Consider the following 143622-nt stretch of genomic DNA (forward strand, 5'->3'; position numbering starts at 1 on the left):
GTTCTCTCACGACATACATGCCATTGAAGTCTGCCTCATTGCTCTCATTGGAGCTACACTAAGAAACACAATCTGCTTCGCCTTCTTCTAGGAACTCTTACCCAAGGACCCCATACCTACAGGAGAAAGGAGGCTTGCATTCCTACTGGAATCTAAGCAAAGTTTTTCCTGTTACACTGCAGGACTTTAGACTAGGTTTAGGCCCGAAGGGTTACATAGAGCGTTCCAAGAATGAGGGAGTTCGATACATGCAGAAAACCCTGTGAAGAAAAGTTGATTCAGCAAGGGACCAGGGTTTGGCTAGAGTCTCTATTGACTTGTTAGGAATCAGAAGGGTTTCGGCTGCATGTTAACCCGAGAAGGAGACCTGATGGCACAAGCCTTGCTTTCCCATGTTAAATCTCTAAACATGCTTCCCTGAAGAATCCTAAATAACACTGTTTTTACCTGGCTTCTGGTCACTGTAGGCAGCCCTCTCGAAAGAAAAGGAGTTTTCTCTAAGGAAACACGGTGCTTCCATAGCATGGGTGGGAGCTCCTGCTGTCCTGCTCTAGAGCTACAGGGAAACTTGACGTGAGTGTTTGCCTCAAGCTAAGGCCTGAAAAGCCTTGCGGAAGCGGAAGCGCTTAGCAGTTTCCATTATGTCGTATTCCAAGTTCTGCTTTACTTGAATGTTTCTTCACTTACCAGACACAAGGCACCCTCGTGTAGGCACCCTTTTTCGTAGAAATACAGTGAGTACCGGCAGTCTTCTTTGCTCTTCTAAGAAACATCCAGACCTAGAAGCCTTTCCCAGTCACTCTATGTAATCAGAGTGTAGGGCAACTCGCTGCACCCTTCCTTAGGAAGCTAGGTGGACTCAGCTCTTCAACAGCTCCAGGGATTCTGTTCTCTCACGTCCTACATGCCATGGAAGTCTGCCTCATTGCCCTCTGTGGAGCTTCACTAAGATACACAATCTGCTTCGCCTACCTCTAGGAACTCTTACCCAATGACCCCGTACCTACAGGAGAAAGGAGGCTTGCATTCCTACTGGAACCAAAGCACAGTTTTTCCTTCTACACTGCAGGACTTTAGAATAGGCTTCGGCCCTATAGCAGACATAGAACGTTCCAAGGATGAGGGAGTTCCATATATGCAGAACACTCTGTGAAGAAAAGTTGATTCAGCAAGGGACCAGGGTGTAGCTAGAGTCTCTTTGGACTTCTTAGATATAAGAAGGTGTCCGGGTGCATGTTCACCGGAAAAGAAGACTTGAATGCCTAAGCCTTGCGTTCCCATTTTAAATCTCTAGCCACGCCAGCCTGAGATACCTAAATAACACTGTTTTGACTGGCCTCGATTCACTGTGGGCAGCCCTCTGGAAAGAAAAGGAGTTTCTCTAAGGAAACACGGTGCTTCCATAGCATGGGTGGGAGTTCCTCCTGTCATGCTCTAGAGCTACAGGGTAACTTGACGTGAGTCCTTGCCTCAAGCTAAGGCCTGAAAAGCCCTGCTGAAGCGAAAGCGCTTAGCATTTTCCATTATGTCGTATTGGAAGTTCTGCTTTACTTGAACGTTTCTTCACTCTACCAGACACTAGGCACCCTAGTGTAGGCACCCTTTTTCGTACAACTACAGTGAGTACCAGCAGTCTCCTTTACCCTTCTAAGAAACATCCCGACCTAGAAGCCTTTCCCAGTCACACTATGTATTCAGAGTTTAAGGCAACTCGCTGCACCCTTCCTTAGAAAGCTAGGTGGACTCAGCTCTTCAACAGCTCCAGGGATTCTGTTCTCTCACGACATACATGCCATTGAAGTCTGCCTCATTGCTCTCATTGGAGCTACACTAAGAAACACAATCTGCTTCGCCTTCTTCTAGGAACTCTTACCCAAGGACCCCATACCTACAGGAGAAAGGAGGCTTGCATTCCTACTGGAATCTAAGCAAAGTTTTTCCTGTTACACTGCAGGACTTTAGACTAGGTTTAGGCCCGAAGGGTTACATAGAGCGTTCCAAGAATGAGGGAGTTCGATACAAGCAGAAAACCCTGTGAAGAAAAGTTGATTCAGCAAGGGACCAGGGTTTGGCTAGAGTCTCTATTGACTTGTTAGGAATCAGAAGGGTTTCGGCTGCATGTTAACCCGAGAAGGAGACCTGATGGCACAAGCCTTGCTTTCCCATGTTAAATCTCTAAACATGCTTCCCTGAAGAATCCTAAATAACACTGTTTTTACCTGGCTTCTGGTCACTGTAGGCAGCCCTCTCGAAAGAAAAGGAGTTTTCTCTAAGGAAACACGGTGCTTCCATAGCATGGGTGGGAGCTCCTGCTGTCCTGCTCTAGAGCTACAGGGAAACTTGACGTGAGTCCTTGCCTCAAGCTAAGGCCTGAAAAGCCTTGCGGAAGCGGAAGCGCTTAGCAGTTTCCATTATGTCGTATTCCAAGTTCTGCTTTACTTGAATGTTTCTTCACTTACCAGACACAAGGCACCCTCGTGTAGGCACCCTTTTTCGTAGAAATACAGTGAGTACCGGCAGTCTTCTTTGCTCTTCTAAGAAACATCCAGACCTAGAAGCCTTTCCCAGTCACTCTATGTAATCAGAGTGTAGGGCAACTCGCTGCACCCTTCCTTAGGAAGCTAGGTGGACTCAGCTCTTCAACAGCTCCAGGGATTCTGTTCTCTCACGTCCTACATGCCATGGAAGTCTGCCTCATTGCCCTCTGTGGAGCTTCACTAAGATACACAATCTGCTTCGCCTACCTCTAGGAACTCTTACCCAATGACCCCGTACCTACAGGAGAAAGGAGGCTTGCATTCCTACTGGAACCAAAGCACAGTTTTTCCTTCTACACTGCAGGACTTTAGAATAGGCTTCGGCCCTATAGCAGACATAGAACGTTCCAAGGATGAGGGAGTTCCATATATGCAGAACACTCTGTGAAGAAAAGTTGATTCAGCAAGGGACCAGGGTGTAGCTAGAGTCTCTTTGGACTTCTTAGATATAAGAAGGTGTCCGGGTGCATGTTCACCGGAAAAGAAGACTTGAATGCCTAAGCCTTGCGTTCCCATTTTAAATCTCTAGCCACGCCAGCCTGAGATACCTAAATAACACTGTTTTGACTGGCCTCGATTCACTGTGGGCAGCCCTCTGGAAAGAAAAGGAGTTTCTCTAAGGAAACACGGTGCTTCCATAGCATGGGTGGGAGTTCCTCCTGTCATGCTCTAGAGCTACAGGGTAACTTGACGTGAGTCCTTGCCTCAAGCTAAGGCCTGAAAAGCCCTGCTGAAGCGAAAGCGCTTAGCATTTTCCATTATGTCGTATTGGAAGTTCTGCTTTACTTGAACGTTTCTTCACTCTACCAGACACTAGGCACCCTAGTGTAGGCACCCTTTTTCGTACAACTACAGTGAGTACCAGCAGTCTCCTTTACCCTTCTAAGAAACATCCCGACCTAGAAGCCTTTCCCAGTCACACTATGTATTCAGAGTTTAAGGCAACTCGCTGCACCCTTCCTTAGAAAGCTAGGTGGACTCAGCTCTTCAACAGCTCCAGGGATTCTGTTCTCTCACGACATACATGCCATTGAAGTCTGCCTCATTGCTCTCATTGGAGCTACACTAAGAAACACAATCTGCTTCGCCTTCTTCTAGGAACTCTTACCCAAGGACCCCATACCTACAGGAGAAAGGAGGCTTGCATTCCTACTGGAATCTAAGCAAAGTTTTTCCTGTTACACTGCAGGACTTTAGACTAGGTTTAGGCCCGAAGGGTTACATAGAGCGTTCCAAGAATGAGGGAGTTCGATACAAGCAGAAAACCCTGTGAAGAAAAGTTGATTCAGCAAGGGACCAGGGTTTGGCTAGAGTCTCTATTGACTTGTTAGGAATCAGAAGGGTTTCGGCTGCATGTTAACCCGAGAAGGAGACCTGATGGCACAAGCCTTGCTTTCCCATGTTAAATCTCTAAACATGCTTCCCTGAAGAATCCTAAATAACACTGTTTTTACCTGGCTTCTGGTCACTGTAGGCAGCCCTCTCGAAAGAAAAGGAGTTTTCTCTAAGGAAACACGGTGCTTCCATAGCATGGGTGGGAGCTCCTGCTGTCCTGCTCTAGAGCTACAGGGAAACTTGACGTGAGTCCTTGCCTCAAGCTAAGGCCTGAAAAGCCTTGCGGAAGCGGAAGCGCTTAGCAGTTTCCATTATGTCGTATTCCAAGTTCTGCTTTACTTGAATGTTTCTTCACTTACCAGACACAAGGCACCCTCGTGTAGGCACCCTTTTTCGTAGAAATACAGTGAGTACCGGCAGTCTTCTTTGCTCTTCTAAGAAACATCCAGACCTAGAAGCCTTTCCCAGTCACTCTATGTAATCAGAGTGTAGGGCAACTCGCTGCACCCTTCCTTAGGAAGCTAGGTGGACTCAGCTCTTCAACAGCTCCAGGGATTCTGTTCTCTCACGTCCTACATGCCATGGAAGTCTGCCTCATTGCCCTCTGTGGAGCTTCACTAAGATACACAATCTGCTTCGCCTACCTCTAGGAACTCGTACCCAATGACCCCGTACCTACAGGAGAAAGGAGGCTTGCATTCCTACTGGAACCAAAGCACAGTTTTTCCTTCTACACTGCAGGACTTTAGAATAGGCTTCGGCCCTATAGCAGACATAGAACGTTCCAAGGATGAGGGAGTTCCATATATGCAGAACACTCTGTGAAGAAAAGTTGATTCAGCAAGGGACCAGGGTGTAGCTAGAGTCTCTTTGGACTTCTTAGATATAAGAAGGTGTCCGGGTGCATGTTCACTGGAAAAGAAGACTTGAATGCCTAAGCCTTGCGTTCCCATTTTAAATCTCTAGCCACGCCAGCCTGAGATACCTAAATAACACTGTTTTGACTGGCCTCGATTCACTGTGGGCAGCCCTCTGGAAAGAAAAGGAGTTTCTCTAAGGAAACACGGTGCTTCCATAGCATGGGTGGGAGTTCCTCCTGTCATGCTCTAGAGCTACAGGGTAACTTGACGTGAGTCCTTGCCTCAAGCTAAGGCCTGAAAAGCCCTGCTGAAGCGAAAGCGCTTAGCATTTTCCATTATGTCGTATTGGAAGTTCTGCTTTACTTGAACGTTTCTTCACTCTACCAGACACTAGGCACCCTAGTGTCGGCACCCTTTTTCGTACAACTACAGTGAGTACCAGCAGTCTCCTTTACCCTTCTAAGAAACATCCCGACCTAGAAGCCTTTCCCAGTCACACTATGTATTCAGAGTTTAAGGCAACTCGCTGCACCCTTCCTTAGAAAGCTAGGTGGACTCAGCTCTTCAACAGCTCCAGGGATTCTGTTCTCTCACGACATACATGCCATTGAAGTCTGCCTCATTGCTCTCATTGGAGCTACACTAAGAAACACAATCTGCTTCGCCTTCTTCTAGGAACTCTTACCCAAGGACCCCATACCTACAGGAGAAAGGAGGCTTGCATTCCTACTGGAATCTAAGCAAAGTTTTTCCTGTTACACTGCAGGACTTTAGACTAGGTTTAGGCCCGAAGGGTTACATAGAGCGTTCCAAGAATGAGGGAGTTCGATACATGCAGAAAACCCTGTGAAGAAAAGTTGATTCAGCAAGGGACCAGGGTTTGGCTAGAGTCTCTATTGACTTGTTAGGAATCAGAAGGGTTTCGGCTGCATGTTAACCCGAGAAGGAGACCTGATGGCACAAGCCTTGCTTTCCCATGTTAAATCTCTAAACATGCTTCCCTGAAGAATCCTAAATAACACTGTTTTTACCTGGCTTCTGGTCACTGTAGGCAGCCCTCTCGAAAGAAAAGGAGTTTTCTCTAAGGAAACACGGTGCTTCCATAGCATGGGTGGGAGCTCCTGCTGTCCTGCTCTAGAGCTACAGGGAAACTTGACGTGAGTGTTTGCCTCAAGCTAAGGCCTGAAAAGCCTTGCGGAAGCGGAAGCGCTTAGCAGTTTCCATTATGTCGTATTCCAAGTTCTGCTTTACTTGAATGTTTCTTCACTTACCAGACACAAGGCACCCTCGTGTAGGCACCCTTTTTCGTAGAAATACAGTGAGTACCGGCAGTCTTCTTTGCTCTTCTAAGAAACATCCAGACCTAGAAGCCTTTCCCAGTCACTCTATGTAATCAGAGTGTAGGGCAACTCGCTGCACCCTTCCTTAGGAAGCTAGGTGGACTCAGCTCTTCAACAGCTCCAGGGATTCTGTTCTCTCACGTCCTACATGCCATGGAAGTCTGCCTCATTGCCCTCTGTGGAGCTTCACTAAGATACACAATCTGCTTCGCCTACCTCTAGGAACTCGTACCCAATGACCCCGTACCTACAGGAGAAAGGAGGCTTGCATTCCTACTGGAACCAAAGCACAGTTTTTCCTTCTACACTGCAGGACTTTAGAATAGGCTTCGGCCCTATAGCAGACATAGAACGTTCCAAGGATGAGGGAGTTCCATATATGCAGAACACTCTGTGAAGAAAAGTTGATTCAGCAAGGGACCAGGGTGTAGCTAGAGTCTCTTTGGACTTCTTAGATATAAGAAGGTGTCCGGGTGCATGTTCACCGGAAAAGAAGACTTGAATGCCTAAGCCTTGCGTTCCCATTTTAAATCTCTAGCCACGCCAGCCTGAGATACCTAAATAACACTGTTTTGACTGGCCTCGATTCACTGTGGGCAGCCCTCTGGAAAGAAAAGGAGTTTCTCTAAGGAAACACGGTGCTTCCATAGCATGGGTGGGAGTTCCTCCTGTCATGCTCTAGAGCTACAGGGTAACTTGACGTGAGTCCTTGCCTCAAGCTAAGGCCTGAAAAGCCCTGCTGAAGCGAAAGCGCTTAGCATTTTCCATTATGTCGTATTGGAAGTTCTGCTTTACTTGAACGTTTCTTCACTCTACCAGACACTAGGCACCCTAGTGTAGGCACCCTTTTTCGTACAACTACAGTGAGTACCAGCAGTCTCCTTTACCCTTCTAAGAAACATCCCGACCTAGAAGCCTTTCCCAGTCACACTATGTATTCAGAGTTTAAGGCAACTCGCTGCACCCTTCCTTAGAAAGCTAGGTGGACTCAGCTCTTCAACAGCTCCAGGGATTCTGTTCTCTCACGACATACATGCCATTGAAGTCTGCCTCATTGCTCTCATTGGAGCTACACTAAGAAACACAATCTGCTTCGCCTTCTTCTAGGAACTCTTACCCAAGGACCCCATACCTACAGGAGAAAGGAGGCTTGCATTCCTACTGGAATCTAAGCAAAGTTTTTCCTGTTACACTGCAGGACTTTAGACTAGGTTTAGGCCCGAAGGGTTACATAGAGCGTTCCAAGAATGAGGGAGTTCGATACATGCAGAAAACCCTGTGAAGAAAAGTTGATTCAGCAAGGGACCAGGGTTTGGCTAGAGTCTCTATTGACTTGTTAGGAATCAGAAGGGTTTCGGCTGCATGTTAACCCGAGAAGGAGACCTGATGGCACAAGCCTTGCTTTCCCATGTTAAATCTCTAAACATGCTTCCCTGAAGAATCCTAAATAACACTGTTTTTACCTGGCTTCTGGTCACTGTAGGCAGCCCTCTCGAAAGAAAAGGAGTTTTCTCTAAGGAAACACGGTGCTTCCATAGCATGGGTGGGAGCTCCTGCTGTCCTGCTCTAGAGCTACAGGGAAACTTGACGTGAGTGTTTGCCTCAAGCTAAGGCCTGAAAAGCCTTGCGGAAGCGGAAGCGCTTAGCAGTTTCCATTATGTGGTATTCCAAGTTCTGCTTTACTTGAATGTTTCTTCACTTACCAGACACAAGGCACCCTCGTGTAGGCACCCTTTTTCGTAGAAATACAGTGAGTACCGGCAGTCTTCTTTGCTCTTCTAAGAAACATCCAGACCTAGAAGCCTTTCCCAGTCACTCTATGTAATCAGAGTGTAGGGCAACTCGCTGCACCCTTCCTTAGGAAGCTAGGTGGACTCAGCTCTTCAACAGCTCCAGGGATTCTGTTTTCTCACGTCCTACATGCCATGGAAGTCTGCCTCATTGCCCTCTGTGGAGCTTCACTAAGATACACAATCTGCTTCGCCTACCTCTAGGAACTCTTACCCAATGACCCCGTACCTACAGGAGAAAGGAGGCTTGCATTCCTACTGGAACCAAAGCACAGTTTTTCCTTCTACACTGCAGGACTTTAGAATAGGCTTCGGCCCTATAGCAGACATAGAACGTTCCAAGGATGAGGGAGTTCCATATATGCAGAACACTCTGTGAAGAAAAGTTGATTCAGCAAGGGACCAGGGTGTAGCTAGAGTCTCTTTGGACTTCTTAGATATAAGAAGGTGTCCGGGTGCATGTTCACCGGAAAAGAAGACTTGAATGCCTAAGCCTTGCGTTCCCATTTTAAATCTCTAGCCACGCCAGCCTGAGATACCTAAATAACACTGTTTTGACTGGCCTCGATTCACTGTGGGCAGCCCTCTGGAAAGAAAAGGAGTTTCTCTAAGGAAACACGGTGCTTCCATAGCATGGGTGGGAGTTCCTCCTGTCATGCTCTAGAGCTACAGGGTAACTTGACGTGAGTCCTTGCCTCAAGCTAAGGCCTGAAAAGCCCTGCTGAAGCGAAAGCGCTTAGCATTTTCCATTATGTCGTATTGGAAGTTCTGCTTTACTTGAACGTTTCTTCACTCTACCAGACACTAGGCACCCTAGTGTAGGCACCCTTTTTCGTACAACTACAGTGAGTACCAGCAGTCTCCTTTACCCTTCTAAGAAACATCCCGACCTAGAAGCCTTTCCCAGTCACACTATGTATTCAGAGTTTAAGGCAACTCGCTGCACCCTTCCTTAGAAAGCTAGGTGGACTCAGCTCTTCAACAGCTCCAGGGATTCTGTTCTCTCACGACATACATGCCATTGAAGTCTGCCTCATTGCTCTCATTGGAGCTACACTAAGAAACACAATCTGCTTCGCCTTCTTCTAGGAACTCTTACCCAAGGACCCCATACCTACAGGAGAAAGGAGGCTTGCATTCCTACTGGAATCTAAGCAAAGTTTTTCCTGTTACACTGCAGGACTTTAGACTAGGTTTAGGCCCGAAGGGTTACATAGAGCGTTCCAAGAATGAGGGAGTTCGATACAAGCAGAAAACCCTGTGAAGAAAAGTTGATTCAGCAAGGGACCAGGGTTTGGCTAGAGTCTCTATTGACTTGTTAGGAATCAGAAGGGTTTCGGCTGCATGTTAACCCGAGAAGGAGACCTGATGGCACAAGCCTTGCTTTCCCATGTTAAATCTCTAAACATGCTTCCCTGAAGAATCCTAAATAACACTGTTTTTACCTGGCTTCTGGTCTCTGTAGGCAGCCCTCTCGAAAGAAAAGGAGTTTTCTCTAAGGAAACACGGTGCTTCCATAGCATGGGTGGGAGCTCCTGCTGTCCTGCTCTAGAGCTACAGGGAAACTTGACGTGAGTCCTTGCCTCAAGCTAAGGCCTGAAAAGCCTTGCGGAAGCGGAAGCGCTTAGCAGTTTCCATTATGTCGTATTCCAAGTTCTGCTTTACTTGAATGTTTCTTCACTTACCAGACACAAGGCACCCTCGTGTAGGCACCCTTTTTCGTAGAAATACAGTGAGTACCGGCAGTCTTCTTTGCTCTTCTAAGAAACATCCAGACCTAGAAGCCTTTCCCAGTCACTCTATGTAATCAGAGTGTAGGGCAACTCGCTGCACCCTTCCTTAGGAAGCTAGGTGGACTCAGCTCTTCAACAGCTCCAGGGATTCTGTTCTCTCACGTCCTACATGCCATGGAAGTCTGCCTCATTGCCCTCTGTGGAGCTTCACTAAGATACACAATCTGCTTCGCCTACCTCTAGGAACTCGTACCCAATGACCCCGTACCTACAGGAGAAAGGAGGCTTGCATTCCTACTGGAACCAAAGCACAGTTTTTCCTTCTACACTGCAGGACTTTAGAATAGGCTTCGGCCCTATAGCAGACATAGAACGTTCCAAGGATGAGGGAGTTCCATATATGCAGAACACTCTGTGAAGAAAAGTTGATTCAGCAAGGGACCAGGGTGTAGCTAGAGTCTCTTTGGACTTCTTAGATATAAGAAGGTGTCCGGGTGCATGTTCACCGGAAAAGAAGACTTGAATGCCTAAGCCTTGCGTTCCCATTTTAAATCTCTAGCCACGCCAGCCTGAGATACCTAAATAACACTGTTTTGACTGGCCTCGATTCACTGTGGGCAGCCCTCTGGAAAGAAAAGGAGTTTCTCTAAGGAAACACGGTGCTTCCATAGCATGGGTGGGAGTTCCTCCTGTCATGCTCTAGAGCTACAGGGTAACTTGACGTGAGTCCTTGCCTCAAGCTAAGGCCTGAAAAGCCCTGCTGAAGCGAAAGCGCTTAGCATTTTCCATTATGTCGTATTGGAAGTTCTGCTTTACTTGAACGTTTCTTCACTCTACCAGACACTAGGCACCCTAGTGTAGGCACCCTTTTTCGTACAACTACAGTGAGTACCAGCAGTCTCCTTTACCCTTCTAAGAAACATCCCGACCTAGAAGCCTTTCCCAGTCACACTATGTATTCAGTGTTTAAGGCAACTCGCTGCACCCTTCCTTAGAAAGTTAGGTGGACTCAGCTCTTCAACAGCTCCAGGGATTCTGTTCTCTCACGACATACATGCCATTGAAGTCTGCCTCATTGCTCTCATTGGAGCTACACTAAGAAACACAATCTGCTTCGCCTTCTTCTAGGAACTCTTACCCAAGGACCCCATACCTACAGGAGAAAGGAGGCTTGCATTCCTACTGGAATCTAAGCAAAGTTTTTCCTGTTACACTGCAGGACTTTAGACTAGGTTTAGGCCCGAAGGGTTACATAGAGCGTTCCAAGAATGAGGGAGTTCGATACAAGCAGAAAACCCTGTGAAGAAAAGTTGATTCAGCAAGGGACCAGGGTTTGGCTAGAGTCTCTATTGACTTGTTAGGAATCAGAAGGGTTTCGGCTGCATGTTAACCCGAGAAGGAGACCTGATGGCACAAGCCTTGCTTTCCCATGTTAAATCTCTAAACATGCTTCCCTGAAGAATCCTAAATAACACTGTTTTTACCTGGCTTCTGGTCACTGTAGGCAGCCCTCTCGAAAGAAAAGGAGTTTTCTCTAAGGAAACATGGTGCTTCCATAGCATGGGTGGGAGCTCCTGCTGTCCTGCTCTAGAGCTACAGGGAAACTTGACGTGGGTCCTTGCCTCAAGCTAAGGCCTGAAAAGCCTTGCGGAAGCGGAAGCGCTTAGCAGTTTCCATTATGTCGTATTCCAAGTTCTGCTTTACTTGAATGTTTCTTCACTTACCAGACACAAGGCACCCTCGTGTAGGCACCCTTTTTCGTAGAAATACAGTGAGTACCGGCAGTCTTCTTTGCTCTTCTAAGAAACATCCAGACCTAGAAGCCTTTCCCAGTCACTCTATGTAATCAGAGTGTAGGGCAACTCGCTGCACCCTTCCTTAGGAAGCTAGGTGGACTCAGCTCTTCAACAGCTCCAGGGATTCTGTTCTCTCACGTCCTACATGCCATGGAAGTCTGCCTCATTGCCCTCTGTGGAGCTTCACTAAGATACACAATCTGCTTCGCCTACCTCTAGGAACTCGTACCCAATGACCCCGTACCTACAGGAGAAAGGAGGCTTGCATTCCTACTGGAACCAAAGCACAGTTTTTCCTTCTACACTGCAGGACTTTAGAATAGGCTTCGGCCCTATAGCAGACATAGAACGTTCCAAGGATGAGGGAGTTCCATATATGCAGAACACTCTGTGAAGAAAAGTTGATTCAGCAAGGGACCAGGGTGTAGCTAGAGTCTCTTTGGACTTCTTAGATATAAGAAGGTGTCCGGGTGCATGTTCACCGGAAAAGAAGACTTGAATGCCTAAGCCTTGCGTTCCCATTTTAAATCTCTAGCCACGCCAGCCTGAGATACCTAAATAACACTGTTTTGACTGGCCTCGATTCACTGTGGGCAGCCCTCTGGAAAGAAAAGGAGTTTCTCTAAGGAAACACGGTGCTTCCATAGCATGGGTGGGAGTTCCTCCTGTCATGCTCTAGAGCTACAGGGTAACTTGACGTGAGTCCTTGCCTCAAGCTAAGGCCTGAAAAGCCCTGCTGAAGCGAAAGCGCTTAGCATTTTCCATTATGTCGTATTGGAAGTTCTGCTTTACTTGAACGTTTCTTCACTCTACCAGACACTAGGCACCCTAGTGTCGGCACCCTTTTTCGTACAACTACAGTGAGTACCAGCAGTCTCCTTTACCCTTCTAAGAAACATCCCGACCTAGAAGCCTTTCCCAGTCACACTATGTATTCAGTGTTTAAGGCAACTCGCTGCACCCTTCCTTAGAAAGCTAGGTGGACTCAGCTCTTCAACAGCTCCAGGGATTCTGTTCTCTCACGACATACATGCCATTGAAGTCTGCCTCATTGCTCTCATTGGAGCTACACTAAGAAACACAATCTGCTTCGCCTTCTTCTAGGAACTCTTACCCAAGGACCCCATACCTACAGGAGAAAGGAGGCTTGCATTCCTACTGGAATCTAAGCAAAGTTTTTCCTGTTACACTGCAGGACTTTAGACTAGGTTTAGGCCCGAAGGGTTACATAGAGCGTTCCAAGAATGAGGGAGTTCGATACAAGCAGAAAACCCTGTGAAGAAAAGTTGATTCAGCAAGGGACCAGGGTTTGGCTAGAGTCTCTATTGACTTGTTAGGAATCAGAAGGGTTTCGGCTGCATGTTAACCCGAGAAGGAGACCTGATGGCACAAGCCTTGCTTTCCCATGTTAAATCTCTAAACATGCTTCCCTGAAGAATCCTAAATAACACTGTTTTTACCTGGCTTCTGGTCACTGTAGGCAGCCCTCTCGAAAGAAAAGGAGTTTTCTCTAAGGAAACACGGTGCTTCCATAGCATGGGTGGGAGCTCCTGCTGTCCTGCTCTAGAGCTACAGGGAAACTTGACGTGAGTCCTTGCCTCAAGCTAAGGCCTGAAAAGCCTTGCGGAAGCGGAAGCGCTTAGCAGTTTCCATTATGTCGTATTCCAAGTTCTGCTTTACTTGAATGTTTCTTCACTTACCAGACACAAGGCACCCTCGTGTAGGCACCCTTTTTCGTAGAAATACAGTGAGTACCGGCAGTCTTCTTTGCTCTTGTAAGAAACATCCAGACCTAGAAGCCTTTCCCAGTCACTCTATGTAATCAGAGTGTAGGGCAACTCGCTGCACCCTTCCTTAGGAAGCTAGGTGGACTCAGCTCTTCAACAGCTCCAGGGATTCTGTTCTCTCACGTCCTACATGCCATGGAAGTCTGCCTCATTGCCCTCTGTGGAGCTTCACTAAGATACACAATCTGCTTCGCCTACCTCTAGGAACTCGTACCCAATGACCCCGTACCTACAGGAGAAAGGAGGCTTGCATTCCTACTGGAACCAAAGCACAGTTTTTCCTTCTACACTGCAGGACTTTAGAATAGGCTTCGGCCCTATAGCAGACATAGAACGTTCCAAGGATGAGGGAGTTCCATATATGCAGAACACTCTGTGAAGAAAAGTTGATTCAGCAAGGGACCAGGGTGTAGCTAGAGTCTCTTTGGACTTCTTAGATATAAGAAGGTGTCCGGGTGCATGTTCACCGGAAAAGAAGACTTGAATGCCTAAGCCTTGCGTTCCCATTTTAAATCTCTAGCCACGCCAGCCTGAGATACCTAAATAACACTGTTTTGACTGGCCTCGATTCACTGTGGGCAGCCCTCTGGAAAGAAAAGGAGTTTCTCTAAGGAAACACGGTGCTTCCATAGCATGGGTGGGAGTTCCTCCTGTCATGCTCTAGAGCTACAGGGTAACTTGACGTGAGTCCTTGCCTCAAGCTAAGGCCTGAAAAGCCCTGCTGAAGCGAAAGCGCTTAGCATTTTCCATTATGTCGTATTGGAAGTTCTGCTTTACTTGAACGTTTCTTCACTCTACCAGACACTAGGCACCCTAGTGTAGGCACCCTTTTTCGTACAACTACAGTGAGTAACAGCAGTCTCCTTTACCCTTCTAAGAAACATCCCGACCTAGAAGCCTTTCCCAGTCACACTATGTATTCAGAGTTTAAGGCAACTCGCTGCACCCTTCCTTAGAAAGCTAGGTGGACTCAGCTCTTCAACAGCTCCAGGGATTCTGTTCTCTCACGACATACATGCCATTGAAGTCTGCCTCATTGCTCTCATTGGAGCTACACTAAGAAACACAATCTGCTTCGCCTTCTTCTAGGAACTCTTACCCAAGGACCCCATACCTACAGGAGAAAGGAGGCTTGCATTCCTACTGGAATCTAAGCAAAGTTTTTCCTGTTACACTGCAGGACTTTAGACTAGGTTTAGGCCCGAAGGGTTACATAGAGCGTTCCAAGAATGAGGGAGTTCGATACATGCAGAAAACCCTGTGAAGAAAAGTTGATTCAGCAAGGGACCAGGGTTTGGCTAGAGTCTCTATTGACTTGTTAGGAATCAGAAGGGTTTCGGCTGCATGTTAACCCGAGAAGGAGACCTGATGGCACAAGCCTTGCTTTCCCATGTTAAATCTCTAAACATGCTTCCCTGAAGAATCCTAAATAACACTGTTTTTACCTGGCTTCTGGTCACTGTAGGCAGCCCTCTCGAAAGAAAAGGAGTTTTCTCTAAGGAAACACGGTGCTTCCATAGCATGGGTGGGAGCTCCTGCTGTCCTGCTCTAGAGCTACAGGGAAACTTGACGTGAGTGTTTGCCTCAAGCTAAGGCCTGAAAAGCCTTGCGGAAGCGGAAGCGCTTAGCAGTTTCCATTATGTCGTATTCCAAGTTCTGCTTTACTTGAATGTTTCTTCACTTACCAGACACAAGGCACCCTCGTGTAGGCACCCTTTTTCGTAGAAATACAGTGAGTACCGGCAGTCTTCTTTGCTCTTCTAAGAAACATCCAGACCTAGAAGCCTTTCCCAGTCACTCTATGTAATCAGAGTGTAGGGCAACTCGCTGCACCCTTCCTTAGGAAGCTAGGTGGACTCAGCTCTTCAACAGCTCCAGGGATTCTGTTCTCTCACGTCCTACATGCCATGGAAGTCTGCCTCATTGCCCTCTGTGGAGCTTCACTAAGATACACAATCTGCTTCGCCTACCTCTAGGAACTCTTACCCAATGACCCCGTACCTACAGGAGAAAGGAGGCTTGCATTCCTACTGGAACCAAAGCACAGTTTTTCCTTCTACACTGCAGGACTTTAGAATAGGCTTCGGCCCTATAGCAGACATAGAACGTTCCAAGGATGAGGGAGTTCCATATATGCAGAACACTCTGTGAAGAAAAGTTGATTCAGCAAGGGACCAGGGTGTAGCTAGAGTCTCTTTGGACTTCTTAGATATAAGAAGGTGTCCGGGTGCATGTTCACCGGAAAAGAAGACTTGAATGCCTAAGCCTTGCGTTCCCATTTTAAATCTCTAGCCACGCCAGCCTGAGATACCTAAATAACACTGTTTTGACTGGCCTCGATTCACTGTGGGCAGCCCTCTGGAAAGAAAAGGAGTTTCTCTAAGGAAACACGGTGCTTCCATAGCATGGGTGGGAGTTCCTCCTGTCATGCTCTAGAGCTACAGGGTAACTTGACGTGAGTCCTTGCCTCAAGCTAAGGCCTGAAAAGCCCTGCTGAAGCGAAAGCGCTTAGCATTTTCCATTATGTCGTATTGGAAGTTCTGCTTTACTTGAACGTTTCTTCACTCTACCAGACACTAGGCACCCTAGTGTAGGCACCCTTTTTCGTACAACTACAGTGAGTACCAGCAGTCTCCTTTACCCTTCTAAGAAACATCCCGACCTAGAAGCCTTTCCCAGTCACACTATGTATTCAGAGTTTAAGGCAACTCGCTGCACCCTTCCTTAGAAAGCTAGGTGGACTCAGCTCTTCAACAGCTCCAGGGATTCTGTTCTCTCACGACATACATGCCATTGAAGTCTGCCTCATTGCTCTCATTGGAGCTACACTAAGAAACACAATCTGCTTCGCCTTCTTCTAGGAACTCTTACCCAAGGACCCCATACCTACAGGAGAAAGGAGGCTTGCATTCCTACTGGAATCTAAGCAAAGTTTTTCCTGTTACACTGCAGGACTTTAGACTAGGTTTAGGCCCGAAGGGTTACATAGAGCGTTCCAAGAATGAGGGAGTTCGATACATGCAGAAAACCCTGTGAAGAAAAGTTGATTCAGCAAGGGACCAGGGTTTGGCTAGAGTCTCTATTGACTTGTTAGGAATCAGAAGGGCTTCGGCTGCATGTTAACCCGAGAAGGAGACCTGATGGCACAAGCCTTGCTTTCCCATGTTAAATCTCTAAACATGCTTCCCTGAAGAATCCTAAATAACACTGTTTTTACCTGGCTTCTGGTCACTGTAGGCAGCCCTCTCGAAAGAAAAGGAGTTTTCTCTAAGGAAACACGGTGCTTCCATAGCATGGGTGGGAGCTCCTGCTGTCCTGCTCTAGAGCTACAGGGAAACTTGACGTGAGTGTTTGCCTCAAGCTAAGGCCTGAAAAGCCTTGCGGAAGCGGAAGCGCTTAGCAGTTTCCATTATGTGGTATTCCAAGTTCTGCTTTACTTGAATGTTTCTTCACTTACCAGACACAAGGCACCCTCGTGTAGGCACCCTTTTTCGTAGAAATACAGTGAGTACCGGCAGTCTTCTTTGCTCTTCTAAGAAACATCCAGACCTAGAAGCCTTTCCCAGTCACTCTATGTAATCAGAGTGTAGGGCAACTCGCTGCACCCTTCCTTAGGAAGCTAGGTGGACTCAGCTCTTCAACAGCTCCAGGGATTCTGTTCTCTCACGTCCTACATGCCATGGAAGTCTGCCTCATTGCCCTCTGTGGAGCTTCACTAAGATACACAATCTGCTTCGCCTACCTCTAGGAACTCTTACCCAATGACCCCGTACCTACAGGAGAAAGGAGGCTTGCATTCCTACTGGAACCAAAGCACAGTTTTTCCTTCTACACTGCAGGACTTTAGAATAGGCTTCGGCCCTATAGCAGACATAGAACGTTCCAAGGATGAGGGAGTTCCATATATGCAGAACACTCTGTGAAGAAAAGTTGATTCAGCAAGGGACCAGGGTGTAGCTAGAGTCTCTTTGGACTTCTTAGATATAAGAAGGTGTCCGGGTGCATGTTCACCGGAAAAGAAGACTTGAATGCCTAAGCCTTGCGTTCCCATTTTAAATCTCTAGCCACGCCAGCCTGAGATACCTAAATAACACTGTTTTGACTGGCCTCGATTCACTGTGGGCAGCCCTCTGGAAAGAAAAGGAGTTTCTCTAAGGAAACACGGTGCTTCCATAGCATGGGTGGGAGTTCCTCCTGTCATGCTCTAGAGCTACAGGGTAACTTGACGTGAGTCCTTGCCTCAAGCTAAGGCCTGAAAAGCCCTGCTGAAGCGAAAGCGCTTAGCATTTTCCATTATGTCGTATTGGAAGTTCTGCTTTACTTGAACGTTTCTTCACTCTACCAGACACTAGGCACCCTAGTGTAGGCACCCTTTTTCGTACAACTACAGTGAGTACCAGCAGTCTCCTTTACCCTTCTAAGAAACATCCCGACCTAGAAGCCTTTCCCAGTCACACTATGTATTCAGAGTTTAAGGCAACTCGCTGCACCCTTCCTTAGAAAGCTAGGTGGACTCAGCTCTTCAACAGCTCCAGGGATTCTGTTCTCTCACGACATACATGCCATTGAAGTCTGCCTCATTGCTCTCATTGGAGCTACACTAAGAAACACAATCTGCTTCGCCTTCTTCTAGGAACTCTTACCCAAGGACCCCATACCTACAGGAGAAAGGAGGCTTGCATTCCTACTGGAATCTAAGCAAAGTTTTTCCTGTTACACTGCAGGACTTTAGACTAGGTTTAGGCCCGAAGGGTTACATAGAGCGTTCCAAGAATGAGGGAGTTCGATACATGCAGAAAACCCTGTGAAGAAAAGTTGATTCAGCAAGGGACCAGGGTTTGGCTAGAGTCTCTATTGACTTGTTAGGAATCAGAAGGGCTTCGGCTGCATGTTAACCCGAGAAGGAGACCTGATGGCACAAGCCTTGCTTTCCCATGTTAAATCTCTAAACATGCTTCCCTGAAGAATCCTAAATAACACTGTTTTTACCTGGCTTCTGGTCACTGTAGGCAGCCCTCTCGAAAGAAAAGGAGTTTTCTCTAAGGAAACACGGTGCTTCCATAGCATGGGTGGGAGCTCCTGCTGTCCTGCTCTAGAGCTACAGGGAAACTTGACGTGAGTGTTTGCCTCAAGCTAAGGCCTGAAAAGCCTTGCGGAAGCGGAAGCGCTTAGCAGTTTCCATTATGTGGTATTCCAAGTTCTGCTTTACTTGAATGTTTCTTCACTTACCAGACACAAGGCACCCTCGTGTAGGCACCCTTTTTCGTAGAAATACAGTGAGTACCGGCAGTCTTCTTTGCTCTTCTAAGAAACATCCAGACCTAGAAGCCTTTCCCAGTCACTCTATGTAATCAGAGTGTAGGGCAACTCGCTGCACCCTTCCTTAGGAAGCTAGGTGGACTCAGCTCTTCAACAGCTCCAGGGATTCTGTTCTCTCACGTCCTACATGCCATGGAAGTCTGCCTCATTGCCCTCTGTGGAGCTTCACTAAGATACACAATCTGCTTCGCCTACCTCTAGGAACTCTTACCCAATGACCCCGTACCTACAGGAGAAAGGAGGCTTGCATTCCTACTGGAACCAAAGCACAGTTTTTCCTTCTACACTGCAGGACTTTAGAATAGGCTTCGGCCCTATAGCAGACATAGAACGTTCCAAGGATGAGGGAGTTCCATATATGCAGAACACTCTGTGAAGAAAAGTTGATTCAGCAAGGGACCAGGGTGTAGCTAGAGTCTCTTTGGACTTCTTAGATATAAGAAGGTGTCCGGGTGCATGTTCACCGGAAAAGAAGACTTGAATGCCTAAGCCTTGCGTTCCCATTTTAAATCTCTAGCCACGCCAGCCTGAGATACCTAAATAACACTGTTTTGACTGGCCTCGATTCACTGTGGGCAGCCCTCTGGAAAGAAAAGGAGTTTCTCTAAGGAAACACGGTGCTTCCATAGCATGGGTGGGAGTTCCTCCTGTCATGCTCTAGAGCTACAGGGTAACTTGACGTGAGTCCTTGCCTCAAGCTAAGGCCTGAAAAGCCCTGCTGAAGCGAAAGCGCTTAGCATTTTCCATTATGTCGTATTGGAAGTTCTGCTTTACTTGAACGTTTCTTCACTCTACCAGACACTAGGCACCCTAGTGTAGGCACCCTTTTTCGTACAACTACAGTGAGTACCAGCAGTCTCCTTTACCCTTCTAAGAAACATCCCGACCTAGAAGCCTTTCCCAGTCACACTATGTATTCAGAGTTTAAGGCAACTCGCTGCACCCTTCCTTAGAAAGCTAGGTGGACTCAGCTCTTCAACAGCTCCAGGGATTCTGTTCTCTCACGACATACATGCCATTGAAGTCTGCCTCATTGCTCTCATTGGAGCTACACTAAGAAACACAATCTGCTTCGCCTTCTTCTAGGAACTCTTACCCAAGGACCCCATACCTACAGGAGAAAGGAGGCTTGCATTCCTACTGGAATCTAAGCAAAGTTTTTCCTGTTACACTGCAGGACTTTAGACTAGGTTTAGGCCCGAAGGGTTACATAGAGCGTTCCAAGAATGAGGGAGTTCGATACATGCAGAAAACCCTGTGAAGAAAAGTTGATTCAGCAAGGGACCAGGGTTTGGCTAGAGTCTCTATTGACTTGTTAGGAATCAGAAGGGTTTCGGCTGCATGTTAACCCGAGAAGGAGACCTGATGGCACAAGCCTTGCTTTCCCATGTTAAATCTCTAAACATGCTTCCCTGAAGAATCCTAAATAACACTGTTTTTACCTGGCTTCTGGTCACTGTAGGCAGCCCTCTCGAAAGAAAAGGAGTTTTCTCTAAGGAAACACGGTGCTTCCATAGCATGGGTGGGAGCTCCTGCTGTCCTGCTCTAGAGCTACAGGGAAACTTGACGTGAGTGTTTGCCTCAAGCTAAGGCCTGAAAAGCCTTGCGGAAGCGGAAGCGCTTAGCAGTTTCCATTATGTCGTATTCCAAGTTCTGCTTTACTTGAATGTTTCTTCACTTACCAGACACAAGGCACCCTCGTGTAGGCACCCTTTTTCGTAGAAATACAGTGAGTACCGGCAGTCTTCTTTGCTCTTCTAAGAAACATCCAGACCTAGAAGCCTTTCCCAGTCACTCTATGTAATCAGAGTGTAGGGCAACTCGCTGCACCCTTCCTTAGGAAGCTAGGTGGACTCAGCTCTTCAACAGCTCCAGGGATTCTGTTCTCTCACGTCCTACATGCCATGGAAGTCTGCCTCATTGCCCTCTGTGGAGCTTCACTAAGATACACAATCTGCTTCGCCTACCTCTAGGAACTCTTACCCAATGACCCCGTACCTACAGGAGAAAGGAGGCTTGCATTCCTACTGGAACCAAAGCACAGTTTTTCCTTCTACACTGCAGGACTTTAGAATAGGCTTCGGCCCTATAGCAGACATAGAACGTTCCAAGGATGAGGGAGTTCCATATATGCAGAACACTCTGTGAAGAAAAGTTGATTCAGCAAGGGACCAGGGTGTAGCTAGAGTCTCTTTGGACTTCTTAGATATAAGAAGGTGTCCGGGTGCATGTTCACCGGAAAAGAAGACTTGAATGCCTAAGCCTTGCGTTCCCATTTTAAATCTCTAGCCACGCCAGCCTGAGATACCTAAATAACACTGTTTTGACTGGCCTCGATTCACTGTGGGCAGCCCTCTGGAAAGAAAAGGAGTTTCTCTAAGGAAACACGGTGCTTCCATAGCATGGGTGGGAGTTCCTCCTGTCATGCTCTAGAGCTACAGGGTAACTTGACGTGAGTCCTTGCCTCAAGCTAAGGCCTGAAAAGCCCTGCTGAAGCGAAAGCGCTTAGCATTTTCCATTATGTCGTATTGGAAGTTCTGCTTTACTTGAACGTTTCTTCACTCTACCAGACACTAGGCACCCTAGTGTAGGCACCCTTTTTCGTACAACTACAGTGAGTACCAGCAGTCTCCTTTACCCTTCTAAGAAACATCCCGACCTAGAAGCCTTTCCCAGTCACACTATGTATTCAGAGTTTAAGGCAACTCGCTGCACCCTTCCTTAGAAAGCTAGGTGGACTCAGCTCTTCAACAGCTCCAGGGATTCTGTTCTCTCACGACATACATGCCATTGAAGTCTGCCTCATTGCTCTCATTGGAGCTACACTAAGAAACACAATCTGCTTCGCCTTCTTCTAGGAACTCTTACCCAAGGACCCCATACCTACAGGAGAAAGGAGGCTTGCATTCCTACTGGAATCTAAGCAAAGTTTTTCCTGTTACACTGCAGGACTTTAGACTAGGTTTAGGCCCGAAGGGTTACATAGAGCGTTCCAAGAATGAGGGAGTTCGATACATGCAGAAAACCCTGTGAAGAAAAGTTGATTCAGCAAGGGACCAGGGTTTGGCTAGAGTCTCTATTGACTTGTTAGGAATCAGAAGGGCTTCGGCTGCATGTTAACCCGAGAAGGAGACCTGATGGCACAAGCCTTGCTTTCCCATGTTAAATCTCTAAACATGCTTCCCTGAAGAATCCTAAATAACACTGTTTTTACCTGGCTTCTGGTCACTGTAGGCAGCCCTCTCGAAAGAAAAGGAGTTTTCTCTAAGGAAACACGGTGCTTCCATAGCATGGGTGGGAGCTCCTGCTGTCCTGCTCTAGAGCTACAGGGAAACTTGACGTGAGTGTTTGCCTCAAGCTAAGGCCTGAAAAGCCTTGCGGAAGCGGAAGCGCTTAGCAGTTTCCATTATGTGGTATTCCAAGTTCTGCTTTACTTGAATGTTTCTTCACTTACCAGACACAAGGCACCCTCGTGTAGGCACCCTTTTTCGTAGAAATACAGTGAGTACCGGCAGTCTTCTTTGCTCTTCTAAGAAACATCCAGACCTAGAAGCCTTTCCCAGTCACTCTATGTAATCAGAGTGTAGGGCAACTCGCTGCACCCTTCCTTAGGAAGCTAGGTGGACTCAGCTCTTCAACAGCTCCAGGGATTCTGTTCTCTCACGTCCTACATGCCATGGAAGTCTGCCTCATTGCCCTCTGTGGAGCTTCACTAAGATACACAATCTGCTTCGCCTACCTCTAGGAACTCTTACCCAATGACCCCGTACCTACAGGAGAAAGGAGGCTTGCATTCCTACTGGAACCAAAGCACAGTTTTTCCTTCTACACTGCAGGACTTTAGAATAGGCTTCGGCCCTATAGCAGACATAGAACGTTCCAAGGATGAGGGAGTTCCATATATGCAGAACACTCTGTGAAGAAAAGTTGATTCAGCAAGGGACCAGGGTGTAGCTAGAGTCTCTTTGGACTTCTTAGATATAAGAAGGTGTCCGGGTGCATGTTCACCGGAAAAGAAGACTTGAATGCCTAAGCCTTGCGTTCCCATTTTAAATCTCTAGCCACGCCAGCCTGAGATACCTAAATAACACTGTTTTGACTGGCCTCGATTCACTGTGGGCAGCCCTCTGGAAAGAAAAGGAGTTTCTCTAAGGAAACACGGTGCTTCCATAGCATGGGTGGGAGTTCCTCCTGTCATGCTCTAGAGCTACAGGGTAACTTGACGTGAGTCCTTGCCTCAAGCTAAGGCCTGAAAAGCCCTGCTGAAGCGAAAGCGCTTAGCATTTTCCATTATGTCGTATTGGAAGTTCTGCTTTACTTGAACGTTTCTTCACTCTACCAGACACTAGGCACCCTAGTGTAGGCACCCTTTTTCGTACAACTACAGTGAGTACCAGCAGTCTCCTTTACCCTTCTAAGAAACATCCCGACCTAGAAGCCTTTCCCAGTCACACTATGTATTCAGAGTTTAAGGCAACTCGCTGCACCCTTCCTTAGAAAGCTAGGTGGACTCAGCTCTTCAACAGCTCCAGGGATTCTGTTCTCTCACGACATACATGCCATTGAAGTCTGCCTCATTGCTCTCATTGGAGCTACACTAAGAAACACAATCTGCTTCGCCTTCTTCTAGGAACTCTTACCCAAGGACCCCATACCTACAGGAGAAAGGAGGCTTGCATTCCTACTGGAATCTAAGCAAAGTTTTTCCTGTTACACTGCAGGACTTTAGACTAGGTTTAGGCCCGAAGGGTTACATAGAGCGTTCCAAGAATGAGGGAGTTCGATACATGCAGAAAACCCTGTGAAGAAAAGTTGATTCAGCAAGGGACCAGGGTTTGGCTAGAGTCTCTATTGACTTGTTAGGAATCAGAAGGGCTTCGGCTGCATGTTAACCCGAGAAGGAGACCTGATGGCACAAGCCTTGCTTTCCCATGTTAAATCTCTAAACATGCTTCCCTGAAGAATCCTAAATAACACTGTTTTTACCTGGCTTCTGGTCACTGTAGGCAGCCCTCTCGAAAGAAAAGGAGTTTTCTCTAAGGAAACACGGTGCTTCCATAGCATGGGTGGGAGCTCCTGCTGTCCTGCTCTAGAGCTACAGGGAAACTTGACGTGAGTGTTTGCCTCAAGCTAAGGCCTGAAAAGCCTTGCGGAAGCGGAAGCGCTTAGCAGTTTCCATTATGTGGTATTCCAAGTTCTGCTTTACTTGAATGTTTCTTCACTTACCAGACACAAGGCACCCTCGTGTAGGCACCCTTTTTCGTAGAAATACAGTGAGTACCGGCAGTCTTCTTTGCTCTTCTAAGAAACATCCAGACCTAGAAGCCTTTCCCAGTCACTCTATGTAATCAGAGTGTAGGGCAACTCGCTGCACCCTTCCTTAGGAAGCTAGGTGGACTCAGCTCTTCAACAGCTCCAGGGATTCTGTTCTCTCACGTCCTACATGCCATGGAAGTCTGCCTCATTGCCCTCTGTGGAGCTTCACTAAGATACACAATCTGCTTCGCCTACCTCTAGGAACTCTTACCCAATGACCCCGTACCTACAGGAGAAAGGAGGCTTGCATTCCTACTGGAACCAAAGCACAGTTTTTCCTTCTACACTGCAGGACTTTAGAATAGGCTTCGGCCCTATAGCAGACATAGAACGTTCCAAGGATGAGGGAGTTCCATATATGCAGAACACTCTGTGAAGAAAAGTTGATTCAGCAAGGGACCAGGGTGTAGCTAGAGTCTCTTTGGACTTCTTAGATATAAGAAGGTGTCCGGGTGCATGTTCACCGGAAAAGAAGACTTGAATGCCTAAGCCTTGCGTTCCCATTTTAAATCTCTAGCCACGCCAGCCTGAGATACCTAAATAACACTGTTTTGACTGGCCTCGATTCACTGTGGGCAGCCCTCTGGAAAGAAAAGGAGTTTCTCTAAGGAAACACGGTGCTTCCATAGCATGGGTGGGAGTTCCTCCTGTCATGCTCTAGAGCTACAGGGTAACTTGACGTGAGTCCTTGCCTCAAGCTAAGGCCTGAAAAGCCCTGCTGAAGCGAAAGCGCTTAGCATTTTCCATTATGTCGTATTGGAAGTTCTGCTTTACTTGAACGTTTCTTCACTCTACCAGACACTAGGCACCCTAGTGTAGGCACCCTTTTTCGTACAACTACAGTGAGTACCAGCAGTCTCCTTTACCCTTCTAAGAAACATCCCGACCTAGAAGCCTTTCCCAGTCACACTATGTATTCAGAGTTTAAGGCAACTCGCTGCACCCTTCCTTAGAAAGCTAGGTGGACTCAGCTCTTCAACAGCTCCAGGGATTCTGTTCTCTCACGACATACATGCCATTGAAGTCTGCCTCATTGCTCTCATTGGAGCTACACTAAGAAACACAATCTGCTTCGCCTTCTTCTAGGAACTCTTACCCAAGGACCCCATACCTACAGGAGAAAGGAGGCTTGCATTCCTACTGGAATCTAAGCAAAGTTTTTCCTGTTACACTGCAGGACTTTAGACTAGGTTTAGGCCCGAAGGGTTACATAGAGCGTTCCAAGAATGAGGGAGTTCGATACAAGCAGAAAACCCTGTGAAGAAAAGTTGATTCAGCAAGGGACCAGGGTTTGGCTAGAGTCTCTATTGACTTGTTAGGAATCAGAAGGGTTTCGGCTGCATGTTAACCCGAGAAGGAGACCTGATGGCACAAGCCTTGCTTTCCCATGTTAAATCTCTAAACATGCTTCCCTGAAGAATCCTAAATAACACTGTTTTTACCTGGCTTCTGGTCTCTGTAGGCAGCCCTCTCGAAAGAAAAGGAGTTTTCTCTAAGGAAACACGGTGCTTCCATAGCATGGGTGGGAGCTCCTGCTGTCCTGCTCTAGAGCTACAGGGAAACTTGACGTGAGTCCTTGCCTCAAGCTAAGGCCTGAAAAGCCTTGCGGAAGCGGAAGCGCTTAGCAGTTTCCATTATGTCGTATTCCAAGTTCTGCTTTACTTGAATGTTTCTTCACTTACCAGACACAAGGCACCCTCGTGTAGGCACCCTTTTTCGTAGAAATACAGTGAGTACCGGCAGTCTTCTTTGCTCTTCTAAGAAACATCCAGACCTAGAAGCCTTTCCCAGTCACTCTATGTAATCAGAGTGTAGGGCAACTCGCTGCACCCTTCCTTAGGAAGCTAGGTGGACTCAGCTCTTCAACAGCTCCAGGGATTCTGTTCTCTCACGTCCTACATGCCATGGAAGTCTGCCTCATTGCCCTCTGTGGAGCTTCACTAAGATACACAATCTGCTTCGCCTACCTCTAGGAACTCGTACCCAATGACCCCGTACCTACAGGAGAAAGGAGGCTTGCATTCCTACTGGAACCAAAGCACAGTTTTTCCTTCTACACTGCAGGACTTTAGAATAGGCTTCGGCCCTATAGCAGACATAGAACGTTCCAAGGATGAGGGAGTTCCATATATGCAGAACACTCTGTGAAGAAAAGTTGATTCAGCAAGGGACCAGGGTGTAGCTAGAGTCTCTTTGGACTTCTTAGATATAAGAAGGTGTCCGGGTGCATGTTCACCGGAAAAGAAGACTTGAATGCCTAAGCCTTGCGTTCCCATTTTAAATCTCTAGCCACGCCAGCCTGAGATACCTAAATAACACTGTTTTGACTGGCCTCGATTCACTGTGGGCAGCCCTCTGGAAAGAAAAGGAGTTTCTCTAAGGAAACACGGTGCTTCCATAGCATGGGTGGGAGTTCCTCCTGTCATGCTCTAGAGCTACAGGGTAACTTGACGTGAGTCCTTGCCTCAAGCTAAGGCCTGAAAAGCCCTGCTGAAGCGAAAGCGCTTAGCATTTTCCATTATGTCGTATTGGAAGTTCTGCTTTACTTGAACGTTTCTTCACTCTACCAGACACTAGGCACCCTAGTGTAGGCACCCTTTTTCGTACAACTACAGTGAGTACCAGCAGTCTCCTTTACCCTTCTAAGAAACATCCCGACCTAGAAGCCTTTCCCAGTCACACTATGTATTCAGTGTTTAAGGCAACTCGCTGCACCCTTCCTTAGAAAGCTAGGTGGACTCAGCTCTTCAACAGCTCCAGGGATTCTGTTCTCTCACGACATACATGCCATTGAAGTCTGCCTCATTGCTCTCATTGGAGCTACACTAAGAAACACAATCTGCTTCGCCTTCTTCTAGGAACTCTTACCCAAGGACCCCATACCTACAGGAGAAAGGAGGCTTGCATTCCTACTGGAATCTAAGCAAAGTTTTTCCTGTTACACTGCAGGACTTTAGACTAGGTTTAGGCCCGAAGGGTTACATAGAGCGTTCCAAGAATGAGGGAGTTCGATACAAGCAGAAAACCCTGTGAAGAAAAGTTGATTCAGCAAGGGACCAGGGTTTGGCTAGAGTCTCTATTGACTTGTTAGGAATCAGAAGGGTTTCGGCTGCATGTTAACCCGAGAAGGAGACCTGATGGCACAAGCCTTGCTTTCCCATGTTAAATCTCTAAACATGCTTCCCTGAAGAATCCTAAATAACACTGTTTTTACCTGGCTTCTGGTCACTGTAGGCAGCCCTCTCGAAAGAAAAGGAGTTTTCTCTAAGGAAACACGGTGCTTCCATAGCATGGGTGGGAGCTCCTGCTGTCCTGCTCTAGAGCTACAGGGAAACTTGACGTGAGTGTTTGCCTCAAGCTAAGGCCTGAAAAGCCTTGCGGAAGCGGAAGCGCTTAGCAGTTTCCATTATGTCGTATTCCAAGTTCTGCTTTACTTGAATGTTTCTTCACTTACCAGACACAAGGCACCCTCGTGTAGGCACCCTTTTTCGTAGAAATACAGTGAGTACCGGCAGTCTTCTTTGCTCTTCTATGAAACATCCAGACCTAGAAGCCTTTCCCAGTCACTCTATGTAATCAGAGTGTAGGGCAACTCGCTGCACCCTTCCTTAGGAAGCTAGGTGGACTCAGCTCTTCAACAGCTCCAGGGATTCTGTTCTCTCACGTCCTACATGCCATGGAAGTCTGCCTCATTGCCCTCTGTGGAGCTTCACTAAGATACACAATCTGCTTCGCCTACCTCTAGGAACTCGTACCCAATGACCCCGTACCTACAGGAGAAAGGAGGCTTGCATTCCTACTGGAACCAAAGCACAGTTTTTCCTTCTACACTGCAGGACTTTAGAATAGGCTTCGGCCCTATAGCAGACATAGAACGTTCCAAGGATGAGGGAGTTCCATATATGCAGAACACTCTGTGAAGAAAAGTTGATTCAGCAAGGGACCAGGGTGTAGCTAGAGTCTCTTTGGACTTCTTAGATATAAGAAGGTGTCCGGGTGCATGTTCACCGGAAAAGAAGACTTGAATGCCTAAGCCTTGCGTTCCCATTTTAAATCTCTAGCCACGCCAGCCTGAGATACCTAAATAACACTGTTTTGACTGGCCTCGATTCACTGTGGGCAGCCCTCTGGAAAGAAAAGGAGTTTCTCTAAGGAAACACGGTGCTTCCATAGCATGGGTGGGAGTTCCTCCTGTCATGCTCTAGAGCTACAGGGTAACTTGACGTGAGTCCTTGCCTCAAGCTAAGGCCTGAAAAGCCCTGCTGAAGCGAAAGCGCTTAGCATTTTCCATTATGTCGTATTGGAAGTTCTGCTTTACTTGAACGTTTCTTCACTCTACCAGACACTAGGCACCCTAGTGTAGGCACCCTTTTTCGTACAACTACAGTGAGTACCAGCAGTCTCCTTTACCCTTCTAAGAAACATCCCGACCTAGAAGCCTTTCCCAGTCACACTATGTATTCAGAGTTTAAGGCAACTCGCTGCACCCTTCCTTAGAAAGCTAGGTGGACTCAGCTCTTCAACAGCTCCAGGGATTCTGTTCTCTCACGACATACATGCCATTGAAGTCTGCCTCATTGCTCTCATTGGAGCTACACTAAGAAACACAATCTGCTTCGCCTTCTTCTAGGAACTCTTACCCAAGGACCCCATACCTACAGGAGAAAGGAGGCTTGCATTCCTACTGGAATCTAAGCAAAGTTTTTCCTGTTACACTGCAGGACTTTAGACTAGGTTTAGGCCCGAAGGGTTACATAGAGCGTTCCAAGAATGAGGGAGTTCGATACATGCAGAAAACCCTGTGAAGAAAAGTTGATTCAGCAAGGGACCAGGGTTTGGCTAGAGTCTCTATTGACTTGTTAGGAATCAGAAGGGTTTCGGCTGCATGTTAACCCGAGAAGGAGACCTGATGGCACAAGCCTTGCTTTCCCATGTTAAATCTCTAAACATGCTTCCCTGAAGAATCCTAAATAACACTGTTTTTACCTGGCTTCTGGTCACTGTAGGCAGCCCTCTCGAAAGAAAAGGAGTTTTCTCTAAGGAAACACGGTGCTTCCATAGCATGGGTGGGAGCTCCTGCTGTCCTGCTCTAGAGCTACAGGGAAACTTGACGTGAGTCCTTGCCTCAAGCTAAGGCCTGAAAAGCCTTGCGGAAGCGGAAGCGCTTAGCAGTTTCCATTATGTCGTATTCCAAGTTCTGCTTTACTTGAATGTTTCTTCACTTACCAGACACAAGGCACCCTCGTGTAGGCACCCTTTTTCGTAGAAATACAGTGAGTAGCAGCAGTCTTCTTTGCTCTTCTAAGAAACATCCAGACCTAGAAGCCTTTCCCAGTCACTCTATGTAATCAGAGTGTAGGGCAACTCGCTGCACCCTTCCTTAGGAAGCTAGGTGGACTCAGCTCTTCAACAGCTCCAGGGATTCTGTTCTCTCACGTCCTACATGCCATGGAAGTCTGCCTCATTGCCCTCTGTGGAGCTTCACTAAGATACACAATCTGCTTCGCCTACCTCTAGGAACTCGTACCCAATGACCCCGTACCTACAGGAGAAAGGAGGCTTGCATTCCTACTGGAACCAAAGCACAGTTTTTCCTTCTACACTGCAGGACTTTAGAATAGGCTTCGGCCCTATAGCAGACATAGAACGTTCCAAGGATGAGGGAGTTCCATATATGCAGAACACTCTGTGAAGAAAAGTTGATTCAGCAAGGGACCAGGGTGTAGCTAGAGTCTCTTTGGACTTCTTAGATATAAGAAGGTGTCCGGGTGCATGTTCACCGGAAAAGAAGACTTGAATGCCTAAGCCTTGCGTTCCCATTTTAAATCTCTAGCCACGCCAGCCTGAGATACCTAAATAACACTGTTTTGACTGGCCTCGATTCACTGTGGGCAGCCCTCTGGAAAGAAAAGGAGTTTCTCTAAGGAAACACGGTGCTTCCATAGCATGGGTGGGAGTTCCTCCTGTCATGCTCTAGAGCTACAGGGTAACTTGACGTGAGTCCTTGCCTCAAGCTAAGGCCTGAAAAGCCCTGCTGAAGCGAAAGCGCTTAGCATTTTCCATTATGTCGTATTGGAAGTTCTGCTTTACTTGAACGTTTCTTCACTCTACCAGACACTAGGCACCCTAGTGTAGGCACCCTTTTTCGTACAACTACAGTGAGTACCAGCAGTCTCCTTTACCCTTCTAAGAAACATCCCGACCTAGAAGCCTTTCCCAGTCACACTATGTATTCAGAGTTTAAGGCAACTCGCTGCACCCTTCCTTAGAAAGCTAGGTGGACTCAGCTCTTCAACAGCTCCAGGGATTCTGTTCTCTCACGACATACATGCCATTGAAGTCTGCCTCATTGCTCTCATTGGAGCTACACTAAGAAACACAATCTGCTTCGCCTTCTTCTAGGAACTCTTACCCAAGGACCCCATACCTACAGGAGAAAGGAGGCTTGCATTCCTACTGGAATCTAAGCAAAGTTTTTCCTGTTACACTGCAGGACTTTAGACTAGGTTTAGGCCCGAAGGGTTACATAGAGCGTTCCAAGAATGAGGGAGTTCGATACATGCAGAAAACCCTGTGAAGAAAAGTTGATTCAGCAAGGGACCAGGGTTTGGCTAGAGTCTCTATTGACTTGTTAGGAATCAGAAGGGTTTCGGCTGCATGTTAACCCGAGAAGGAGACCTGATGGCACAAGCCTTGCTTTCCCATGTTAAATCTCTAAACATGCTTCCCTGAAGAATCCTAAATAACACTGTTTTTACCTGGCTTCTGGTCACTGTAGGCAGCCCTCTCGAAAGAAAAGGAGTTTTCTCTAAGGAAACACGGTGCTTCCATAGCATGGGTGGGAGCTCCTGCTGTCCTGCTCTAGAGCTACAGGGAAACTTGACGTGAGTCCTTGCCTCAAGCTAAGGCCTGAAAAGCCTTGCGGAAGCGGAAGCGCTTAGCAGTTTCCATTATGTCGTATTCCAAGTTCTGCTTTACTTGAATGTTTCTTCACTTACCAGACACAAGGCACCCTCGTGTAGGCACCCTTTTTCGTAGAAATACAGTGAGTAGCAGCAGTCTTCTTTGCTCTTCTAAGAAACATCCAGACCTAGAAGCCTTTCCCAGTCACTCTATGTAATCAGAGTGTAGGGCAACTCGCTGCACCCTTCCTTAGGAAGCTAGGTGGACTCAGCTCTTCAACAGCTCCAGGGATTCTGTTCTCTCACGTCCTACATGCCATGGAAGTCTGCCTCATTGCCCTCTGTGGAGCTTCACTAAGATACACAATCTGCTTCGCCTACCTCTAGGAACTCGTACCCAATGACCCCGTACCTACAGGAGAAAGGAGGCTTGCATTCCTACTGGAACCAAAGCACAGTTTTTCCTTCTACACTGCAGGACTTTAGAATAGGCTTCGGCCCTATAGCAGACATAGAACGTTCCAAGGATGAGGGAGTTCCATATATGCAGAACACTCTGTGAAGAAAAGTTGATTCAGCAAGGGACCAGGGTGTAGCTAGAGTCTCTTTGGACTTCTTAGATATAAGAAGGTGTCCGGGTGCATGTTCACCGGAAAAGAAGACTTGAATGCCTAAGCCTTGCGTTCCCATTTTAAATCTCTAGCCACGCCAGCCTGAGATACCTAAATAACACTGTTTTGACTGGCCTCGATTCACTGTGGGCAGCCCTCTGGAAAGAAAAGGAGTTTCTCTAAGGAAACACGGTGCTTCCATAGCATGGGTGGGAGTTCCTCCTGTCATGCTCTAGAGCTACAGGGTAACTTGACGTGAGTCCTTGCCTCAAGCTAAGGCCTGAAAAGCCCTGCTGAAGCGAAAGCGCTTAGCATTTTCCATTATGTCGTATTGGAAGTTCTGCTTTACTTGAACGTTTCTTCACTCTACCAGACACTAGGCACCCTAGTGTAGGCACCCTTTTTCGTACAACTACAGTGAGTACCAGCAGTCTCCTTTACCCTTCTAAGAAACATCCCGACCTAGAAGCCTTTCCCAGTCACACTATGTATTCAGAGTTTAAGGCAACTCGCTGCACCCTTCCTTAGAAAGCTAGGTGGACTCAGCTCTTCAACAGCTCCAGGGATTCTGTTCTCTCACGACATACATGCCATTGAAGTCTGCCTCATTGCTCTCATTGGAGCTACACTAAGAAACACAATCTGCTTCGCCTTCTTCTAGGAACTCTTACCCAAGGACCCCATACCTACAGGAGAAAGGAGGCTTGCATTCCTACTGGAATCTAAGCAAAGTTTTTCCTGTTACACTGCAGGACTTTAGACTAGGTTTAGGCCCGAAGGGTTACATAGAGCGTTCCACGAATGAGGGAGTTCGATACATGCAGAAAACCCTGTGAAGAAAAGTTGATTCAGCAAGGGACCAGGGTTTGGCTAGAGTCTCTATTGACTTGTTAGGAATCAGAAGGGTTTCGGCTGCATGTTAACCCGAGAAGGAGACCTGATGGCACAAGCCTTGCTTTCCCATGTTAAATCTCTAAACATGCTTCCCTGAAGAATCCTAAATAACACTGTTTTTACCTGGCTTCTGGTCACTGTAGGCAGCCCTCTCGAAAGAAAAGGAGTTTTCTCTAAGGAAACACGGTGCTTCCATAGCATGGGTGGGAGCTCCTGCTGTCCTGCTCTAGAGCTACAGGGAAACTTGACGTGAGTCCTTGCCTCAAGCTAAGGCCTGAAAAGCCTTGCGGAAGCGGAAGCGCTTAGCAGTTTCCATTATGTCGTATTCCAAGTTCTGCTTTACTTGAATGTTTCTTCACTTACCAGACACAAGGCACCCTCGTGTAGGCACCCTTTTTCGTAGAAATACAGTGAGTACCGGCAGTCTTCTTTGCTCTTCTAAGAAACATCCAGACCTAGAAGCCTTTCCCAGTCACTCTATGTAATCAGAGTGTAGGGCAACTCGCTGCACCCTTCCTTAGGAAGCTAGGTGGACTCAGCTCTTCAACAGCTCCAGGGATTCTGTTCTCTCACGTCCTACATGCCATGGAAGTCTGCCTCATTGCCCTCTGTGGAGCTTCACTAAGATACACAATCTGCTTCGCCTACCTCTAGGAACTCGTACCCAATGACCCCGTACCTACAGGAGAAAGGAGGCTTGCATTCCTACTGGAACCAAAGCACAGTTTTTCCTTCTACACTGCAGGACTTTAGAATAGGCTTCGGCCCTATAGCAGACATAGAACGTTCCAAGGATGAGGGAGTTCCATATATGCAGAACACTCTGTGAAGAAAAGTTGATTCAGCAAGGGACCAGGGTGTAGCTAGAGTCTCTTTGGACTTCTTAGATATAAGAAGGTGTCCGGGTGCATGTTCACCGGAAAAGAAGACTTGAATGCCTAAGCCTTGCGTTCCCATTTTAAATCTCTAGCCACGCCAGCCTGAGATACCTAAATAACACTGTTTTGACTGGCCTCGATTCACTGTGGGCAGCCCTCTGGAAAGAAAAGGAGTTTCTCTAAGGAAACACGGTGCTTCCATAGCATGGGTGGGAGTTCCTCCTGTCATGCTCTAGAGCTACAGGGTAACTTGACGTGAGTCCTTGCCTCAAGCTAAGGCCTGAAAAGCCCTGCTGAAGCGAAAGCGCTTAGCATTTTCCATTATGTCGTATTGGAAGTTCTGCTTTACTTGAACGTTTCTTCACTCTACCAGACACTAGGCACCCTAGTGTAGGCACCCTTTTTCGTACAACTACAGTGAGTACCAGCAGTCTCCTTTACCCTTCTAAGAAACATCCCGACCTAGAAGCCTTTCCCAGTCACACTATGTATTCAGTGTTTAAGGCAACTCGCTGCACCCTTCCTTAGAAAGCTAGGTGGACTCAGCTCTTCAACAGCTCCAGGGATTCTGTTCTCTCACGACATACATGCCATTGAAGTCTGCCTCATTGCTCTCATTGGAGCTACACTAAGAAACACAATCTGCTTCGCCTTCTTCTAGGAACTCTTACCCAAGGACCCCATACCTACAGGAGAAAGGAGGCTTGCATTCCTACTGGAATCTAAGCAAAGTTTTTCCTGTTACACTGCAGGACTTTAGACTAGGTTTAGGCCCGAAGGGTTACATAGAGCGTTCCAAGAATGAGGGAGTTCGATACAAGCAGAAAACCCTGTGAAGAAAAGTTGATTCAGCAAGGGACCAGGGTTTGGCTAGAGTCTCTATTGACTTGTTAGGAATCAGAAGGGTTTCGGCTGCATGTTAACCCGAGAAGGAGACCTGATGGCACAAGCCTTGCTTTCCCATGTTAAATCTCTAAACATGCTTCCCTGAAGAATCCTAAATAACACTGTTTTTACCTGGCTTCTGGTCACTGTAGGCAGCCCTCTCGAAAGAAAAGGAGTTTTCTCTAAGGAAACACGGTGCTTCCATAGCATGGGTGGGAGCTCCTGCTGTCCTGCTCTAGAGCTACAGGGAAACTTAACGTGAGTCCTTGCCTCAAGCTAAGGCCTGAAAAGCCTTGCGGAAGCGGAAGCGCTTAGCAGTTTCCATTATGTCGTATTCCAAGTTCTGCTTTACTTGAATGTTTCTTCACTTACCAGACACAAGGCACCCTCGTGTAGGCACCCTTTTTCGTAGAAATACAGTGAGTACCGGCAGTCTTCTTTGCTCTTCTATGAAACATCCAGACCTAGAAGCCTTTCCCAGTCACTCTATGTAATCAGAGTGTAGGGCAACTCGCTGCACCCTTCCTTAGGAAGCTAGGTGGACTCAGCTCTTCAACAGCTCCAGGGATTCTGTTCTCTCACGTCCTACATGCCATGGAAGTCTGCCTCATTGCCCTCTGTGGAGCTTCACTAAGATACACAATCTGCTTCGCCTACCTCTAGGAACTCGTACCCAATGACCCCGTACCTACAGGAGAAAGGAGGCTTGCATTCCTACTGGAACCAAAGCACAGTTTTTCCTTCTACACTGCAGGACTTTAGAATAGGCTTCGGCCCTATAGCAGACATAGAACGTTCCAAGGATGAGGGAGTTCCATATATGCAGAACACTCTGTGAAGAAAAGTTGATTCAGCAAGGGACCAGGGTGTAGCTAGAGTCTCTTTGGACTTCTTAGATATAAGAAGGTGTCCGGGTGCATGTTCACCGGAAAAGAAGACTTGAATGCCTAAGCCTTGCGTTCCCATTTTAAATCTCTAGCCACGCCAGCCTGAGATACCTAAATAACACTGTTTTGACTGGCCTCGATTCACTGTGGGCAGCCCTCTGGAAAGAAAAGGAGTTTCTCTAAGGAAACACGGTGCTTCCATAGCATGGGTGGGAGTTCCTCCTGTCATGCTCTAGAGCTACAGGGTAACTTGACGTGAGTCCTTGCCTCAAGCTAAGGCCTGAAAAGCCCTGCTGAAGCGAAAGCGCTTAGCATTTTCCATTATGTCGTATTGGAAGTTCTGCTTTACTTGAACGTTTCTTCACTCTACCAGACACTAGGCACCCTAGTGTAGGCACCCTTTTTCGTACAACTACAGTGAGTACCAGCAGTCTCCTTTACCCTTCTAAGAAACATCCCGACCTAGAAGCCTTTCCCAGTCACACTATGTATTCAGAGTTTAAGGCAACTCGCTGCACCCTTCCTTAGAAAGCTAGGTGGACTCAGCTCTTCAACAGCTCCAGGGATTCTGTTCTCTCACGACATACATGCCATTGAAGTCTGCCTCATTGCTCTCATTGGAGCTACACTAAGAAACACAATCTGCTTCGCCTTCTTCTAGGAACTCTTACCCAAGGACCCCATACCTACAGGAGAAAGGAGGCTTGCATTCCTACTGGAATCTAAGCAAAGTTTTTCCTGTTACACTGCAGGACTTTAGACTAGGTTTAGGCCCGAAGGGTTACATAGAGCGTTCCAAGAATGAGGGAGTTCGATACATGCAGAAAACCCTGTGAAGAAAAGTTGATTCAGCAAGGGACCAGGGTTTGGCTAGAGTCTCTATTGACTTGTTAGGAATCAGAAGGGTTTCGGCTGCATGTTAACCCGAGAAGGAGACCTGATGGCACAAGCCTTGCTTTCCCATGTTAAATCTCTAAACATGCTTCCCTGAAGAATCCTAAATAACACTGTTTTTACCTGGCTTCTGGTCACTGTAGGCAGCCCTCTCGAAAGAAAAGGAGTTTTCTCTAAGGAAACACGGTGCTTCCATAGCATGGGTGGGAGCTCCTGCTGTCCTGCTCTAGAGCTACAGGGAAACTTGACGTGAGTCCTTGCCTCAAGCTAAGGCCTGAAAAGCCTTGTGGAAGCGGAAGCGCTTAGCAGTTTCCATTATGTCGTATTCCAAGTTCTGCTTTACTTGAATGTTTCTTCACTTACCAGACACAAGGCACCCTCGTGTAGGCACCCTTTTTCGTAGAAATACAGTGAGTAGCAGCAGTCTTCTTTGCTCTTCTAAGAAACATCCAGACCTAGAAGCCTTTCCCAGTCACTCTATGTAATCAGAGTGTAGGGCAACTCGCTGCACCCTTCCTTAGGAAGCTAGGTGGACTCAGCTCTTCAACAGCTCCAGGGATTCTGTTCTCTCACGTCCTACATGCCATGGAAGTCTGCCTCATTGCCCTCTGTGGAGCTTCACTAAGATACACAATCTGCTTCGCCTACCTCTAGGAACTCTTACCCAATGACCCCGTACCTACAGGAGAAAGGAGGCTTGCATTCCTACTGGAACCAAAGCACAGTTTTTCCTTCTACACTGCAGGACTTTAGAATAGGCTTCGGCCCTATAGCAGACATAGAACGTTCCAAGGATGAGGGAGTTCCATATATGCAGAACACTCTGTGAAGAAAAGTTGATTCAGCAAGGGACCAGGGTGTAGCTAGAGTCTCTTTGGACTTCTTAGATATAAGAAGGTGTCCGGGTGCATGTTCACCGGAAAAGAAGACTTGAATGCCTAAGCCTTGCGTTCCCATTTTAAATCTCTAGCCACGCCAGCCTGAGATACCTAAATAACACTGTTTTGACTGGCCTCGATTCACTGTGGGCAGCCCTCTGGAAAGAAAAGGAGTTTCTCTAAGGAAACACGGTGCTTCCATAGCATGGGTGGGAGTTCCTCCTGTCATGCTCTAGAGCTACAGGGTAACTTGACGTGAGTCCTTGCCTCAAGCTAAGGCCTGAAAAGCCCTGCTGAAGCGAAAGCGCTTAGCATTTTCCATTATGTCGTATTGGAAGTTCTGCTTTACTTGAACGTTTCTTCACTCTACCAGACACTAGGCACCCTAGTGTAGGCACCCTTTTTCGTACAACTACAGTGAGTACCAGCAGTCTCCTTTACCCTTCTAAGAAACATCCCGACCTAGAAGCCTTTCCCAGTCACACTATGTATTCAGAGTTTAAGGCAACTCGCTGCACCCTTCCTTAGAAAGCTAGGTGGACTCAGCTCTTCAACAGCTCCAGGGATTCTGTTCTCTCACGACATACATGCCATTGAAGTCTGCCTCATTGCTCTCATTGGAGCTACACTAAGAAACACAATCTGCTTCGCCTTCTTCTAGGAACTCTTACCCAAGGACCCCATACCTACAGGAGAAAGGAGGCTTGCATTCCTACTGGAATCTAAGCAAAGTTTTTCCTGTTACACTGCAGGACTTTAGACTAGGTTTAGGCCCGAAGGGTTACATAGAGCGTTCCAAGAATGAGGGAGTTCGATACAAGCAGAAAACCCTGTGAAGAAAAGTTGATTCAGCAAGGGACCAGGGTTTGGCTAGAGTCTCTATTGACTTGTTAGGAATCAGAAGGGTTTCGGCTGCATGTTAACCCGAGAAGGAGACCTGATGGCACAAGCCTTGCTTTCCCATGTTAAATCTCTAAACATGCTTCCCTGAAGAATCCTAAATAACACTGTTTTTACCTGGCTTCTGGTCACTGTAGGCAGCCCTCTCGAAAGAAAAGGAGTTTTCTCTAATGAAACACGGTGCTTCCATAGCATGGGTGGGAGCTCCTGCTGTCCTGCTCTAGAGCTACAGGGAAACTTGACGTGAGTCCTTGCCTCAAGCTAAGGCCTGAAAAGCCTTGCGGAAGCGGAAGCGCTTAGCAGTTTCCATTATGTCGTCTTCCAAGTTGTGCTTTACTTGAATGTTTCTTCACTTACCAGACACAAGGCACCCTCGTGTAGGCACCCTTTTTCGTAGAAATACAGTGAGTAGCAGCAGTCTTCTTTGCTCTTCTAAGAAACATCCAGACCTAGAAGCCTTTCCCAGTCACTCTATGTAATCAGAGTGTAGGGCAACTCGCTGCACCCTTCCTTAGGAAGCTAGGTGGACTCAGCTCTTCAACAGCTCCAGGGATTCTGTTCTCTCACGTCCTACATGCCATGGAAGTCTGCCTCATTGCCCTCTGTGGAGCTTCACTAAGATACACAATCTGCTTCGCCTACCTCTAGGAACTCTTACCCAATGACCCCGTACCTACAGGAGAAAGGAGGCTTGCATTCCTACTGGAACCAAAGCACAGTTTTTCCTTCTACACTGCAGGACTTTAGAATAGGCTTCGGCCCTATAGCAGACATAGAACGTTCCAAGGATGAGGGAGTTCCATATATGCAGAACACTCTGTGAAGAAAAGTTGATTCAGCAAGGGACCAGGGTGTAGCTAGAGTCTCTTTGGACTTCTTAGATATAAGAAGGTGTCCGGGTGCATGTTCACCGGAAAAGAAGACTTGAATGCCTAAGCCTTGCGTTCCCATTTTAAATCTCTAGCCACGCCAGCCTGAGATACCTAAATAACACTGTTTTGACTGGCCTCGATTCACTGTGGGCAGCCGTCTGGAAAGAAAAGGAGTTTCTCTAAGGAAACACGGTGCTTCCCTAGCATGGGTGGGAGTTCCTCCTGTCATGCTCTAGAGCTACAGGGTAACTTGACGTGAGTCCTTGCCTCAAGCTAAGGCCTGAAAAGCCCTGCTGAAGCGAAAGCGCTTAGCATTTTCCATTATGTCGTATTGGAAGTTCTGCTTTACTTGAACGTTTCTTCACTCTACCAGACACTAGGCACCCTAGTGTAGGCACCCTTTTTCGTACAACTACAGTGAGTACCAGCAGTCTCCTTTACCCTTCTAAGAAACATCCCGACCTAGAAGCCTTTCCCAGTCACACTATGTATTCAGAGTTTAAGGCAACTCGCTGCACCCTTCCTTAGAAAGCTAGGTGGACTCAGCTCTTCAACAGCTCCAGGGATTCTGTTCTCTCACGACATACATGCCATTGAAGTCTGCCTCATTGCTCTCATTGGAGCTACACTAAGAAACACAATCTGCTTCGCCTTCTTCTAGGAACTCTTACCCAAGGACCCCATACCTACAGGAGAAAGGAGGCTTGCATTCCTACTGGAATCTAAGCAAAGTTTTTCCTGTTACACTGCAGGACTTTAGACTAGGTTTAGGCCCGAAGGGTTACATAGAGCGTTCCAAGAATGAGGGAGTTCGATACAAGCAGAAAACCCTGTGAAGAAAAGTTGATTCAGCAAGGGACCAGGGTTTGGCTAGAGTCTCTATTGACTTGTTAGGAATCAGAAGGGTTTCGGCTGCATGTTAACCCGAGAAGGAGACCTGATGGCACAAGCCTTGCTTTCCCATGTTAAATCTCTAAACATGCTTCCCTGAAGAATCCTAAATAACACTGTTTTTACCTGGCTTCTGGTCACTGTAGGCAGCCCTCTCGAAAGAAAAGGAGTTTTCTCTAATGAAACACGGTGCTTCCATAGCATGGGTGGGAGCTCCTGCTGTCCTGCTCTAGAGCTACAGGGAAACTTGACGTGAGTCCTTGCCTCAAGCTAAGGCCTGAAAAGCCTTGCGGAAGCGGAAGCACTTAGCAGTTTCCATTATGTCGTCTTCCAAGTTGTGCTTTACTTGAATGTTTCTTCACTTACCAGACACAAGGCACCCTCGTGTAGGCACCCTTTTTCGTAGAAATACAGTGAGTAGCAGCAGTCTTCTTTGCTCTTCTAAGAAACATCCAGACCTAGAAGCCTTTCCCAGTCACTCTATGTAATCAGAGTGTAGGGCAACTCGCTGCACCCTTCCTTAGGAAGCTAGGTGGACTCAGCTCTTCAACAGCTCCAGGGATTCTGTTCTCTCACGTCCTACATGCCATGGAAGTCTGCCTCATTGCCCTCTGTGGAGCTTCACTAAGATACACAATCTGCTTCGCCTACCTCTAGGAACTCTTACCCAATGACCCCGTACCTACAGGAGAAAGGAGGCTTGCATTCCTACTGGAACCAAAGCACAGTTTTTCCTTCTACACTGCAGGACTTTAGAATAGGCTTCGGCCCTATAGCAGACATAGAACGTTCCAAGGATGAGGGAGTTCCATATATGCAGAACACTCTGTGAAGAAAAGTTGATTCAGCAAGGGACCAGGGTGTAGCTAGAGTCTCTTTGGACTTCTTAGATATAAGAAGGTGTCCGGGTGCATGTTCACCGGAAAAGAAGACTTGAATGCCTAAGCCTTGCGTTCCCATTTTAAATCTCTAGCCACGCCAGCCTGAGATACCTAAATAACACTGTTTTGACTGGCCTCGATTCACTGTGGGCAGCCGTCTGGAAAGAAAAGGAGTTTCTCTAAGGAAACACGGTGCTTCCATAGCATGGGTGGGAGTTCCTCCTGTCATGCTCTAGAGCTACAGGGTAACTTGACGTGAGTCCTTGCCTCAAGCTAAGGCCTGAAAAGCCCTGCTGAAGCGAAAGCGCTTAGCATTTTCCATTATGTCGTATTGGAAGTTCTGCTTTACTTGAACGTTTCTTCACTCTACCAGACACTAGGCACCCTAGTGTAGGCACCCTTTTTCGTACAACTACAGTGAGTACCAGCAGTCTCCTTTACCCTTCTAAGAAACATCCCGACCTAGAAGCCTTTCCCAGTCACACTATGTATTCAGAGTTTAAGGCAACTCGCTGCACCCTTCCTTAGAAAGCTAGGTGGACTCAGCTCTTCAACAGCTCCAGGGATTCTGTTCTCTCACGACATACATGCCATTGAAGTCTGCCTCATTGCTCTCATTGGAGCTACACTAAGAAACACAATCTGCTTCGCCTTCTTCTAGGAACTCTTACCCAAGGACCCCATACCTACAGGAGAAAGGAGGCTTGCATTCCTACTGGAATCTAAGCAAAGTTTTTCCTGTTACACTGCAGGACTTTAGACTAGGTTTAGGCCCGAAGGGTTACATAGAGCGTTCCAAGAATGAGGGAGTTCGATACAAGCAGAAAACCCTGTGAAGAAAAGTTGATTCAGCAAGGGACCAGGGTTTGGCTAGAGTCTCTATTGACTTGTTAGGAATCAGAAGGGTTTCGGCTGCATGTTAACCCGAGAAGGAGACCTGATGGCACAAGCCTTGCTTTCCCATGTTAAATCTCTAAACATGCTTCCCTGAAGAATCCTAAATAACACTGTTTTTACCTGGCTTCTGGTCACTGTAGGCAGCCCTCTCGAAAGAAAAGGAGTTTTCTCTAATGAAACACGGTGCTTCCATAGCATGGGTGGGAGCTCCTGCTGTCCTGCTCTAGAGCTACAGGGAAACTTGACGTGAGTCCTTGCCTCAAGCTAAGGCCTGAAAAGCCTTGCGGAAGCGGAAGCGCTTAGCAGTTTCCATTATGTCGTCTTCCAAGTTGTGCTTTACTTGAATGTTTCTTCACTTACCAGACACAAGGCACCCTCGTGTAGGCACCCTTTTTCGTAGAAATACAGTGAGTAGCAGCAGTCTTCTTTGCTCTTCTAAGAAACATCCAGACCTAGAAGCCTTTCCCAGTCACTCTATGTAATCAGAGTGTAGGGCAACTCGCTGCACCCTTCCTTAGGAAGCTAGGTGGACTCAGCTCTTCAACAGCTCCAGGGATTCTGTTCTCTCACGTCCTACATGCCATGGAAGTCTGCCTCATTGCCCTCTGTGGAGCTTCACTAAGATACACAATCTGCTTCGCCTACCTCTAGGAACTCGTACCCAATGACCCCGTACCTACAGGAGAAAGGAGGCTTGCATTCCTACTGGAACCAAAGCACAGTTTTTCCTTCTACACTGCAGGACTTTAGAATAGGCTTCGGCCCTATAGCAGACATAGAACGTTCCAAGGATGAGGGAGTTCCATATATGCAGAACACTCTGTGAAGAAAAGTTGATTCAGCAAGGGACCAGGGTGTAGCTAGAGTCTCTTTGGACTTCTTAGATATAAGAAGGTGTCCGGGTGCATGTTCACCGGAAAAGAAGACTTGAATGCCTAAGCCTTGCGTTCCCATTTTAAATCTCTAGCCACGCCAGCCTGAGATACCTAAATAACACTGTTTTGACTGGCCTCGATTCACTGTGGGCAGCCGTCTGGAAAGAAAAGGAGTTTCTCTAAGGAAACACGGTGCTTCCATAGCATGGGTGGGAGTTCCTCCTGTCATGCTCTAGAGCTACAGGGTAACTTGACGTGAGTCCTTGCCTCAAGCTAAGGCCTGAAAAGCCCTGCTGAAGCGAAAGCGCTTAGCATTTTCCATTATGTCGTATTGGAAGTTCTGCTTTACTTGAACGTTTCTTCACTCTACCAGACACTAGGCACCCTAGTGTAGGCACCCTTTTTCGTACAACTACAGTGAGTACCAGCAGTCTCCTTTACCCTTCTAAGAAACATCCCGACCTAGAAGCCTTTCCCAGTCACACTATGTATTCAGAGTTTAAGGCAACTCGCTGCACCCTTCCTTAGAAAGCTAGGTGGACTCAGCTCTTCAACAGCTCCAGGGATTCTGTTCTCTCACGACATACATGCCATTGAAGTCTGCCTCATTGCTCTCATTGGAGCTACACTAAGAAACACAATCTGCTTCGCCTTCTTCTAGGAACTCTTACCCAAGGACCCCATACCTACAGGAGAAAGGAGGCTTGCATTCCTACTGGAATCTAAGCAAAGTTTTTCCTGTTACACTGCAGGACTTTAGACTAGGTTTAGGCCCGAAGGGTTACATAGAGCGTTCCAAGAATGAGGGAGTTCGATACATGCAGAAAACCCTGTGAAGAAAAGTTGATTCAGCAAGGGACCAGGGTTTGGCTAGAGTCTCTATTGACTTGTTAGGAATCAGAAGGGTTTCGGCTGCATGTTAACCCGAGAAGGAGACCTGATGGCACAAGCCTTGCTTTCCCATGTTAAATCTCTAAACATGCTTCCCTGAAGAATCCTAAATAACACTGTTTTTACCTGGCTTCTGGTCACTGTAGGCAGCCCTCTCGAAAGAAAAGGAGTTTTCTCTAAGGAAACACGGTGCTTCCATAGCATGGGTGGGAGCTCCTGCTGTCCTGCTCTAGAGCTACAGGGAAACTTGACGTGAGTGTTTGCCTCAAGCTAAGGCCTGAAAAGCCTTGCGGAAGCGGAAGCGCTTAGCAGTTTCCATTATGTCGTATTCCAAGTTCTGCTTTACTTGAATGTTTCTTCACTTACCAGACACAAGGCACCCTCGTGTAGGCACCCTTTTTCGTAGAAATACAGTGAGTACCGGCAGTCTTCTTTGCTCTTCTAAGAAACATCCAGACCTAGAAGCCTTTCCCAGTCACTCTATGTAATCAGAGTGTAGGGCAACTCGCTGCACCCTTCCTTAGGAAGCTAGGTGGACTCAGCTCTTCAACAGCTCCAGGGATTCTGTTCTCTCACGTCCTACATGCCATGGAAGTCTGCCTCATTGCCCTCTGTGGAGCTTCACTAAGATACACAATCTGCTTCGCCTACCTCTAGGAACTCTTACCCAATGACCCCGTACCTACAGGAGAAAGGAGGCTTGCATTCCTACTGGAACCAAAGCACAGTTTTTCCTTCTACACTGCAGGACTTTAGAATAGGCTTCGGCCCTATAGCAGACATAGAACGTTCCAAGGATGAGGGAGTTCCATATATGCAGAACACTCTGTGAAGAAAAGTTGATTCAGCAAGGGACCAGGGTGTAGCTAGAGTCTCTTTGGACTTCTTAGATATAAGAAGGTGTCCGGGTGCATGTTCACCGGAAAAGAAGACTTGAATGCCTAAGCCTTGCGTTCCCATTTTAAATCTCTAGCCACGCCAGCCTGAGATACCTAAATAACACTGTTTTGACTGGCCTCGATTCACTGTGGGCAGCCCTCTGGAAAGAAAAGGAGTTTCTCTAAGGAAACACGGTGCTTCCATAGCATGGGTGGGAGTTCCTCCTGTCATGCTCTAGAGCTACAGGGTAACTTGACGTGAGTCCTTGCCTCAAGCTAAGGCCTGAAAAGCCCTGCTGAAGCGAAAGCGCTTAGCATTTTCCATTATGTCGTATTGGAAGTTCTGTTTACTTGAACGTTTCTTCACTCTACCAGACACTAGGCACCCTAGTGTAGGCACCCTTTTTCGTACAACTACAGTGAGTACCAGCAGTCTCCTTTACCCTTCTAAGAAACATCCCGACCTAGAAGCCTTTCCCAGTCACGCTATGTATTCAGAGTTTAAGGCAACTCGCTGCACCCTTCCTTAGAAAGCTAGGTGGACTCAGCTCTTCAACAGCTCCAGGGATTCTGTTCTCTCACGACATACATGCCATTGAAGTCTGCCTCATTGCTCTCATTGGAGCTACACTAAGAAACACAATCTGCTTCGCCTTCTTCTAGGAACTCTTACCCAAGGACCCCATACCTACAGGAGAAAGGAGGCTTGCATTCCTACTGGAATCTAAGCAAAGTTTTTCCTGTTACACTGCAGGACTTTAGACTAGGTTTAGGCCCGAAGGGTTACATAGAGCGTTCCAAGAATGAGGGAGTTCGATACATGCAGAAAACCCTGTGAAGAAAAGTTGATTCAGCAAGGGACCAGGGTGTGGCTAGAGTCTCTATTGACTTGTTAGGAATCAGAAGGGTTTCGGCTGCATGTTAACCCGAGAAGGAGACCTGATGGCACAAGCCTTGCTTTCCCATGTTAAATCTCTAAACATGCTTCCCTGAAGAATCCTAAATAACACTGTTTTTACCTGGCTTCTGGTCACTGTAGGCAGCCCTCTCGAAAGAAAAGGAGTTTTCTCTAAGGAAACACGGTGCTTCCATAGCATGGGTGGGAGCTCCTGCTGTCCTGCTCTAGAGCTACAGGGAAACTTGACGTGAGTGTTTGCCTCAAGCTAAGGCCTGAAAAGCCTTGCGGAAGCGGAAGCGCTTAGCAGTTTCCATTATGTCGTATTCCAAGTTCTGCTTTACTTGAATGTTTCTTCACTTACCAGACACAAGGCACCCTCGTGTAGGCAACCTTTTTCGTAGAAATACAGTGAGTACCAGCAGTCTTCTTTGCTCTTCTAAGAAACATCCAGACCTAGACGCCTTTCCCAGTCACTCTATGTAATCAGAGTGTAGGGCAACTCGCTGCACCCTTCCTTAGGAAGCTAGGTGGACTCAGCTCTTCAACAGCTCCAGGGATTCTGTTCTCTCACGTCCTACATGCCATGGAAGTCTGCCTCATTGCCCTCTGTGGAGCTTCACTAAGATACACAATCTGCTTCGCCTACCTCTAGGAACTCTTACCCAATGACCCCGTACCTACATGAGAAAGGAGGCTTGCATTCCTACTGGAACCAAAGCACAGTTTTTCCTTTTACACTGCAGGACTTTAGAATAGGCTTCGGCCCTATAGCATACATAGAACGTTCCAAGGATGAGGGAGTTCCATATATGCAGAACACTCTGTGAAGAAAAGTTGATTGAGCAAGGGACCAGGGTGTAGCTAGAGTCTCTTTGGACTTCTTAGATATAAGAAGGTGTCCGGGGGCATGTTCACCGGAAAAGAAGACTTGAATGCCTAAGCCTTGCGTTCCCATTTTAAATCTCTAGCCACGCCAGCCTGAGATACCTAAATAACACTGTTTTGACTGGCCTCGATTCACTGTGGGCAGCCCTCTGGAAAGAAAAGGAGTTTCTCTAAGGAAACACGGTGCTTCCATAGCATGGGTGGGAGTTCCTCCTGTCATGCTCTAGAGCTACAGGGTAACTTGACGTGAGTCCTTGCCTCAAGCTAAGGCCTGAAAAGCCCTGCTGAAGCGAAAGCGCTTAGCATTTTCCATTATGTCGTATTGGAAGTTCTGCTTTACTTGAACGTTTCTTCACTCTACCAGACACTAGGCACCCTAGTGTAGGCACCCTTTTTCGTACAACTACAGTGAGTACCAGCAGTCTCCTTTACCCTTCTAAGAAACATCCCGACCTAGAAGCCTTTCCCAGTCACACTATGTATTCAGAGTTTAAGGCAACTCGCTGCACCCTTCCTTAGAAAGCTAGGTGGACTCAGCTCTTCAACAGCTCCAGGGATTCTGTTCTCTCACGACATACATGCCATTGAAGTCTGCCTCATTGCTCTCATTGGAGCTACACTAAGAAACACAATCTGCTTCGCCTTCTTCTAGGAACTCTTACCCAAGGACCCCATACCTACAGGAGAAAGGAGGCTTGCATTCCTACTGCAATCTAAGCAAAGTTTTTCCTGTTACACTGCAGGACTTTAGACTAGGTTTAGGCCCGAAGGGTTACATAGAGCGTTCCAAGAATGAGGGAGTTCGATACATGCAGAAAACCCTGTGAAGAAAAGTTGATTCAGCAAGGGACCAGGGTTTGGCTAGAGTCTCTATTGACTTGTTAGAAATCAGAAGGGTTTCGGCTGCATGTTAACCCGAGAAGGAGACCTGATGGCACAAGCCTTGCTTTCCCATGTTAAATCTCTAAACATGCTTCCCTGAAGAATCCTAAATAACACTGTTTTTACCTGGCTTCTGGTCACTGTAGGCAGCCCTCTCGAAAGAAAAGGAGTTTTCTCTAAGGAAACACGGTGCTTCCATAGCATGGGTGGGAGCTCCTGCTGTCCTGCTCTAGAGCTACAGGGAAACTTGACGTGAGTGTTTGCCTCAAGCTAAGGCCTGAAAAGCCTTGCGGAAGCGGAAGCGCTTAGCAGTTTCCATTATGTCGTATTCCAAGTTCTGCTTTACTTGAATGTTTCTTCACTTACCAGACACAAGGCACCCTCGTGTAGGCACCCTTTTTCGTAGAAATACAGTGAGTACCAGCAGTCTTCTTTGCTCTTCTAAGAAACATCCAGACCTAGAAGCCTTTCCCAGTCACTCTATGTAATCAGAGTGTAGGGCAACTCGCTGCACCCTTCCTTAGGAAGCTAGGTGGACTCAGCTCTTCAACAGCTCCAGGGATTCTGTTCTCTCACGTCCTACATGCCATGGAAGTCTGCCTCATTGCCCTCTGTGGAGCTTCACTAAGATACACAATCTGCTTCGCCTACCTCTAGGAACTCTTACCCAATGACCCCGTACCTACAGGAGAAAGGAGGCTTGCATTCCTACTGGAACCAAAGCACAGTTTTTCCTTTTACACTGCAGGACTTTAGAATAGGCTTCGGCCCTATAGCATACATAGAACGTTCCAAGGATGAGGGAGTTCCATATATGCAGAACACTCTGTGAAGAAAAGTTGATTGAGCAAGGGACCAGGGTGTAGCTAGAGTCTCTTTGGACTTCTTAGATATAAGAAGGTGTCCGGGGGCATGTTCACCGGAAAAGAAGACTTGAATGCCTAAGCCTTGCGTTCCCATTTTAAATCTCTAGCCACGCCAGCCTGAGATACCTAAATAACACTGTTTTGACTGGCCTCGATTCACTGTGGGCAGCCCTCTGGAAAGAAAAGGAGTTTCTCTAAGGAAACACGGTGCTTCCATAGCATGGGTGGGAGTTCCTCCTGTCATGCTCTAGAGCTACAGGGTAACTTGACGTGAGTCCTTGCCTCAAGCTAAGGCCTGAAAAGCCCTGCTGAAGCGAAAGCGCTTAGCATTTTCCATTATGTCGTATTGGAAGTTCTGCTTTACTTGAACGTTTCTTCACTCTACCAGACACTAGGCACCCTAGTGTAGGCACCCTTTTTCGTACAACTACAGTGAGTACCAGCAGTCTCCTTTACCCTTCTAAGAAACATCCCGACCTAGAAGCCTTTCCCAGTCACACTATGTATTCAGAGTTTAAGGCAACTCGCTGCACCCTTCCTTAGAAAGCTAGGTGGACTCAGCTCTTCAACAGCTCCAGGGATTCTGTTCTCTCACGACATACATGCCATTGAAGTCTGCCTCATTGCTCTCATTGGAGCTACACTAAGAAACACAATCTGCTTCGCCTTCTTCTAGGAACTCTTACCCAAGGACCCCATACCTACAGGAGAAAGGAGGCTTGCATTCCTACTGCAATCTAAGCAAAGTTTTTCCTGTTACACTGCAGGACTTTAGACTAGGTTTAGGCCCGAAGGGTTACATAGAGCGTTCCAAGAATGAGGGAGTTCGATACATGCAGAAAACCCTGTGAAGAAAAGTTGATTCAGCAAGGGACCAGGGTTTGGCTAGAGTCTCTATTGACTTGTTAGAAATCAGAAGGGTTTCGGCTGCATGTTAACCCGAGAAGGAGACCTGATGGCACAAGCCTTGCTTTCCCATGTTAAATCTCTAAACATGCTTCCCTGAAGAATCCTAAATAACACTGTTTTTACCTGGCTTCTGGTCACTGTAGGCAGCCCTCTCGAAAGAAAAGGAGTTTTCTCTAAGGAAACACGGTGCTTCCATAGCATGGGTGGGAGCTCCTGCTGTCCTGCTCTAGAGCTACAGGGAAACTTGACGTGAGTCCTTGCCTCAAGCTAAGGCCTGAAAAGCCTTGCGGAAGCGGAAGCGCTTAGCAGTTTCCATTATGTCGTATTCCAAGTTCTGCTTTACTTGAATGTTTCTTCACTTACCAGACACAAGGCACCCTCGTGTAGGCACCCTTTTTCGTAGAAATACAGTGAGTACCAGCAGTCTTCTTTGCTCTTCTAAGAAACATCCAGACCTAGAAGCCTTTCCCAGTCACTCTATGTAATCAGAGTGTAGGGCAACTCGCTGCACCCTTCCTTAGGAAGCTAGGTGGACTCAGCTCTTCAACAGCTCCAGGGATTCTGTTCTCTCACGTCCTACATGCCATGGAAGTCTGCCTCATTGCCCTCTGTGGAGCTTCACTAAGATACACAATCTGCTTCGCCTACCTCTAGGAACTCTTACCCAATGACCCCGTACCTACAGGAGAAAGGAGGCTTGCATTCCTACTGGAACCAAAGCACAGTTTTTCCTTTTACACTGCAGGACTTTAGAATAGGCTTCGGCCCTATAGCATACATAGAACGTTCCAAGGATGAGGGAGTTCCATATATGCAGAACACTCTGTGAAGAAAAGTTGATTCAGCAAGGGACCAGGGTGTAGCTAGAGTCTCTTTGTACTTCTTAGATATAAGAAGGTGTCCGGGTGCATGTTCACCGGAAAAGAAGACTTGAATGCCTAAGCCTTGCGTTCCCATTTTAAATCTCTAGCCACGCCAGCCTGAGATACCTAAATAACACTGTTTTGACTGGCCTCGATTCACTGTGGGCAGCCCTCTGGAAAGAAAAGGAGTTTCTCTAAGGAAACACGGTGCTTCCATAGCATGGGTGGGAGTTCCTCCTGTCATGCTCTAGAGCTACAGGGTAACTTGACGTGAGTCCTTGCCTCAAGCTAAGGCCTGAAAAGCCCTGCTGAAGCGAAAGCGCTTAGCATTTTCCATTATGTCGTATTGGAAGTTCTGCTTTACTTGAACGTTTCTTCACTCTACCAGACACTAGGCACCCTAGTGTAGGCACCCTTTTTCGTACAACTACAGTGAGTACCAGCAGTCTCCTTTACCCTTCTAAGAAACATCCCGACCTAGAAGCCTTTCCCAGTCACACTATGTATTCAGAGTTTAAGGCAACTCGCTGCACCCTTCCTTAGAAAGCTAGGTGGACTCAGCTCTTCAACAGCTCCAGGGATTCTGTTCTCTCACGACATACATGCCATTGAAGTCTGCCTCATTGCTCTCATTGGAGCTACACTAAGAAACAGAATCTGCTTCGCCTTCTTCTAGGAACTCTTACCCAAGGACCCCATACCTACAGGAGAAAGGAGGCTTGCATTCCTACTGGAATCTAAGCAAAGTTTTTCCTGTTACACTGCAGGACTTTAGACTAGGTTTAGGCCCGAAGGGTTACATAGAGCGTTCCAAGAATGAGGGAGTTCGATACATGCAGAAAACCCTGTGAAGAAAAGTTGATTCAGCAAGGGACCAGGGTGTGGCTAGAGTCTCTATTGACTTGTTAGGAATCAGAAGGGTTTCGGCTGCATGTTAACCCGAGAAGGAGACCTGATGGCACAAGCCTTGCTTTCCCATGTTAAATCGCTAAACATGCTTCCCTGAAGAATCCTAAATAACACTGTTTTTACCTGGCTTCTGGTCACTGTAGGCAGCCCTCTCGAAAGAAAAGGAGTTTTCTCTAAGGAAACACGGTGCTTCCATAGCATGGGTGGGAGCTCCTGCTGTCCTGCTCTAGAGCTACAGGGAAACTTGACGTGAGTGTTTGCCTCAAGCTAAGGCCTGAAAAGCCTTGCGGAAGCGGAAGCGCTTAGCAGTTTCCATTATGTCGTATTCCAAGTTCTGCTTTACTTGAATGTTTCTTCACTTACCAGACACAAGGCACCCTCGTGTAGGCACCCTTTTTCGTAGAAATACAGTGAGTACCAGCAGTCTTCTTTGCTCTTCTAAGAAACATCCAGACCTAGAAGCCTTTCCCAGTCACTCTATGTAATCAGAGTGTAGGGCAACTCGCTGCACCCTTCCTTAGGAAGCTAGGTGGACTCAGCTCTTCAACAGCTCCAGGGATTCTGTTCTCTCACGTCCTACATGCCATGGAAGTCTGCCTCATTGCCCTCTGTGGAGCTTCACTAAGATACACAATCTGCTTCGCCTACCTCTAGGAACTCTTACCCAATGACCCCGTACCTACAGGAGAAAGGAGGCTTGCATTCCTACTGGAACCAAAGCACAGTTTTTCCTTTTACACTGCAGGACTTTAGAATAGGCTTCGGCCCTATAGCATACATAGAACGTTCCAAGGATGAGGGAGTTCCATATATGCAGAACACTCTGTGAAGAAAAGTTGATTCAGCAAGGGACCAGGGTGTAGCTAGAGTCTCTTTGGACTTCTTAGATATAAGAAGGTGTCCGGGTGCATGTTCACCGGAAAAGAAGACTTGAATGCCTAAGCCTTGCGTTCCCATTTTAAATCTCTAGCCACGCCAGCCTGAGATACCTAAATAACACTGTTTTGACTGGCCTCGATTCACTGTGGGCAGCCCTCTGGAAAGAAAAGGAGTTTCTCTAAGGAAACACGGTGCTTCCATAGCATGGGTGGGAGTTCCTCCTGTCATGCTCCAGAGCTACAGGGTAACTTGACGTGAGTCCTTGCCTCAAGCTAAGGCCTGAAAAGCCCTGCTGAAGCGAAAGCGCTTAGCATTTTCCATTATGTCGTATTGGAAGTTCTGCTTTACTTGAACGTTTCTTCACTCTACCAGACACTAGGCACCCTAGTGTAGGAACCCTTTTTCGTACAACTACAGTGAGTACCAGCAGTCTCCTTTACCCTTCTAAGAAACATCCCGACCTAGAAGCCTTTCCCAGTCACACTATGTATTCAGAGTTTAAGGCAACTCGCTGCACCCTTCCTTAGAAAGCTAGGTGGACTCAGCTCTTCAACAGCTCCAGGGATTCTGTTCTCTCACGACATACATGCCATTGAAGTCTGCCTCATTGCTCTCATTGGAGCTACACTAAGAAACACAATCTGCTTCGCCTTCTTCTAGGAACTCTTACCCAAGGACCCCATACCTACAGGAGAAAGGAGGCTTGCATTCCTACTGGAATCTAAGCAAAGTTTTTCCTGTTACACTGCAGGACTTTAGACTAGGTTTAGGCCCGAAGGGTTACATAGAGCGTTCCAAGAATGAGGGAGTTCGATACATGCAGAAAACCCTGTGAAGAAAAGTTGATTCAGCAAGGGACCAGGGTTTGGCTAGAGTCTCTATTGACTTGTTAGGAATCAGAAGGGTTTCGGCTGCATGTTAACCCGAGAAGGAGACCTGATGGCACAAGCCTTGCTTTCCCATGTTAAATCGCTAAACATGCTTCCCTGAAGAATCCTAAATAACACTGTTTTTACCTGGATTCTGGTCACTGTAGGCAGCCCTCTCGAAAGAAAAGGAGTTTTCTCTAAGGAAACACGGTGCTTCCATAGCATGGGTGGGAGATCCTGCTGTCCTGCTCTAGAGCTACAGGGAAACTTGACGTGAGTGTTTGCCTCAAGCTAAGGCCTGAAAAGCCTTGCGGAAGCGGAAGCGCTTAGCAGTTTCCATTATGTCGTATTCCAAGTTCTGCTTTACTTGAATGTTTCTTCACTTACCAGACACAAGGCACCCTCGTGTAGGCACCCTTTTTCGTAGAAATACAGTGAGTAGCAGCAGTCTTCTTTGCTCTTCTAAGAAACATCCAGACCTAGAAGCCTTTCCCAGTCACTCTATGTAATCAGAGTGTAGGGCAACTCGCTGCACCCTTCCTTAGGAAGCTAGGTGGACTCAGCTCTTCAACAGCTCCAGGGATTCTGTTCTCTCACGACATACATGCCATTGAAGTCTGCCTCATTGCTCTCATTGGAGCTACACTAAGAAACACAATCTGCTTCGCCTTCTTCTAGGAACTCTTACCCAAGGACCCCATACCTACAGGAGAAAGGAGGCTTGCATTCCTACTGGAATCTAAGCAAAGTTTTTCCTGTTACACTGCAGGACTTTAGACTAGGTTTAGGCCCGAAGGGTTACATAGAGCGTTCCAAGAATGAGGGAGTTCGATACATGCAGAAAACCCTGTGAAGAAAAGTTGATTCAGCAAGGGACCAGGGTTTGGCTAGAGTCTCTATTGACTTGTTAGGAATCAGAAGGGTTTCGGCTGCATGTTAACCCGAGAAGGAGACCTGATGGCACAAGCCTTGCTTTCCCATGTTAAATCGCTAAACATGCTTCCCTGAAGAATCCTAAATAACACTGTTTTTACCTGGCTTCTGGTCACTGTAGGCAGCCCTCTCGAAAGAAAAGGAGTTTTCTCTAAGGAAACACGGTGCTTCCATAGCATGGGTGGGAGCTCCTGCTGTCCTGCTCTAGAGCTACAGGGAAACTTGACGTGAGTGTTTGCCTCAAGCTAAGGCCTGAAAAGCCTTGCGGAAGCGGAAGCGCTTAGCAGTTTCCATTATGTCGTATTCCAAGTTCTGCTTTACTTGAATGTTTCTTCACTTACCAGACACAAGGCACCTTCGTGTAGGCACCCTTTTTCGTAGAAATACAGTGAGTACCAGCAGTCTTCTTTGCTCTTCTAAGAAACATCCAGACCTAGAAGCCTTTCCCAGTCACTCTATGTAATCAGAGTGTAGGGCAACTCGCTGCACCCTTCCTTAGGAAGCTAGGTGGACTCAGCTCTTCAACAGCTCCAGGGATTCTGTTCTCTCACGACATACATGCCATTGAAGTCTGCCTCATTGCTCTCATTGGAGCTACACTAAGAAACACAATCTGCTTCGCCTTCTTCTAGGAACTCTTACCCAAGGACCCCATACCTACAGGAGAAAGGAGGCTTGCATTCCTACTGGAATCTAAGCAAAGTTTTTCCTGTTACACTGCAGGACTTTAGACTAGGTTTAGGCCCGAAGGGTTACATAGAGCGTTCCAAGAATGAGGGAGTTCGATACATGCAGAAAACCCTGTGAAGAAAAGTTGATTCAGCAAGGGACCAGGGTTTGGCTAGAGTCTCTATTGACTTGTTAGGAATCAGAAGGGTTTCGGCTGCATGTTAACCCGAGAAGGAGACCTGATGGCACAAGCCTTGCTTTCCCATGTTAAATCGCTAAACATGCTTCCCTGAAGAATCCTAAATAACACTGTTTTTACCTGGCTTCTGGTCACTGTAGGCAGCCCTCTCGAAAGAAAAGGAGTTTTCTCTAAGGAAACACGGTGCTTCCATAGCATGGGTGGGAGCTCCTGCTGTCCTGCTCTAGAGCTACAGGGAAACTTGACGTGAGTGTTTGCCTCAAGCTAAGGCCTGAAAAGCCTTGCGGAAGCGGAAGCGCTTAGCAGTTTCCATTATGTCGTATTCCAAGTTCTGCTTTACTTGAATGTTTCTTCACTTACCAGACACAAGGCACCTTCGTGTAGGCACCCTTTTTCGTAGAAATACAGTGAGTACCAGCAGTCTTCTTTGCTCTTCTAAGAAACATCCAGACCTAGAAGCCTTTCCCAGTCACTCTATGTAATCAGAGTGTAGGGCAACTCGCTGCACCCTTCCTTAGGAAGCTAGGTGGACTCAGCTCTTCAACAGCTCCAGGGATTCTGTTCTCTCACGACATACATGCCATTGAAGTCTGCCTCATTGCTCTCATTGGAGCTACACTAAGAAACACAATCTGCTTCGCCTTCTTCTAGGAACTCTTACCCAAGGACCCCATACCTACAGGAGAAAGGAGGCTTGCATTCCTACTGGAATCTAAGCAAAGTTTTTCCTGTTACACTGCAGGACTTTAGACTAGGTTTAGGCCCGAAGGGTTACATAGAGCGTTCCAAGAATGAGGGAGTTCGATACATGCAGAAAACCCTGTGAAGAAAAGTTGATTCAGCAAGGGACCAGGGTTTGGCTAGAGTCTCTATTGACTTGTTAGGAATCAGAAGGGTTTCGGCTGCATGTTAACCCGAGAAGGAGACCTGATGGCACAAGCCTTGCTTTCCCATGTTAAATCGCTAAACATGCTTCCCTGAAGAATCCTAAATAACACTGTTTTTACCTGGCTTCTGGTCACTGTAGGCAGCCCTCTCGAAAGAAAAGGAGTTTTCTCTAAGGAAACACGGTGCTTCCATAGCATGGGTGGGAGCTCCTGCTGTCCTGCTCTAGAGCTACAGGGAAACTTGACGTGAGTGTTTGCCTCAAGCTAAGGCCTGAAAAGCCTTGCGGAAGCGGAAGCGCTTAGCAGTTTCCATTATGTCGTATTCCAAGTTCTGCTTTACTTGAATGTTTCTTCACTTACCAGACACAAGGCACCCTCGTGTAGGCACCCTTTTTCGTAGAAATACAGTGAGTACCAGCAGTCTTCTTTGCTCTTCTAAGAAACATCCAGTCCTAGAAGCCTTTCCCAGTCACTCTATGTAATCAGAGTGTAGGGCAACTCGCTGCACCCTTCCTTAGGAAGCTAGGTGGACTCAGCTCTTCAACAGCTCCAGGGATTCTGTTCTCTCACGTCCTACATGCCATGGAAGTCTGCCTCATTGCCCTCTGTGGAGCTTCACTAAGATACACAATCTGCTTCGCCTACCTCTAGGAACTCTTACCCAATGACCCCGTACCTACAGGAGAAAGGAGGCTTGCATTCCTACTGGAACCAAAGCACAGTTTTTCCTTTTACACTGCAGGACTTTAGAATAGGCTTCGGCCCTATAGCATACATAGAACGTTCCAAGGATGAGGGAGTTCCATATATGCAGAACACTCTGTGAAGAAAAGTTGATTCAGCAAGGGACCAGGGTGTAGCTAGAGTCTCTTTGGACTTCTTAGATATAAGAAGGTGTCCGGGTGCATGTTCACCGGAAAAGAAGACTTGAATGCCTAAGCCTTGCGTTCCCATTTTAAATCTCTAGCCACGCCAGCCTGAGATACCTAAATAACACTGTTTTGACTGGCCTCGATTCACTGTGGGCAGCCCTCTGGAAAGAAAAGGAGTTTCTCTAAGGAAACACGGTGCTTCCATAGCATGGGTGGGAGTTCCTCCTGTCATGCTCCAGAGCTACAGGGTAACTTGACGTGAGTCCTTGCCTCAAGCTAAGGCCTGAAAAGCCCTGCTGAAGCGAAAGCGCTTAGCATTTTCCATTATGTCGTATTGGAAGTTCTGCTTTACTTGAACGTTTCTTCACTCTACCAGACACTAGGCACCCTAGTGTAGGAACCCTTTTTCGTACAACTACAGTGAGTACCAGCAGTCTCCTTTACCCTTCTAAGAAACATCCCGACCTAGAAGCCTTTCCCAGTCACACTATGTATTCAGAGTTTAAGGCAACTCGCTGCACCCTTCCTTAGAAAGCTAGGTGGACTCAGCTCTTCAACAGCTCCAGGGATTCTGTTCTCTCACGACATACATGCCATTGAAGTCTGCCTCATTGCTCTCATTGGAGCTACACTAAGAAACACAATCTGCTTCGCCTTCTTCTAGGAACTCTTACCCAAGGACCCCATACCTACAGGAGAAAGGAGGCTTGCATTCCTACTGGAATCTAAGCAAAGTTTTTCCTGTTACACTGCAGGACTTTAGACTAGGTTTAGGCCCGAAGGGTTACATAGAGCGTTCCAAGAATGAGGGAGTTCGATACATGCAGAAAACCCTGTGAAGAAAAGTTGATTCAGCAAGGGACCAGGGTTTGGCTAGAGTCTCTATTGACTTGATAGGAATCAGAAGGGTTTCGGCTGCATGTTAACCCGAGAAGGAGACCTGATGGCACAAGCCTTGCTTTCCCATGTTAAATCGCTAAACATGCTTCCCTGAAGAATCCTAAATAACACTGTTTTTACCTGGATTCTGGTCACTGTAGGCAGCCCTCTCGAAAGAAAAGGAGTTTTCTCTAAGGAAACACGGTGCTTCCATAGCATGGGTGGGAGATCCTGCTGTCCTGCTCTAGAGCTACAGGGAAACTTGACGTGAGTGTTTGCCTCAAGCTAAGGCCTGAAAAGCCTTGCGGAAGCGGAAGCGCTTAGCAGTTTCCATTATGTCGTATTCCAAGTTCTGCTTTACTTGAATGTTTCTTCACTTACCAGACACAAGGCACCCTCGTGTAGGCACCCTTTTTCGTAGAAATACAGTGAGTAGCAGCAGTCTTCTTTGCTCTTCTAAGAAACATCCAGACCTAGAAGCCTTTCCCAGTCACTCTATGTAATCAGAGTGTAGGGCAACTCGCTGCACCCTTCCTTAGGAAGCTAGGTGGACTCAGCTCTTCAACAGCTCCAGGGATTCTGTTCTCTCACGACATACATGCCATTGAAGTCTGCCTCATTGCTCTCATTGGAGCTACACTAAGAAACACAATCTGCTTCGCCTTCTTCTAGGAACTCTTACCCAAGGACCCCATACCTACAGGAGAAAGGAGGCTTGCATTCCTACTGGAATCTAAGCAAAGTTTTTCCTGTTACACTGCAGGACTTTAGACTAGGTTTAGGCCCGAAGGGTTACATAGAGCGTTCCAAGAATGAGGGAGTTCGATACATGCAGAAAACCCTGTGAAGAAAAGTTGATTCAGCAAGGGACCAGGGTTTGGCTAGAGTCTCTATTGACTTGTTAGGAATCAGAAGGGTTTCGGCTGCATGTTAACCCGAGAAGGAGACCTGATGGCACAAGCCTTGCTTTCCCATGTTAAATCGCTAAACATGCTTCCCTGAAGAATCCTAAATAACACTGTTTTTACCTGGCTTCTGGTCACTGTAGGCAGCCCTCTCGAAAGAAAAGGAGTTTTCTCTAAGGAAACACGGTGCTTCCATAGCATGGGTGGGAGCTCCTGCTGTCCTGCTCTAGAGCTACAGGGAAACTTGACGTGAGTGTTTGCCTCAAGCTAAGGCCTGAAAAGCCTTGCGGAAGCGGAAGCGCTTAGCAGTTTCCATTATGTCGTATTCCAAGTTCTGCTTTACTTGAATGTTTCTTCACTTACCAGACACAAGGCACCTTCGTGTAGGCACCCTTTTTCGTAGAAATACAGTGAGTACCAGCAGTCTTCTTTGCTCTTCTAAGAAACATCCAGACCTAGAAGCCTTTCCCAGTCACTCTATGTAATCAGAGTGTAGGGCAACTCGCTGCACCCTTCCTTAGGAAGCTAGGTGGACTCAGCTCTTCAACAGCTCCAGGGATTCTGTTCTCTCACGACATACATGCCATTGAAGTCTGCCTCATTGCTCTCATTGGAGCTACACTAAGAAACACAATCTGCTTCGCCTTCTTCTAGGAACTCTTACCCAAGGACCCCATACCTACAGGAGAAAGGAGGCTTGCATTCCTACTGGAATCTAAGCAAAGTTTTTCCTGTTACACTGCAGGACTTTAGACTAGGTTTAGGCCCGAAGGGTTACATAGAGCGTTCCAAGAATGAGGGAGTTCGATACATGCAGAAAACCCTGTGAAGAAAAGTTGATTCAGCAAGGGACCAGGGTTTGGCTAGAGTCTCTATTGACTTGTTAGGAATCAGAAGGGTTTCGGCTGCATGTTAACCCGAGAAGGAGACCTGATGGCACAAGCCTTGCTTTCCCATGTTAAATCGCTAAACATGCTTCCCTGAAGAATCCTAAATAACACTGTTTTTACCTGGCTTCTGGTCACTGTAGGCAGCCCTCTCGAAAGAAAAGGAGTTTTCTCTAAGGAAACACGGTGCTTCCATAGCATGGGTGGGAGCTCCTGCTGTCCTGCTCTAGAGCTACAGGGAAACTTGACGTGAGTGTTTGCCTCAAGCTAAGGCCTGAAAAGCCTTGCGGAAGCGGAAGCGCTTAGCAGTTTCCATTATGTCGTATTCCAAGTTCTGCTTTACTTGAATGTTTCTTCACTTACCAGACACAAGGCACCTTCGTGTAGGCACCCTTTTTCGTAGAAATACAGTGAGTACCAGCAGTCTTCTTTGCTCTTCTAAGAAACATCCAGACCTAGAAGCCTTTCCCAGTCACTCTATGTAATCAGAGTGTAGGGCAACTCGCTGCACCCTTCCTTAGGAAGCTAGGTGGACTCAGCTCTTCAACAGCTCCAGGGATTCTGTTCTCTCACGACATACATGCCATTGAAGTCTGCCTCATTGCTCTCATTGGAGCTACACTAAGAAACACAATCTGCTTCGCCTTCTTCTAGGAACTCTTACCCAAGGACCCCATACCTACAGGAGAAAGGAGGCTTGCATTCCTACTGGAATCTAAGCAAAGTTTTTCCTGTTACACTGCAGGACTTTAGACTAGGTTTAGGCCCGAAGGGTTACATAGAGCGTTCCAAGAATGAGGGAGTTCGATACATGCAGAAAACCCTGTGAAGAAAAGTTGATTCAGCAAGGGACCAGGGTTTGGCTAGAGTCTCTATTGACTTGTTAGGAATCAGAAGGGTTTCGGCTGCATGTTAACCCGAGAAGGAGACCTGATGGCACAAGCCTTGCTTTCCCATGTTAAATCGCTAAACATGCTTCCCTGAAGAATCCTAAATAACACTGTTTTTACCTGGCTTCTGGTCACTGTAGGCAGCCCTCTCGAAAGAAAAGGAGTTTTCTCTAAGGAAACACGGTGCTTCCATAGCATGGGTGGGAGCTCCTGCTGTCCTGCTCTAGAGCTACAGGGAAACTTGACGTGAGTGTTTGCCTCAAGCTAAGGCCTGAAAAGCCTTGCGGAAGCGGAAGCGCTTAGCAGTTTCCATTATGTCGTATTCCAAGTTCTGCTTTACTTGAATGTTTCTTCACTTACCAGACACAAGGCACCCTCGTGTAGGCACCCTTTTTCGTAGAAATACAGTGAGTACCAGCAGTCTTCTTTGCTCTTCTAAGAAACATCCAGTCCTAGAAGCCTTTCCCAGTCACTCTATGTAATCAGAGTGTAGGGCAACTCGCTGCACCCTTCCTTAGGAAGCTAGGTGGACTCAGCTCTTCAACAGCTCCAGGGATTCTGTTCTCTCACGTCCTACATGCCATGGAAGTCTGCCTCATTGCCCTCTGTGGAGCTTCACTAAGATACACAATCTGCTTCGCCTACCTCTAGGAACTCTTACCCAATGACCCCGTACCTACAGGAGAAAGGAGGCTTGCATTCCTACTGGAACCAAAGCACAGTTTTTCCTTTTACACTGCAGGACTTTAGAATAGGCTTCGGCCCTATAGCATACATAGAACGTTCCAAGGATGAGGGAGTTCCATATATGCAGAACACTCTGTGAAGAAAAGTTGATTCAGCAAGGGACCAGGGTGTAGCTAGAGTCTCTTTGGACTTCTTAGATATAAGAAGGTGTCCGGGTGCATGTTCACCGGAAAAGAAGACTTGAATGCCTAAGCCTTGCGTTCCCATTTTAAATCTCTAGCCACGCCAGCCTGAGATACCTAAATAACACTGTTTTGACTGGCCTCGATTCACTGTGGGCAGCCCTCTGGAAAGAAAAGCAGTTTCTCTAAGGAAACACGGTGCTTCCATAGCATGGGTGGGAGTTCCTCCTGTCATGCTCTAGAGCTACAGGGTAACTTGACGTGAGTCCTTGCCTCAAGCTAAGGCCTGAAAAGCCCTGCTGAAGCGAAAGCGCTTAGCATTTTCCATTATGTCGTATTGGAAGTTCTGCTTTACTTGAACGTTTCTTCACTCTACCAGACACTAGGCACCCTAGTGTAGGCACCCTTTTTCGTACAACTACAGTGAGTACCAGCAGTCTCCTTTACCCTTCTAAGAAACATCCCGACCTAGAAGCCTTTCCCAGTCACACTATGTATTCAGAGTTTAAGGCAACTCGCTGCACCCTTCCTTAGAAAGCTAGGTGGACTCAGCTCTTCAACAGCTCCAGGGATTCTGTTCTCTCACGACATACATGCCATGGAAGTCTGCCTCATTGCTCTCATTGGAGCTACACTAAGAAACACAATCTGCTTCGCCTTCTTCTAGGAACTCTTACCCAAGGACCCCATACCTACAGGAGAAAGGAGGCTTGCATTCCTACTGGAATCTAAGCAAAGTTTTTCCTGTTACACTGCAGGACTTTAGACTAGGTTTAGGCCCGAAGGGTTACATAGAGCGTTCCAAGAATGAGGGAGTTCGATACATGCAGAAAACCCTGTGAAGAAAAGTTGATTCAGCAAGGGACCAGGGTTTGGCTAGAGTCTCTATTGACTTGTTAGGAATCAGAAGGGTTTCGGCTGCATGTTAACCCGAGAAGGAGACCTGATGGCACAAGCCTTGCTTTCCCATGTTAAATCGCTAAACATGCTTCCCTGAAGAATCCTAAATAACACTGTTTTTACCTGGCTTCTGGTCACTGTAGGCAGCCCTCTCGAAAGAAAAGGAGTTTTCTCTAAGGAAACACGGTGCTTCCATAGCATGGGTGGGAGCTCCTGCTGTCCTGCTCTAGAGCTACAGGGAAACTTGACGTGAGTGTTTGCCTCAAGCTAAGGCCTGAAAAGCCTTGCGGAAGCGGAAGCGCTTAGCAGTTTCCATTATGTCGTATTCCAAGTTCTGCTTTACTTGAATGTTTCTTCACTTACCAGACACAAGGCACCCTCGTGTAGGCACCCTTTTTCGTAGAAATACAGTGAGTACCAGCAGTCTTCTTTGCTCTTCTAAGAAACATCCAGACCTAGAAGCCTTTCCCAGTCACTCTATGTAATCAGAGTGTAGGGCAACTCGCTGCACCCTTCCTTAGGAAGCTAGGTGGACTCAGCTCTTCAACAGCTCCAGGGATTCTGTTCTCTCACGTCCTACATGCCATGGAAGTCTGCCTCATTGCCCTCTGTGGAGCTTCACTAAGATACACAATCTGCTTCGCCTACCTCTAGGAACTCTTACCCAATGACCCCGTACCTACAGGAGAAAGGAGGCTTGCATTCCTACTGGAACCAAAGCACAGTTTTTCCTTTTACACTGCAGGACTTTAGACTAGGTTTAGGCCCGAAGGGTTACATAGAGCGTTCCAAGAATGAGGGAGTTCGATACATGCAGAAAACCCTGTGAAGAAAAGTTGATTCAGCAAGGGACCAGGGTTTGGCTAGAGTCTCTATTGACTTGTTAGGAATCAGAAGGGTTTCGGCTGCATGTTAACCCGAGAAGGAGACCTGATGGCACAAGCCTTGCTTTCCCATGTTAAATCGCTAAACATGCTTCCCTGAAGAATCCTAAATAACACTGTTTTTACCTGGCTTCTGGTCACTGTAGGCAGCCCTCTCGAAAGAAAAGGAGTTTTCTCTAAGGAAACACGGTGCTTCCATAGCATGGGTGGGAGCTCCTGCTGTCCTGCTCTAGAGCTACAGGGAAACTTGACGTGAGTGTTTGCCTCAAGCTAAGGCCTGAAAAGCCTTGCGGAAGCGGAAGCGCTTAGCAGTTTCCATTATGTCGTATTCCAAGTTCTGCTTTACTTGAATGTTTCTTCACTTACCAGACACAAGGCACCCTCGTGTAGGCACCCTTTTTCGTAGAAATACAGTGAGTACCAGCAGTCTTCTTTGCTCTTCTAAGAAACATCCAGTCCTAGAAGCCTTTCCCAGTCACTCTATGTAATCAGAGTGTAGGGCAACTCGCTGCACCCTTCCTTAGGAAGCTAGGTGGACTCAGCTCTTCAACAGCTCCAGGGATTCTGTTCTCTCACGTCCTACATGCCATGGAAGTCTGCCTCATTGCCCTCTGTGGAGCTTCACTAAGATACACAATCTGCTTCGCCTACCTCTAGGAACTCTTACCCAATGACCCCGTACCTACAGGAGAAAGGAGGCTTGCATTCCTACTGGAACCAAAGCACAGTTTTTCCTTTTACACTGCAGGACTTTAGAATAGGCTTCGGCCCTATAGCATACATAGAACGTTCCAAGGATGAGGGAGTTCCATATATGCAGAACACTCTGTGAAGAAAAGTTGATTCAGCAAGGGACCAGGGTGTAGCTAGAGTCTCTTTGGACTTCTTAGATATAAGAAGGTGTCCGGGTGCATGTTCACCGGAAAAGAAGACTTGAATGCCTAAGCCTTGCGTTCCCATTTTAAATCTCTAGCCACGCCAGCCTGAGATACCTAAATAACACTGTTTTGACTGGCCTCGATTCACTGTGGGCAGCCCTCTGGAAAGAAAAGCAGTTTCTCTAAGGAAACACGGTGCTTCCATAGCATGGGTGGGAGTTCCTCCTGTCATGCTCTAGAGCTACAGGGTAACTTGACGTGAGTCCTTGCCTCAAGCTAAGGCCTGAAAAGCCCTGCTGAAGCGAAAGCGCTTAGCATTTTCCATTATGTCGTATTGGAAGTTCTGCTTTACTTGAACGTTTCTTCACTCTACCAGACACTAGGCACCCTAGTGTAGGCACCCTTTTTCGTACAACTACAGTGAGTACCAGCAGTCTCCTTTACCCTTCTAAGAAACATCCCGACCTAGAAGCCTTTCCCAGTCACACTATGTATTCAGAGTTTAAGGCAACTCGCTGCACCCTTCCTTAGAAAGCTAGGTGGACTCAGCTCTTCAACAGCTCCAGGGATTCTGTTCTCTCACGACATACATGCCATGGAAGTCTGCCTCATTGCTCTCATTGGAGCTACACTAAGAAACACAATCTGCTTCGCCTTCTTCTAGGAACTCTTACCCAAGGACCCCATACCTACAGGAGAAAGGAGGCTTGCATTCCTACTGGAATCTAAGCAAAGTTTTTCCTGTTACACTGCAGGACTTTAGACTAGGTTTAGGCCCGAAGGGTTACATAGAGCGTTCCAAGAATGAGGGAGTTCGATACATGCAGAAAACCCTGTGAAGAAAAGTTGATTCAGCAAGGGACCAGGGTTTGGCTAGAGTCTCTATTGACTTGTTAGGAATCAGAAGGGTTTCGGCTGCATGTTAACCCGAGAAGGAGACCTGATGGCACAAGCCTTGCTTTCCCATGTTAAATCGCTAAACATGCTTCCCTGAAGAATCCTAAATAACACTGTTTTTACCTGGCTTCTGGTCACTGTAGGCAGCCCTCTCGAAAGAAAAGGAGTTTTCTCTAAGGAAACACGGTGCTTCCATAGCATGGGTGGGAGCTCCTGCTGTCCTGCTCTAGAGCTACAGGGAAACTTGACGTGAGTGTTTGCCTCAAGCTAAGGCCTGAAAAGCCTTGCGGAAGCGGAAGCGCTTAGCAGTTTCCATTATGTCGTATTCCAAGTTCTGCTTTACTTGAATGTTTCTTCACTTACCAGACACAAGGCACCCTCGTGTAGGCACCCTTTTTCGTAGAAATACAGTGAGTACCAGCAGTCTTCTTTGCTCTTCTAAGAAACATCCAGACCTAGAAGCCTTTCCCAGTCACTCTATGTAATCAGAGTGTAGGGCAACTCGCTGCACCCTTCCTTAGGAAGCTAGGTGGACTCAGCTCTTCAACAGCTCCAGGGATTCTGTTCTCTCACGTCCTACATGCCATGGAAGTCTGCCTCATTGCCCTCTGTGGAGCTTCACTAAGATACACAATCTGCTTCGCCTACCTCTAGGAACTCTTACCCAATGACCCCGTACCTACAGGAGAAAGGAGGCTTGCATTCCTACTGGAACCAAAGCACAGTTTTTCCTTTTACACTGCAGGACTTTAGAATAGGCTTCGGCCCTATAGCATACATAGAACGTTCCAAGGATGAGGGAGTTCCATATATGCAGAACACTCTGTGAAGAAAAGTTGATTCAGCAAGGGACCAGGGTGTAGCTAGAGTCTCTTTGGACTTCTTAGATATAAGAAGGTGTCCGGGTGCATGTTCACCGGAAAAGAAGACTTGAATGCCTAAGCCTTGCGTTCCCATTTTAAATCTCTAGCCACGCCAGCCTGAGATACCTAAATAACACTGTTTTGACTGGCCTCGATTCACTGTGGGCAGCCCTCTGGAAAGAAAAGGAGTTTCTCTAAGGAAACACGGTGCTTCCATAGCATGGGTGGGAGTTCCTCCTGTCATGCTCTAGAGCTACAGGGTAACTTGACGTGAGTCCTTGCCTCAAGCTAAGGCCTGAAAAGCCCTGCTGAAGCGAAAGCGCTTAGCATTTTCCATTATGTCGTATTGGAAGTTCTGCTTTACTTGAACGTTTCTTCACTCTACCAGACACTAGGCACCCTAGTGTAGGCACCCTTTTTCGTACAACTACAGTGAGTACCAGCAGTCTCCTTTACCCTTCTAAGAAACATCCCGACCTAGAAGCCTTTCCCAGTCACACTATGTATTCAGAGTTTAAGGCAACTCGCTGCACCCTTCCTTAGAAAGCTAGGTGGACTCAGCTCTTCAACAGCTCCAGGGATTCTGTTCTCTCACGACATACATGCCATGGAAGTCTGCCTCATTGCTCTCATTGGAGCTACACTAAGAAACACAATCTGCTTCGCCTTCTTCTAGGAACTCTTACCCAAGGACCCCATACCTACAGGAGAAAGGAGGCTTGCATTCCTACTGGAATCTAAGCAAAGTTTTTCCTGTTACACTGCAGGACTTTAGACTAGGTTTAGGCCCGAAGGGTTACATAGAGCGTTCCAAGAATGAGGGAGTTCGATACATGCAGAAAACCCTGTGAAGAAAAGTTGATTCAGCAAGGGACCAGGGTTTGGCTAGAGTCTCTATTGACTTGTTAGGAATCAGAAGGGTTTCGGCTGCATGTTAACCCGAGAAGGAGACCTGATGGCACAAGCCTTGCTTTCCCATGTTAAATCTCTAAACATGCTTCCCTGAAGAATCCTAAATAACACTGTTTTTACCTGGCTTCTGGTCACTGTAGGCAGCCCTCTCGAAAGAAAAGGAGTTTTCTCTAAGGAAACACGGTGCTTCCATAGCATGGGTGGGAGCTCCTGCTGTCCTGCTCTAGAGCTACAGGGAAACTTGACGTGAGTGTTTGCCTCAAGCTAAGGCCTGAAAAGCCTTGAGGAAGCGGAAGCGCTTAGCAGTTTCCATTATGTCGTATTCCAAGTTCTGCTTTACTTGAATGTTTCTTCACTTACCAGACACAAGGCACCCTCGTGTAGGCACCCTTTTTCGTAGAAATACAGTGAGTACCAGCAGTCTTCTTTGCTCTTCTAAGAAACATCCAGACCTAGAAGCCTTTCCCAGTCACTCTATGTAATCAGAGTGTAGGGCAACTCGCTGCACCCTTCCTTAGGAAGCTAGGTGGACTCAGCTCTTCAACAGCTCCAGGGATTCTGTTCTCTCACGTCCTACATGCCATGGAAGTCTGCCTCATTGCCCTCTGTGGAGCTTCACTAAGATACACAATCTGCTTCGCCTACCTCTAGGAACTCTTACCCAATGACCCCGTACCTACAGGAGAAAGGAGGCTTGCATTCCTACTGGAACCAAAGCACAGTTTTTCCTTTTACACTGCAGGACTTTAGAATAGGCTTCGGCCCTATAGCATACATAGAACGTTCCAAGGATGAGGGAGTTCCATATATGCAGAACACTCTGTGAAGAAAAGTTGATTCAGCAAGGGACCAGGGTGTAGCTAGAGTCTCTTTGGACTTCTTAGATATAAGAAGGTGTCCGGGTGCATGTTCACCGGAAAAGAAGACTTGAATGCCTAAGCCTTGCGTTCCCATTTTAAATCTCTAGCCACGCCAGCCTGAGATACCTAAATAACACTGTTTTGACTGGCCTCGATTCACTGTGGGCAGCCCTCTGGAAAGAAAAGGAGTTTCTCTAAGGAAACACGGTGCTTCCCTAGCATGGGTGGGAGTTCCTCCTGTCATGCTCTAGAGCTACAGGGTAACTTGACGTGAGTCCTTGCCTCAAGCTAAGGCCTGAAAAGCCCTGCTGAAGCGAAAGCGCTTAGCATTTTCCATTATGTCGTATTGGAAGTTCTGCTTTACTTGAACGTTTCTTCACTCTACCAGACACTAGGCACCCTAGTGTAGGCACCCTTTTTCGTACAACTACAGTGAGTACCAGCAGTCTCCTTTACCCTTCTAAGAAACATCCCGACCTAGAAGCCTTTCCCAGTCACACTATGTATTCAGAGTTTAAGGCAACTCGCTGCACCCTTCCTTAGAAAGCTAGGTGGACTCAGCTCTTCAACAGCTCCAGGGATTCTGTTCTCTCACGACATACATGCCATGGAAGTCTGCCTCATTGCTCTCATTGGAGCTACACTAAGAAACACAATCTGCTTCGCCTTCTTCTAGGAACTCTTACCCAAGGACCCCATACCTACAGGAGAAAGGAGGCTTGCATTCCTACTGGAATCTAAGCAAAGTTTTTCCTGTTACACTGCAGGACTTTAGACTAGGTTTAGGCCCGAAGGGTTACATAGAGCGTTCCAAGAATGAGGGAGTTCGATACATGCAGAAAACCCTGTGAAGAAAAGTTGATTCAGCAAGGGACCAGGGTTTGGCTAGAGTCTCTATTGACTTGTCAGGAATCAGAAGGGTTTCGGCTGCATGTTAACCCGAGAAGGAGACCTGATGGCACAAGCCTTGCTTTCCCATGTTAAATCTCTAAACATGCTTCCCTGAAGAATCCTAAATAACACTGTTTTTACCTGGCTTCTGGTCACTGTAGGCAGCCCTCTCGAAAGAAAAGGAGTTTTCTCTAAGGAAACACGGTGCTTCCATAGCATGGGTGGGAGCTCCTGCTGTCCTGCTCTAGAGCTACAGGGAAACTTGACGTGAGTGTTTGCCTCAAGCTAAGGCCTGAAAAGCCTTGCGGAAGCGGAAGCGCTTAGCAGTTTCCATTATGTCGTATTCCAAGTTCTGCTTTACTTGAATGTTTCTTCACTTACCAGACACAAGGCACCCTCGTGTAGGCACCCTTTTTCGTAGAAATACAGTGAGTACCAGCAGTCTTCTTTGCTCTTCTAAGAAACATCCAGACCTAGACGCCTTTCCCAGTCACTCTATGTAATCCGAGTGTAGGGCAACTCGCTGCACCCTTCCTTAGGAAGCTAGGTGGACTCAGCTCTTCAACAGCTCCAGGGATTCTGTTCTCTCACGTCCTACATGCCATGGAAGTCTGCCTCATTGCCCTCTGTGGAGCTTCACTAAGATACACAATCTGCTTCGCCTACCTCTAGGAACTCTTACCCAATGACCCCGTACCTACAGGAGAAAGGAGGCTTGCATTCCTACTGGAACCAAAGCGCAGTTTTTCCTTTTACACTGCAGGACTTTAGAATAGGCTTCGGCCCTATAGCATACATAGAACGTTCCAAGGATGAGGGAGTTCCATATATGCAGAACACTCTGTGAAGAAAAGTTGATTCAGCAAGGGACCAGGGTGTAGCTAGAGTCTCTTTGGACTTCTTAGATATAAGAAGGTGTCCGGGTGCATGTTCACCGGAAAAGAAGACTTGAATGCCTAAGCCTTGCGTTCCCATTTTAAATCTCTAGCCACGCCAGCCTGAGATACCTAAATAACACTGTTTTGACTGGCCTCGATTCACTGTGGGCAGCCCTCTGGAAAGAAAAGGAGTTTCTCTAAGGAAACACGGTGCTTCCATAGCATGGGTGGGAGTTCCTCCTGTCATGCTCTAGAGCTACAGGGTGACTTGACGTGAGTCCTTGCCTCAAGCTAAGGCCTGAAAAGCCCTGCTGAAGCGAAAGCGCTTAGCATTTTCCATTATGTCGTATTGGAAGTTCTGCTTCACTTGAACGTTTCTTCACTCTACCAGACACTAGGCACCCTAGTGTAGGCACCCTTTTTCGTACAACTACAGTGAGTACCAGCAGTCTCCTTTACCCTTCTAAGAAACATCCCGACCTAGAAGCCTTTCCCAGTCACACTATGTATTCAGAGTTTAAGGCAACTCGCTGCACCCTTCCTTAGAAAGCTAGGTGGACTCAGCTCTTCAACAGCTCCAGGGATTCTGTTCTCTCACGACATACATGCCATGGAAGTCTGCCTCATTGCTCTCATTGGAGCTACACTAAGAAACACAATCTGCTTCGCCTTCTTCTAGGAACTCTTACCCAAGGACCCCATACCTACAGGAGAAAGGAGGCTTGCATTCCTACTGGAATCTAAGCAAAGTTTTTCCTGTTACACTGCAGGACTTTAGACTAGGTTTAGGCCCGAAGGGTTACATAGAGCGTTCCAAGAATGAGGGAGTTCGATACATGCAGAAAACCCTGTGAAGAAAAGTTGATTCAGCAAGGGACCAGGGTTTGGCTAGAGTCTCTATTGACTTGTCAGGAATCAGAAGGGTTTCGGCTGCATGTTAACCCGAGAAGGAGACCTGATGGCACAAGCCTTGCTTTCCCATGTTAAATCTCTAAACATGCTTCCCTGAAGAATCCTAAATAACACTGTTTTTACCTGGCTTCTGGTCACTGTAGGCAGCCCTCTCGAAAGAAAAGGAGTTTTCTCTAAGGAAACACGGTGCTTCCATAGCATGGGTGGGAGCTCCTGCTGTCCTGCTCTAGAGCTACAGGGAAACTTGACGTGAGTGTTTGCCTCAAGCTAAGGCCTGAAAAGCCTTGCGGAAGCGGAAGCGCTTAGCAGTTTCCATTATGTCGTATTCCAAGTTCTGCTTTACTTGAATGTTTCTTCACTTACCAGACACAAGGCACCCTCGTGTAGGCACCCTTTTTCGTAGAAATACAGTGAGTACCAGCAGTCTTCTTTGCTCTTCTAAGAAACATCCAGACCTAGAAGCCTTTCCCAGTCACTCTATGTAATCAGAGTGTAGGGCAACTCGCTGCACCCTTCCTTAGGAAGCTAGGTGGACTCAGCTCTTCAACAGCTCCAGGGATTCTGTTCTCTCACGTCCTACATGCCATGGAAGTCTGCCTCATTGCCCTCTGTGGAGCTTCACTAAGATACACAATCTGCTTCGCCTACCTCTAGGAACTCTTACCCAATGACCCCGTACCTACAGGAGAAAGGAGGCTTGCATTCCTACTGGAACCAAAGCACAGTTTTTCCTTTTACACTGCAGGACTTTAGAATAGGCTTCGGCCCTATAGCATACATAGAACGTTCCAAGGATGAGGGAGTTCCATATATGCAGAACACTCTGTGAAGAAAAGTTGATTCAGCAAGGGACCAGGGTGTAGCTAGAGTCTCTTTGGACTTCTTAGATATAAGAAGGTGTCCGGGTGCATGTTCACCGGAAAAGAAGACTTGAATGCCTAAGCCTTGCGTTCCCATTTTAAATCTCTAGCCACGCCAGCCTGAGATACCTAAATAACACTGTTTTGACTGGCCTCGATTCACTGTGGGCAGCCCTCTGGAAAGAAAAGGAGTTTCTCTAAGGAAACACGGTGCTTCCATAGCATGGGTGGGAGTTCCTCCTGTCATGCTCTAGAGCTACAGGGTGACTTGACGTGAGTCCTTGCCTCAAGCTAAGGCCTGAAAAGCCCTGCTGAAGCGAAAGCGCTTAGCATTTTCCATTATGTCGTATTGGAAGTTCTGCTTCACTTGAACGTTTCTTCACTCTACCAGACACTAGGCAACCTAGTGTAGGCACCCTTTTTCGTACAACTACAGTGAGTACCAGCAGTCTCCTTTACCCTTCTAAGAAACATCCCGACCTAGAAGCCTTTCCCAGTCACACTATGTATTCAGAGTTTAAGGCAACTCGCTGCACCCTTCCTTAGAAAGCTAGGTGGACTCAGCTCTTCAACAGCTCCAGGGATTCTGTTCTCTCACGACATACATGCCATGGAAGTCTGCCTCATTGCTCTCATTGGAGCTACACTAAGAAACACAATCTGCTTCGCCTTCTTCTAGGAACTCTTACCCAAGGACCCCATACCTACAGGAGAAAGGAGGCTTGCATTCCTACTGGAATCTAAGCAAAGTTTTTCCTGTTACACTGCAGGACTTTAGACTAGGTTTAGGCCCGAAGGGTTACATAGAGCGTTCCAAGAATGAGGGAGTTCGATACATGCAGAAAACCCTGTGAAGAAAAGTTGATTCAGCAAGGGACCAGGGTTTGGCTAGAGTCTCTATTGACTTGTCAGGAATCAGAAGGGTTTCGGCTGCATGTTAAACCGAGAAGGAGACCTGATGGCACAAGCCTTGCTTTCCCATGTTAAATCTCTAAACATGCTTCCCTGAAGAATCCTAAATAACACTGTTTTTACCTGGCTTCTGGTCACTGTAGGCAGCCCTCTCGAAAGAAAAGGAGTTTTCTCTAAGGAAACACGGTGCTTCCATAGCATGGGTGGGAGCTCCTGCTGTCCTGCTCTAGAGCTACAGGGAAACTTGACGTGAGTGTTTGCCTCAAGCTAAGGCCTGAAAAGCCTTGCGGAAGCGGAAGCGCTTAGCAGTTTCCATTATGTCGTATTCCAAGTTCTGCTTTACTTGAATGTTTCTTCACTTACCAGACACAAGGCACCCTCGTGTAGGCACCCTTTTTCGTAGAAATACAGTGAGTACCAGCAGTCTTCTTTGCTCTTCTAAGAAACATCCAGACCTAGACGCCTTTCCCAGTCACTCTATGTAATCCGAGTGTAGGGCAACTCGCTGCACCCTTCCTTAGGAAGCTAGGTGGACTCAGCTCTTCAACAGCTCCAGGGATTCTGTTCTCTCACGTCCTACATGCCATGGAAGTCTGCCTCATTGCCCTCTGTGGAGCTTCACTAAGATACACAATCTGCTTCGCCTACCTCTAGGAACTCTTACCCAATGACCCCGTACCTACAGGAGAAAGGAGGCTTGCATTCCTACTGGAACCAAAGCGCAGTTTTTCCTTTTACACTGCAGGACTTTAGAATAGGCTTCGGCCCTATAGCATACATAGAACGTTCCAAGGATGAGGGAGTTCCATATATGCAGAACACTCTGTGAAGAAAAGTTGATTCAGCAAGGGACCAGGGTGTAGCTAGAGTCTCTTTGGACTTCTTAGATATAAGAAGGTGTCCGGGTGCATGTTCACCGGAAAAGAAGACTTGAATGCCTAAGCCTTGCGTTCCCATTTTAAATCTCTAGCCACGCCAGCCTGAGATACCTAAATAACACTGTTTTGACTGGCCTCGATTCACTGTGGGCAGCCCTCTGGAAAGAAAAGGAGTTTCTCTAAGGAAACACGGTGCTTCCATAGCATGGGTGGGAGTTCCTCCTGTCATGCTCTAGAGCTACAGGGTGACTTGACGTGAGTCCTTGCCTCAAGCTAAGGCCTGAAAAGCCCTGCTGAAGCGAAAGCGCTTAGCATTTTCCATTATGTCGTATTGGAAGTTCTGCTTCACTTGAACGTTTCTTCACTCTACCAGACACTAGGCACCCTAGTGTAGGCACCCTTTTTCGTACAACTACAGTGAGTACCAGCAGTCTCCTTTACCCTTCTAAGAAACATCCCGACCTAGAAGCCTTTCCCAGTCACACTAGGTATTCAGAGTTTAAGGCAACTCGCTGCACCCTTCCTTAGAAAGCTAGGTGGACTCAGCTCTTCAACAGCTCCAGGGATTCTGTTCTCTCACGACATACATGCCATGGAAGTCTGCCTCATTGCTCTCATTGGAGCTACACTAAGAAACACAATCTGCTTCGCCTTCTTCTAGGAACTCTTACCCAAGGACCCCATACCTACAGGAGAAAGGAGGCTTGCATTCCTACTGGAATCTAAGCAAAGTTTTTCCTGTTACACTGCAGGACTTTAGACTAGGTTTAGGCCCGAAGGGTTACATAGAGCGTTCCAAGAATGAGGGAGTTCGATACATGCAGAAAACCCTGTGAAGAAAAGTTGATTCAGCAAGGGACCAGGGTTTGGCTAGAGTCTCTATTGACTTGTCAGGAATCAGAAGGGTTTCGGCTGCATGTTAACCCGAGAAGGAGACCTGATGGCACAAGCCTTGCTTTCCCATGTTAAATCTCTAAACATGCTTCCCTGAAGAATCCTAAATAACACTGTTTTTACCTGGCTTCTGGTCACTGTAGGCAGCCCTCTCGAAAGAAAAGGAGTTTTCTCTAAGGAAACACGGTGCTTCCATAGCATGGGTGGGAGCTCCTGCTGTCCTGCTCTAGAGCTACAGGGAAACTTGACGTGAGTGTTTGCCTCAAGCTAAGGCCTGAAAAGCCTTGCGGAAGCGGAAGCGCTTAGCAGTTTCCATTATGTCGTATTCCAAGTTCTGCTTTACTTGAATGTTTCTTCACTTACCAGACACAAGGCACCCTCGTGTAGGCACCCTTTTTCGTAGAAATACAGTGAGTACCAGCAGTCTTCTTTGCTCTTCTAAGAAACATCCAGACCTAGAAGCCTTTCCCAGTCACTCTATGTAATCAGAGTGTAGGGCAACTCGCTGCACCCTTCCTTAGGAAGCTAGGTGGACTCAGCTCTTCAACAGCTCCAGGGATTCTGTTCTCCAACGTCCTACATGCCATGGAAGTCTGCCTCATTGCCCTCTGTGGAGCTTCACTAAGATACACAATCTGCTTCGCCTACCTCTAGGAACTCTTACCCAATGACCCCGTACCTACAGGAGAAAGGAGGCTTGCATTCCTACTGGAACCAAAGCGCAGTTTTTCCTTTTACACTGCAGGACTTTAGAATAGGCTTCGGCCCTATAGCATACATAGAACGTTCCAAGGATGAGGGAGTTCCATATATGCAGAACACTCTGTGAAGAAAAGTTGATTCAGCAAGGGACCAGGGTGTAGCTAGAGTCTCTTTGGACTTCTTAGATATAAGAAGGTGTCCGGGTGCATGTTCACCGGAAAAGAAGACTTGAATGCCTAAGCCTTGCGTTCCCATTTTAAATCTCTAGCCACGCCAGCCTGAGATACCTAAATAACACTGTTTTGACTGGCCTCGATTCACTGTGGGCAGCCCTCTGGAAAGAAAAGGAGTTTCTCTAAGGAAACACGGTGCTTCCATAGCATGGGTGGGAGTTCCTCCTGTCATGCTCTAGAGCTACAGGGTGACTTGACGTGAGTCCTTGCCTCAAGCTAAGGCCTGAAAAGCCCTGCTGAAGCGAAAGCGCTTAGCATTTTCCATTATGTCGTATTGGAAGTTCTGCTTCACTTGAACGTTTCTTCACTCTACCAGACACTAGGCACCCTAGTGTAGGCACCCTTTTTCGTACAACTACAGTGAGTACCAGCAGTCTCCTTTACCCTTCTAAGAAACATCCCGACCTAGAAGCCTTTCCCAGTCACACTATGTATTCAGAGTTTAAGGCAACTCGCTGCACCCTTCCTTAGAAAGCTAGGTGGACTCAGCTCTTCAACAGCTCCAGGGATTCTGTTCTCTCACGACATACATGCCATGGAAGTCTGCCTCATTGCTCTCATTGGAGCTACACTAAGAAACACAATCTGCTTCGCCTTCTTCTAGGAACTCTTACCCAAGGACCCCATACCTACAGGAGAAAGGAGGCTTGCATTCCTACTGCAATCTAAGCAAAGATTTTCCTGTTACACTGCAGGACTTTAGACTAGGTTTAGGCCCGAAGGGTTACATAGAGCGTTCCAAGAATGAGGGAGTTCGATACATGCAGAAAACCCTGTGAAGAAAAGTTGATTCAGCAAGAGACCAGGGTGTGGCTAGAGTCTCTATTGACTTGTTAGGAATCAGAAGGGTTTCGGCTGCATGTTAACCCGAGAAGGAGACCTGATGGCACAAGCCTTGCTTTCCCATGTTAAATCTCTAAACATGCTTCCCTGAAGAATCCTAAATAACACTGTTTTTACCTGGCTTCTGGTCACTGTAGGCAGCCCTCTCGAAAGAAAAGGAGTTTTCTCTAAGGAAACACGGTGCTTCCATAGCATGGGTGGGAGCTCCTGCTGTCCTGCTCTAGAGCTACAGGGAAACTTGACGTGAGTGTTTGCCTCAAGCTAAGGCCTGAAAAGCCTTGCGGAAGCGGAAGCGCTTAGCAGTTTCCATTATGTCGTATTCCAAGTTCTGCTTTACTTGAATGTTTCTTCACTTACCAGACACAAGGCACCCTCGTGTAGGCACCCTTTTTCGTAGAAATACAGTGAGTACCAGCAGTCTTCTTTGCTCTTCTAAGAAACATCCAGACCTAGACGCCTTTCCCAGTCACTCTATGTAATCAGAGTGTAGGGCAACTCGCTGCACCCTTCCTTAGGAAGCTAGGTGGACTCAGCTCTTCAACAGCTCCAGGGATTCTGTTCTCTCACGTCCTACATGCCATGGAAGTCTGCCTCATTGCCCTCTGTGGAGCTTCACTAAGATACACAATCTGCTTCGCCTACCTCTAGGAACTCGTACCCAATGACCCCGTACCTACAGGAGAAAGGAGGCTTGCATTCCTACTGGAACCAAAGCGCAGTTTTTCCTTCTACACTGCAGGACTTTAGAATAGGCTTCGGCCCTATAGCATACATAGAACGTTCCAAGGATGAGGGAGTTCCATATATGCAGAACACTCTGTGAAGAAAAGTTGATTCAGCAAGGGACCAGGGTGTAGCTAGAGTCTCTTTGGACTTCTTAGATATAAGAAGGTGTCCGGGTGCATGTTCACCGGAAAAGAAGACTTGAATGCCTAAGCCTTGCGTTCCCATTTTAAATCTCTAGCCACGCCAGCCTGAGATACCTAAATAACACTGTTTTGACTGGCCTCGATTCACTGTGGGCAGCCCTCTGGAAAGAAAAGGAGTTTCTCTAAGGAAACACGGTGCTTCCATAGCATGGGTGGGAGTTCCTCCTGTCATGCTCTAGAGCTACAGGGTAACTTGACGTGAGTCCTTGCCTCAAGCTAAGGCCTGAAAAGCCCTGCTGAAGCGAAAGCGCTTAGCATTTTCCATTATGTCGTATTGGAAGTTCTGCTTTACTTGAACGTTTCTTCACTCTACCAGACACTAGGCACCCTAGTGTAGGCACCCTTTTTCGTACAACTACAGTGAGTACCAGCAGTCTCCTTTACCCTTCTAAGAAACATCCCGACCTAGAAGCCTTTCCCAGTCACACTAGGTATTCAGAGTTTAAGGCAACTCGCTGCACCCTTCCTTAGAAAGCTAGGTGGACTCAGCTCTTCAACAGCTCCAGGGATTCTGTTCTCTCACGACATACATGCCATGGAAGTCTGCCTCATTGCTCTCATTGGAGCTACACTAAGAAACACAATCTGCTTCGCCTTCTTCTAGGAACTCTTACCCAAGGACCCCATACCTACAGGAGAAAGGAGGCTTGCATTCCTACTGGAATCTAAGCAAAGTTTTTCCTGTTACACTGCAGGACTTTAGACTAGGTTTAGGCCCGAAGGGTTACATAGAGCGTTCCAAGAATGAGGGAGTTCGATACATGCAGAAAACCCTGTGAAGAAAAGTTGATTCAGCAAGGGACCAGGGTGTGGCTAGAGTCCCTATTGACTTGTCAGGAATCAGAAGGGTTTCGGCTGCATGTTAACCCGAGAAGGAGACCTGATGGCACAAGCCTTGCTTTCCCATGTTAAATCTCTAAACATGCTTCCCTGAAGAATCCTAAATAACACTGTTTTTACCTGGCTTCTGGTCACTGTAGGCAGCCCTCTCGAAAGAAAAGGAGTTTTCTCTAAGGAAACACGGTGCTTCCATAGCATGGGTGGGAGCTCCTGCTGTCCTGCTCTAGAGCTACAGGGAAACTTGACGTGAGTGTTTGCCTCAAGCTAAGGCCTGAAAAGCCTTGCGGAAGCGGAAGCGCTTAGCAGTTTCCATTATGTCGTATTCCAAGTTCTGCTTTACTTGAATGTTTCTTCACTTACCAGACACAAGGCACCCTCGTGTAGGCACCCTTTTTCGTAGAAATACAGTGAGTACCAGCAGTCTTCTTTGCTCTTCTAAGAAACATCCAGACCTAGACGCCTTTCCCAGTCACTCTATGTAATCCGAGTGTAGGGCAACTCGCTGCACCCTTCCTTAGGAAGCTAGGTGGACTCAGCTCTTCAACAGCTCCAGGGATTCTGTTCTCTCACGTCCTACATGCCATGGAAGTCTGCCTCATTGCCCTCTGTGGAGCTTCACTAAGATACACAATCTGCTTCGCCTACCTCTAGGAACTCGTACCCAATGACCCCGTACCTACAGGAGAAAGGAGGCTTGCATTCCTACTGGAACCAAAGCGCAGTTTTTCCTTTTACACTGCAGGACTTTAGAATAGGCTTCGGCCCTATAGCATACATAGAACGTTCCAAGGATGAGGGAGTTCCATATATGCAGAACACTCTGTGAAGAAAAGTTGATTCAGCAAGGGACCAGGGTGTAGCTAGAGTCTCTTTGGACTTCTTAGATATAAGAAGGTGTCCGGGTGCATGTTCACCGGAAAAGAAGACTTGAATGCCTAAGCCTTGCGTTCCCATTTTAAATCTCTAGCCACGCCAGCCTGAGATACCTAAATAACACTGTTTTGACTGGCCTCGATTCACTGTGGGCAGCCCTCTGGAAAGAAAAGGAGTTTCTCTAAGGAAACACGGTGCTTCCATAGCATGGGTGGGAGTTCCTCCTGTCATGCTCTAGAGCTACAGGGTAACTTGACGTGAGTCCTTGCCTCAAGCTAAGGCCTGAAAAGCCCTGCTGAAGCGAAAGCGCTTAGCATTTTCCATTATGTCGTATTGGAAGTTCTGCTTTACTTGAACGTTTCTTCACTCTACCAGACACTAGGCACCCTAGTGTAGGCACCCTTTTTCGTACAACTACAGTGAGTACCAGCAGTCTCCTTTACCCTTCTAAGAAACATCCCGACCTAGAAGCCTTTCCCAGTCACACTATGTATTCAGAGTTTAAGGCAACTCGCTGCACCCTTCCTTAGAAAGCTAGGTGGACTCAGCTCTTCAACAGCTCCAGGGATTCTGTTCTCTCACGACATACATGCCATGGAAGTCTGCCTCATTGCTCTCATTGGAGCTACACTAAGAAACACAATCTGCTTCGCCTTCTTCTAGGAACTCTTACCCAAGGACCCCATACCTACAGGAGAAAGGAGGCTTGCATTCCTACTGGAATCTAAGCAAAGTTTTTCCTGTTACACTGCAGGACTTTAGACTAGGTTTAGGCCCGAAGGGTTACATAGAGCGTTCCAAGAATGAGGGAGTTCGATACATGCAGAAAACCCTGTGAAGAAAAGTTGATTCAGCAAGGGACCAGGGTGTGGCTAGAGTCTCTATTGACTTGTTAGGAATCAGAAGGGTTTCGGCTGCATGTTAACCCGAGAAGGAGACCTGATGGCACAAGCCTTGCTTTCCCATGTTAAATCTCTAAACATGCTTCCCTGAAGAATCCTAAATAACACTGTTTTTACCTGGCTTCTGGTCACTGTAGGCAGCCCTCTCGAAAGAAAAGGAGTTTTCTCTAAGGAAACACGGTGCTTCCATAGCATGGGTGGGAGCTCCTGCTGTCCTGCTCTAGAGCTACAGGGAAACTTGACGTGAGTGTTTGCCTCAAGCTAAGGCCTGAAAAGCCTTGCGGAAGCGGAAGCGCTTAGCAGTTTCCATTATGTCGTATTCCAAGTTCTGCTTTACTTGAATGTTTCTTCACTTACCAGACACAAGGCACCCTCGTGTAGGCACTCTTTTTCGTAGAAATACAGTGAGTACCAGCAGTCTTCTTTGCTCTTCTAAGAAACATCCAGACCTAGACGCCTTTCCCAGTCACTCTATGTAATCCGAGTGTAGGGCAACTCGCTGCACCCTTCCTTAGGAAGCTAGGTGGACTCAGCTCTTCAACAGCTCCAGGGATTCTGTTCTCTCACGTCCTACATGCCATGGAAGTCTGCCTCATTGCCCTCTGTGGAGCTTCACTAAGATACACAATCTGCTTCGCCTACCTCTAGGAACTCGTACCCAATGACCCCGTACCTACAGGAGAAAGGAGGCTTGCATTCCTACTGGAACCAAAGTGCAGTTTTTCCTTTTACACTGCAGGACTTTAGAATAGGCTTCGGCCCTATAGCATACATAGAACGTTCCAAGGATGAGGGAGTTCCATATATGCAGAACACTCTGTGAAGAAAAGTTGATTCAGCAAGGGACCAGGGTGTAGCTAGAGTCTCTTTGGACTTCTTAGATATAAGAAGGTGTCCGGGTGCATGTTCACCGGAAAAGAAGACTTGAATGCCTAAGCCTTGCGTTCCCATTTTAAATCTCTAGCCACGCCAGCCTGAGATACCTAAATAACACTGTTTTGACTGGCCTCGATTCACTGTGGGCAGCCCTCTGGAAAGAAAAGGAGTTTCTCTAAGGAAACACGGTGCTTCCATAGCATGGGTGGGAGTTCCTCCTGTCATGCTCTAGAGCTACAGGGTAACTTGACGTGAGTCCTTGCCTCAAGCTAAGGCCTGAAAAGCCCTGCTGAAGCGAAAGCGCTTAGCATTTTCCATTATGTCGTATTGGAAGTTCTGCTTTACTTGAACGTTTCTTCACTCTACCAGACACTAGGCACCCTAGTGTAGGCACCCTTTTTCGTACAACTACAGTGAGTACCAGCAGTCTCCTTTACCCTTCTAAGAAACATCCCGACCTAGAAGCCTTTCCCAGTCACACTAGGTATTCAGAGTTTAAGGCAACTCGCTGCACCCTTCCTTAGAAAGCTAGGTGGACTCAGCTCTTCAACAGCTCCAGGGATTCTGTTCTCTCACGACATACATGCCATGGAAGTCTGCCTCATTGCTCTCATTGGAGCTACACTAAGAAACACAATCTGCTTCGCCTTCTTCTAGGAACTCTTACCCAAGGACCCCATACCTACAGGAGAAAGGAGGCTTGCATTCCTACTGGAATCTAAGCAAAGTTTTTCCTGTTACACTGCAGGACTTTAGAATAGGTTTAGGCCCGAAGGGTTACATAGAGCGTTCCAAGAATGAGGGAGTTCGATACATGCAGAAAACCCTGTGAAGAAAAGTTGATTCAGCAAGGGACCAGGGTGTGGCTAGAGTCTCTATTGACTTGTTAGGAATCAGAAGGGTTTCGGCTGCATGTTAACCCGAGAAGAAGACCTGATGGCACAAGCCTTGCTTTCCAATGTTAAATCTCTAAACATGCTTCCCTGAAGAATCCTAAATAACACTGTTTTTACCTGGCTTCTGGTCACTGTAGGCAGCCCTCTCGAAAGAAAAGGAGTTTTCTCTAAGGAAACACGGTGCTTCCATAGCATGGGTGGGAGCTCCTGCTGTCCTGCTCTAGAGCTACAGGGAAACTTGACGTGAGTGTTTGCCTCAAGCTAAGGCCTGAAAAGCCTTGCGGAAGCGGAAGCGCTTAGCAGTTTCCATTATGTCGTATTCCAAGTTCTGCTTTACTTGAATGTTTCTTCACTTACCAGAAACAAGGCACCCTCGTGTAGGCACCCTTTTTCGTAGAAATACAGTGAGTACCAGCAGTCTTCTTTGCTCTTCTAAGAAACATCCAGACCTAGAAGCCTTTCCCAGTCACTCTATGTAATCAGAGTGTAGGGCAACTCTCTGCACCCTTCCTTAGGAAGCTAGGTGGACTCAGCTCTTCAACAGCTCCAGGGATTCTGTTCTCTCACGTCCTACATGCCATGGAAGTCTGCCTCATTGCCCTCTGTGGAGCTTCACTAAGATACACAATCTGCTTCGCCTACCTCTAGGAACTCGTACCCAATGACCCCGTACCTACAGGAGAAAGGAGGCTTGCATTCCTACTGGAACCAAAGCGCAGTTTTTCCTTTTACACTGCAGGACTTTAGAATAGGCTTCGGCCCTATAGCATACATAGAACGTTCCAAGGATGAGGGAGTTCCATATATGCAGAACACTCTGTGAAGAAAAGTTGATTCAGCAAGGGACCAGGGTGTAGCTAGAGTCTCTTTGGACTTCTTAGATATAAGAAGGTGTCCGGGTGCATGTTCACCGGAAAAGAAGACTTGAATGCCTAAGCCTTGCGTTCCCATTTTAAATCTCTAGCCACGCCAGCCTGAGATACCTAAATAACACTGTTTTGACTGGCCTCGATTCACTGTGGGCAGCCCTCTGGAAAGAAAAGGAGTTTCTCTAAGGAAACACGGTGCTTCCATAGCATGGGTGGGGGTTCCTCCTGTCATGCTCTAGAGCTACAGGGTAACTTGACGTGAGTCCTTGCCTCAAACTAAGGCCTGAAAAGCCCTGCTGAAGCGAAAGCGCTTAGCATTTTCCTTTATGTCGTATTGGAAGTTCTGCTTTACTTGAACGTTTCTTCACTCTACCAGACACTAGGCACCCTAGTGTAGGCACCCTTTTTCGTACAACTACAGTGAGTACCAGCAGTCTCCTTTACCCTTCTAAGGAACATCCCGACCTAGAAGCCTTTCCCAGTCACACTAGGTATTCAGAGTTTAAGGCAACTCGCTGCACCCTTCCTTAGAAAGCTAGGTGGACTCAGCTCTTCAACAGCTCCAGGGATTCTGTTCTCTCACGACATACATGCCATGGAAGTCTGCCTCATTGCTCTCATTGGAGCTACACTAAGAAACACAATCTGCTTCGCCTTCTTCTAGGAACTCTTACCCAAGGACCCCATACCTACAGGAGAAAGGAGGCTTGCATTCCTACTGGAATCTAAGCAAAGTTTTTCCTGTTACACTGCAGGACTTTAGACTAGGTTTAGGCCCGAAGGGTTACATAGAGCGTTCCAAGAATGAGGGAGTTCGATACATGCAGAAAACCCTGTGAAGAAAAGTTGATTCAGCAAGGGACCAGGGTGTGGCTAGAGTCTCTATTGACTTGTTAGGAATCAGAAGGGTTTCGGCTGCATGTTAACCCGAGAAGGAGACCTGATGGCACAAGCCTTGCTTTCCCATGTTAAATCTCTAAACATGCTTCCCTGAAGAATCCTAAATAACACTGTTTTTACCTGGCTTCTGGTCACTGTAGGCAGCCCTCTCGAAAGAAAAGGAGTTTTCTCTAAGGAAACACGGTGCTTCCATAGCATGGGTGGGAGCTCCTGCTGTCCTGCTCTAGAGCTACAGGGAAACTTGACGTGAGTGTTTGCCTCAAGCTAAGGCCTGAAAAGCCTTGCGGAAGCGGAAGCGCTTAGCAGTTTCCATTATGTCGTATTCCAAGTTCTGCTTTACTTGAATGTTTCTTCACTTACCAGACACAAGGCACCCTCGTGTAGGCACCCTTTTTCGTAGAAATACAGTGAGTACCAGCAGTCTTCTTTGCTCTTCTAAGAAACATCCAGACCTAGACGCCTTTCCCAGTCACTCTATGTAATCCGAGTGTAGGGCAACTCGCTGCACCCTTCCTTAGGAAGCTAGGTGGACTCAGCTCTTCAACAGCTCCAGGGATTCTGTTCTCTCACGTCCTACATGCCATGGAAGTCTGCCTCATTGCCCTCTGTGGAGCTTCACTAAGATACACAATCTGCTTCGCCTACCTCTAGGAACTCGTACCCAATGACCCCGTACCTACAGGAGAAAGGAGGCTTGCATTCCTACTGGAACCAAAGCGCAGTTTTTCCTTCTACACTGCAGGACTTTAGAATAGGCTTCGGCCCTATAGCATACATAGAACGTTCCAAGGATGAGGGAGTTCCATATATGCAGAACACTCTGTGAAGAAAAGTTGATTCAGCAAGGGACCAGGGTGTAGCTAGAGTCTCTTTGGACTTCTTAGATATAAGAAGGTGTCCGGGTGCATGTTCACCGGAAAAGAAGACTTGAATGCCTAAGCCTTGCGTTCCCATTTTAAATCTCTAGCCACGCCAGCCTGAGATACCTAAATAACACTGTTTTGACTGGCCTCGATTCACTGTGGGCAGCCCTCTGGAAAGAAAAGGAGTTTCTCTAAGGAAACACGGTGCTTCCATAGCATGGGTGGGAGTTCCTCCTGTCATGCTCTAGAGCTACAGGGTAACTTGACGTGAGTCCTTGCCTCAAGCTAAGGCCTGAAAAGCCCTGCTGAAGCGAAAGCGCTTAGCATTTTCCATTATGTCGTATTGGAAGTTCTGCTTTACTTGAACGTTTCTTCACTCTACCAGACACTAGGCACCCTAGTGTAGGCACCCTTTTTCGTACAACTACAGTGAGTACCAGCAGTCTCCTTTACCCTTCTAAGAAACATCCCGACCTAGAAGCCTTTCCCAGTCACACTAGGTATTCAGAGTTTAAGGCAACTCGCTGCACCCTTCCTTAGAAAGCTAGGTGGACTCAGCTCTTCAACAGCTCCAGGGATTCTGTTCTCTCACGACATACATGCCATGGAAGTCTGCCTCATTGCTCTCATTGGAGCTACACTAAGAAACACAATCTGCTTCGCCTTCTTCTAGGAACTCTTACCCAAGGACCCCATACCTACAGGAGAAAGGAGGCTTGCATTCCTACTGGAATCTAAGCAAAGTTTTTCCTGTTACACTGCAGGACTTTAGACTAGGTTTAGGCCCGAAGGGTTACATAGAGCGTTCCAAGAATGAGGGAGTTCGATACATGCAGAAAACCCTGTGAAGAAAAGTTGATTCAGCAAGGGACCAGGGTGTGGCTAGAGTCTCTATTGACTTGTTAGGAATCAGAAGGGTTTCGGCTGCATGTTAACCCGAGAAGGAGACCTGATGGCACAAGCCTTGCTTTCCCATGTTAAATCTCTAAACATGCTTCCCTGAAGAATCCTAAATAACACTGTTTTTACCTGGCTTCTGGTCACTGTAGGCAGCCCTCTCGAAAGAAAAGGAGTTTTCTCTAAGGAAACACGGTGCTTCCATAGCATGGGTGGGAGCTCCTGCTGTCCTGCTCTAGAGCTACAGGGAAACTTGACGTGAGTGTTTGCCTCAAGCTAAGGCCTGAAAAGCCTTGCGGAAGCGGAAGCGCTTAGCAGTTTCCATTATGTCGTATTCCAAGTTCTGCTTTACTTGAATGTTTCTTCACTTACCAGACACAAGGCACCCTCGTGTAGGCACTCTTTTTCGTAGAAATACAGTGAGTACCAGCAGTCTTCTTTGCTCTTCTAAGAAACATCCAGACCTAGACGCCTTTCCCAGTCACTCTATGTAATCCGAGTGTAGGGCAACTCGCTGCACCCTTCCTTAGGAAGCTAGGTGGACTCAGCTCTTCAACAGCTCCAGGGATTCTGTTCTCTCACGTCCTACATGCCATGGAAGTCTGCCTCATTGCCCTCTGTGGAGCTTCACTAAGATACACAATCTGCTTCGCCTACCTCTAGGAACTCGTACCCAATGACCCCGTACCTACAGGAGAAAGGAGGCTTGCATTCCTACTGGAACCAAAGTGCAGTTTTTCCTTTTACACTGCAGGACTTTAGAATAGGCTTCGGCCCTATAGCATACATAGAACGTTCCAAGGATGAGGGAGTTCCATATATGCAGAACACTCTGTGAAGAAAAGTTGATTCAGCAAGGGACCAGGGTGTAGCTAGAGTCTCTTTGGACTTCTTAGATATAAGAAGGTGTCCGGGTGCATGTTCACCGGAAAAGAAGACTTGAATGCCTAAGCCTTGCGTTCCCATTTTAAATCTCTAGCCACGCCAGCCTGAGATACCTAAATAACACTGTTTTGACTGGCCTCGATTCACTGTGGGCAGCCCTCTGGAAAGAAAAGGAGTTTCTCTAAGGAAACACGGTGCTTCCATAGCATGGGTGGGAGTTCCTCCTGTCATGCTCTAGAGCTACAGGGTAACTTGACGTGAGTCCTTGCCTCAAGCTAAGGCCTGAAAAGCCCTGCTGAAGCGAAAGCGCTTAGCATTTTCCATTATGTCGTATTGGAAGTTCTGCTTTACTTGAACGTTTCTTCACTCTACCAGACACTAGGCACCCTAGTGTAGGCACCCTTTTTCGTACAACTACAGTGAGTACCAGCAGTCTCCTTTACCCTTCTAAGAAACATCCCGACCTAGAAGCCTTTCCCAGTCACACTAGGTATTCAGAGTTTAAGGCAACTCGCTGCACCCTTCCTTAGAAAGCTAGGTGGACTCAGCTCTTCAACAGCTCCAGGGATTCTGTTCTCTCACGACATACATGCCATGGAAGTCTGCCTCATTGCTCTCATTGGAGCTACACTAAGAAACACAATCTGCTTCGCCTTCTTCTAGGAACTCTTACCCAAGGACCCCATACCTACAGGAGAAAGGAGGCTTGCATTCCTACTGGAATCTAAGCAAAGTTTTTCCTGTTACACTGCAGGACTTTAGAATAGGTTTAGGCCCGAAGGGTTACATAGAGCGTTCCAAGAATGAGGGAGTTCGATACATGCAGAAAACCCTGTGAAGAAAAGTTGATTCAGCAAGGGACCAGGGTGTGGCTAGAGTCTCTATTGACTTGTTAGGAATCAGAAGGGTTTCGGCTGCATGTTAACCCGAGAAGAAGACCTGATGGCACAAGCCTTGCTTTCCAATGTTAAATCTCTAAACATGCTTCCCTGAAGAATCCTAAATAACACTGTTTTTACCTGGCTTCTGGTCACTGTAGGCAGCCCTCTCGAAAGAAAAGGAGTTTTCTCTAAGGAAACACGGTGCTTCCATAGCATGGGTGGGAGCTCCTGCTGTCCTGCTCTAGAGCTACAGGGAAACTTGACGTGAGTGTTTGCCTCAAGCTAAGGCCTGAAAAGCCTTGCGGAAGCGGAAGCGCTTAGCAGTTTCCATTATGTCGTATTCCAAGTTCTGCTTTACTTGAATGTTTCTTCACTTACCAGAAACAAGGCACCCTCGTGTAGGCACCCTTTTTCGTAGAAATACAGTGAGTACCAGCAGTCTTCTTTGCTCTTCTAAGAAACATCCAGACCTAGAAGCCTTTCCCAGTCACTCTATGTAATCAGAGTGTAGGGCAACTCTCTGCACCCTTCCTTAGGAAGCTAGGTGGACTCAGCTCTTCAACAGCTCCAGGGATTCTGTTCTCTCACGTCCTACATGCCATGGAAGTCTGCCTCATTGCCCTCTGTGGAGCTTCACTAAGATACACAATCTGCTTCGCCTACCTCTAGGAACTCGTACCCAATGACCCCGTACCTACAGGAGAAAGGAGGCTTGCATTCCTACTGGAACCAAAGCGCAGTTTTTCCTTTTACACTGCAGGACTTTAGAATAGGCTTCGGCCCTATAGCATACATAGAACGTTCCAAGGATGAGGGAGTTCCATATATGCAGAACACTCTGTGAAGAAAAGTTGATTCAGCAAGGGACCAGGGTGTAGCTAGAGTCTCTTTGGACTTCTTAGATATAAGAAGGTGTCCGGGTGCATGTTCACCGGAAAAGAAGACTTGAATGCCTAAGCCTTGCGTTCCCATTTTAAATCTCTAGCCACGCCAGCCTGAGATACCTAAATAACACTGTTTTGACTGGCCTCGATTCACTGTGGGCAGCCCTCTGGAAAGAAAAGGAGTTTCTCTAAGGAAACACGGTGCTTCCATAGCATGGGTGGGGGTTCCTCCTGTCATGCTCTAGAGCTACAGGGTAACTTGACGTGAGTCCTTGCCTCAAACTAAGGCCTGAAAAGCCCTGCTGAAGCGAAAGCGCTTAGCATTTTCCTTTATGTCGTATTGGAAGTTCTGCTTTACTTGAACGTTTCTTCACTCTACCAGACACTAGGCACCCTAGTGTAGGCACCCTTTTTCGTACAACTACAGTGAGTACCAGCAGTCTCCTTTACCCTTCTAAGGAACATCCCGACCTAGAAGCCTTTCCCAGTCACACTAGGTATTCAGAGTTTAAGGCAACTCGCTGCACCCTTCCTTAGAAAGCTAGGTGGACTCAGCTCTTCAACAGCTCCAGGGATTCTGTTCTCTCACGACATACATGCCATGGAAGTCTGCCTCATTGCTCTCATTGGAGCTACACTAAGAAACACAATCTGCTTCGCCTTCTTCTAGGAACTCTTACCCAAGGACCCCATACCTACAGGAGAAAGGAGGCTTGCATTCCTACTGGAATCTAAGCAAAGTTTTTCCTGTTACACTGCAGGACTTTAGACTAGGTTTAGGCCCGAAGGGTTACATAGAGCGTTCCAAGAATGAGGAAGTTCGATACATGCAGAAAACCCTGTGAAGAAAAGTTGATTCAGCAAGGGACCAGGGTGTGGCTAGAGTCTCTATTGACTTGTTAGGAATCAGAAGGGTTTCGGCTGCATGTTAACCCGAGAAGGAGACCTGATGGCACAAGCCTTGCTTTCCCATGTTAAATCTCTAAACATGCTTCCCTGAAGAATCCTAAATAACACTGTTTTTACCTGGCTTCTGGTCACTGTAGGCAGCCCTCTCGAAAGAAAAGGAGTTTTCTCTAAGGAAACACGGTGCTTCCATAGCATGGGTGGGAGCTCCTGCTGTCCTGCTCTAGAGCTACAGGGAAACTTGACGTGAGTGTTTGCCTCAAGCTAAGGCCTGAAAAGCCTTGCGGAAGCGGAAGCGCTTAGCAGTTTCCATTATGTCGTATTCCAAGTTCTGCTTTACTTGAATGTTTCTTCACTTACCAGACACAAGGCACCCTCGTGTAGGCACCCTTTTTCGTAGAAATACAGTGAGTACCAGCAGTCTTCTTTGCTCTTCTAAGAAACATCCAGACCTAGACGCCTTTCCCAGTCACTCTATGTAATCCGAGTGTAGGGCAACTCGCTGCACCCTTCCTTAGGAAGCTAGGTGGACTCAGCTCTTCAACAGCTCCAGGGATTCTGTTCTCTCACGTCCTACATGCCATGGAAGTCTGCCTCATTGCCCTCTGTGGAGCTTCACTAAGATACACAATCTGCTTCGCCTACCTCTAGGAACTCGTACCCAATGACCCCGTACCTACAGGAGAAAGGAGGCTTGCATTCCTACTGGAACCAAAGCGCAGTTTTTCCTTCTACACTGCAGGACTTTAGAATAGGCTTCGGCCCTATAGCATACATAGAACGTTCCAAGGATGAGGGAGTTCCATATATGCAGAACACTCTGTGAAGAAAAGTTGATTCAGCAAGGGACCAGGGTGTAGCTAGAGTCTCTTTGGACTTCTTAGATATAAGAAGGTGTCCGGGTGCATGTTCACCGGAAAAGAAGACTTGAATGCCTAAGCCTTGCGTTCCCATTTTAAATCTCTAGCCACGCCAGCCTGAGATACCTAAATAACACTGTTTTGACTGGCCTCGATTCACTGTGGGCAGCCCTCTGGAAAGAAAAGGAGTTTCTCTAAGGAAACACGGTGCTTCCATAGCATGGGTGGGAGTTCCTCCTGTCATGCTCTAGAGCTACAGGGTAACTTGACGTGAGTCCTTGCCTCAAGCTAAGGCCTGAAAAGCCCTGCTGAAGCGAAAGCGCTTAGCATTTTCCATTATGTCGTATTGGAAGTTCTGCTTTACTTGAACGTTTCTTCACTCTACCAGACACTAGGCACCCTAGTGTAGGCACCCTTTTTCGTACAACTACAGTGAGTACCAGCAGTCTCCTTTACCCTTCTAAGAAACATCCCGACCTAGAAGCCTTTCCCAGTCACACTATGTATTCAGAGTTTAAGGCAACTCGCTGCACCCTTCCTTAGAAAGCTAGGTGGACTCAGCTCTTCAACAGCTCCAGGGATTCTGTTCTCTCACGACATACATGCCATGGAAGTCTGCCTCATTGCTCTCATTGGAGCTACACTAAGAAACACAATCTGCTTCGCCTTCTTCTAGGAACTCTTACCCAAGGACCCCATACCTACAGGAGAAAGGAGGCTTGCATTCCTACTGGAATCTAAGCAAAGTTTTTCCTGTTACACTGCAGGACTTTAGACTAGGTTTAGGCCCGAAGGGTTACATAGAGCGTTCCAAGAATGAGGGAGTTCGATACATGCAGAAAACCCTGTGAAGAAAAGTTGATTCAGCAAGGGACGAGGGTGTGGCTAGAGTCTCTATTGACTTGTTAGGAATCAGAAGGGTTTCGGCTGCATGTTAACCCGAGAAGGAGACCTGATGGCACAAGCCTTGCTTTCCCATGTTAAATCTCTAAACATGCTTCCCTGAAGAATCCTAAATAACACTGTTTTTACCTGGCTTCTGGTCACTGTAGGCAGCCCTCTCGAAAGAAAAGGAGTTTTCTCTAAGGAAACACGGTGCTTCCATAGCATGGGTGGGAGCTCCTGCTGTCCTGCTCTAGAGCTACAGGGAAACTTGACGTGAGTGTTTGCCTCAAGCTAAGGCCTGAAAAGCCTTGCGGAAGCGGAAGCGCTTAGCAGTTTCCATTATGTCGTATTCCAAGTTCTGCTTTACTTGAATGTTTCTTCACTTACCAGACACAAGGCACCCTCGTGTAGGCACCCTTTTTCGTAGAAATACAGTGAGTACCAGCAGTCTTCTTTGCTCTTCTAAGAAACATCCAGACCTAGACGCCTTTCCCAGTCACTCTATGTAATCCGAGTGTAGGGCAACTCGCTGCACCCTTCCTTAGGAAGCTAGGTGGACTCAGCTCTTCAACAGCTCCAGGGATTCTGTTCTCTCACGTCCTACATGCCATGGAAGTCTGCCTCATTGCCCTCTGTGGAGCTTCACTAAGATACACAATCTGCTTCGCCTACCTCTAGGAACTCGTACCCAATGACCCCGTACCTACAGGAGAAAGGAGGCTTGCATTCCTACTGGAACCAAAGCGCAGTTTTTCCTTCTACACTGCAGGACTTTAGAATAGGCTTCGGCCCTATAGCATACATAGAACGTTCCAAGGATGAGGGAGTTCCATATATGCAGAACACTCTGTGAAGAAAAGTTGATTCAGCAAGGGACCAGGGTGTAGCTAGAGTCTCTTTGGACTTCTTAGATATAAGAAGGTGTCCGGGTGCATGTTCACCGGAAAAGAAGACTTGAATGCCTAAGCCTTGCGTTCCCATTTTAAATCTCTAGCCACGCCAGCCTGAGATACCTAAATAACACTGTTTTGACTGGCCTCGATTCACTGTGGGCAGCCCTCTGGAAAGAAAAGGAGTTTCTCTAAGGAAACACGGTGCTTCCATAGCATGGGTGGGAGTTCCTCCTGTCATGCTCTAGAGCTACAGGGTGACTTGACGTGAGTCCTTGCCTCAAGCTAAGGCCTGAAAAGCCCTGCTGAAGCGAAAGCGCTTAGCATTTTCCATTATGTCGTATTGGAAGTTCTGCTTTACTTGAACGTTTCTTCACTCTACCAGACACTAGGCACCCTAGTGTAGGCACCCTTTTTCGTACAACTACAGTGAGTACCAGCAGTCTCCTTTACCCTTCTAAGAAACATCCCGACCTAGAAGCCTTTCCCAGTCACACTAGGTATTCAGAGTTTAAGGCAACTCGCTGCACCCTTCCTTAGAAAGCTAGGTGGACTCAGCTCTTCAACAGCTCCAGGGATTCTGTTCTCTCACGACATACATGCCATGGAAGTCTGCCTCATTGCTCTCATTGGAGCTACACTAAGAAACACAATCTGCTTCGCCTTCTTCTAGGAACTCTTACCCAAGGACCCCATACCTACAGGAGAAAGGAGGCTTGCATTCCTACTGGAATCTAAGCAAAGTTTTTCCTGTTACACTGCAGGACTTTAGACTAGGTTTAGGCCCGAAGGGTTACATAGAGCGTTCCAAGAATGAGGGAGTTCGATACATGCAGAAAACCCTGTGAAGAAAAGTTGATTCAGCAAGGGACCAGGGTGTGGCTAGAGTCTCTATTGACTTGTTAGGAATCAGAAGGGTTTCGGCTGCATGTTAACCCGAGAAGGAGACCTGATGGCACAAGCCTTGCTTTCCCATGTTAAATCTCTAAACATGCTTCCCTGAAGAATCCTAAATAACACTGTTTTTACCTGGCTTCTGGTCACTGTAGGCAGCCCTCTCGAAAGAAAAGGAGTTTTCTCTAAGGAAACACGGTGCTTCCATAGCATGGGTGGGAGCTCCTGCTGTCCTGCTCTAGAGCTACAGGGAAACTTGACGTGAGTGTTTGCCTCAAGCTAAGGCCTGAAAAGCCTTGCGGAAGCGGAAGCGCTTAGCAGTTTCCATTATGTCGTATTCCAAGTTCTGCTTTACTTGAATGTTTCTTCACTTACCAGACACAAGGCACCCTCGTGTAGGCACCCTTTTTCGTAGAAATACAGTGAGTACCAGCAGTCTTCTTTGCTCTTCTAAGAAACATCCAGACCTAGACGCCTTTCCCAGTCACTCTATGTAATCCGAGTGTAGGGCAACTCGCTGCACCCTTCCTTAGGAAGCTAGGTGGACTCAGCTCTTCAACAGCTCCAGGGATTCTGTTCTCTCACGTCCTACATGCCATGGAAGTCTGCCTCATTGCCCTCTGTGGAGCTTCACTAAGATACACAATCTGCTTCGCCTACCTCTAGGAACTCGTACCCAATGACCCCGTACCTACAGGAGAAAGGAGGCTTGCATTCCTACTGGAACCAAAGCGCAGTTTTTCCTTTTACACTGCAGGACTTTAGAATAGGCTTCGGCCCTATAGCATACATAGAACGTTCCAAGGATGAGGGAGTTCCATATATGCAGAACACTCTGTGAAGAAAAGTTGATTCAGCAAGGGACCAGGGTGTAGCTAGAGTCTCTTTGGACTTCTTAGATATAAGAAGGTGTCCGGGTGCATGTTCACCGGAAAAGAAGACTTGAATGCCTAAGCCTTGCGTTCCCATTTTAAATCTCTAGCCACGCCAGCCTGAGATACCTAAATAACACTGTTTTGACTGGCCTCGATTCACTGTGGGCAGCCCTCTGGAAAGAAAAGGAGTTTCTCTAAGGAAACACGGTGCTTCCATAGCATGGGTGGGAGTTCCTCCTGTCATGCTCTAGAGCTACAGGGTAACTTGACGTGAGTCCTTGCCTCAAGCTAAGGCCTGAAAAGCCCTGCTGAAGCGAAAGCGCTTAGCATTTTCCATTATGTCGTATTGGAAGTTCTGCTTTACTTGAACGTTTCTTCACTCTACCAGACACTAGGCACCCTAGTGTAGGCACCCTTTTTCGTACAACTACAGTGAGTACCAGCAGTCTCCTTTACCCTTCTAAGAAACATCCCGACCTAGAAGCCTTTCCCAGTCACACTAGGTATTCAGAGTTTAAGGCAACTCGCTGCACCCTTCCTTAGAAAGCTAGGTGGACTCAGCTCTTCAACAGCTCCAGGGATTCTGTTCTCTCACGACATACATGCCATGGAAGTCTGCCTCATTGCTCTCATTGGAGCTACACTAAGAAACACAATCTGCTTCGCCTTCTTCTAGGAACTCTTACCCAAGGACCCCATACCTACAGGAGAAAGGAGGCTTGCATTCCTACTGGAATCTAAGCAAAGTTTTTCCTGTTACACTGCAGGACTTTAGACTAGGTTTAGGCCCGAAGGGTTACATAGAGCGTTCCAAGAATGAGGGAGTTCGATACATGCAGAAAACCCTGTGAAGAAAAGTTGATTCAGCAAGGGACCAGGGTGTGGCTAGAGTCTCTATTGACTTGTTAGGAATCAGAAGGGTTTCGGCTGCATGTTAACCCGAGAAGGAGACCTGATGGCACAAGCCTTGCTTTCCCATGTTAAATCTCTAAACATGCTTCCCTGAAGAATCCTAAATAACACTGTTTTTACCTGGCTTCTGGTCACTGTAGGCAGCCCTCTCGAAAGAAAAGGAGTTTTCTCTAAGGAAACACGGTGCTTCCATAGCATGGGTGGGAGCTCCTGCTGTCCTGCTCTAGAGCTACAGGGAAACTTGACGTGAGTGTTTGCCTCAAGCTAAGGCCTGAAAAGCCTTGCGGAAGCGGAAGCGCTTAGCAGTTTCCATTATGTCGTATTCCAAGTTCTGCTTTACTTGAATGTTTCTTCACTTACCAGACACAAGGCACCCTCGTGTAGGCACTCTTTTTCGTAGAAATACAGTGAGTACCAGCAGTCTTCTTTGCTCTTCTAAGAAACATCCAGACCTAGACGCCTTTCCCAGTCACTCTATGTAATCCGAGTGTAGGGCAACTCGCTGCACCCTTCCTTAGGAAGCTAGGTGGACTCAGCTCTTCAACAGCTCCAGGGATTCTGTTCTCTCACGTCCTACATGCCATGGAAGTCTGCCTCATTGCCCTCTGTGGAGCTTCACTAAGATACACAATCTGCTTCGCCTACCTCTAGGAACTCGTACCCAATGACCCCGTACCTACAGGAGAAAGGAGGCTTGCATTCCTACTGGAACCAAAGTGCAGTTTTTCCTTTTACACTGCAGGACTTTAGAATAGGCTTCGGCCCTATAGCATACATAGAACGTTCCAAGGATGAGGGAGTTCCATATATGCAGAACACTCTGTGAAGAAAAGTTGATTCAGCAAGGGACCAGGGTGTAGCTAGAGTCTCTTTGGACTTCTTAGATATAAGAAGGTGTCCGGGTGCATGTTCACCGGAAAAGAAGACTTGAATGCCTAAGCCTTGCGTTCCCATTTTAAATCTCTAGCCACGCCAGCCTGAGATACCTAAATAACACTGTTTTGACTGGCCTCGATTCACTGTGGGCAGCCCTCTGGAAAGAAAAGGAGTTTCTCTAAGGAAACACGGTGCTTCCATAGCATGGGTGGGAGTTCCTCCTGTCATGCTCTAGAGCTACAGGGTAACTTGACGTGAGTCCTTGCCTCAAGCTAAGGCCTGAAAAGCCCTGCTGAAGCGAAAGCGCTTAGCATTTTCCATTATGTCGTATTGGAAGTTCTGCTTTACTTGAACGTTTCTTCACTCTACCAGACACTAGGCACCCTAGTGTAGGCACCCTTTTTCGTACAACTACAGTGAGTACCAGCAGTCTCCTTTACCCTTCTAAGAAACATCCCGACCTAGAAGCCTTTCCCAGTCACACTAGGTATTCAGAGTTTAAGGCAACTCGCTGCACCCTTCCTTAGAAAGCTAGGTGGACTCAGCTCTTCAACAGCTCCAGGGATTCTGTTCTCTCACGACATACATGCCATGGAAGTCTGCCTCATTGCTCTCATTGGAGCTACACTAAGAAACACAATCTGCTTCGCCTTCTTCTAGGAACTCTTACCCAAGGACCCCATACCTACAGGAGAAAGGAGGCTTGCATTCCTACTGGAATCTAAGCAAAGTTTTTCCTGTTACACTGCAGGACTTTAGAATAGGTTTAGGCCCGAAGGGTTACATAGAGCGTTCCAAGAATGAGGGAGTTCGATACATGCAGAAAACCCTGTGAAGAAAAGTTGATTCAGCAAGGGACCAGGGTGTGGCTAGAGTCTCTATTGACTTGTTAGGAATCAGAAGGGTTTCGGCTGCATGTTAACCCGAGAAGAAGACCTGATGGCACAAGCCTTGCTTTCCAATGTTAAATCTCTAAACATGCTTCCCTGAAGAATCCTAAATAACACTGTTTTTACCTGGCTTCTGGTCACTGTAGGCAGCCCTCTCGAAAGAAAAGGAGTTTTCTCTAAGGAAACACGGTGCTTCCATAGCATGGGTGGGAGCTCCTGCTGTCCTGCTCTAGAGCTACAGGGAAACTTGACGTGAGTGTTTGCCTCAAGCTAAGGCCTGAAAAGCCTTGCGGAAGCGGAAGCGCTTAGCAGTTTCCATTATGTCGTATTCCAAGTTCTGCTTTACTTGAATGTTTCTTCACTTACCAGAAACAAGGCACCCTCGTGTAGGCACCCTTTTTCGTAGAAATACAGTGAGTACCAGCAGTCTTCTTTGCTCTTCTAAGAAACATCCAGACCTAGAAGCCTTTCCCAGTCACTCTATGTAATCAGAGTGTAGGGCAACTCTCTGCACCCTTCCTTAGGAAGCTAGGTGGACTCAGCTCTTCAACAGCTCCAGGGATTCTGTTCTCTCACGTCCTACATGCCATGGAAGTCTGCCTCATTGCCCTCTGTGGAGCTTCACTAAGATACACAATCTGCTTCGCCTACCTCTAGGAACTCGTACCCAATGACCCCGTACCTACAGGAGAAAGGAGGCTTGCATTCCTACTGGAACCAAAGCGCAGTTTTTCCTTTTACACTGCAGGACTTTAGAATAGGCTTCGGCCCTATAGCATACATAGAACGTTCCAAGGATGAGGGAGTTCCATATATGCAGAACACTCTGTGAAGAAAAGTTGATTCAGCAAGGGACCAGGGTGTAGCTAGAGTCTCTTTGGACTTCTTAGATATAAGAAGGTGTCCGGGTGCATGTTCACCGGAAAAGAAGACTTGAATGCCTAAGCCTTGCGTTCCCATTTTAAATCTCTAGCCACGCCAGCCTGAGATACCTAAATAACACTGTTTTGACTGGCCTCGATTCACTGTGGGCAGCCCTCTGGAAAGAAAAGGAGTTTCTCTAAGGAAACACGGTGCTTCCATAGCATGGGTGGGGGTTCCTCCTGTCATGCTCTAGAGCTACAGGGTAACTTGACGTGAGTCCTTGCCTCAAACTAAGGCCTGAAAAGCCCTGCTGAAGCGAAAGCGCTTAGCATTTTCCTTTATGTCGTATTGGAAGTTCTGCTTTACTTGAACGTTTCTTCACTCTACCAGACACTAGGCACCCTAGTGTAGGCACCCTTTTTCGTACAACTACAGTGAGTACCAGCAGTCTCCTTTACCCTTCTAAGGAACATCCCGACCTAGAAGCCTTTCCCAGTCACACTAGGTATTCAGAGTTTAAGGCAACTCGCTGCACCCTTCCTTAGAAAGCTAGGTGGACTCAGCTCTTCAACAGCTCCAGGGATTCTGTTCTCTCACGACATACATGCCATGGAAGTCTGCCTCATTGCTCTCATTGGAGCTACACTAAGAAACACAATCTGCTTCGCCTTCTTCTAGGAACTCTTACCCAAGGACCCCATACCTACAGGAGAAAGGAGGCTTGCATTCCTACTGGAATCTAAGCAAAGTTTTTCCTGTTACACTGCAGGACTTTAGACTAGGTTTAGGCCCGAAGGGTTACATAGAGCGTTCCAAGAATGAGGGAGTTCGATACATGCAGAAAACCCTGTGAAGAAAAGTTGATTCAGCAAGGGACCAGGGTGTGGCTAGAGTCTCTATTGACTTGTTAGGAATCAGAAGGGTTTCGGCTGCATGTTAACCCGAGAAGGAGACCTGATGGCACAAGCCTTGCTTTCCCATGTTAAATCTCTAAACATGCTTCCCTGAAGAATCCTAAATAACACTGTTTTTACCTGGCTTCTGGTCACTGTAGGCAGCCCTCTCGAAAGAAAAGGAGTTTTCTCTAAGGAAACACGGTGCTTCCATAGCATGGGTGGGAGCTCCTGCTGTCCTGCTCTAGAGCTACAGGGAAACTTGACGTGAGTGTTTGCCTCAAGCTAAGGCCTGAAAAGCCTTGCGGAAGCGGAAGCGCTTAGCAGTTTCCATTATGTCGTATTCCAAGTTCTGCTTTACTTGAATGTTTCTTCACTTACCAGACACAAGGCACCCTCGTGTAGGCACCCTTTTTCGTAGAAATACAGTGAGTACCAGCAGTCTTCTTTGCTCTTCTAAGAAACATCCAGACCTAGACGCCTTTCCCAGTCACTCTATGTAATCCGAGTGTAGGGCAACTCGCTGCACCCTTCCTTAGGAAGCTAGGTGGACTCAGCTCTTCAACAGCTCCAGGGATTCTGTTCTCTCACGTCCTACATGCCATGGAAGTCTGCCTCATTGCCCTCTGTGGAGCTTCACTAAGATACACAATCTGCTTCGCCTACCTCTAGGAACTCGTACCCAATGACCCCGTACCTACAGGAGAAAGGAGGCTTGCATTCCTACTGGAACCAAAGCGCAGTTTTTCCTTCTACACTGCAGGACTTTAGAATAGGCTTCGGCCCTATAGCATACATAGAACGTTCCAAGGATGAGGGAGTTCCATATATGCAGAACACTCTGTGAAGAAAAGTTGATTCAGCAAGGGACCAGGGTGTAGCTAGAGTCTCTTTGGACTTCTTAGATATAAGAAGGTGTCCGGGTGCATGTTCACCGGAAAAGAAGACTTGAATGCCTAAGCCTTGCGTTCCCATTTTAAATCTCTAGCCACGCCAGCCTGAGATACCTAAATAACACTGTTTTGACTGGCCTCGATTCACTGTGGGCAGCCCTCTGGAAAGAAAAGGAGTTTCTCTAAGGAAACACGGTGCTTCCATAGCATGGGTGGGAGTTCCTCCTGTCATGCTCTAGAGCTACAGGGTAACTTGACGTGAGTCCTTGCCTCAAGCTAAGGCCTGAAAAGCCCTGCTGAAGCGAAAGCGCTTAGCATTTTCCATTATGTCGTATTGGAAGTTCTGCTTTACTTGAACGTTTCTTCACTCTACCAGACACTAGGCACCCTAGTGTAGGCACCCTTTTTCGTACAACTACAGTGAGTACCAGCAGTCTCCTTTACCCTTCTAAGAAACATCCCGACCTAGAAGCCTTTCCCAGTCACACTATGTATTCAGAGTTTAAGGCAACTCGCTGCACCCTTCCTTAGAAAGCTAGGTGGACTCAGCTCTTCAACAGCTCCAGGGATTCTGTTCTCTCACGACATACATGCCATGGAAGTCTGCCTCATTGCTCTCATTGGAGCTACACTAAGAAACACAATCTGCTTCGCCTTCTTCTAGGAACTCTTACCCAAGGACCCCATACCTACAGGAGAAAGGAGGCTTGCATTCCTACTGGAATCTAAGCAAAGTTTTTCCTGTTACACTGCAGGACTTTAGACTAGGTTTAGGCCCGAAGGGTTACATAGAGCGTTCCAAGAATGAGGGAGTTCGATACATGCAGAAAACCCTGTGAAGAAAAGTTGATTCAGCAAGGGACGAGGGTGTGGCTAGAGTCTCTATTGACTTGTTAGGAATCAGAAGGGTTTCGGCTGCATGTTAACCCGAGAAGGAGACCTGATGGCACAAGCCTTGCTTTCCCATGTTAAATCTCTAAACATGCTTCCCTGAAGAATCCTAAATAACACTGTTTTTACCTGGCTTCTGGTCACTGTAGGCAGCCCTCTCGAAAGAAAAGGAGTTTTCTCTAAGGAAACACGGTGCTTCCATAGCATGGGTGGGAGCTCCTGCTGTCCTGCTCTAGAGCTACAGGGAAACTTGACGTGAGTGTTTGCCTCAAGCTAAGGCCTGAAAAGCCTTGCGGAAGCGGAAGCGCTTAGCAGTTTCCATTATGTCGTATTCCAAGTTCTGCTTTACTTGAATGTTTCTTCACTTACCAGACACAAGGCACCCTCGTGTAGGCACCCTTTTTCGTAGAAATACAGTGAGTACCAGCAGTCTTCTTTGCTCTTCTAAGAAACATCCAGACCTAGACGCCTTTCCCAGTCACTCTATGTAATCCGAGTGTAGGGCAACTCGCTGCACCCTTCCTTAGGAAGCTAGGTGGACTCAGCTCTTCAACAGCTCCAGGGATTCTGTTCTCTCACGTCCTACATGCCATGGAAGTCTGCCTCATTGCCCTCTGTGGAGCTTCACTAAGATACACAATCTGCTTCGCCTACCTCTAGGAACTCGTACCCAATGACCCCGTACCTACAGGAGAAAGGAGGCTTGCATTCCTACTGGAACCAAAGCGCAGTTTTTCCTTCTACACTGCAGGACTTTAGAATAGGCTTCGGCCCTATAGCATACATAGAACGTTCCAAGGATGAGGGAGTTCCATATATGCAGAACACTCTGTGAAGAAAAGTTGATTCAGCAAGGGACCAGGGTGTAGCTAGAGTCTCTTTGGACTTCTTAGATATAAGAAGGTGTCCGGGTGCATGTTCACCGGAAAAGAAGACTTGAATGCCTAAGCCTTGCGTTCCCATTTTAAATCTCTAGCCACGCCAGCCTGAGATACCTAAATAACACTGTTTTGACTGGCCTCGATTCACTGTGGGCAGCCCTCTGGAAAGAAAAGGAGTTTCTCTAAGGAAACACGGTGCTTCCATAGCATGGGTGGGAGTTCCTCCTGTCATGCTCTAGAGCTACAGGGTGACTTGACGTGAGTCCTTGCCTCAAGCTAAGGCCTGAAAAGCCCTGCTGAAGCGAAAGCGCTTAGCATTTTCCATTATGTCGTATTGGAAGTTCTGCTTTACTTGAACGTTTCTTCACTCTACCAGACACTAGGCACCCTAGTGTAGGCACCCTTTTTCGTACAACTACAGTGAGTACCAGCAGTCTCCTTTACCCTTCTAAGAAACATCCCGACCTAGAAGCCTTTCCCAGTCACACTAGGTATTCAGAGTTTAAGGCAACTCGCTGCACCCTTCCTTAGAAAGCTAGGTGGACTCAGCTCTTCAACAGCTCCAGGGATTCTGTTCTCTCACGACATACATGCCATGGAAGTCTGCCTCATTGCTCTCATTGGAGCTACACTAAGAAACACAATCTGCTTCGCCTTCTTCTAGGAACTCTTACCCAAGGACCCCATACCTACAGGAGAAAGGAGGCTTGCATTCCTACTGGAATCTAAGCAAAGTTTTTCCTGTTACACTGCAGGACTTTAGACTAGGTTTAGGCCCGAAGGGTTACATAGAGCGTTCCAAGAATGAGGGAGTTCGATACATGCAGAAAACCCTGTGAAGAAAAGTTGATTCAGCAAGGGACCAGGGTGTGGCTAGAGTCTCTATTGACTTGTTAGGAATCAGAAGGGTTTCGGCTGCATGTTAACCCGAGAAGGAGACCTGATGGCACAAGCCTTGCTTTCCCATGTTAAATCTCTAAACATGCTTCCCTGAAGAATCCTAAATAACACTGTTTTTACCTGGCTTCTGGTCACTGTAGGCAGCCCTCTCGAAAGAAAAGGAGTTTTCTCTAAGGAAACACGGTGCTTCCATAGCATGGGTGGGAGCTCCTGCTGTCCTGCTCTAGAGCTACAGGGAAACTTGACGTGAGTGTTTGCCTCAAGCTAAGGCCTGAAAAGCCTTGCGGAAGCGGAAGCGCTTAGCAGTTTCCATTATGTCGTATTCCAAGTTCTGCTTTACTTGAATGTTTCTTCACTTACCAGACACAAGGCACCCTCGTGTAGGCACCCTTTTTCGTAGAAATACAGTGAGTACCAGCAGTCTTCTTTGCTCTTCTAAGAAACATCCAGACCTAGACGCCTTTCCCAGTCACTCTATGTAATCCGAGTGTAGGGCAACTCGCTGCACCCTTCCTTAGGAAGCTAGGTGGACTCAGCTCTTCAACAGCTCCAGGGATTCTGTTCTCTCACGTCCTACATGCCATGGAAGTCTGCCTCATTGCCCTCTGTGGAGCTTCACTAAGATACACAATCTGCTTCGCCTACCTCTAGGAACTCGTACCCAATGACCCCGTACCTACAGGAGAAAGGAGGCTTGCATTCCTACTGGAACCAAAGCGCAGTTTTTCCTTTTACACTGCAGGACTTTAGAATAGGCTTCGGCCCTATAGCATACATAGAACGTTCCAAGGATGAGGGAGTTCCATATATGCAGAACACTCTGTGAAGAAAAGTTGATTCAGCAAGGGACCAGGGTGTAGCTAGAGTCTCTTTGGACTTCTTAGATATAAGAAGGTGTCCGGGTGCATGTTCACCGGAAAAGAAGACTTGAATGCCTAAGCCTTGCGTTCCCATTTTAAATCTCTAGCCACGCCAGCCTGAGATACCTAAATAACACTGTTTTGACTGGCCTCGATTCACTGTGGGCAGCCCTCTGGAAAGAAAAGGAGTTTCTCTAAGGAAACACCGTGCTTCCATAGCATGGGTGGGAGTTCCTCCTGTCATGCTCTAGAGCTACAGGGTAACTTGACGTGAGTCCTTGCCTCAAGCTAAGGCCTGAAAAGCCCTGCTGAAGCGAAAGCGCTTAGCATTTTCCATTATGTCGTATTGGAAGTTCTGCTTTACTTGAACGTTTCTTCACTCTACCAGACACTAGGCACCCTAGTGTAGGCACCCTTTTTCGTACAACTACAGTGAGTACCAGCAGTCTCCTTTACCCTTCTAAGAAACATCCCGACCTAGAAGCCTTTCCCAGTCACACTAGGTATTCAGAGTTTAAGGCAACTCGCTGCACCCTTCCTTAGAAAGCTAGGTGGACTCAGCTCTTCAACAGCTCCAGGGATTCTGTTCTCTCACGACATACATGCCATGGAAGTCTGCCTCATTGCTCTCATTGGAGCTACACTAAGAAACACAATCTGCTTCGCCTTCTTCTAGGAACTCTTACCCAAGGACCCCATACCTACAGGAGAAAGGAGGCTTGCATTCCTACTGGAATCTAAGCAAAGTTTTTCCTGTTACACTGCAGGACTTTAGACTAGGTTTAGGCCCGAAGGGTTACATAGAGCGTTCCAAGAATGAGGGAGTTCGATACATGCAGAAAACCCTGTGAAGAAAAGTTGATTCAGCAAGGGACCAGGGTGTGGCTAGAGTCTCTATTGACTTGTTAGGAATCAGAAGGGTTTCGGCTGCATGTTAACCCGCGAAGGAGACCTGATGGCACAAGCCTTGCTTTCCCATGTTAAATCTCTAAACATGCTTCCCTGAAGAATCCTAAATAACACTGTTTTTACCTGGCTTCTGGTCACTGTAGGCAGCCCTCTCGAAAGAAAAGGAGTTTTCTCTAAGGAAACACGGTGCTTCCATAGCATGGGTGGGAGCTCCTGCTGTCCTGCTCTAGAGCTACAGGGAAACTTGACGTGAGTGTTTGCCTCAAGCTAAGGCCTGAAAAGCCTTGCGGAAGCGGAAGCGCTTAGCAGTTTCCATTATGTCGTATTCCAAGTTCTGCTTTACTTGAATGTTTCTTCACTTACCAGACACAAGGCACCCTCGTGTAGGCACCCTTTTTCGTAGAAATACAGTGAGTACCAGCAGTCTTCTTTGCTCTTCTAAGAAACATCCAGACCTAGACGCCTTTCCCAGTCACTCTATGTAATCCGAGTGTAGGGCAACTCGCTGCACCCTTCCTTAGGAAGCTAGGTGGACTCAGCTCTTCAACAGCTCCAGGGATTCTGTTCTCTCACGTCCTACATGCCATGGAAGTCTGCCTCATTGCCCTCTGTGGAGCTTCACTAAGATACACAATCTGCTTCGCCTACCTCTAGGAACTCGTACCCAATGACCCCGTACCTACAGGAGAAAGGAGGCTTGCATTCCTACTGGAACCAAAGCGCAGTTTTTCCTTCTACACTGCAGGACTTTAGAATAGGCTTCGGCCCTATAGCATACATAGAACGTTCCAAGGATGAGGGAGTTCCATATATGCAGAACACTCTGTGAAGAAAAGTTGATTCAGCAAGGGACCAGGGTGTAGCTGGAGTCTCTTTGGACTTCTTAGATATAAGAAGGTGTCCGGGTGCATGTTCACCGGAAAAGAAGACTTGAATGCCTAAGCCTTGCGTTCCCATTTTAAATCTCTAGCCACGCCAGCCTGAGATACCTAAATAACACTGTTTTGACTGGCCTCGATTCACTGTGGGCAGCCCTCTGGAAAGAAAAGGAGTTTCTCTAAGGAAACACGGTGCTTCCATAGCATGGGTGGGAGTTCCTCCTGTCATGCTCTAGAGCTACAGGGTAACTTGACGTGAGTCCTTGCCTCAAGCTAAGGCCTGAAAAGCCCTGCTGAAGCGAAAGCGCTTAGCATTTTCCATTATGTCGTATTGGAAGTTCTGCTTTACTTGAACGTTTCTTCACTCTACCAGACACTAGGCACCCTAGTGTAGGCACCCTTTTTCGTACAACTACAGTGAGTACCAGCAGTCTCCTTTACCCTTCTAAGAAACATCCCGACCTAGAAGCCTTTCCCAGTCACACTAGGTATTCAGAGTTTAAGGCAACTCGCTGCACCCTTCCTTAGAAAGCTAGGTGGACTCAGCTCTTCAACAGCTCCAGGGATTCTGTTCTCTCACGACATACATGCCATGGAAGTCTGCCTCATTGCTCTCATTGGAGCTACACTAAGAAACACAATCTGCTTCGCCTTCTTCTAGGAACTCTTACCCAAGGACCCCATACCTACAGGAGAAAGGAGGCTTGCATTCCTACTGGAATCTAAGCAAAGTTTTTCCTGTTACACTGCAGGACTTTAGACTAGGTTTAGGCCCGAAGGGTTACATAGAGCGTTCCAAGAATGAGGGAGTTCGATACATGCAGAAAACCCTGTGAAGAAAAGTTGATTCAGCAAGGGACCAGGGTGTGGCTAGAGTCTCTATTGACTTGTTAGGAATCAGAAGGGTTTCGGCTGCATGTTAACCCGAGAAGGAGACCTGATGGCACAAGCCTTGCTTTCCCATGTTAAATCTCTAAACATGCTTCCCTGAAGAATCCTAAATAACACTGTTTTTACCTGGCTTCTGGTCACTGTAGGCAGCCCTCTCGAAAGAAAAGGAGTTTTCTCTAAGGAAACACGGTGCTTCCATAGCATGGGTGGGAGCTCCTGCTGTCCTGCTCTAGAGCTACAGGGAAACTTGACGTGAGTGTTTGCCTCAAGCTAAGGCCTGAAAAGCCTTGCGGAAGCGGAAGCGCTTAGCAGTTTCCATTATGTCGTATTCCAAGTTCTGCTTTACTTGAATGTTTCTTCACTTACCAGACACAAGGCACCCTCGTGTAGGCACCCTTTTTCGTAGAAATACAGTGAGTACCAGCAGTCTTCTTTGCTCTTCTAAGAAACATCCAGACCTAGACGCCTTTCCCAGTCACTCTATGTAATCCGAGTGTAGGGCAACTCGCTGCACCCTTCCTTAGGAAGCTAGGTGGACTCAGCTCTTCAACAGCTCCAGGGATTCTGTTCTCTCACGTCCTAAATGCCATGGAAGTCTGCCTCATTGCCCTCTGTGGAGCTTCACTAAGATACACAATCTGCTTCGCCTACCTCTAGGAACTCGTACCCAATGACCCCGTACCTACAGGAGAAAGGAGGCTTGCATTCCTACTGGAACCAAAGCGCAGTTTTTCCTTCTACACTGCAGGACTTTAGAATAGGCTTCGGCCCTATAGCATACATAGAACGTTCCAAGGATGAGGGAGTTCCATATATGCAGAACACTCTGTGAAGAAAAGTTGATTCAGCAAGGGACCAGGGTGTAGCTAGAGTCTCTTTGGACTTCTTAGATATAAGAAGGTGTCCGGGTGCATGTTCACCGGAAAAGAAGACTTGAATGCCTAAGCCTTGCGTTCCCATTTTAAATCTCTAGCCAGGCCAGCCTGAGATACCTAAATAACACTGTTTTGACTGGCCTCGATTCACTGTGGGCAGCCCTCTGGAAAGAAAAGGAGTTTCTCTAAGGAAACACGGTGCTTCCATAGCATGGGTGGGAGTTCCTCCTGTCATGCTCTAGAGCTACAGGGTAACTTGACGTGAGTCCTTGCCTCAAGCTAAGGCCTGAAAAGCCCTGCTGAAGCGAAAGCGCTTAGCATTTTCCATTATGTCGTATTGGAAGTTCTGCTTTACTTGAACGTTTCTTCACTCTACCAGACACTAGGCACCCTAGTGTAGGCACCCTTTTTCGTACAACTACAGTGAGTACCAGCAGTCTCCTTTACCCTTCTAAGAAACATCCCGACCTAGAAGCCTTTCCCAGTCACACTAGGTATTCAGAGTTTAAGGCAACTCGCTGCACCCTTCCTTAGAAAGCTAGGTGGACTCAGCTCTTCAACAGCTCCAGGGATTCTGTTCTCTCACGACATACATGCCATGGAAGTCTGCCTCATTGCTCTCATTGGAGCTACACTAAGAAACACAATCTGCTTCGCCTTCTTCTAGGAACTCTTACCCAAGGACCCCATACCTACAGGAGAAAGGAGGCTTGCATTCCTACTGGAATCTAAGCAAAGTTTTTCCTGTTACACTGCAGGACTTTAGACTAGGTTTAGGCCCGAAGGGTTACATAGAGCGTTCCAAGAATGAGGGAGTTCGATACATGCAGAAAACCCTGTGAAGAAAAGTTGATTCAGCAAGGGACCAGGGTGTGGCTAGAGTCTCTATTGACTTGTTAGGAATCAGAAGGGTTTCGGCTGCATGTTAACCCGAGAAGGAGACCTGATGGCACAAGCCTTGCTTTCCCATGTTAAATCTCTAAACATGCTTCCATGAAGAATCCTAAATAACACTGTTTTTACCTGGCTTCTGGTCACTGTAGGCAGCCCTCTCGAAAGAAAAGGAGTTTTCTCTAAGGAAACACGGTGCTTCCATAGCATGGGTGGGAGCTCCTGCTGTCCTGCTCTAGAGCTACAGGGAAACTTGACGTGAGTGTTTGCCTCAAGCTAAGGCCTGAAAAGCCTTGCGGAAGCGGAAGCGCTTAGCAGTTTCCATTATGTCGTATTCCAAGTTCTGCTTTACTTGAATGTTTCTTCACTTACCAGACACAAGGCACCCTCGTGTAGGCACCCTTTTTCGTAGAAATACAGTGAGTACCAGCAGTCTTCTTTGCTCTTCTAAGAAACATCCAGACCTAGACGCCTTTCCCAGTCACTCTATGTAATCCGAGTGTAGGGCAACTCGCTGCACCCTTCCTTAGGAAGCTAGGTGGACTCAGCTCTTCAACAGCTCCAGGGATTCTGTTCTCTCACGTCCTACATGCCATGGAAGTCTGCCTCATTGCCCTCTGTGGAGCTTCACTAAGATACACAATCTGCTTCGCCTACCTCTAGGAACTCGTACCCAATGACCCCGTACCTACAGGAGAAAGGAGGCTTGCATTCCTACTGGAACCAAAGCGCAGTTTTTCCTTCTACACTGCAGGACTTTAGAATAGGCTTCGGCCCTATAGCATACATAGAACGTTCCAAGGATGAGGGAGTTCCATATATGCAGAACACTCTGTGAAGAAAAGTTGATTCAGCAAGGGACCAGGGTGTAGCTAGAGTCTCTTTGGACTTCTTAGATATAAGAAGGTGTCCGGGTGCATGTTCACCGGAAAAGAAGACTTGAATGCCTAAGCCTTGCGTTCCCATTTTAAATCTCTAGCCAGGCCAGCCTGAGATACCTAAATAACACTGTTTTGACTGGCCTCGATTCACTGTGGGCAGCCCTCTGGAAAGAAAAGGAGTTTCTCTAAGGAAACACGGTGCTTCCATAGCATGGGTGGGAGTTCCTCCTGTCATGCTCTAGAGCTACAGGGTAACTTGACGTGAGTCCTTGCCTCAAGCTAAGGCCTGAAAAGCCCTGCTGAAGCGAAAGCGCTTAGCATTTTCCATTATGTCGTATTGGAAGTTCTGCTTTACTTGAACGTTTCTTCACTCTACCAGACACTAGGCACCCTAGTGTAGGCACCCTTTTTCGTACAACTACAGTGAGTACCAGCAGTCTCCTTTACCCTTCTAAGAAACATCCCGACCTAGAAGCCTTTCCCAGTCACACTAGGTATTCAGAGTTTAAGGCAACTCGCTGCACCCTTCCTTAGAAAGCTAGGTGGACTCAGCTCTTCAACAGCTCCAGGGATTCTGTTCTCTCACGACATACATGCCATGGAAGTCTGCCTCATTGCTCTCATTGGAGCTACACTAAGAAACACAATCTGCTTCGCCTTCTTCTAGGAACTCTTACCCAAGGACCCCATACCTACAGGAGAAAGGAGGCTTGCATTCCTACTGGAATCTAAGCAAAGTTTTTCCTGTTACACTGCAGGACTTTAGACTAGGTTTAGGCCCGAAGGGTTACATAGAGCGTTCCAAGAATGAGGGAGTTCGATACATGCAGAAAACCCTGTGAAGAAAAGTTGATTCAGCAAGGGACCAGGGTGTGGCTAGAGTCTCTATTGACTTGTTAGGAATCAGAAGGGTTTCGGCTGCATGTTAACCCGAGAAGGAGACCTGATGGCACAAGCCTTGCTTTCCCATGTTAAATCTCTAAACATGCTTCCCTGAAGAATCCTAAATAACACTGTTTTTACCTGGCTTCTGGTCACTGTAGGCAGCCCTCTCGAAAGAAAAGGAGTTTTCTCTAAGGAAACACGGTGCTTCCATAGCATGGGTGGGAGCTCCTGCTGTCCTGCTCTAGAGCTACAGGGAAACTTGACGTGAGTGTTTGCCTCAAGCTAAGGCCTGAAAAGCCTTGCGGAAGCGGAAGCGCTTAGCAGTTTCCATTATGTCGTATTCCAAGTTCTGCTTTACTTGAATGTTTCTTCACTTACCAGACACAAGGCACCCTCGTGTAGGCACCCTTTTTCGTAGAAATACAGTGAGTACCAGCAGTCTTCTTTGCTCTTCTAAGAAACATCCAGACCTAGACGCCTTTCCCAGTCACTCTATGTAATCCGAGTGTAGGGCAACTCGCTGCACCCTTCCTTAGGAAGCTAGGTGGACTCAGCTCTTCAACAGCTCCAGGGATTCTGTTCTCTCACGTCCTACATGCCATGGAAGTCTGCCTCATTGCCCTCTGTGGAGCTTCACTAAGATACACAATCTGCTTCGCCTACCTCTAGGAACTCATACCCAATGACCCCGTACCTACAGGAGAAAGGAGGCTTGCATTCCTACTGGAACCAAAGCGCAGTTTTTCCTTCTACACTGCAGGACTTTAGAATAGGCTTCGGCCCTATAGCATACATAGAACGTTCCAAGGATGAGGGAGTTCCATATATGCAGAACACTCTGTGAAGAAAAGTTGATTCAGCAAGGGACCAGGGTGTAGCTAGAGTCTCTTTGGACTTCTTAGATATAAGAAGGTGTCCGGGTGCATGTTCACCGGAAAAGAAGACTTGAATGCCTAAGCCTTGCGTTCCCATTTTAAATCTCTAGCCACGCCAGCCTGAGATACCTAAATAACACTGTTTTGACTGGCCTCGATTCACTGTGGGCAGCCCTCTGGAAAGAAAAGGAGTTTCTCTAAGGAAACACGGTGCTTCCATAGCATGGGTGGGAGTTCCTCCTGTCATGCTCTAGAGCTACAGGGTAACTTGACGTGAGTCCTTGCCTCAAGCTAAGGCCTGAAAAGCCCTGCTGAAGCGAAAGCGCTTAGCATTTTCCATTATGTCGTATTGGAAGTTCTGCTTTACTTGAACGTTTCTTCACTCTACCAGACACTAGGCACCCTAGTGTAGGCACCCTTTTTCGTACAACTACAGTGAGTACCAGCAGTCTCCTTTACCCTTCTAAGAAACATCCCGACCTAGAAGCCTTTCCCAGTCACACTAGGTATTCAGAGTTTAAGGCAACTCGCTGCACCCTTCCTTAGAAAGCTAGGTGGACTCAGCTCTTCAACAGCTCCAGGGATTCTGTTCTCTCACGACATACATGCCATGGAAGTCTGCCTCATTGCTCTCATTGGAGCTACACTAAGAAACACAATCTGCTTCGCCTTCTTCTAGGAACTCTTACCCAAGGACCCCATACCTACAGGAGAAAGGAGGCTTGCATTCCTACTGGAATCTAAGCAAAGTTTTTCCTGTTACACTGCAGGACTTTAGACTAGGTTTAGGCCCGAAGGGTTACATAGAGCGTTCCAAGAATGAGGGAGTTCGATACATGCAGAAAACCCTGTGAAGAAAAGTTGATTCAGCAAGGGACCAGGGTGTGGCTAGAGTCTCTATTGACTTGTTAGGAATCAGAAGGGTTTCGGCTGCATGTTAACCCGAGAAGGAGACCTGATGGCACAAGCCTTGCTTTCCCATGTTAAATCTCTAAACATGCTTCCCTGAAGAATCCTAAATAACACTGTTTTTACCTGGCTTCTGGTCACTGTAGGCAGCCCTCTCGAAAGAAAAGGAGTTTTCTCTAAGGAAACACGGTGCTTCCATAGCATGGGTGGGAGCTCCTGCTGTCCTGCTCTAGAGCTACAGGGAAACTTGACGTGAGTGTTTGCCTCAAGCTAAGGCCTGAAAAGCCTTGCGGAAGCGGAAGCGCTTAGCAGTTTCCATTATGTCGTATTCCAAGTTCTGCTTTACTTGAATGTTTCATCACTTACCAGACACAAGGCACCCTCGTGTAGGCACCCTTTTTCGTAGAAATACAGTGAGTACCAGCAGTCTTCTTTGCTCTTCTAAGAAACATCCAGACCTAGACGCCTTTCCCAGTCACTCTATGTAATCCGAGTGTAGGGCAACTCGCTGCACCCTTCCTTAGGAAGCTAGGTGGACTCAGCTCTTCAACAGCTCCAGGGATTCTGTTCTCTCACGTCCTACATGCCATGGAAGTCTGCCTCATTGCCCTCTGTGGAGCTTCACTAAGATACACAATCTGCTTCGCCTACCTCTAGGAACTCGTACCCAATGACCCCGTACCTACAGGAGAAAGGAGGCTTGCATTCCTACTGGAACCAAAGCGCAGTTTTTCCTTCTACACTGCAGGACTTTAGAATAGGCTTCGGCCCTATAGCATACATAGAACGTTCCAAGGATGAGGGAGTTCCATATATGCAGAACACTCTGTGAAGAAAAGTTGATTCAGCAAGGGACCAGGGTGTAGCTAGAGTCTCTTTGGACTTCTTAGATATAAGAAGGTGTCCGGGTGCATGTTCACCGGAAAAGAAGACTTGAATGCCTAAGCCTTGCGTTCCCATTTTAAATCTCTAGCCACGCCAGCCTGAGATACCTAAATAACACTGTTTTGACTGGCCTCGATTCACTGTGGGCAGCCCTCTGGAAAGAAAAGGAGTTTCTCTAAGGAAACACGGTGCTTCCATAGCATGGGTGGGAGTTCCTCCTGTCATGCTCTAGAGCTACAGGGTAACTTGACGTGAGTCCTTGCCTCAAGCTAAGGCCTGAAAAGCCCTGCTGAAGCGAAAGCGCTTAGCATTTTCCATTATGTCGTATTGGAAGTTCTGCTTTACTTGAACGTTTCTTCACTCTACCAGACACTAGGCACCCTAGTGTAGGCACCCTTTTTCGTACAACTACAGTGAGTACCAGCAGTCTCCTTTACCCTTCTAAGAAACATCCCGACCTAGAAGCCTTTCCCAGTCACACTAGGTATTCAGAGTTTAAGGCAACTCGCTGCACCCTTCCTTAGAAAGCTAGGTGGACTCAGCTCTTCAACAGCTCCAGGGATTCTGTTCTCTCACGACATACATGCCATGGAAGTCTGCCTCATTGCTCTCATTGGAGCTACACTAAGAAACACAATCTGCTTCGCCTTCTTCTAGGAACTCTTACCCAAGGACCCCATACCTACAGGAGAAAGGAGGCTTGCATTCCTACTGGAATCTAAGCAAAGTTTTTCCTGTTACACTGCAGGACTTTAGACTAGGTTTAGGCCCGAAGGGTTACATAGAGCGTTCCAAGAATGAGGGAGTTCGATACATGCAGAAAACCCTGTGAAGAAAAGTTGATTCAGCAAGGGACCAGGGTGTGGCTAGAGTCTCTATTGACTTGTTAGGAATCAGAAGGGTTTCGGCTGCATGTTAACCCGAGAAGGAGACCTGATGGCACAAGCCTTGCTTTCCCATGTTAAATCTCTAAACATGCTTCCCTGAAGAATCCTAAATAACACTGTTTTTACCTGGCTTCTGGTCACTGTAGGCAGCCCTCTCGAAAGAAAAGGAGTTTTCTCTAAGGAAACACGGTGCTTCCATAGCATGGGTGGGAGCTCCTGCTGTCCTGCTCTAGAGCTACAGGGAAACTTGACGTGAGTGTTTGCCTCAAGCTAAGGCCTGAAAAGCCTTGCGGAAGCGGAAGCGCTTAGCAGTTTCCATTATGTCGTATTCCAAGTTCTGCTTTACTTGAATGTTTCTTCACTTACCAGACACAAGGCACCCTCGTGTAGGCACCCTTTTTCGTAGAAATACAGTGAGTACCAGCAGTCTTCTTTGCTCTTCTAAGAAACATCCAGACCTAGACGCCTTTCCCAGTCACTCTATGTAATCCGAGTGTAGGGCAACTCGCTGCACCCTTCCTTAGGAAGCTAGGTGGACTCAGCTCTTCAACAGCTCCAGGGATTCTGTTCTCTCACGTCCTACATGCCATGGAAGTCTGCCTCATTGCCCTCTGTGGAGCTTCACTAAGATACACAATCTGCTTCGCCTACCTCTAGGAACTCGTACCCAATGACCCCGTACCTACAGGAGAAAGGAGGCTTGCATTCCTACTGGAACCAAAGCGCAGTTTTTCCTTCTACACTGCAGGACTTTAGAATAGGCTTCGGCCCTATAGCATACATAGAACGTTCCAAGGATGAGGGAGTTCCATATATGCAGAACACTCTGTGAAGAAAAGTTGATTCAGCAAGGGACCAGGGTGTAGCTAGAGTCTCTTTGGACTTCTTAGATATAAGAAGGTGTCCGGGTGCATGTTCACCGGAAAAGAAGACTTGAATGCCTAAGCCTTGCGTTCCCATTTTAAATCTCTAGCCAGGCCAGCCTGAGATACCTAAATAACACTGTTTTGACTGGCCTCGATTCACTGTGGGCAGCCCTCTGGAAAGAAAAGGAGTTTCTCTAAGGAAACACGGTGCTTCCATAGCATGGGTGGGAGTTCCTCCTGTCATGCTCTAGAGCTACAGGGTAACTTGACGTGAGTCCTTGCCTCAAGCTAAGGCCTGAAAAGCCCTGCTGAAGCGAAAGCGCTTAGCATTTTCCATTATGTCGTATTGGAAGTTCTGCTTTACTTGAACGTTTCTTCACTCTACCAGACACTAGGCACCCTAGTGTAGGCACCCTTTTTCGTACAACTACAGTGAGTACCAGCAGTCTCCTTTACCCTTCTAAGAAACATCCCGACCTAGAAGCCTTTCCCAGTCACACTAGGTATTCAGAGTTTAAGGCAACTCGCTGCACCCTTCCTTAGAAAGCTAGGTGGACTCAGCTCTTCAACAGCTCCAGGGATTCTGTTCTCTCACGACATACATGCCATGGAAGTCTGCCTCATTGCTCTCATTGGAGCTACACTAAGAAACACAATCTGCTTCGCCTTCTTCTAGGAACTCTTACCCAAGGACCCCATACCTACAGGAGAAAGGAGGCTTGCATTCCTACTGGAATCTAAGCAAAGTTTTTCCTGTTACACTGCAGGACTTTAGACTAGGTTTAGGCCCGAAGGGTTACATAGAGCGTTCCAAGAATGAGGGAGTTCGATACATGCAGAAAACCCTGTGAAGAAAAGTTGATTCAGCAAGGGACCAGGGTGTGGCTAGAGTCTCTATTGACTTGTTAGGAATCAGAAGGGTTTCGGCTGCATGTTAACCCGAGAAGGAGACCTGATGGCACAAGCCTTGCTTTCCCATGTTAAATCTCTAAACATGCTTCCCTGAAGAATCCTAAATAACACTGTTTTTACCTGGCTTCTGGTCACTGTAGGCAGCCCTCTCGAAAGAAAAGGAGTTTTCTCTAAGGAAACACGGTGCTTCCATAGCATGGGTGGGAGCTCCTGCTGTCCTGCTCTAGAGCTACAGGGAAACTTGACGTGAGTGTTTGCCTCAAGCTAAGGCCTGAAAAGCCTTGCGGAAGCGGAAGCGCTTAGCAGTTTCCATTATGTCGTATTCCAAGTTCTGCTTTACTTGAATGTTTCATCACTTACCAGACACAAGGCACCCTCGTGTAGGCACCCTTTTTCGTAGAAATACAGTGAGTACCAGCAGTCTTCTTTGCTCTTCTAAGAAACATCCAGACCTAGACGCCTTTCCCAGTCACTCTATGTAATCCGAGTGTAGGGCAACTCGCTGCACCCTTCCTTAGGAAGCTAGGTGGACTCAGCTCTTCAACAGCTCCAGGGATTCTGTTCTCTCACGTCCTACATGCCATGGAAGTCTGCCTCATTGCCCTCTGTGGAGCTTCACTAAGATACACAATCTGCTTCGCCTACCTCTAGGAACTCGTACCCAATGACCCCGTACCTACAGGAGAAAGGAGGCTTGCATTCCTACTGGAACCAAAGCGCAGTTTTTCCTTCTACACTGCAGGACTTTAGAATAGGCTTCGGCCCTATAGCATACATAGAACGTTCCAAGGATGAGGGAGTTCCATATATGCAGAACACTCTGTGAAGAAAAGTTGATTCAGCAAGGGACCAGGGTGTAGCTAGAGTCTCTTTGGACTTCTTAGATATAAGAAGGTGTCCGGGTGCATGTTCACCGGAAAAGAAGACTTGAATGCCTAAGCCTTGCGTTCCCATTTTAAATCTCTAGCCAGGCCAGCCTGAGATACCTAAATAACACTGTTTTGACTGGCCTCGATTCACTGTGGGCAGCCCTCTGGAAAGAAAAGGAGTTTCTCTAAGGAAACACGGTGCTTCCATAGCATGGGTGGGAGTTCCTCCTGTCATGCTCTAGAGCTACAGGGTAACTTGACGTGAGTCCTTGCCTCAAGCTAAGGCCTGAAAAGCCCTGCTGAAGCGAAAGCGCTTAGCATTTTCCATTATGTCGTATTGGAAGTTCTGCTTTACTTGAACGTTTCTTCACTCTACCAGACACTAGGCACCCTAGTGTAGGCACCCTTTTTCGTACAACTACAGTGAGTACCAGCAGTCTCCTTTACCCTTCTAAGAAACATCCCGACCTAGAAGCCTTTCCCAGTCACACTAGGTATTCAGAGTTTAAGGCAACTCGCTGCACCCTTCCTTAGAAAGCTAGGTGGACTCAGCTCTTCAACAGCTCCAGGGATTCTGTTCTCTCACGACATACATGCCATGGAAGTCTGCCTCATTGCTCTCATTGGAGCTACACTAAGAAACACAATCTGCTTCGCCTTCTTCTAGGAACTCTTACCCAAGGACCCCATACCTACAGGAGAAAGGAGGCTTGCATTCCTACTGGAATCTAAGCAAAGTTTTTCCTGTTACACTGCAGGACTTTAGACTAGGTTTAGGCCCGAAGGGTTACATAGAGCGTTCCAAGAATGAGGGAGTTCGATACATGCAGAAAACCCTGTGAAGAAAAGTTGATTCAGCAAGGGACCAGGGTGTGGCTAGAGTCTCTATTGACTTGTTAGGAATCAGAAGGGTTTCGGCTGCATGTTAACCCGAGAAGGAGACCTGATGGCACAAGCCTTGCTTTCCCATGTTAAATCTCTAAACATGCTTCCCTGAAGAATCCTAAATAACACTGTTTTTACCTGGCTTCTGGTCACTGTAGGCAGCCCTCTCGAAAGAAAAGGAGTTTTCTCTAAGGAAACACGGTGCTTCCATAGCATGGGTGGGAGCTCCTGCTGTCCTGCTCTAGAGCTACAGGGAAACTTGACGTGAGTGTTTGCCTCAAGCTAAGGCCTGAAAAGCCTTGCGGAAGCGGAAGCGCTTAGCAGTTTCCATTATGTCGTATTCCAAGTTCTGCTTTACTTGAATGTTTCATCACTTACCAGACACAAGGCACCCTCGTGTAGGCACCCTTTTTCGTAGAAATACAGTGAGTACCAGCAGTCTTCTTTGCTCTTCTAAGAAACATCCAGACCTAGACGCCTTTCCCAGTCACTCTATGTAATCCGAGTGTAGGGCAACTCGCTGCACCCTTCCTTAGGAAGCTAGGTGGACTCAGCTCTTCAACAGCTCCAGGGATTCTGTTCTCTCACGTCCTACATGCCATGGAAGTCTGCCTCATTGCCCTCTGTGGAGCTTCACTAAGATACACAATCTGCTTCGCCTACCTCTAGGAACTCGTACCCAATGACCCCGTACCTACAGGAGAAAGGAGGCTTGCATTCCTACTGGAACCAAAGCGCAGTTTTTCCTTCTACACTGCAGGACTTTAGAATAGGCTTCGGCCCTATAGCATACATAGAACGTTCCAAGGATGAGGGAGTTCCATATATGCAGAACACTCTGTGAAGAAAAGTTGATTCAGCAAGGGACCAGGGTGTAGCTAGAGTCTCTTTGGACTTCTTAGATATAAGAAGGTGTCCGGGTGCATGTTCACCGGAAAAGAAGACTTGAATGCCTAAGCCTTGCGTTCCCATTTTAAATCTCTAGCCACGCCAGCCTGAGATACCTAAATAACACTGTTTTGACTGGCCTCGATTCACTGTGGGCAGCCCTCTGGAAAGAAAAGGAGTTTCTCTAAGGAAACACGGTGCTTCCATAGCATGGGTGGGAGTTCCTCCTGTCATGCTCTAGAGCTACAGGGTAACTTGACGTGAGTCCTTGCCTCAAGCTAAGGCCTGAAAAGCCCTGCTGAAGCGAAAGCGCTTAGCATTTTCCATTATGTCGTATTGGAAGTTCTGCTTTACTTGAACGTTTCTTCACTCTACCAGACACTAGGCACCCTAGTGTAGGCACCCTTTTTCGTACAACTACAGTGAGTACCAGCAGTCTCCTTTACCCTTCTAAGAAACATCCCGACCTAGAAGCCTTTCCCAGTCACACTAGGTATTCAGAGTTTAAGGCAACTCGCTGCACCCTTCCTTAGAAAGCTAGGTGGACTCAGCTCTTCAACAGCTCCAGGGATTCTGTTCTCTCACGACATACATGCCATGGAAGTCTGCCTCATTGCTCTCATTGGAGCTACACTAAGAAACACAATCTGCTTCGCCTTCTTCTAGGAACTCTTACCCAAGGACCCCATACCTACAGGAGAAAGGAGGCTTGCATTCCTACTGGAATCTAAGCAAAGTTTTTCCTGTTACACTGCAGGACTTTAGACTAGGTTTAGGCCCGAAGGGTTACATAGAGCGTTCCAAGAATGAGGGAGTTCGATACATGCAGAAAACCCTGTGAAGAAAAGTTGATTCAGCAAGGGACCAGGGTGTGGCTAGAGTCTCTATTGACTTGTTAGGAATCAGAAGGGTTTCGGCTGCATGTTAACCCGAGAAGGAGACCTGATGGCACAAGCCTTGCTTTCCCATGTTAAATCTCTAAACATGCTTCCCTGAAGAATCCTAAATAACACTGTTTTTACCTGGCTTCTGGTCACTGTAGGCAGCCCTCTCGAAAGAAAAGGAGTTTTCTCTAAGGAAACACGGTGCTTCCATAGCATGGGTGGGAGCTCCTGCTGTCCTGCTCTAGAGCTACAGGGAAACTTGACGTGAGTGTTTGCCTCAAGCTAAGGCCTGAAAAGCCTTGCGGAAGCGGAAGCGCTTAGCAGTTTCCATTATGTCGTATTCCAAGTTCTGCTTTACTTGAATGTTTCATCACTTACCAGACACAAGGCACCCTCGTGTAGGCACCCTTTTTCGTAGAAATACAGTGAGTACCAGCAGTCTTCTTTGCTCTTCTAAGAAACATCCAGACCTAGACGCCTTTCCCAGTCACTCTATGTAATCCGAGTGTAGGGCAACTCGCTGCACCCTTCCTTAGGAAGCTAGGTGGACTCAGCTCTTCAACAGCTCCAGGGATTCTGTTCTCTCACGTCCTACATGCCATGGAAGTCTGCCTCATTGCCCTCTGTGGAGCTTCACTAAGATACACAATCTGCTTCGCCTACCTCTAGGAACTCGTACCCAATGACCCCGTACCTACAGGAGAAAGGAGGCTTGCATTCCTACTGGAACCAAAGCGCAGTTTTTCCTTCTACACTGCAGGACTTTAGAATAGGCTTCGGCCCTATAGCATACATAGAACGTTCCAAGGATGAGGGAGTTCCATATATGCAGAACACTCTGTGAAGAAAAGTTGATTCAGCAAGGGACCAGGGTGTAGCTAGAGTCTCTTTGGACTTCTTAGATATAAGAAGGTGTCCGGGTGCATGTTCACCGGAAAAGAAGACTTGAATGCCTAAGCCTTGCGTTCCCATTTTAAATCTCTAGCCACGCCAGCCTGAGATACCTAAATAACACTGTTTTGACTGGCCTCGATTCACTGTGGGCAGCCCTCTGGAAAGAAAAGGAGTTTCTCTAAGGAAACACGGTGCTTCCATAGCATGGGTGGGAGTTCCTCCTGTCATGCTCTAGAGCTACAGGGTAACTTGACGTGAGTCCTTGCCTCAAGCTAAGGCCTGAAAAGCCCTGCTGAAGCGAAAGCGCTTAGCATTTTCCATTATGTCGTATTGGAAGTTCTGCTTTACTTGAACGTTTCTTCACTCTACCAGACACTAGGCACCCTAGTGTAGGCACCCTTTTTCGTACAACTACAGTGAGTACCAGCAGTCTCCTTTACCCTTCTAAGAAACATCCCGACCTAGAAGCCTTTCCCAGTCACACTAGGTATTCAGAGTTTAAGGCAACTCGCTGCACCCTTCCTTAGAAAGCTAGGTGGACTCAGCTCTTCAACAGCTCCAGGGATTCTGTTCTCTCACGACATACATGCCATGGAAGTCTGCCTCATTGCTCTCATTGGAGCTACACTAAGAAACACAATCTGCTTCGCCTTCTTCTAGGAACTCTTACCCAAGGACCCCATACCTACAGGAGAAAGGAGGCTTGCATTCCTACTGGAATCTAAGCAAAGTTTTTCCTGTTACACTGCAGGACTTTAGACTAGGTTTAGGCCCGAAGGGTTACATAGAGCGTTCCAAGAATGAGGGAGTTCGATACATGCAGAAAACCCTGTGAAGAAAAGTTGATTCAGCAAGGGACCAGGGTGTGGCTAGAGTCTCTATTGACTTGTTAGGAATCAGAAGGGTTTCGGCTGCATGTTAACCCGAGAAGGAGACCTGATGGCACAAGCCTTGCTTTCCCATGTTAAATCTCTAAACATGCTTCCCTGAAGAATCCTAAATAACACTGTTTTTACCTGGCTTCTGGTCACTGTAGGCAGCCCTCTCGAAAGAAAAGGAGTTTTCTCTAAGGAAACACGGTGCTTCCATAGCATGGGTGGGAGCTCCTGCTGTCCTGCTCTAGAGCTACAGGGAAACTTGACGTGAGTGTTTGCCTCAAGCTAAGGCCTGAAAAGCCTTGCGGAAGCTGAAGCGCTTAGCAGTTTCCATTATGTCGTATTCCAAGTTCTGCTTTACTTGAATGTTTCTTCACTTACCAGACACAAGGCACCCTCGTGTAGGCACCCTTTTTCGTAGAAATACAGTGAGTACCAGCAGTCTTCTTTGCTCTTCTAAGAAACATCCAGACCTAGACGCCTTTCCCAGTCACTCTATGTAATCCGAGTGTAGGGCAACTCGCTGCACCCTTCCTTAGGAAGCTAGGTGGACTCAGCTCTTCAACAGCTCCTGGGATTCTGTTCTCTCACGTCCTACATGCCATGGAAGTCTGCCTCATTGCCCTCTGTGGAGCTTCACTAAGATACACAATCTGCTTCGCCTACCTCTAGGAACTCGTACCCAATGACCCCGTACCTACAGGAGAAAGGAGGCTTGCATTCCTACTGGAACCAAAGCGCAGTTTTTCCTTCTACACTGCAGGACTTTAGAATAGGCTTCGGCCCTATAGCATACATAGAACGTTCCAAGGATGAGGGAGTTCCATATATGCAGAACACTCTGTGAAGAAAAGTTGATTCAGCAAGGGACCAGGGTGTAGCTAGAGTCTCTTTGGACTTCTTAGATATAAGAAGGTGTCCGGGTGCATGTTCACCGGAAAAGAAGACTTGAATGCCTAAGCCTTGCGTTCCCATTTTAAATCTCTAGCCACGCCAGCCTGAGATACCTAAATAACACTGTTTTGACTGGCCTCGATTCACTGTGGGCAGCCCTCTGGAAAGAAAAGGAGTTTCTCTAAGGAAACACGGTGCTTCCATAGCATGGGTGGGAGTTCCTCCTGTCATGCTCTAGAGCTACAGGGTAACTTGACGTGAGTCCTTGCCTCAAGCTAAGGCCTGAAAAGCCCTGCTGAAGCGAAAGCGCTTAGCATTTTCCATTATGTCGTATTGGAAGTTCTGCTTTACTTGAACGTTTCTTCACTCTACCAGACACTAGGCACCCTAGTGTAGGCACCCTTTTTCGTACAACTACAGTGAGTACCAGCAGTCTCCTTTACCCTTCTAAGAAACATCCCGACCTAGAAGCCTTTCCCAGTCACACTAGGTATTCAGAGTTTAAGGCAACTCGCTGCACCCTTCCTTAGAAAGCTAGGTGGACTCAGCTCTTCAACAGCTCCAGGGATTCTGTTCTCTCACGACATACATGCCATGGAAGTCTGCCTCATTGCTCTCATTGGAGCTACACTAAGAAACACAATCTGCTTCGCCTTCTTCTAGGAACTCTTACCCAAGGACCCCATACCTACAGGAGAAAGGAGGCTTGCATTCCTACTGGAATCTAAGCAAAGTTTTTCCTGTTACACTGCAGGACTTTAGACTAGGTTTAGGCCCGAAGGGTTACATAGAGCGTTCCAAGAATGAGGGAGTTCGATACATGCAGAAAACCCTGTGAAGAAAAGTTGATTCAGCAAGGGACCAGGGTGTGGCTAGAGTCTCTATTGACTTGTTAGGAATCAGAAGGGTTTCGGCTGCATGTTAACCCGAGAAGGAGACCTGATGGCACAAGCCTTGCTTTCCCATGTTAAATCTCTAAACATGCTTCCCTGAAGAATCCTAAATAACACTGTTTTTACCTGGCTTCTGGTCACTGTAGGCAGCCCTCTCGAAAGAAAAGGAGTTTTCTCTAAGGAAACACGGTGCTTCCATAGCATGGGTGGGAGCTCCTGCTGTCCTGCTCTAGAGCTACAGGGAAACTTGACGTGAGTGTTTGCCTCAAGCTAAGGCCTGAAAAGCCTTGCGGAAGCGGAAGCGCTTAGCAGTTTCCATTATGTCGTATTCCAAGTTCTGCTTTACTTGAATGTTTCATCACTTACCAGACACAAGGCACCCTCGTGTAGGCACCCTTTTTCGTAGAAATACAGTGAGTACCAGCAGTCTTCTTTGCTCTTCTAAGAAACATCCAGACCTAGACGCCTTTCCCAGTCACTCTATGTAATCCGAGTGTAGGGCAACTCGCTGCACCCTTCCTTAGGAAGCTAGGTGGACTCAGCTCTTCAACAGCTCCAGGGATTCTGTTCTCTCACGTCCTACATGCCATGGAAGTCTGCCTCATTGCCCTCTGTGGAGCTTCACTAAGATACACAATCTGCTTCGCCTACCTCTAGGAACTCGTACCCAATGACCCCGTACCTACAGGAGAAAGGAGGCTTGCATTCCTACTGGAACCAAAGCGCAGTTTTTCCTTCTACACTGCAGGACTTTAGAATAGGCTTCGGCCCTATAGCATACATAGAACGTTCCAAGGATGAGGGAGTTCCATATATGCAGAACACTCTGTGAAGAAAAGTTGATTCAGCAAGGGACCAGGGTGTAGCTAGAGTCTCTTTGGACTTCTTAGATATAAGAAGGTGTCCGGGTGCATGTTCACCGGAAAAGAAGACTTGAATGCCTAAGCCTTGCGTTCCCATTTTAAATCTCTAGCCACGCCAGCCTGAGATACCTAAATAACACTGTTTTGACTGGCCTCGATTCACTGTGGGCAGCCCTCTGGAAAGAAAAGGAGTTTCTCTAAGGAAACACGGTGCTTCCATAGCATGGGTGGGAGTTCCTCCTGTCATGCTCTAGAGCTACAGGGTAACTTGACGTGAGTCCTTGCCTCAAGCTAAGGCCTGAAAAGCCCTGCTGAAGCGAAAGCGCTTAGCATTTTCCATTATGTCGTATTGGAAGTTCTGCTTTACTTGAACGTTTCTTCACTCTACCAGACACTAGGCACCCTAGGGTAGGCACCCTTTTTCGTACAACTACAGTGAGTACCAGCAGTCTCCTTTACCCTTCTAAGAAACATCCCGACCTAGAAGCCTTTCCCAGTCACACTAGGTATTCAGAGTTTAAGGCAACTCGCTGCACCCTTCCTTAGAAAGCTAGGTGGACTCAGCTCTTCAACAGCTCCAGGGATTCTGTTCTCTCACGACATACATGCCATGGAAGTCTGCCTCATTGCTCTCATTGGAGCTACACTAAGAAACACAATCTGCTTCGCCTTCTTCTAGGAACTCTTACCCAAGGACCCCATACCTACAGGAGAAAGGAGGCTTGCATTCCTACTGGAATCTAAGCAAAGTTTTTCCTGTTACACTGCAGGACTTTAGACTAGGTTTAGGCCCGAAGGGTTACATAGAGCGTTCCAAGAATGAGGGAGTTCGATACATGCAGAAAACCCTGTGAAGAAAAGTTGATTCAGCAAGGGACCAGGGTGTGGCTAGAGTCTCTATTGACTTGTTAGGAATCAGAAGGGTTTCGGCTGCATGTTAACCCGAGAAGGAGACCTGATGGCACAAGCCTTGCTTTCCCATGTTAAATCTCTAAACATGCTTCCCTGAAGAATCCTAAATAACACTGTTTTTACCTGGCTTCTGGTCACTGTAGGCAGCCCTCTCGAAAGAAAAGGAGTTTTCTCTAAGGAAACACGGTGCTTCCATAGCATGGGTGGGAGCTCCTGCTGTCCTGCTCTAGAGCTACAGGGAAACTTGACGTGAGTGTTTGCCTCAAGCTAAGGCCTGAAAAGCCTTGCGGAAGCTGAAGCGCTTAGCAGTTTCCATTATGTCGTATTCCAAGTTCTGCTTTACTTGAATGTTTCTTCACTTACCAGACACAAGGCACCCTCGTGTAGGCACCCTTTTTCGTAGAAATACAGTGAGTACCAGCAGTCTTCTTTGCTCTTCTAAGAAACATCCAGACCTAGACGCCTTTCCCAGTCACTCTATGTAATCCGAGTGTAGGGCAACTCGCTGCACCCTTCCTTAGGAAGCTAGGTGGACTCAGCTCTTCAACAGCTCCAGGGATTCTGTTCTCTCACGTCCTACATGCCATGGAAGTCTGCCTCATTGCCCTCTGTGGAGCTTCACTAAGATACACAATCTGCTTCGCCTACCTCTAGGAACTCGTACCCAATGACCCCGTACCTACAGGAGAAAGGAGGCTTGCATTCCTACTGGAACCAAAGCGCAGTTTTTCCTTCTACACTGCAGGACTTTAGAATAGGCTTCGGCCCTATAGCATACATAGAACGTTCCAAGGATGAGGGAGTTCCATATATGCAGAACACTCTGTGAAGAAAAGTTGATTCAGCAAGGGACCAGGGTGTAGCTAGAGTCTCTTTGGACTTCTTAGATATAAGAAGGTGTCCGGGTGCATGTTCACCGGAAAAGAAGACTTGAATGCCTAAGCCTTGCGTTCCCATTTTAAATCTCTAGCCACGCCAGCCTGAGATACCTAAATAACACTGTTTTGACTGGCCTCGATTCACTGTGGGCAGCCCTCTGGAAAGAAAAGGAGTTTCTCTAAGGAAACACGGTGCTTCCATAGCATGGGTGGGAGTTCCTCCTGTCATGCTCTAGAGCTACAGGGTAACTTGACGTGAGTCCTTGCCTCAAGCTAAGGCCTGAAAAGCCCTGCTGAAGCGAAAGCGCTTAGCATTTTCCATTATGTCGTATTGGAAGTTCTGCTTTACTTGAACGTTTCTTCACTCTACCAGACACTAGGCACCCTAGTGTAGGCACCCTTTTTCGTACAACTACAGTGAGTACCAGCAGTCTCCTTTACCCTTCTAAGAAACATCCCGACCTAGAAGCCTTTCCCAGTCACACTAGGTATTCAGAGTTTAAGGCAACTCGCTGCACCCTTCCTTAGAAAGCTAGGTGGACTCAGCTCTTCAACAGCTCCAGGGATTCTGTTCTCTCACGACATACATGCCATGGAAGTCTGCCTCATTGCTCTCATTGGAGCTACACTAAGAAACACAATCTGCTTCGCCTTCTTCTAGGAACTCTTACCCAAGGACCCCATACCTACAGGAGAAAGGAGGCTTGCATTCCTACTGGAATCTAAGCAAAGTTTTTCCTGTTACACTGCAGGACTTTAGACTAGGTTTAGGCCCGAAGGGTTACATAGAGCGTTCCAAGAATGAGGGAGTTCGATACATGCAGAAAACCCTGTGAAGAAAAGTTGATTCAGCAAGGGACCAGGGTGTGGCTAGAGTCTCTATTGACTTGTTAGGAATCAGAAGGGTTTCGGCTGCATGTTAACCCGAGAAGGAGACCTGATGGCACAAGCCTTGCTTTCCCATGTTAAATCTCTAAACATGCTTCCCTGAAGAATCCTAAATAACACTGTTTTTACCTGGCTTCTGGTCACTGTAGGCAGCCCTCTCGAAAGAAAAGGAGTTTTCTCTAAGGAAACACGGTGCTTCCATAGCATGGGTGGGAGCTCCTGCTGTCCTGCTCTAGAGCTACAGGGAAACTTGACGTGAGTGTTTGCCTCAAGCTAAGGCCTGAAAAGCCTTGCGGAAGCTGAAGCGCTTAGCAGTTTCCATTATGTCGTATTCCAAGTTCTGCTTTACTTGAATGTTTCTTCACTTACCAGACACAAGGCACCCTCGTGTAGGCACCCTTTTTCGTAGAAATACAGTGAGTACCAGCAGTCTTCTTTGCTCTTCTAAGAAACATCCAGACCTAGACGCCTTTCCCAGTCACTCTATGTAATCCGAGTGTAGGGCAACTCGCTGCACCCTTCCTTAGGAAGCTAGGTGGACTCAGCTCTTCAACAGCTCCTGGGATTCTGTTCTCTCACGTCCTACATGCCATGGAAGTCTGCCTCATTGCCCTCTGTGGAGCTTCACTAAGATACACAATCTGCTTCGCCTACCTCTAGGAACTCGTACCCAATGACCCCGTACCTACAGGAGAAAGGAGGCTTGCATTCCTACTGGAACCAAAGCGCAGTTTTTCCTTCTACACTGCAGGACTTTAGAATAGGCTTCGGCCCTATAGCATACATAGAACGTTCCAAGGATGAGGGAGTTCCATATATGCAGAACACTCTGTGAAGAAAAGTTGATTCAGCAAGGGACCAGGGTGTAGCTAGAGTCTCTTTGGACTTCTTAGATATAAGAAGGTGTCCGGGTGCATGTTCACCGGAAAAGAAGACTTGAATGCCTAAGCCTTGCGTTCCCATTTTAAATCTCTAGCCACGCCAGCCTGAGATACCTAAATAACACTGTTTTGACTGGCCTCGATTCACTGTGGGCAGCCCTCTGGAAAGAAAAGGAGTTTCTCTAAGGAAACACGGTGCTTCCATAGCATGGGTGGGAGTTCCTCCTGTCATGCTCTAGAGCTACAGGGTAACTTGACGTGAGTCCTTGCCTCAAGCTAAGGCCTGAAAAGCCCTGCTGAAGCGAAAGCGCTTAGCATTTTCCATTATGTCGTATTGGAAGTTCTGCTTTACTTGAACGTTTCTTCACTCTACCAGACACTAGGCACCCTAGTGTAGGCACCCTTTTTCGTACAACTACAGTGAGTACCAGCAGTCTCCTTTACCCTTCTAAGAAACATCCCGACCTAGAAGCCTTTCCCAGTCACACTAGGTATTCAGAGTTTAAGGCAACTCGCTGCACCCTTCCTTAGAAAGCTAGGTGGACTCAGCTCTTCAACAGCTCCAGGGATTCTGTTCTCTCACGACATACATGCCATGGAAGTCTGCCTCATTGCTCTCATTGGAGCTACACTAAGAAACACAATCTGCTTCGCCTTCTTCTAGGAACTCTTACCCAAGGACCCCATACCTACAGGAGAAAGGAGGCTTGCATTCCTACTGGAATCTAAGCAAAGTTTTTCCTGTTACACTGCAGGACTTTAGACTAGGTTTAGGCCCGAAGGGTTACATAGAGCGTTCCAAGAATGAGGGAGTTCGATACATGCAGAAAACCCTGTGAAGAAAAGTTGATTCAGCAAGGGACCAGGGTGTGGCTAGAGTCTCTATTGACTTGTTAGGAATCAGAAGGGTTTCGGCTGCATGTTAACCCGAGAAGGAGACCTGATGGCACAAGCCTTGCTTTCCCATGTTAAATCTCTAAACATGCTTCCCTGAAGAATCCTAAATAACACTGTTTTTACCTGGCTTCTGGTCACTGTAGGCAGCCCTCTCGAAAGAAAAGGAGTTTTCTCTAAGGAAACACGGTGCTTCCATAGCATGGGTGGGAGCTCCTGCTGTCCTGCTCTAGAGCTACAGGGAAACTTGACGTGAGTGTTTGCCTCAAGCTAAGGCCTGAAAAGCCTTGCGGAAGCGGAAGCGCTTAGCAGTTTCCATTATGTCGTATTCCAAGTTCTGCTTTACTTGAATGTTTCTTCACTTACCAGACACAAGGCACCCTCGTGTAGGCACCCTTTTTCGTAGAAATACAGTGAGTACCAGCAGTCTTCTTTGCTCTTCTAAGAAACATCCAGACCTAGACGCCTTTCCCAGTCACTCTATGTAATCAGAGTGTAGGGCAACTCGCTGCACCCTTCCTTAGGAAGCTAGGTGGACTCAGCTCTTCAACAGCTCCTGGGATTCTGTTCTCTCACGTCCTACATGCCATGGAAGTCTGCCTCATTGCCTTCTGTGGAGCTTCACTAAGATACACAATCTGCTTCGCCTACCTCTAGGAACTCGTACCCAATGACCCCGTACCTACAGGGGAAAGGAGGCTTGCATTCCTACTGGAACCAAAGCGCAGTTTTTCCTTCTACACTGCAGGACTTTAGAATAGGCTTCGGCCCTATAGCATACATAGAACGTTCCAAGGATGAGGGAGTTCCATATATGCAGAACACTCTGTGAAGAAAAGTTGATTCAGCAAGGGACCAGGGTGTAGCTAGAGTCTCTTTGGACTTCTTAGATATAAGAAGGTGTCCGGGTGCATGTTCACCGGAAAAGAAGACTTGAATGCCTAAGCCTTGCGTTCCCATTTTAAATCTCTAGCCACGCCAGCCTGAGATACCTAAATAACACTGTTTTGACTGGCCTCGATTCACTGTGGGCAGCCCTCTGGAAAGAAAAGGAGTTTCTCTAAGGAAACACGGTGCTTCCATAGCATGGGTGGGAGTTCCTCCTGTCATGCTCTAGAGCTACAGGGTAACTTGACGTGAGTCCTTGCCTCAAGCTAAGGCCTGAAAAGCCCTGCTGAAGCGAAAGCGCTTAGCATTTTCCATTATGTCGTATTGGAAGTTCTGCTTTACTTGAACGTTTCTTCACTCTACCAGACACTAGGCACCCTAGTGTAGGCACCCTTTTTCGTACAACTACAGTGAGTACCAGCAGTCTCCTTTACCCTTCTAAGAAACATCCCGACCTAGAAGCCTTTCCCAGTCACACTAGGTATTCAGAGTTTAAGGCAACTCGCTGCACCCTTCCTTAGAAAGCTAGGTGGACTCAGCTCTTCAACAGCTCCAGGGATTCTGTTCTCTCACGACATACATGCCATGGAAGTCTGCCTCATTGCTCTCATTGGAGCTACACTAAGAAACACAATCTGCTTCGCCTTCTTCTAGGAACTCTTACCCAAGGACCCCATACCTATAGGAGAAAGGAGGCTTGCATTCCTACTGGAATCTAAGCAAAGTTTTTCCTGTTTCACTGCAGGACTTTAGACTAGGTTTAGGCCCGAAGGGTTACATAGAGCGTTCCAAGAATGAGGGAGTTCGATACATGCAGAAAACCCTGTGAAGAAAAGTTGATTCAGCAAGGGACCAGGGTGTGGCTAGAGTCTCTATTGACTTGTTAGGAATCAGAAGGGTTTCGGCTGCATGTTAACCCGAGAAGGAGACCTGATGGCACAAGCCTTGCTTTCCCATGTTAAATCTCTAAACATGCTTCCCTGAAGAATCCTAAATAACACTGTTTTTACCTGGCTTCTGGTCACTGTAGGCAGCCCTCTCGAAAGAAAAGGAGTTTTCTCTAAGGAAACACGGTGCTTCCATAGCATGGGTGGGAGCTCCTGCTGTCCTGCTCTAGAGCTACAGGGAAACTTGACGTGAGTGTTTGCCTCAAGCTAAGGCCTGAAAAGCCTTGCGGAAGCGGAAGCGCTTAGCAGTTTCCATTATGTCGTATTCCAAGTTCTGCTTTACTTGAATGTTTCTTCACTTACCAGACACAAGGCACCCTCGTGTAGGCACCCTTTTTCGTAGAAATACAGTGAGTACCAGCAGTCTTCTTTGCTCTTCTAAGAAACATCCAGACCTAGACGCCTTTCCCAGTCACTCTATGTAATCCGAGTGTAGGGCAACTCGCTGCACCCTTCCTTAGGAAGCTAGGTGGACTCAGCTCTTCAACAGCTCCTGGGATTCTGTTCTCTCACGTCCTACATGCCATGGAAGTCTGCCTCATTGCCCTCTGTGGAGCTTCACTAAGATACACAATCTGCTTCGCCTACCTCTAGGAACTCGTACCCAATGACCCCGTACCTACAGGAGAAAGGAGGCTTGCATTCCTACTGGAACCAAAGCGCAGTTTTTCCTTTTACACTGCAGGCCTTTAGAATAGGCTTCGGCCCTATAGCATACATAGAACGTTCCAAGGATGAGGGAGTTCCATATATGCAGAACACTCTGTGAAGAAAAGTTGATTCAGCAAGGGACCAGGGTGTAGCTAGAGTCTCTTTGGACTTCTTAGATATAAGAAGGTGTCCGGGTGCATGTTCACCGGAAAAGAAGACTTGAATGCCTAAGCCTTGCGTTCCCATTTTAAATCTCTAGCCACGCCAGCCTGAGATACCTAAATAACACTGTTTTGACTGGCCTCGATTCACTGTGGGCAGCCCTCTGGAAAGAAAAGGAGTTTCTCTAAGGAAACACGGTGCTTCCATAGCATGGGTGGGAGTTCCTCCTGTCATGCTCTAGAGCTACAGGGTAACTTGACGTGAGTCCTTGCCTCAAGCTAAGGCCTGAAAAGCCCTGCTGAAGCGAAAGCGCTTAGCATTTTCCATTATGTCGTATTGGAAGTTCTGCTTTACTTGAACGTTTCTTCACTCTACCAGACACTAGGCACCCTAGTGTAGGCACCCTTTTTCGTACAACTACAGTGAGTACCAGCAGTCTCCTTTACCCTTCTAAGAAACATCCCGACCTAGAAGCCTTTCCCAGTCACACTAGGTATTCAGAGTTTAAGGCAACTCGCTGCACCCTTCCTTAGAAAGCTAGGTGGACTCAGCTCTTCAACAGCTCCAGGGATTCTGTTCTCTCACGACATACATGCCATGGAAGTCTGCCTCATTGCTCTCATTGGAGCTACACTAAGAAACACAATCTGCTTCGCCTTCTTCTAGGAACTCTTACCCAAGGACCCCATACCTACAGGAGAAAGGAGGCTTGCATTCCTACTGGAATCTAAGCAAAGTTTTTCCTGTTACACTGCAGGACTTTAGACTAGGTTTAGGCCCGAAGGGTTACATAGAGCGTTCCAAGAATGAGGGAGTTCGATACATGCAGAAAACCCTGTGAAGAAAAGTTGATTCAGCAAGGGACCAGGGTGTGGCTAGAGTCTCTATTGACTTGTTAGGAATCAGAAGGGTTTCGGCTGCATGTTAACCCGAGAAGGAGACCTGATGGCACAAGCCTTGCTTTCCCATGTTAAATCTCTAAACATGCTTCCCTGAAGAATCCTTAATAACACTGTTTTTACCTGGCTTCTGGTCACTGTAGGCAGCCCTCTCGAAAGAAAAGGAGTTTTCTCTAAGGAAACACGGTGCTTCCATAGCATGGGTGGGAGCTCCTGCTGTCCTGCTCTAGAGCTACAGGGAAACTTGACGTGAGTGTTTGCCTCAAGCTAAGGCCTGAAAAGCCTTGCGGAAGCGGAAGCGCTTAGCAGTTTCCATTATGTCGTATTCCAAGTTCTGCTTTACTTGAATGTTTCTTCACTTACCAGACACAAGGCACCCTCGTGTAGGCACCCTTTTTCGTAGAAATACAGTGAGTACCAGCAGTCTTCTTTGCTCTTCTAAGAAACATCCAGACCTAGACGCCTTTCCCAGTCACTCTATGTAATCAGAGTGTAGGGCAACTCGCTGCACCCTTCCTTAGGAAGCTAGGTGGACTCAGGTCTTCAACAGCTCCTGGGATTCTGTTCTCTCACGTCCTACATGCCATGGAAGTCTGCCTCATTGCCCTCTGTGGAGCTTCACTAAGATACACAATCTGCTTCGCCTACCTCTAGGAACTCGTACCCAATGACCCCGTACCTACAGGAGAAAGGAGGCTTGCATTCCTACTGGAACCAAAGCGCAGTTTTTCCTTTTACACTGCAGGACTTTAGAATAGGCTTCGGCCCTATAGCATACATAGAACGTTCCAAGGATGAGGGAGTTCCATATATGCAGAACACTCTGTGAAGAAAAGTTGATTCAGCAAGGGACCAGGGTGTAGCTAGAGTCTCTTTGGACTTCTTAGATATAAGAAGGTGTCCGGGTGCATGTTCACCGGAAAAGAAGACTTGAATGCCTAAGCCTTGCGTTCCCATTTTAAATCTCTAGCCACGCCAGCCTGAGATACCTAAATAACACTGTTTTGACTGGCCTCGATTCACTGTGGGCAGCCCTCTGGAAAGAAAAGGAGTTTCTCTAAGGAAACACGGTGCTTCCATAGCATGGGTGGGAGTTCCTCCTGTCATGCTCTAGAGCTACAGGGTAACTTGACGTGAGTCCTTGCCTCAAGCTAAGGCCTGAAAAGCCCTGCTGAAGCGAAAGCGCTTAGCATTTTCCATTATGTCGTATTGGAAGTTCTGCTTTACTTGAACGTTTCTTCACTCTACCAGACACTAGGCACCCTAGTGTAGGCACCCTTTTTCGTACAACTACAGTGAGTACCAGCAGTCTCCTTTACCCTTCTAAGAAACATCCCGACCTAGAAGCCTTTCCCAGTCACACTAGGTATTCAGAGTTTAAGGCAACTCGCTGCACCCTTCCTTAGAAAGCTAGGTGGACTCAGCTCTTCAACAGCTCCAGGGATTCTGTTCTCTCACGACATACATGCCATGGAAGTCTGCCTCATTGCTCTCATTGGAGCTACACTAAGAAACACAATCTGCTTCGCCTTCTTCTAGGAACTCTTACCCAAGGACCCCATACCTACAGGAGAAAGGAGGCTTGCATTCCTACTGGAATCTAAGCAAAGTTTTTCCTGTTACACTGCAGGACTTTAGACTAGGTTTAGGCCCGAAGGGTTACATAGAGCGTTCCAAGAATGAGGGAGTTCGATACATGCAGAAAACCCTGTGAAGAAAAGTTGATTCAGCAAGGGAAGAGGGTGTGGCTAGAGTCTCTATTGACTTGTTAGGAATCAGAAGGGTTTCGGCTGCATGTTAACCCGAGAAGGAGACCTGATGGCACAAGCCTTGCTTTCCCATGTTAAATCTCTAAACATGCTTCCCTGAAGAATCCTAAATAACACTGTTTTTACCTGGCTTCTGGTCACTGTAGGCAGCCCTCTCGAAAGAAAAGGAGTTTTCTCTAAGGAAACACGGTGCTTCCATAGCATGGGTGGGAGCTCCTGCTGTCCTGCTCTAGAGCTACAGGGAAACTTGACGTGAGTGTTTGCCTCAAGCTAAGGCCTGAAAAGCCTTGCGGAAGCGGAAGCGCTTAGCAGTTTCCATTATGTCGTATTCCAAGTTCTGCTTTACTTGAATGTTTCTTCACTTACCAGACACAAGGCACCCTCGTGTAGGCACCCTTTTTCGTAGAAATACAGTGAGTACCAGCAGTCTTCTTTGCTCTTCTAAGAAACATCCAGACCTAGACGCCTTTCCCAGTCACTCTATGTAATCAGAGTGTAGGGCAACTCGCTGCACCCTTCCTTAGGAAGCTAGGTGGACTCAGCTCTTCAACAGCTCCAGGGATTCTGTTCTCTCACGTCCTACATGCCATGGAAGTCTGCCTCATTGCCCTCTGTGGAGCTTCACTAAGATACACAATCTGCTTCGCCTACCTCTAGGAACTCGTACCCAATGACCCCGTACCTACAGGAGAAAGGAGGCTTGCATTCCTACTGGAACCAAAGCGCAGTTTTTCCTTCTACACTGCAGGACTTTAGAATAGGCTTCGGCCCTATAGCATACATAGAACGTTCCAAGGATGAGGGAGTTCCATATATGCAGAACACTCTGTGAAGAAAAGTTGATTCAGCAAGGGACCAGGCTGTAGCTAGAGTCTCTTTGGACTTCTTAGATATAAGAAGGTGTCCGGGTGCATGTTCACCGGAAAAGAAGACTTGAATGCCTAAGCCTTGCGTTCCCATTTTAAATCTCTAGCCACGCCAGCCTGAGATACCTAAATAACACTGTTTTGACTGGCCTCGATTCACTGTGGGCAGCCCTCTGGAAAGAAAAGGAGTTTCTCTAAGGAAACACGGTGCTTCCATAGCATGGGTGGGAGTTCCTCCTGTCATGCTCTAGAGCTAGAGGGTAACTTGACGTGAGTCCTTGCCTCAAGCTAAGGCCTGAAAAGCCCTGCTGAAGCGAAAGCGCTTAGCATTTTCCATTATGTCGTATTGGAAGTTCTGCTTTACTTGAACGTTTCTTCACTCTACCAGACACTAGGCACCCTAGTGTAGGCACCCTTTTTCGTACAACTACAGTGAGTACCAGCAGTCTCCTTTACCCTTCTAAGAAACATCCCGACCTAGAAGCCTTTCCCAGTCACACTAGGTATTCAGAGTTTAAGGCAACTCGCTGCACCCTTCCTTAGAAAGCTAGGTGGACTCAGCTCTTCAACAGCTCCAGGGATTCTGTTCTCTCACGACATACATGCCATGGAAGTCTGCCTCATTGCTCTCATTGGAGCTACACTAAGAAACACAATCTGCTTCGCCTTCTTCTAGGAACTCTTACCCAAGGACCCCATACCTACAGGAGAAAGGAGGCTTGCATTCCTACTGGAATCTAAGCAAAGTTTTTCCTGTTACACTGCAGGACTTTAGACTAGGTTTAGGCCCGAAGGGTTACATAGAGCGTTCCAAGAATGAGGGAGTTCGATACATGCAGAAAACCCTGTGAAGAAAAGTTGATTCAGCAAGGGACCAGGGTGTGGCTAGAGTCTCTATTGACTTGTTAGGAATCAGAAGGGTTTCGGCTGCATGTTAACCCGAGAAGGAGACCTGATGGCACAAGCCTTGCTTTCCCATGTTAAATCTCTAAACATGCTTCCCTGAAGAATCCTAAATAACACTGTTTTTACCTGGCTTCTGGTCACTGTAGGCAGCCCTCTCGAAAGAAAAGGAGTTTTCTCTAAGGAAACACGGTGCTTCCATAGCATGGGTGGGAGCTCCTGCTGTCCTGCTCTAGAGCTACAGGGAAACTTGACGTGAGTGTTTGCCTCAAGCTAAGGCCTGAAAAGCCTTGCGGAAGCGGAAGCACTTAGCAGTTTCCATTATGTCGTATTCCAAGTTCTGCTTTACTTGAATGTTTCTTCACTTACCAGACACAAGGCACCCTCGTGTAGGCACCCTTTTTCGTAGAAATACAGTGAGTACCAGCAGTCTTCTTTGCTCTTCTAAGAAACATCCAGACCTAGACGCCTTTCCCAGTCACTCTATGTAATCAGAGTGTAGGGCAACTCGCTGCACCCTTCCTTAGGAAGCTAGGTGGACTCAGCTCTTCAACAGCTCCAGGGATTCTGTTCTCTCACGTCCTACATGCCATGGAAGTCTGCCTCATTGCCCTCTGTGGAGCTTCACTAAGATACACAATCTGCTTCGCCTACCTCTAGGAACTCGTACCCAATGACCCCGTACCTACAGGAGAAAGGAGGCTTGCATTCCTACTGGAACCAAAGCGCAGTTTTTCCTTCTACACTGCAGGACTTTAGAATAGGCTTCGGCCCTATAGCATACATAGAACGTTCCAAGGATGAGGGAGTTCCATATATGCAGAACACTCTGTGAAGAAAAGTTGATTCAGCAAGGGACCAGGCTGTAGCTAGAGTCTCTTTGGACTTCTTAGATATAAGAAGGTGTCCGGGTGCATGTTCACCGGAAAAGAAGACTTGAATGCCTAAGCCTTGCGTTCCCATTTTAAATCTCTAGCCACGCCAGCCTGAGATACCTAAATAACACTGTTTTGACTGGCCTCGATTCACTGTGGGCAGCCCTCTGGAAAGAAAAGGAGTTTCTCTAAGGAAACACGGTGCTTCCATAGCATGGGTGGGAGTTCCTCCTGTCATGCTCTAGAGCTAGAGGGTAACTTGACGTGAGTCCTTGCCTCAAGCTAAGGCCTGAAAAGCCCTGCTGAAGCGAAAGCGCTTAGCATTTTCCATTATGTCGTATTGGAAGTTCTGCTTTACTTGAACGTTTCTTCACTCTACCAGACACTAGGCACCCTAGTGTAGGCACCCTTTTTCGTACAACTACAGTGAGTACCAGCAGTCTCCTTTACCCTTCTAAGAAACATCCCGACCTAGAAGCCTTTCCCAGTCACACTAGGTATTCAGAGTTTAAGGCAACTCGCTGCACCCTTCCTTAGAAAGCTAGGTGGACTCAGGTCTTCAACAGCTCCAGGGATTCTGTTCTCTCACGACATACATGCCATGGAAGTCTGCCTCATTGCTCTCATTGGAGCTACACTAAGAAACACAATCTGCTTCGCCTTCTTCTAGGAACTCTTACCCAAGGACCCCATACCTACAGGAGAAAGGAGGCTTGCATTCCTACTGGAATCTAAGCAAAGTTTTTCCTGTTACACTGCAGGACTTTAGACTAGGTTTAGGCCCGAAGGGTTACATAGAGCGTTCCAAGAATGAGGGAGTTCGATACATGCAGAAAACCCTGTGAAGAAAAGTTGATTCAGCAAGGGAAGAGGGTGTGGCTAGAGTCTCTATTGACTTGTTAGGAATCAGAAGGGTTTCGGCTGCATGTTAACCCGAGAAGGAGACCTGATGGCACAAGCCTTGCTTTCCCATGTTAAATCTCTAAACATGCTTCCCTGAAGAATCCTAAATAACACTGTTTTTACCTGGCTTCTGGTCACTGTAGGCAGCCCTCTCGAAAGAAAAGCAGTTTTCTCTAAGGAAACACGGTGCTTCCATAGCATGGGTGGGAGCTCCTGCTGTCCTGCTCTAGAGCTACAGGGAAACTTGACGTGAGTGTTTGCCTCAAGCTAAGGCCTGAAAAGCCTTGCGGAAGCGGAAGCGCTTAGCAGTTTCCATTATGTCGTATTCCAAGTTCTGCTTTACTTGAATGTTTCTTCACTTACCAGACACAAGGCACCCTCGTGTAGGCACCCTTTTTCGTAGAAATACAGTGAGTACCAGCAGTCTTCTTTGCTCTTCTAAGAAACATCCAGACCTAGACGCCTTTCCCAGTCACTCTATGTAATCAGAGTGTAGGGCAACTCGTTGCACCCTTCCTTAGGAAGCTAGGTGGACTCAGCTCTTCAACAGCTCCAGGGATTCTGTTCTCTCACGTCCTACATGCCATGGAAGTCTGCCTCATTGCCCTCTGTGGAGCTTCACTAAGATACACAATCTGCTTCGCCTACCTCTAGGAACTCGTACCCAATGACCCCGTACCTACAGGAGAAAGGAGGCTTGCATTCCTACTGGAACCAAAGCGCAGTTTTTCCTTCTACACTGCAGGACTTTAGAATAGGCTTCGGCCCTATAGCATACATAGAACGTTCCAAGGATGAGGGAGTTCCATATATGCAGAACACTCTGTGAAGAAAAGTTGATTCAGCAAGGGACCAGGCTGTAGCTAGAGTCTCTTTGGACTTCTTAGATATAAGAAGGTGTCCGGGTGCATGTTCACCGGAAAAGAAGACTTGAATGCCTAAGCCTTGCGTTCCCATTTTAAATCTCTAGCCACGCCAGCCTGAGATACCTAAATAACACTGTTTTGACTGGCCTCGATTCACTGTGGGCAGCCCTCTGGAAAGAAAAGGAGTTTCTCTAAGGAAACACCGTGCTTCCATAGCATGGGTGGGAGTTCCTCCTGTCATGCTCTAGAGCTACAGGGTAACTTGACGTGAGTCCTTGCCTCAAGCTAAGGCCTGAAAAGCCCTGCTGAAGCGAAAGCGCTTAGCATTTTCCATTATGTCGTACTGGAAGTTCTGCTTTACTTGAACGTTTCTTCACTCTACCAGACACTAGGCACCCTAGTGTAGGCACCCTTTTTCGTACAACTACAGTGAGTACCAGCAGTCTCCTTTACCCTTCTAAGAAACATCCCGACCTAGAAGCCTTTCCCAGTCACACTAGGTATTCAGAGTTTAAGGCAACTCGCTGCACCCTTCCTTAGAAAGCTAGGTGGACTCAGCTCTTCAACAGCTCCAGGGATTCTGTTCTCTCACGACATACATGCCATGGAAGTCTGCCTCATTGCTCTCATTGGAGCTACACTAAGAAACACAATCTGCTTCGCCTTCTTCTAGGAACTCTTACCCAAGGACCCCATACCTACAGGAGAAAGGAGGCTTGCATTCCTACTGGAATCTAAGCAAAGTTTTTCCTGTTACACTGCAGGACTTTAGACTAGGTTTAGGCCCGAAGGGTTACATAGAGCGTTCCAAGAATGAGGGAGTTCGATACATGCAGAAAACCCTGTGAAGAAAAGTTGATTCAGCAAGGGACCAGGGTGTGGCTAGAGTCTCTATTGACTTGTTAGGAATCAGAAGGGTTTCGGCTGCATGTTAACCCGAGAAGGAGACCTGATGGCACAAGCCTTGCTTTCCCATGTTAAATCTCTAAACATGCTTCCCTGAAGAATCCTAAATAACACTGTTTTTACCTGGCTTCTGGTCACTGTAGGCAGCCCTCTCGAAAGAAAAGGAGTTTTCTCTAAGGAAACACGGTGCTTCCATAGCATGGGTGGGAGCTCCTGCTGTCCTGCTCTAGAGCTACAGGGAAACTTGACGTGAGTGTTTGCCTCAAGCTAAGGCCTGAAAAGCCTTGCGGAAGCGGAAGCGCTTAGCAGTTTCCATTATGTCGTATTCCAAGTTCTGCTTTACTTGAATGTTTCTTCACTTACCAGACACAAGGCACCCTCGTGTAGGCACCCTTTTTCGTAGAAATACAGTGAGTACCAGCAGTCTTCTTTGCTCTTCTAAGAAACATCCAGACCTAGACGCCTTTCCCAGTCACTCTATGTAATCAGAGTGTAGGGCAACTCGCTGCACCCTTCCTTAGGAAGCTAGGTGGACTCAGCTCTTCAACAGCTCCTGGGATTCTGTTCTCTCACGTCCTACATGCCATGGAAGTCTGCCTCATTGCCCTCTGTGGAGCTTCACTAAGATACACAATCTGCTTCGCCTACCTCTAGGAACTCGTACGCAATGACCCCGTACCTACAGGAGAAAGGAGGCTTGCATTCCTACTGGAACCAAAGCGCAGTTTTTCCTTCTACACTGCAGGACTTTAGAATAGGCTTCGGCCCTATAGCATACATAGAACGTTCCAAGGATGAGGGAGTTCCATATATGCAGAACACTCTGTGAAGAAAAGTTGATTCAGCAAGGGACCAGGGTGTAGCTAGAGTCTCTTTGGACTTCTTAGATATAAGAAGGTGTCCGGGTGCATGTTCACCGGAAAAGAAGACTTGAATGCCTAAGCCTTGCGTTCCCATTTTAAATCTCTAGCCACGCCAGCCTGAGATACCTAAATAACACTGTTTTGACTGGCCTCGATTCACTGTGGGCAGCCCTCTGGAAAGAAAAGGAGTTTCTCTAAGGAAACACGGTGCTTCCATAGCATGGGTGGGAGTTCCTCCTGTCATGCTCTAGAGCTACAGGGTAACTTGACGTGAGTCCTTGCCTCAAGCTAAGGCCTGAAAAGCCCTGCTGAAGCGAAAGCGCTTAGCATTTTCCATTATGTCGTATTGGAAGTTCTGCTTTACTTGAACGTTTCTTCACTCTACCAGACACTAGGCACCCTAGTGTAGGCACCCTTTTTCGTACAACTACAGTGAGTACCAGCAGTCTCCTTTACCCTTCTAAGAAACATCCCGACCTAGAAGCCTTTCCCAGTCACACTAGGTATTCAGAGTTTAAGGCAACTCGCTGCACCCTTCCTTAGAAAGCTAGGTGGACTCAGCTCTTCAACAGCTCCAGGGATTCTGTTCTCTCACGACATACATGCCATGGAAGTCTGCCTCATTGCTCTCATTGGAGCTACACTAAGAAACACAATCTGCTTCGCCTTCTTCTAGGAACTCTTACCCAAGGACCCCATACCTACAGGAGAAAGGAGGCTTGCATTCCTACTGGAATCTAAGCAAAGTTTTTCCTGTTACACTGCAGGACTTTAGACTAGGTTTAGGCCCGAAGGGTTACATAGAGCGTTCCAAGAATGAGGGAGTTCGATACATGCAGAAAACCCTGTGAAGAAAAGTTGATTCAGCAAGGGACCAGGGTGTGGCTAGAGTCTCTATTGACTTGTTAGGAATCAGAAGGGTTTCGGCTGCATGTTAACCCGAGAAGGAGACCTGATGGCACAAGCCTTGCTTTCCCATGTTAAATCTCTAAACATGCTTCCCTGAAGAATCCTAAATAACACTGTTTTTACCTGGCTTCTGGTCACTGTAGGCAGCCCTCTCGAAAGAAAAGGAGTTTTCTCTAAGGAAACACGGTGCTTCCATAGCATGGGTGGGAGCTCCTGCTGTCCTGCTCTAGAGCTACAGGGAAACTTGACGTGAGTGTTTGCCTCAAGCTAAGGCCTGAAAAGCCTTGCGGAAGCGGAAGCGCTTAGCAGTTTCCATTATGTCGTATTCCAAGTTCTGCTTTACTTGAATGTTTCTTCACTTACCAGACACAAGGCACCCTCGTGTAGGCACCCTTTTTCGTAGAAATACAGTGAGTACCAGCAGTCTTCTTTGCTCTTCTAAGAAACATCCAGACCTAGACGCCTTTCCCAGTCACTCTATGTAATCAGAGTGTAGGGCAACTCGCTGCACCCTTCCTTAGGAAGCTAGGTGGACTCAGCTCTTCAACAGCTCCTGGGATTCTGTTCTCTCACGTCCTACATGCCATGGAAGTCTGCCTCATTGCCCTCTGTGGAGCTTCACTAAGATACACAATCTGCTTCGCCTACCTCTAGGAACTCGTACGCAATGACCCCGTACCTACAGGAGAAAGGAGGCTTGCATTCCTACTGGAACCAAAGCGCAGTTTTTCCTTCTACACTGCAGGACTTTAGAATAGGCTTCGGCCCTATAGCATACATAGAACGTTCCAAGGATGAGGGAGTTCCATATATGCAGAACACTCTGTGAAGAAAAGTTGATTCAGCAAGGGACCAGGGTGTAGCTAGAGTCTCTTTGGACTTCTTAGATATAAGAAGGTGTCCGGGTGCATGTTCACCGGAAAAGAAGACTTGAATGCCTAAGCCTTGCGTTCCCATTTTAAATCTCTAGCCACGCCAGCCTGAGATACCTAAATAACACTGTTTTGACTGGCCTCGATTCACTGTGGGCAGCCCTCTGGAAAGAAAAGGAGTTTCTCTAAGGAAACACGGTGCTTCCATAGCATGGGTGGGAGTTCCTCCTGTCATGCTCTAGAGCTACAGGGTAACTTGACGTGAGTCCTTGCCTCAAGCTAAGGCCTGAAAAGCCCTGCTGAAGCGAAAGCGCTTAGCATTTTCCATTATGTCGTATTGGAAGTTCTGCTTTACTTGAACGTTTCTTCACTCTACCAGACACTAGGCACCCTAGTGTAGGCACCCTTTTTCGTACAACTACAGTGAGTACCAGCAGTCTCCTTTACCCTTCTAAGAAACATCCCGACCTAGAAGCCTTTCCCAGTCACACTAGGTATTCAGAGTTTAAGGCAACTCGCTGCACCCTTCCTTAGAAAGCTAGGTGGACTCAGCTCTTCAACAGCTCCAGGGATTCTGTTCTCTCACGACATACATGCCATGGAAGTCTGCCTCATTGCTCTCATTGGAGCTACACTAAGAAACACAATCTGCTTCGCCTTCTTCTAGGAACTCTTACCCAAGGACCCCATACCTACAGGAGAAAGGAGGCTTGCATTCCTACTGGAATCTAAGCAAAGTTTTTCCTGTTACACTGCAGGACTTTAGACTAGGTTTAGGCCCGAAGGGTTACATAGAGCGTTCCAAGAATGAGGGAGTTCGATACATGCAGAAAACCCTGTGAAGAAAAGTTGATTCAGCAAGGGACCAGGGTGTGGCTAGAGTCTCTATTGACTTGTTAGGAATCAGAAGGGTTTCGGCTGCATGTTAACCCGAGAAGGAGACCTGATGGCACAAGCCTTGCTTTCCCATGTTAAATCTCTAAACATGCTTCCCTGAAGAATCCTAAATAACACTGTTTTTACCTGGCTTCTGGTCACTGTAGGCAGCCCTCTCGAAAGAAAAGGAGTTTTCTCTAAGGAAACACGGTGCTTCCATAGCATGGGTGGGAGCTCCTGCTGTCCTGCTCTAGAGCTACAGGGAAACTTGACGTGAGTGTTTGCCTCAAGCTAAGGCCTGAAAAGCCTTGCGGAAGCGGAAGCGCTTAGCAGTTTCCATTATGTCGTATTCCAAGTTCTGCTTTACTTGAATGTTTCTTCACTTACCAGACACAAGGCACCCTCGTGTAGGCACCCTTTTTCGTAGAAATACAGTGAGTACCAGCAGTCTTCTTTGCTCTTCTAAGAAACATCCAGACCTAGACGCCTTTCCCAGTCACTCTATGTAATCAGAGTGTAGGGCAACTCGCTGCACCCTTCCTTAGGAAGCTAGGTGGACTCAGCTCTTCAACAGCTCCTGGGATTCTGTTCTCTCACGTCCTACATGCCATGGAAGTCTGCCTCATTGCCCTCTGTGGAGCTTCACTAAGATACACAATCTGCTTCGCCTACCTCTAGGAACTCGTACGCAATGACCCCGTACCTACAGGAGAAAGGAGGCTTGCATTCCTACTGGAACCAAAGCGCAGTTTTTCCTTCTACACTGCAGGACTTTAGAATAGGCTTCGGCCCTATAGCATACATAGAACGTTCCAAGGATGAGGGAGTTCCATATATGCAGAACACTCTGTGAAGAAAAGTTGATTCAGCAAGGGACCAGGGTGTAGCTAGAGTCTCTTTGGACTTCTTAGATATAAGAAGGTGTCCGGGTGCATGTTCACCGGAAAAGAAGACTTGAATGCCTAAGCCTTGCGTTCCCATTTTAAATCTCTAGCCACGCCAGCCTGAGATACCTAAATAACACTGTTTTGACTGGCCTCGATTCACTGTGGGCAGCCCTCTGGAAAGAAAAGGAGTTTCTCTAAGGAAACACGGTGCTTCCATAGCATGGGTGGGAGTTCCTCCTGTCATGCTCTAGAGCTACAGGGTAACTTGACGTGAGTCCTTGCCTCAAGCTAAGGCCTGAAAAGCCCTGCTGAAGCGAAAGCGCTTAGCATTTTCCATTATGTCGTATTGGAAGTTCTGCTTTACTTGAACGTTTCTTCACTCTACCAGACACTAGGCACCCTAGTGTAGGCACCCTTTTTCGTACAACTACAGTGAGTACCAGCAGTCTCCTTTACCCTTCTAAGAAACATCCCGACCTAGAAGCCTTTCCCAGTCACACTAGGTATTCAGAGTTTAAGGCAACTCGCTGCACCCTTCCTTAGAAAGCTAGGTGGACTCAGCTCTTCAACAGCTCCAGGGATTCTGTTCTCTCACGACATACATGCCATGGAAGTCTGCCTCATTGCTCTCATTGGAGCTACACTAAGAAACACAATCTGCTTCGCCTTCTTCTAGGAACTCTTACCCAAGGACCCCATACCTACAGGAGAAAGGAGGCTTGCATTCCTACTGGAATCTAAGCAAAGTTTTTCCTGTTACACTGCAGGACTTTAGACTAGGTTTAGGCCCGAAGGGTTACATAGAGCGTTCCAAGAATGAGGGAGTTCGATACATGCAGAAAACCCTGTGAAGAAAAGTTGATTCAGCAAGGGACCAGGGTGTGGCTAGAGTCTCTATTGACTTGTTAGGAATCAGAAGGGTTTCGGCTGCATGTTAACCCGAGAAGGAGACCTGATGGCACAAGCCTTGCTTTCCCATGTTAAATCTCTAAACATGCTTCCCTGAAGAATCCTAAATAACACTGTTTTTACCTGGCTTCTGGTCACTGTAGGCAGCCCTCTCGAAAGAAAAGGAGTTTTCTCTAAGGAAACACGGTGCTTCCATAGCATGGGTGGGAGCTCCTGCTGTCCTGCTCTAGAGCTACAGGGAAACTTGACGTGAGTGTTTGCCTCAAGCTAAGGCCTGAAAAGCCTTGCGGAAGCGGAAGCGCTTAGCAGTTTCCATTATGTCGTATTCCAAGTTCTGCTTTACTTGAATGTTTCTTCACTTACCAGACACAAGGCACCCTCGTGTAGGCACCCTTTTTCGTAGAAATACAGTGAGTACCAGCAGTCTTCTTTGCTCTTCTAAGAAACATCCAGACCTAGACGCCTTTCCCAGTCACTCTATGTAATCAGAGTGTAGGGCAACTCGCTGCACCCTTCCTTAGGAAGCTAGGTGGACTCAGCTCTTCAACAGCTCCTGGGATTCTGTTCTCTCACGTCCTACATGCCATGGAAGTCTGCCTCATTGCCCTCTGTGGAGCTTCACTAAGATACACAATCTGCTTCGCCTACCTCTAGGAACTCGTACGCAATGACCCCGTACCTACAGGAGAAAGGAGGCTTGCATTCCTACTGGAACCAAAGCGCAGTTTTTCCTTCTACACTGCAGGACTTTAGAATAGGCTTCGGCCCTATAGCATACATAGAACGTTCCAAGGATGAGGGAGTTCCATATATGCAGAACACTCTGTGAAGAAAAGTTGATTCAGCAAGGGACCAGGGTGTAGCTAGAGTCTCTTTGGACTTCTTAGATATAAGAAGGTGTCCGGGTGCATGTTCACCGGAAAAGAAGACTTGAATGCCTAAGCCTTGCGTTCCCATTTTAAATCTCTAGCCACGCCAGCCTGAGATACCTAAATAACACTGTTTTGACTGGCCTCGATTCACTGTGGGCAGCCCTCTGGAAAGAAAAGGAGTTTCTCTAAGGAAACACCGTGCTTCCATAGCATGGGTGGGAGTTCCTCCTGTCATGCTCTAGAGCTACAGGGTAACTTGACGTGAGTGCTTGCCTCAAGCTAAGGCCTGAAAAGCCCTGCTGAAGCGAAAGCGCTTAGCATTTTCCATTATGTCGTATTGGAAGTTCTGCTTTACTTGAACGTTTCTTCACTCTACCAGACACTAGGCACCCTAGTGTAGGCACCCTTTTTCGTACAACTACAGTGAGTACCAGCAGTCTCCTTTACCCTTCTAAGAAACATCCCGACCTAGAAGCCTTTCCCAGTCACACTAGGTATTCAGAGTTTAAGGCAACTCGCTGCACCCTTCCTTAGAAAGCTAGGTGGACTCAGCTCTTCAACAGCTCCAGGGATTCTGTTCTCTCACGACATACATGCCATGGAAGTCTGCCTCATTGCTCTCATTGGAGCTACACTAAGAAACACAATCTGCTTCGCCTTCTTCTAGGAACTCTTACCCAAGGACCCCATACCTACAGGAGAAAGGAGGCTTGCATTCCTACTGGAATCTAAGCAAAGTTTTTCCTGTTACACTGCAGGACTTTAGACTAGGTTTAGGCCCGAAGGGTTACATAGAGCGTTCCAAGAATGAGGGAGTTCGATACATGCAGAAAACCCTGTGAAGAAAAGTTGATTCAGCAAGGGACCAGGGTGTGGCTAGAGTCTCTATTGACTTGTTAGGAATCAGAAGGGTTTCGGCTGCATGTTAACCCGAGAAGGAGACCTGATGGCGCAAGCCTTGCTTTCCCATGTTAAATCTCTAAACATGCTTCCCTGAAGAATCCTAAATAACACTGTTTTTACCTGGCTTCTGGTCACTGTAGGCAGCCCTCTCGAAAGAAAAGGAGTTTTCTCTAAGGAAACACGGTGCTTCCATAGCATGGGTGGGAGCTCCTGCTGTCCTGCTCTAGAGCTACAGGGAAACTTGACGTGAGTGTTTGCCTCAAGCTAAGGCCTGAAAAGCCTTGCGGAAGCGGAAGCGCTTAGCAGTTTCCATTATGTCGTATTCCAAGTTCTGCTTTACTTGAATGTTTCTTCACTTACCAGACACAAGGCACCCTCGTGTAGGCACCCTTTTTCGTAGAAATACAGTGAGTACCAGCGGTCTTCTTTGCTCTTCTAAGAAACATCCAGACCTAGACGCCTTTCCCAGTCACTCTATGTAATCAGAGTGTAGGGCAACTCGCTGCACCCTTCCTTAGGAAGCTAGGTGGACTCAGCTCTTCAACAGCTCCTGGGATTCTGTTCTCTCACGTCCTACATGCCATGGAAGTCTGCCTCATTGCCCTCTGTGGAGCTTCACTAAGATACACAATCTGCTTCGCCTACCTCTAGGAACTCGTACCCAATGACCCCGTACCTACAGGAGAAAGGAGGCTTGCATTCCTACTGGAACCAAAGCGCAGTTTTTCCTTCTACACTGCAGGACTTTAGAATAGGCTTCGGCCCTATAGCATACATAGAACGTTCCAAGGATGAGGGAGTTCCATATATGCAGAACACTCTGTGAAGAAAAGTTGATTCAGCAAGGGACCAGGGTGTAGCTAGAGTCTCTTTGGACTTCTTAGATATAAGAAGGTGTCCGGGTGCATGTTCACCGGAAAAGAAGACTTGAATGCCTAAGCCTTGCGTTCCCATTTTAAATCTCTAGCCACGCCAGCCTGAGATACCTAAATAACACTGTTTTGACTGGCCTCGATTCACTGTGGGCAGCCCTCTGGAAAGAAAAGGAGTTTCTCTAAGGAAACACCGTGCTTCCATAGCATGGGTGGGAGTTCCTCCTGTCATGCTCTAGAGCTACAGGGTAACTTGACGTGAGTCCTTGCCTCAAGCTAAGGCCTGAAAAGCCCTGCTGAAGCGAAAGCGCTTAGCATTTTCCATTATGTCGTATTGGAAGTTCTGCTTTACTTGAACGTTTCTTCACTCTACCAGACACTAGGCACCCTAGTGTAGGCACCCTTTTTCGTACAACTACAGTGAGTACCAGCAGTCTCCTTTACCCTTCTAAGAAACATCCCGACCTAGAAGCCTTTCCCAGTCACACTAGGTATTCAGAGTTTAAGGCAACTCGCTGCACCCTTCCTTAGAAAGCTAGGTGGACTCAGCTCTTCAACAGCTCCAGGGATTCTGTTCTCTCACGACATACATGCCATGGAAGTCTGCCTCATTGCTCTCATTGGAGCTACACTAAGAAACACAATCTGCTTCGCCTTCTTCTAGGAACTCTTACCCAAGGACCCCATACCTACAGGAGAAAGGAGGCTTGCATTCCTACTGGAATCTAAGCAAAGTTTTTCCTGTTACACTGCAGGACTTTAGACTAGGTTTAGGCCCGAAGGGTTACATAGAGCGTTCCAAGAATGAGGGAGTTCGATACATGCAGAAAACCCTGTGAAGAAAAGTTGATTCAGCAAGGGACCAGGGTGTGGCTAGAGTCTCTATTGACTTGTTAGGAATCAGAAGGGTTTCGGCTGCATGTTAACCCGAGAAGGAGACCTGATGGCACAAGCCTTGCTTTCCCATGTTAAATCTCTAAACATGCTTCCCTGAAGAATCCTAAATAACACTGTTTTTACCTGGCTTCTGGTCACTGTAGGCAGCCCTCTCGAAAGAAAAGGAGTTTTCTCTAGGGAAACACGGTGCTTCCATAGCATGGGTGGGAGCTCCTGCTGTCCTGCTCTAGAGCTACAGGGAAACTTGACGTGAGTGTTTGCCTCAAGCTAAGGCCTGAAAAGCCTTGCGGAAGCGGAAGCGCTTAGCAGTTTCCATTATGTCGTATTCCAAGTTCTGCTTTACTTGAATGTTTCTTCACTTACCAGACACAAGGCACCCTCGTGTAGGCACCCTTTTTCGTAGAAATACAGTGAGTACCAGCGGTCTTCTTTGCTCTTCTAAGAAACATCCAGACCTAGACGCCTTTCCCAGTCACTCTATGTAATCAGAGTGTAGGGCAACTCGCTGCACCCTTCCTTAGGAAGCTAGGTGGACTCAGCTCTTCAACAGCTCCTGGGATTCAGTTCTCTCACGTCCTACATGCCATGGAAGTCTGCCTCATTGCCCTCTGTGGAGCTTCACTAAGATACACAATCTGCTTCGCCT

Source organism: Balaenoptera physalus (genome assembly GCF_965194825.1).
Source record: "Balaenoptera physalus genome assembly, chromosome: 21".
NCBI classification, from domain to species: Eukaryota; Metazoa; Chordata; class Mammalia; order Artiodactyla; family Balaenopteridae; genus Balaenoptera; species Balaenoptera physalus.